Consider the following 107,550-nt stretch of genomic DNA (forward strand, 5'->3'; position numbering starts at 1 on the left):
AGGTAATGGGGTGCTGATATTGTTCTGTATGGTGATTTGGGTACTAATTACATGTGATAAATCATCATACTATGCACTGAAGATTTTTGCACTTCTCTATTCAGGGGCTTCAAAAAATTCCTGGAAAAAAATGGAACTGAAAAGCAATGGGATTTCCCCACATACTGTTTGAAGGCTCTTCATATGGATTAACACTGTCAATGAATTAGGAATAACATATGGGCAAAAACAAAACAAAAAAAGAAAATCAGCATTCCATCATCATAAATCCCACTATGAACATTATTTTAAAAAAAACATGAAACAAAACCTATTCATGGAAAAAAACACAAAACAAAAAACCTATTCATGGAAGCAGTAGTCAAGAAATCAAATGATGCCTTTCATTCGATAAATTTGTTACACAAGATTTCTTTAAATTTGAAGAACAAGGATGTCACTTTGTAACAAAGGTGGGCTGGATTCAAGCCATGGCATTTTCAGTCACCTCACAGACATGAGAGAGTGGAGCAATTAATAAAGAATACAGAAAAAGAATAGATACACTTGAATTATGGTGCTGGCAAAGATTAATGAGATTCCATGAGCTTCAAAAAGAACTAAAAGATCTGCATTGGAAGAAGTATAGTTAGAATGGTCCTTAAATCAAGGATTGTAAGGCTTCATCTCATATACTTTGGATATTTTATTCACGAGAGACCAGTCCCTGGAAGGTCATCATGCTTGGTAAAGTGGCAGGGCAGTGAAACAGAGGAAGACACTGGACAAGATGACTGGCAGAGTGGCTGCAACAATGGGCTCAGGCATAAGAACAATGGTGAGGAGGGTGCAGGGCCGGGCAGCGTTTCCTTCTGCTGTGCACAGGGTCACAGTGAGTCAGAACTGAGCTAACTGCACCTAATAACAACATGTACATGCCGAAACACATGATCATGAGACTTAAAAACACGAGTGCCACGAATTGTGTATTCCCAAAATACATACTGAACTACTGACCCCTGTACCTGTTGAGCCTGTTTAGAAATAAGGGTTTCCTTTTGTTTCATTTATGAGGTCATATCAGTGTGGCTGTGGCTACTAACCGTAGTCACTTCTGAGTTATACAAGAGCAGAAGTGACACCGAGGAATGCACAAGGAGAGATGGGCATCACGACGTGAGGCTTGTCTACAAGCAAAGAATTGCTGGCAGTCACCAGAAAGCAGGAAAAGAGGTCTGTAGAAGGAATCGTCATGCCCGAGACCCTGATTTAGCTTCCAGGTCTATAAGAAAATACATTTCGTATGGATATTTGTATCATTTGTTATGGTACCAGGACATAACAAAGATAACTGGAGATAATAAAATCCTAAGAATATTCAGAGAAGGAGGAAAAATGACCTACAAAGGAACAAGAATCAATAAAACAAAAACATACATTTGAGGGAATATTCTTTGCTTTTAAACAACAAGTTCTATACCCAGTTAAACTGACATTAAATTATAGCCAGTTAAAAATAATCATCAAAAGTTATATGCTAATGTGCTCCAGTAAAAGAAGGGAGTAAGTAAAAAGCGTTAGAGTGGAGATCCAGGGTGTAGAGGACTTAACCCAAGGAGGAAACAGTCAGAGGCAGTCCTAGCAAGATTTCCATGAGCAGGCCTGGTTCAAGTCAGCCACCTCAGATCAGAGGGTATTAATACAGGGTATTAAGGTTCTAGGTCGTATGTTTTAAAGGAAGGAAGAGTTGGATACATTACTAATAGCATTTTTAATACAATAGCATTTTAATCAAATGGGGAATTGTACAATTTAAAATGGTGAAAACGATAAACTTTTTATTATCTATATATATATTTTTAACTATTATCTATATTTTAAAGCCCCACTTCAACGGGTATCCCTGCCCGAAAAACACCCAGATGTAATTTGAGGGGATAGTGCATTTAGAGTTCATCCCACTAGGGCAGACTGTTCATCAGCTTTATATTTAGAGGTTCTGAAAAGATTACCAAACAGTATGCAACAAAAAGGCCTGATTTGTGGGGATTGGTTTTGCCACCATGACAACGCACCTGCTCATGCAGCCATCTGAGTGTGCTAGTTTTTGGCAAAAAATAGCATGCCTCTCTTGCCTCGTGCACCTTACGCACCTGACCTCACTCTGTGTGACTTCTTTTTGCTTCTGCGAATGCTGAGGGACATGAAAGAGCAGTGATTGGAGAATGTAGAAGAAGTGAAGGGAAAAAAATGAGGGAGGTGCTGTTAGCCATCCAAACAAATGAGCTTGGAAATGTTTCCAAGAATGGAATCACAGATTTGACAAAGTTATTAAGTGTCATGGAGAGTACTTTGAAGGTGATAAGGTTGTTATGTAAAAAAAATTAAATACATAGCATTGAAAAAAAATTCCAGTCTTTTGGGGGGACCCCCCCATATATGAAAAGCCATCAAAGAGCAAGGGAAGGACTATAAGAAAAAAAGGAAAAAAGCCCAAACACGGAATTCCTTTGTCCCCAAAGCAAATTTGTGTGAGAAATAGATTTAATTCTAACCTATTACACTTGACTCTTATTTGGGGTCACGAAGACTCAAGGGAAAACTAGAAGGCAGTTAATAATAACAAAATCTCAACATTTATATAATCATGATGGTGTAAGAATTACTTATTCATATAAATATATATGATTTCATAACATTATGGGAATAATGGTTGAAGGCAATAGGATGTGGTAGTTACATAATCTGGTGTCAATTTGAAAGGATTACGAATGAAGGGGTTGAGCCTGGTCTGTCAATCAAGATATAACCAATGAGGCCTCTGTGTGGGCATGGCCTTCTCCTGAGAATTCTGGGAGCTGTGGTATTTCTTCCCTGGAGGCAGGAGACACACTCTCACTCTATTGACTCCCCTGGAGGCTCTCTACTGACAAGGCTGACTCCCTGAGAGACATCCCTGAGGAGAAGCCACATGGACCCCTCTTGATGCAGCCTGGGTGCTAGAGAAGCCACCTGGAGACCCTTGCCAGCGCTGAGATGCTGACACTGTCACTGGATCCAAAGACTCTGCCCACTGGCCTGTGATCACCTTGCATTTGGCCATCGCATGTGTTTCCTGAGTCTGAAGAGGACTTTATTGATCGGTATTGGGCATATGGGCTAATATTGTTCTTATGGGCTTGGACTGAACTGGGTTAGGATGCTTTCTTAATGTACAATTACCCTTTATATAAAACTCTCTTAAAAATTATTTTATTGGGGGCTCATACAACTCATCATAATCCATACATCAAGTGTCAAGCACACTTGTACATATGTTGCCATTATCATTCTCAAAACATTTGCTTTCTACTTGAGCCCTTGATATCAGCTCATTTTCCCCCTCCCTCCCTCATGAACCATTGTTTATAAATTATTTTGTCATGTAAAACTCTGTTATACAAATGAGTAACTATGAATTTATTTCTGTAGTCTACCCTAACACACAGGAGATAGATTTTAAAAAATTATTTTATTGGGGGCTTGTACAACTCTCATCACAATCTAAACATACATCCATTGTGTCAAGCACATTTGCACATTTGTTGCCCTCATCATTCTATAAACATTTGCTTTCTACTTGAGCCCTTGATATCAGCTCCTCATTTTTCTCCCTCCCTTTCCACTCCCCCCTCCCTCATGAACCCTTAATAGTTTATAAATTATTATTTTGTACGGAGATAGATTCTTATCACGTGAGACTAAATAAAGATCTAAATAAATAAATAAACTAAATAAATGAAGACTGTAAGTCCTTTGTATTTCTATAGTATAGTTCAGTTGTGTTTCCTATAGTTCAGATACATAGTTTAAAAGCATTTAATATTTGTTGAACGAACAGATACGTTTGAGCACCATTATGTGTTTCCTTAGGACCATCTCTTTATAGATATTCCAAGTTAGGGGAACACAAAGGTTGGGGTAATAAGGACAGGACATGGGTAAGGGTGAACCCTACCTAGCTTTCCTGAGTGACATTCCAACTTGCATATATCAGAGTTGTTATATTAAGTTTGTTTTCTACTGAGAGGCAGACAATTTTCCTTATTTCTTTTATTTTTGTTTTTTAATCACTTTATTGGGGACTCATACAACTCTTATCACAATCCATCCACACATCAATTGTGTAAACACATCTGTACATTCATTGCCCTCATCATTCTCAAAACATTTGCTCTCCACTTAAGCCCCTGGCATCAGGTCCTCATTTCCTCCCTCCCTCCCCGCTCCCTCATGAACCCTTGATAATTTATAAATTATTATTTTGTCATATCTTACACTGTCCGACTTCTCCTTTCACCCACTTTTCTGTTTTCCATCCCCCAGGGAGGAGGTCACATGTAGATTCCTTGTAATCGGCTCCCCCTTTCCACCCCACCTTCGTTCCACCCTCCCGGTATCGCCACTCTCACCACTGCTATTTCCCTTATTTCAAGAATCGGTTTGTGAATTCTTTCTGTAAAGTGAATGGTTGGCATGTATTGGCTCTTTGGGCGATTGCTTAAAATGGGACACGCCAGTGCGGAGTTCAGCTTTCTAACAATGACTAGTTCGCACATCCTGTATGCCGCCGCGTTAGACGGCTAAGTGGTGCTCGCCGACAGCCACCACTTCTTTCAGGTCCTTCACGCTTAAATCACCTGCTTCAACCCGGAGGCGGTGTCCTGACCCTCCGCGACCTTTCTGTCATGGCGTCCGCGCGCGGGGCGTCCCCAAACCGTGGCCGTGGCAATGGGCCGGGCGTCGACCTTCCCAAGATGGCGACGACAGGCGTCCACCGAGCGTAGGGGGCGGAGCTCCGCCGCGGGGGCGGGCCCGGGAGGCCGAGGGGGTCGGGCTGCTTCGGAAGCCAGCGGGCCGAGCGCGCCTGCGCGGAGCGGCCCTGCGCGCAGTGAGGCAGCGGCGGGGGAAGGCACCGGTGGGGCCGGCGGGCGGGTCGAAGGAGGGAAGCGGGCGAGCGAAGTCCCAGTGCGCGCCGCGGCGGTCCGGGTACCCTCCCCTTCCGGGCGTGAGGCGCTGTGAGGAGAGCTGAGCCCAGCGGACTCGAACCGGCAGCGAGGAGCCTGTGTCGCCGCCCCAGCCTGGTCTCCCTCGGCTTCGGCACTCCCGTCGTGGGGGCCCGGTTTCCTCAGTACACCCAGCGCCAGCCACCCCCAGAGCCTGCTCCCAGCCCTTCGGAAGCCCCGGCGTCAGCCCGGGCCCTGGTCGGGGAGGATGACGGAGCTGCAGTCGGCGCTGCTACTGCGAAGACAGCTGGCAGGTGAGCAGGCGGGTGGCGGGGCGCCGGGCCGGGCCGCGATCGCCGGGAGCTGCCGTCCTGGAGCGTCTCCCGGCCCTCGCGGGACGGGGCTGCGCCGGTCCAGCGGGGAGCGGGTCCAGGCCCCGGAGCGGGGTAAACCGGAGTCGCCGGTCCGACCGGGCCCAGCACTTCTTCCCTGGCTTGGAGGGATTGGGGGCGGGGACGCGTCCGTGTCTGGGCCCTAGAGACTCTGGGGGCCTGAGGGGAGGCTGCCCCCTCCCCCCATCGCTGGGACGTTGCGGGGGAGGGGCTGCGGGTCCCCAGGCGGCGCCGACCCTCTTCCCGGAGGCAAGCCCCGGGCTCAGGTGGTGCGGCTGGGGCCGCCGCGGGACGCTGGGGACGGGAAGGGGCGCCTGGGCTGGGCGCCGCTGCCGATCCCCAACTCCGAGGTGCCGAGTGCCCGGGCCGCGGGGCCCAGAGTGGGCGGGCGGAACTGGCCTCCGGTGGGATAGGTGCGGCGCGCAAAACTTCTCCCCGGGCAGCGCCGGCTCCGCCGAGTTGCGGCGGACAACAAAAGCGCCAGCTTCCGCGGCCTGGTGGCGGGCGCGCGGGTGCGCGGAGAATCTGGCGGGGGTGCGGGAAGCCGCCTCGCCTGCCTCCGCCTGGCACGGGCGCCGGCTGCGCCTCCCGCCGCGGGGAGAGCGGGGAGCGGGCCGAGGGGAGAGCAGCTCGCTCGCCGGCGCGGGGCTTTGTGCGCGGAGCCTTTCCGCCTCCTGCGCAGGCCCGCGGACCCCCCAGGGCCCGGCCCGCAGCAGTGGGTCCGGCGGCGGCTGGGTGGGCCTTCCCCGAAGTGCCTGCGGCCCCCTCCCCCTTTGTCCCGGCCTCGGGCTGTTTGCGGCTTCCAGGTTGACTTTTTAGGGGGTTGGCTCCTACTCTTGCTAGGACGGTGTGCGCCGAGCATGCGCACTGGGGCCGTACGTGTGCGAGTGTAAGGGGGGAGGTGGGTTGGTGGCTTCACAATGCCGCCCCACGTGCTGCGAGATTTAAAGAGAAATGAGCCAGCAGTCATCCCTGCTGTCCAATGCCCAGCGTGTGTCATTCTCAGTCCTGGCTGAACCCCTCTCTCCCCCTTCCCCCGTCTGACTACGAGCTCTTGGTCCTCGGGAGAAGCCAAAGGCTGGAATGAAGAAATCTATTTTTGAAGATAGATTTACTAAGAGTTTGAGGGGTTGGTTCAATCACTTTTCCGGCTTCATAAGGAAAAGGTTGTCAGGGGCTGTTTCAGATTGTATAATTAGGTTTATTATTAGACCATGAGTTAGCAGGTTTGGACGAGTATTAAAGTTCTAGATGCCTGATGGGGGGAGTGACTTGGATGAAAAACTTCTAATGATACATACTATCCATCCGGAAGAATAGGAAAAACAAGGAGGGAAGCACCTTTAATACAGCTGGTGCTTGCAAACTCGTCTTATTTTTGTTGTTTGTTTTAAAGGAAGGAATCTTCGGTTTTGCTTCCCTAAGAGTTATTTTAATCCAAGTGGTTTTTAGTACTAGAGAGTCATTAAGTAGTATTAAAGTACTAAGAAGTATTAAGGCGGTATTGAACGCTTACACAATGGGAGATAAACATTGGAAAAGATGTTACAGAAGTTAGTATTAAGAGAATGATATGAAGTTCTATCAGTAAACGTATTTAGCAGGAGCAGTAAGCCTCTGAAAAGCTCTTTATTTAAATGGCCTTCTGATAGAACACACTGAAATGTCCTTTAAGATTAGAAGAGAGAATGATTTTGTTTGTAATTTAAAAAATCTTATTATAAAGTTAGATTAATGGACCTTCTTAATGAGAAATGGTAGAACTATTCTTAAATTTTTTGGAAAATGTTGAAGCACTTTAGCATGCCCAAAATATATAGCATAGTAAGGCAACTATTAACTTTACTGAAAAAATAAGTACAAAATTGTTTGCGCTTTTTGGTTCTTCAGATATGAATGGTAAATTGTTATCTCTTGAAATCATTTAGGGAACTTTTGGAGTATTTAACAAGTGCTTTAAAGACCTTGAAATGAATTGACAGACAAACCTGTAAGTCATTCTAGCTTCTAGAATTTCAGAAATGTACTACAGTGCTCAACAGTGGTTACATTTATTGAGCCCTAGCCTGCCAGCCCTAGATTTTACTTTTTTTTCTTGCTTATGTGGAGATTTGTAACCTTATAGAAGAAACCTGGATACTTCCAGAGTTGTGAAAATGGCTCTTTGGCTGGCAGTTTCTCAGTCTTGGCATTACTGGCATTTTGGACCAGGTTTCTTTGTGTAGGGGATGGATGCCAGTGGTACACACACTGTGACACCCAAAAATGCCTGCTTTGCCAACCTCTTATGTGGGATAAAAGCAGTCCTGGGGGAAAACCAGGGGTTTTAAGTAAGGTGTCTGAGAATGAGTATGAGTGAGTAATGGCTATCATGAAGAGAAAGAAAAAGAAAGAAAACTGACAGCTTCATGCAATCAGATCACTTTTGTATTTTTCTTTGCTACTTATTGGATTGACTTATTTCTTGGCAAATTGAATAGCAATTCAATTTTTACATTATGTTAAATACTAAGAAATTTTGTGACACAGGAGCAACTCCAAAGTGATTAAAAGTGCAGAGGAAAAAGGTGTAGTGATTATAAAAATCTCTTCATAATTCTGACTCCAAATTGCTTTTGTTTTTACCAGAAATAATTGTCATTTTTAATGCCATTTCAGGGAGGTTTTGGCATGTAGGTGTATATGTGTAGTATTTACTGAGGATAACATTTGCCAAACATTGGACTGAGCACTTTGCCTATGTGTTAATACTGATTTCAAGTTCAGAACCTTTTGTTATGAAAGACTCTGTTGTGAGATTCTTAAGATGATTATACAAAGTCCATTTCAGCCATCACCAGTGTAAGGCCATTATTCTGTGAATCAGGGAAAATACCTTTGAATTTAATACCATAAACTGAAAATAGTGCTTAATAAGGCTTTTGGTGTTGGCAGGTAACCGAGAAGCAAAAATTTTGGATTAATTTAATTACACTTTTCCCCTATCCTAAGCTTAGTGGTATTATCTGAGATTGTTAACCACCAGATAGTTCAAAGCCACCAGCTGATTTCAGGACAAAGACTAAATTTTCTACTCCTGTAGTTAGTCTCAGAAACCTACAGAGCACTTCTGCCCTGTCCTGTAGGGTGACTGAATAGGGATGGATTCAGTGGCAGTGAGGCTTTCTGTTTTTAGTTTTTAACTGTATCAGAAGGAGTCTTGGTTGTCAGTTCAAAATCATCAGCTGTTCTAAGGAAGAAAGAAGTTATTAGTTTGCTCCTATAAAGGTTTACAGTCTTAGAAACCCTGTGTGTGATTGTTTCGATTCGGAATCAGCTCACTCACTGGCAATTGATTTTGGGTTTAACCAAGAAGCATTTATGTGGAATAGGGTTTTTTTATTTTTTAAAAGGACATTTCAGAACACAGTTTTCATTAATTAAGCTTTTGTAGGCATCTGTTATTCTAAAAGTAGTAGATAGAATATATGCAATAAGAATAACAACTTTTTTACTGTAGAAATCTTGATGGTTGTGTATAAGCCAAGTTTATCAGCACTTTTTTTTAAATTTTAACAATTTATTAGGGGCTCATACAATTCTTATCACAGTTCATACATATGCATACATCGTATAAAGCACATCTGTACAGTCTTTGCCCTAATCATTTTTTTCTCCTCTTTTCTTTTTTTATATTTTATTAGGGACTCATACAACTCTTATCACCATCCATACATATACATACATCAATTGTATAAAGCACATCTATACATTCCCTGCCCCAATCATTCTCAAGGCATTTGCTCTCCACTTAAGCCCCTTGCATTATCAGCACATTTTTAATGCAGTTTTTGTGGTAGGTGCCTCGACAGATCTTTGGGTTGGCTTATATTTGAGTATATACGGTAATCTGGAAAGTTTCAAAATCCGTACTCTCTGGCTATTCCTGTAAACAGTTTACTGTAATGGATTGAGTATGTGTGTGAGTGAATCAACTGGAGAGTCTTAAAAGTAATGTGTTGATGGGGCCCACGAAGCCAAAATTTACAGCAGCACTAAAGGCAGTTGTGAAACTGGGGGTTCTAAGGTATACTATATAAAGGGTTCTAAGCTTAATTTCTTTTTTTTTCCTGGTGACCCCACCTGTCAGTTAGTCCTGTTTCTTTTCTTTTTTTTTTTTAGGGGTTGTTTTCCTTAGCAGCTCAAATGTATTAGTCATTGACTCAAAGAATACTCTTCCAGGATGAGTTAGGAAAATTTAATGCTTCCTATTGGCTATCTAGGAGACTTAGTGGCATAGTGTTTACCATTTGGGCTGCTAACCGCAAGGTCAGCAGTTTGAAGCCAACAGGCATTCCTTGACAGACAAAAAGATGGGGCTTTCTATTCCTGTAAAGAGTTACAGCAGGGAGGAAAGGGGATAAAAATGAGGAGCTGATACCAATGGCTCAAGTAAAAAAATGGTTTGGAGAATGATGATGGCAACAAATGTACTTGACACAATCAGGTATTCTGTAATATATCAGTATTCTGACAAACAACCTGATTAACAGTGTTAAACCCATGGAAATAATTTGCTAGCCTGGAGCACCCTAGCATGGGCAGATTCTGAGTGATAAGCATCTTATTCATTGTTGTTAACCCACATATTCAGAAATTGAGACAGTCTAAAAGTACATTTGCTTTGCAAATCTCTAGTGTGGCTTTTTTTTGGTTTTGTTTTTGGTACATAGGCATCCTTATACTGTTGCAGAAACAATTAGCAACTACTATATATTATACTGAATGTCTGACTTAACCATCAACCAAACTCACTGCCATCAAGCCAGTGCCAACCTATAGCAACAATGTATAGGACAGGGTAGAAAGTCCCGACTCTCTTCCTTCTGCAGAGTGGGTTGGTGTCCAACTGCTTATCTTGGTGGACCAAAAAGCCACCAGGGCTCCTTGAATGTCTGACAGAAAAACACAAATCGAACATTTTTGTAAGGTGCATCTTAGGTGTTATGTATAGAATCTAAAATTGTCTTAAATTTTTAGTGATAATGTTAATTAGAAAATATTTAAAGTTGTTTCTATAATTTAAACCTTTAAAAATAATTTTATTGGGGGCTTAAACTTTTTGGTAAAATAATGAAATTCAATTTTTTGTAAACATAGTTTAATTTTCTATAAGTAAAATACCTTAGAGTGAAACATTATACATGTACTTTTGGGGTGGTGGATGACCTTTCTACATATATAATTAAATACATATTGAAATATTGGAGTAAACTCCACTGCTTGTAGTTACTTGTTTATTGATATAGGTATATATCATTTATTTTTAAAAGTAGCACCAAAGTATAGTTTTACTATATAGTTTCTTTATATGCTCTAATATAAGCTGACATGAATATCTGCTGAGGCACCTAGTTTTGCCACAAAAACAGCATTGAAAAATGGGCTGGAAAAACTGCTTATATGCAAATATATACATAGATCATTAGATGCCTTGATTATTAATAGAGTGATTTCTAATGTGGAAAACCTGGTAATATTGTGCGGGGGGAATAAACAAATCTTTTTGCTGTCAAAGTTGATTTCAACTGATAGTGACCCTACGGGACAGAATAGAACTGCTCCTGTGTTTGTGATCTTGACCTAAAGGAACCGTGGTGGGCTCATGGGCTTGCTTGAACTGCTAATCACAAGGCAACTCAAACCCACTCCTTTGGAGACAGATGAGGCTGATCCACCGTCTCAGAAACCCCCTAGTGCAGTTTCCCTCTGCCCTATGAATCCAAATGCATTCTGACGGTGGATTTCATTTTTGTAAGTTTCCTTCCAAGTTTTTCTCTCATAGAGCTGTTGGTGGGTTTGAACTCGACCTTTCCTTTCAGTTAATCCAGTGACTTCCACAGTCCTGCCTTTTGACTACTGTATATACTCGAGTATAAGCTGACCAGAATATCAGCCGAGGCACCTAATTTTACCACAAAAACTGCATAAAAATGTGCTGGAAAAGAACTTCCTTTCCTCCACTGAAGCTGTACTGCTCTGAATTTCAATCCTAGGATTCTTGGTCTGGGACACCTCTGTAGAATTGGAGAAGGGGGTGTGGTGGTGGTATGCTGATTTATGTTAAGTAACAGTATGGCCCTTTCCTGGCAAAAAAGCCTGCAAGCTATTAAACGTTCTTTTGTTTTAATGGCTTGGTTCCATGTATCCACAGCAAAAAACAACGCAAAAACTCAGGAAACCCTTTGCTGGGGAGTCACTTCTGACTGCTGGCAACCCTGAATGTCAAAGTAACTCTGCCTTTGAACTGTCAACTTTTGCCATTTCTTAATCATTGAAATATATTTTTGTTAGAATTTAGAATGTTAAATAGACCTCCACTGGCTTGTCTTGATGTCATGTTTCATTGATGCTTTCTACCCTGTCCTATACGTTGTTGCTATAGGTTGGCACTGGCTTGATGGCAGTGAGTTTGGTTGATGGTTAAGTCAGACATTCAGTATAATATATAGTAGTTGCTAATTGTTTCTGCAACAGTATAAGGATGCCTATGTACCAAAAACAAAACCAAAAAAAGCCACACTAGAGGTTTGCAAAGCAAATGTACTTTTAGACTGTCTCAATTTCTGAATATGTGGGTCAACAACAATGAATAAGATGCTTATCACTCAGAATCTGCCCATGCTAGGGTGCTCCTGGCTAGCAAATTATTTCCATGGGTTTAAGAAAGAAAATTTAGGTTAATTTTCAGAAAAGAAAACAAGTATGTTTATGAAAAGTCTGGCAAGACAGACCAAGTGGTTATATTGATTGATGATGGCGTTTTAGGTGCAGAGAAGTACAACTAAGAAAATTAAACCTTTTCCCAAATTTTGATAATGGACTTAAAATTAATAGTATGAACAGAAAATGAAAAGTAAAGAATTAAGTGCATTTCTAATAAATAAGATATTTAATTTAAAATAGTGTCTTACATTTTGTTTCTCTAGTGAAAGATAAGGTTCTACAAGTAAATCTGAAATATTTATTATTGCTGTTGCATTGATAGAGCCTGGCCCCTTAGAGAAACTGCAGGGAAGTATTTACTACTGTTGCTGAAGAAACACGGACTTCTTTTTATGTAGTTTGTTTTAGAAAATATGCTGTTTATTTGTGTAAGGGGAAGTGTTTTGCCTTTTATGTGTTTTACATTAATTTCAAATTAACTTAGAAAAAAGTGTTTCCTGCTCTTTTTGTCTTTTTGGCCTTTACCCTTGTGTGTTTACTAGTTTAAAAACAAAACTGAAAACTCAGTTGCTGTCAAGTTGATTCTGACTCCTGGTAACCTCTTGTGTCTAACTGGGACAGTGTTTGATACAATTTTCAGTGGTTGATTTTTTTTTTTTTTGGAAGTAGATTGTCAGGCCTTTCTTCCAAGCCACTCTGATTCCATCTCATAACAACCCTGTATATCCAATCTTTGGGTTAACAGCTGGGGTCTCCTAAACTTTGTACCACTGAGACTCCTCCATTAGTAAATCAATTGAAATAGCCAAATCTACAGCCTTTGAGTTAATTGTGGCTCATAGTGAACCTATAGACAAGAAAGAGTTGGACCCTGTGGTCTGCAGTTGGAAACCCCCAAGAGCTCCTTGGGAGAAAGACTGACTCTTGCAAACACAGGGGGCTGCTCTGAGTCAACACTGGTTCCAGAGCAATGATTTTTTCTCTTTTGGTCATGTTCAGCATAATCCTTACTCATAGTCTTTTAACTGTCATCAGTAAGTATTCAAGTTATTGTCATTTTGGACATGCAAAGCTATTTGACTATATATTTTATAGGTTTTAATAAGTCTCACTTTTGATGCCCCATTCTTTTTCATGTAATTCAGCACTGATTATTGTTTAGCATATAAAACCTGTATACAAACATTCCTAATAGCTTTATTAGTAGTACATGCAAGCCAGAGAAACTTTAAATACCCTTCAGCAAGTGTATGGTTAATACATGCCAAATAATGATAACTAGTAGCAAAAGGAACAAACTATGTACAAAACAACTTTAAATATCTTGGGGAATTATGTTAACTTTAAAACAAATCTCAAAAAGTTATATACCCTATTTGTAAAATATTCAAATGACAAAATGATAGAAATGGACACAAGATTAGTGGATTTCAGGGAATTGACTGGAGGACTGCAGCAGTGAAATAGTAGCATGTGAGAGCTTTGTGGTGATGGAAGAGTATTCTCTTGAGTGTGTTTACACAAGTGTGCAAATAGATAACAACAGAGCTATGCATACACACCAGTGAATGGTGAAATCTGAGTAAATGATGAAATACTCAGTCTGCACAGATTGTTAACAATGCCAGTTTATTGCATTGGATATTGTACTATAATTGTGCACATTAGCGCTGGAGGAATGGGGCAAAAAGTATAGAATATCTCAAGGCACTTTTTTTGTATCACCCTATGAATCTTTAGATTAAAAAGTTTTTAAAAGGTTACCTGTAGCCCAAGCATTTCTATCAAAGTGTTGAGTAGAGCACTATTTTAAACATAGTTCAAACCTAGCAACATAGTTAGCATATTAATACTCTCACGGAACAAACTGTGTAGAGAGCTGAATTACAGAGAATTGTGTTTTGAGTTAGAAATGCCATCTTAATTAAAAATTGTAGTGCTCATTTAAGCTTCTTGTGTTGTCATTTGGAAAATGCAAGAAAAGGTTATTCACTGAGCTGGTGGGGGGGCGGGGCGGGTACAACAAGGTCAATTTTTCTAACATGGTCCACAAAGATAATACGGGTCTATGTCCTACTTTTGGGGAGTAGCGACTCAGGTCTAAAGCTTTTGAGTGGGCCATCAGAGGTGCAGTTATTGCTCTCACCCATTCTGGATGGAGGAAGAGTGATGACACTGGAAGAGACCTATATACAATTAGTTTAAGCAATTAGTTCAACATCTAATGCAGGCATCCTCAAACTACGGCCCACGGGCCACATGCGGCCCGCGGAGGACATTTTATCCAGCCCGCCGGGTGTTTTTGCCCCTAAGATATGTGCAGTGTGCATAGGAATTTGTTCATAGTTTGTTTTTTTTAAAACTATAGTCTGGCCCTCCCACGGGTCTGAGGGACAGTGAACTGGCTCCCTGTTTAAAACGTTTGAGGACCCCTGGTAATGGACCACACAACTATTAGTCTCCAGAACGACGTGGTGCCCAGCTTCTACTTCTAATTGCTCTGAAAGGGATCCTATTAGAACACCCTGGATAGAGTGAGGGAAAATGTCTAACAAAATTCATAATCATCAAAGAGACACAGTTTTCTGGTCAGTTAGAGACTGGGGGAACCCTTGACTGTGACTTTTAGTCATCCTTCAGGTGTGGAACTGGACCCACCCCATGGCTCAGTTTTCTGGCAAACAATAAACGGGAACAGTAACTCTCATTTGGCAAATACAGAGTTCAAAAGGTTAGGAAAGGAGAGGAAATGGGAACAGGAAACATGAGAGGAAGTGTGGAATAAGTGATGTTACAATGAGAGGATTTCCATGAATGAGATGAAGCAAAACTTGTATGAATTGTGGAATATAAAGTTGATGGTTTGTAAGCATTCACATAATTTACAATATAATAAAATTAGAAATTCATTTATTGTGGGACCTTATGCAATTGATTGAGAAATGCTGGGTGTGGGTATAAAGGGAAGGTACCATATATACTCATGTGTGACTGAGTTTTTTCCACACATTTTTTAATACAGTTCTTGTGGTAAAATTATGTCCCTCGGCTGATATTTGGACCGGTTTATACTCGAGTATGTTATCTCGGTAACTAGTATCTCTAGCTTTAGATGCTACATTTTGTAGGGGTTAATGGACATTTAAGCAAAGCGCTACTACAGTATAAGTACATGTACAAATATTCAAGGAACACAGTAGTACTGAGGAAGGAATGATTAATTATGGGGGAGTACAAGGAGTTGGAGGAAAGCTTCATAAGAAGACTATATTTAGACACAGCAGAATCAAGATGTCACTTCTTATAAGCATTAGGTTATATGGTTTTAAGCAATTATTTGCGCTTATCAGCTATACAGGAAACTAATTGAAAATACTTTGCATGCCAAATGTAAAGTTGACACATTTAAAGTAAAATGTTTTTGAGAGACAACCCTATTGAAATTATAATTAATAAGAAAAATTTCCCAGAGAATAGCCTTATGGATGGCAGCAATTTATAATTACATGTATAAAAAGAACATAGACACCTCCCCCACACTTCATGGATGTGTACATTTATTTAAAGGAGGCAAGGTGGTAGGAAGGAAAGTATATCATGTGACTGCCTGTTACCTTTGCTTTGTGATCCCAGGACCTTCCCTCTGTGGTTACTTACATTCAGTTCTTAAAGCAATCTTTTGAGTTAAATATTAGTACCTTTGGAGATAAGGGAACTGAGATTTAGAGAAATTATTAATTTCTCCAAGCCCTGATGAATATTGATGGGAGCTGCTGGCAAAGATTGGCTCTGCCTGCTGATGAAAAGGGAACCTTTTACCATAGTGACGTTCTGGGGTTCTAGTAAAAGTTGTAAACTTATTTGCAAAGTAGACAATTTTAGGTATAATGTCAGTGAATTCCAGCACACATTCTGTGTATTTGGTGCCTATTTTGTGTGCTATAGTGATACCAAATGAGGAAGATACTGTTTGTATTCCATGAACTTGAAGTTTGTAGAAAATCTAAGTTCCATACAAAAACTGCTTTACTGGTGTTAGAGAAAGCCCATTTCCACTTGTCTGGTTCATTGAGGGCTTTGAGAAAGGGGATGGTGGTGTGGTGTAAGGCCTGACTTTCAAAAGACTGCAAAATTTGATCATATGGAAATAGAAGAGTCTTTGTGGCTGAGGGAGGACAACGAACAAGACAGAGAAAGCTTGTGCTGGAAATAGTTCAGTGTGGTTGGAATATATGATGAACTAATGAGGAAACAGTATTTGCAAAAGTTGAACACTTAAGGTGGAAGATATTTAAAAAATGCTAGGCTGCAAAATTCTGTTTAAGGAGGGAAATGGGGGTAAATGAATAGGATCAAACGTGTCCTCTGGACCAATGTGTTTCAAATTAACCGGTGAATGATAAGCGTTTAGCAATTTCTAATCCATTACTGGATGGGTATTTTGAAATCCAGTAAAAATTAATAGAAAAATTAAGTTTGAACTCAAGGCTACATTTTATAACCATGTGATAGAAAATTATCAAATTGCTAGCAGTTTCTAAATGCTTACTCTAATTTATGCTTATTGTGTTATAAAACAATAATGGTTTGGTGAATTGGTACCAGTTTACAGATCTCACTTTGAGTAACACTGCATTGGGCAGGGTGGTAGTTAGGTGCCATAGAGTCGGTTCTGATCCTGTGCACAACAGAATGCAAACAGTGCCCGGTCCCTTCGCCATCCTCATAATTGTTCCTATGCCTGAGCCCATTGTTGGCAGCCATGGTGTCAGTCCATTTCATTGAGGGCTTCTTTTTTCCTCCCCTTCTACTTTACTAAGCATGATGTCCTTCTCCAGGACTGGGTAGGAAATGGCATTTAATTAGACTACATTCTCTCTGCGAGGAGCAGGATCTTTTGACTGACATATTGCAGTTGCCTGGAATGATGACCGAAACAAAGTAGGCAATCAATCCACCCACTGTGTTGGAATTGACTGTGGCAGTGAGTTCGGGAATCCATTCCCTGCCTCTGTTAACATTTGGTAATATTTTTCACTTTATTTTACCGTTCTAAATCTGAAAGAAAGCAACTTCTGTGTTAAGAATTTTAGTTTAAAAATAATTTTAGTGAAAATCACACATGTTGAAGTTAGCTCATTAAAATTCCTTTTACATACTCAATTTTCTTTAAGTGACATAAAGCAAAATCAAGAAGTTATTTCTGAAGTGCAGTATTTAGCAAGTAAGTGGTGGAATTAGATTTCAAAGTTTGGCCATTGTACTTCCTAGACTGCTGCTTGTTGTTTTTCCATATCTTAGTGACTTTGGAAAGGAAGCTACATTTTGTTTGTTGCTGCGCTTGATATTTTCAAGTTCTCTGTTTCTCATCTTCTATGCTTTAGGACTTAAAACTAAAGTACAGTATTTGTTGCAAGACTTATTATGTAGAAAAGATATGGACACAACTTTTCCCAGTGTCCTCTGAGGCGTCCTCACATTCACTAGTCCCTCTAGCTAAGTGGGAGATAATGTTCTTTCTTTTTGTGTATAACAGTGCTCTGGCTGCTTTCTATCATCATTGCTAGAAGTCTAGGACTTTAGGCTGGGAGCCTTTATGGTATGGCAGTTTCTCTAGGGAAAACACTATTTTCAGTGCCTTCTCTGCTTGCTTCTATCTCTCTCCCTTAGGATTATACCCTGACTGCTGCTTCTGCCCTTCGCATTTGCCTGGTGGAAATGATTTAATTTAGGTTTAGCACTTACCTACCAGATATTGCAGTGGAATGGGTGAGGAAATCTTGCTGTCTGCTAACCCTTTTCAGGGACTGAGGCATATGGTATGGCTTTTGGGGAAGCAATATCACTGATATATACATAAATACACATTCACACACATCTTTTAAAGTAAACTAATTTTAGAGTGTGGATTTATAAAAAAATCAAGATAGTGTGGAGCGTTCTTATATACCTTGTACTATGAACGTCTTACATTAATGTAAGTATATTTGCTATAATGAATGAACCAATATTGATAACATCATTATTAACACTAAAATCCATTCTCTGGATTCTCATTGTCACACTCTTTCAGTTTTATTTGCAGATTAGGACTTGGTCTTCAGCCATGCCTCTTTTGTTATTAGACTGTCCCAGTTAATTTTATTCATTTGGGAATTGCAATTTTACTTTCCAAGCACTTAGGCTATCCTGTTTTTCCCCCTGGTTTTGTTGATTACTGCTCCCTCAACCCCTCAATCTGATGCTTTGCTGCTCTGATCTTTCTTAGTTCCTATTCTTCTGTAGTTTTTGAAGCTGTCAACTTATGTTATAGATTTGAAATCTTAAAAAAAAAATTTTTTTACAGTAGGCATTTATTACTGTTAATTTCTCCTCTACTGCCTTCACTTCAACTCCCAAATTTTAGCGTGGTCTGCTTTCATTTTCATTTGTTTTAGAAATTTGATTTCTTCCTAGACATACTAACAGTTTAAAAGTGTGCTGCTTAATTTCCATGTTTATATTTTTTTGATTTTTTTTCCTGTTAATATCTAGCTTCCTGTGGAACAGTGAATTATTTGATACACTCTTCTAGCCATTTTAACACCTACCAAATGAATTGTGACCGTGCAAATAGGGTATTTGGAACTCTATTTTTGTTTGTTTGGAACTCTTAACATGGATTGGCCAAATTTTGCCATTCTATTGGCTAGAAAATGAGCCAGGAATGAGGGTTCTCATTGTAACTGAGAAACCAGGAACGGAATGTGCATTTGGATCCAAGATCCCTGTATGCTGAACCATTTGGTTCAGGAGACAGCTGTGACACCAGACAAGTAATGGAGGGGTAATGACATCAGAAGAACCAGGAGCACCTGACAGTGTTGAACTTACTGGCCCACTCAATGCTGTCAAGTCGATGCGGATTCATAGAGACCCTCGAAGATAGGAGTTTCCGAGACTGTCACTCTTTATGGGAGTAGGAAGCTGCTTGTTTCTTGAAGCCACTGGTGGCTTTGAACTGCTGACCTGTGGATTACAGTCCAACTATGCTGAATGCCTTCAGGTAGGAGGCCCATGGTGAAGTGGCTTGCCCTTAGGCACTTAATTAGAGGGAACTGGATTTGCTGACCCCTATAGCTAGAGCTTGAATGCCATTTTGAGCTGAGTATTTTTTTAAATCGTTTTATTAGGGGCTCATTACAACTCAGCACAATCCATACATACAGCAATTGTTTAAAGCACATTTGTACATTCATTGTCCTCATCATTCTCAAAACATTTGCACTCCACCTAAGCCCCTGGCATCAACTCCTCATTTTTTCCCTTCCTTCTGTATAGGTCTCTTTTATTACATCTATCTAGTCTGTTACATTGGTCTACAGTGAAACCCGTGTAAGGAGAAAACCTGTCAGGGAAGAAAACTCTAATATCTCCCATGAAATAGAGAGCTCTTGGAAAGTAGTGACTGCTTACTGTCAAAAGTGGAAAACTGGTTAAACCCAGAAACACACCAGTCTTGTTGTGTTTTGACTTACAGATTTCACTGTGAAGTATTTGACTTTTATGCCAATACCAGTTTCTTAATTTTTGATAATTATAATCTATAAATTGTGCAGTGAATACCCTCTAGCTTTTTTTTTTTTGCTATTGGAGGGCCAGTTATAGAGCTTACATCTGATTTGTTAAATATATCTTGTTCTTTTTTTTTTTTAAGCTATTGTATGGTTCAGTGGATTATACTTGACTGTTGACTTCAAGGCCAGCAGTTCAAACCCACTAGCTGCTCTATGGGAGAAAAATGAAGCTTTCTGCTTCTAAGCATTGGAAACAACACAGACGGCAATTCTCTTTTGCCCAATAGGGTTGCTGCATGTCAGAATTGATTTGACAGCAATGAGGTTTTGGTTATTGTACATTACAAGGAGCCCTGGTAGCACATTGGGCTATTATGTGCAGGATGGCTAACTGTGGGGTTGACTGAAACCTACACCAGCTACACCAGGGAGAAAGATCAGGTTATTTGTGACCGTAAATGTTCATGGTCTTGAAAACCCTATGAAACAGCTCTGTGGTGTCTTAAAGTTATTGTGAGTTGGAATAGACATGATGGCAGTGGATTTGATTTTGATTTATTGTAAATTACATGATTTAAAACAACCTAATTGCTCATTGCTTATATGATTTTTTTCTATATTAACTTTGTATTCTGTAGCCTTACTAAACTTAGTTGTTAGATCGTAGTAGTTTTTTTACACTTTTCCTTAAGATTTCTCTAGGTGCATGATTTTGGTCTTTAAATAAAGCCACTTTTACTTTTCCCATCTATACCTTTCACCTGCTTTTCTTACTGGCTGTGACCTTTTATTTCATCTTTCTACATCTAGATCACAGCTTCCCCACTGTTCATGAACTGTTAACTTCTAGCAAGGCTTTTTTTTCTCTGCGTGTCAAACTGGAAGGTTTTTGTAGAACTCAAGCGGTTTTTTGGTTCTGATAATGGTTTTTAACTGTAAAAATACATATAACAACACATCCACCATTTCAGGATGCAAAGGGGGCTTCAAAATGCATGGAAAAATTAAATAAAAAGATAATCAAGTTTTTCCACATACTTTCTGAAATTTGCCTCATTTACATGGACAATTCAGTGACAATGATTGTTTATCATGTGCATCCATCGCTACTCTCTAGGGGCCTTGCTAATCTGCTCTGGTAGCATTTCAGTTTTACTGTGTGTGTTCCCAAAGCTTGCACTCCTGTTATTTTAGTGATAACAATTATGTTAATAATGCCAGCATCACCAATATCTGTTGCCAAATTTTCTATCTCTTTAAACAAACTTTAAACAGGAGCTTACTAAACAATCCTCCCCCTCCCATCCCTGGTAACTGCTAACAAACTTTGGTCTGTATGTTTGCCTACTCTAGATAATTACATACAAATGATATTATTGCTATATTTGTCCTTGAGTGATTGACTAACTTCATTCTGCATGATGTTTCAAGGTTCACCCAGGTTATAATATGTCAGGGCTTTATATCTCTTTGTGGCTTAGTAATACTGTATTGTATAGATGTATATACTATATTGTGTTATCTGTTCATTTGTTGTTTAGACCTTTTTTGGCAATTGTGAGTAGAGCTGCAGTGAACCACTGGTGGGCAATGGATAAAGGCTCCAATTCACATTCTTGCTAACAAGTTGTTGTTTTCTAAACACCCTCCCTCCCATCCATCATAGCCATTTGTGGGGAGCGGGGAGTGAGGGAGGGCAGTGAAGTGGGAACTTGTTTTTTAATTTGCATTTCCCTAACTGACTAATAAGGAATCCTGGTGGTGTACTGGGCTAAGCATTGGGCTGTTAACTTCAAGGCCAGTGGTTCAAAAGCACTAGCCCCTAACCAAGGGAGAAAGATGAGCCTGTTCCTGTAAAGATGTATAGTCTCAGAAATCCTAGGGGGCTGTTCTTTGCTGTCTTATACGGTTGGTAGGAGTCAGAATCGGCTTGTTTGATTAACTGGCTAATTCAAACATCTTTTCATGTGCTGCTTGCTACAAAATTATGGAAACTCGTATTAAACAAAAATATAAAAATGTGAAACCATTGCTTCCAGACATAAGTTTATATACTTCTGAAGTATGTAAAATTCTATCAAAGAACTTAAAAAATCATTTTATTGGGGGATCTTTATAACTCTTAACAATCCATGCATTAATTGTATCAAGCACATTTGTATATATGTTGTCACATCATTTTCTAAACTTTTTCTGTTGGAGTTTTGATATTAGCTCCTCGTTTTTCCCTCCTTCCCCCACCCTCGTGACTCCTTGAAATTCTAAATTATAGTTATGTTCATGTCTTAACACTGACCGCTGTCTCCCTTCACCCACGTTTCTGTTGTTCTTCCCCTTTTGGGAGTGGGGTGGGGGTGTTATACATCATTGTGATCAGTTCTCTCTCTCCCCCCCCCCCCACCTTACCCCCTACCCTTTTAGTATCACCACTCCTATTTCTGTTCCTGAGGGATTTATCTGCCCTGGATTCCGTGTGTCGAGAGCTCTTGTCTGTCCAGTATACATGCTCTGGTCTAGCTGGATTTATAAGGTAGCTATTAGGAGTGAAGAAGCCTGACGGAACGAGAGAAATATTGTGTGCCGCATCATGGTGCTTACTGCACCCTGACTGACCTGTCCCTTCATTGTGACCGTTCTGTGAGATGATGTTCAATTGTTTATAGATGGGTTTTGGGTTTTCGCTCCGAACTCCCTCATTCTCAACAATATGATTGTTTTAGGCCTTCTGATGCCTGTTTCTATCAAATAATTTTATCAGATAATTCTGTGCTTTTTCATTTATACCATGTCAAAATGCAGTTTTGTCATTCTTGGGTGACAGGTTGTGTGTGTATGTGTGTGTTTCAGTGTTAAGAGTTTGGGAAGCAACTAGGAACCTGAAGGAACAAGATGAAGGCTGTGGGGGCAGGTGGAGTAACATTTCCCAGTGACATTATTATAGGACAGCCCTTGCTGCTCTCCAAGAATGAGCACCTGCATTTTCTTAACTTTTTAAAAAAGATTTTATTGAGGTCTTTTAAAGCTCTTATAACAATGTTATACATCAATTATTTCAAGTATATTTGTACATGTTGCTGTCACCATTTTCTAAACATTTACATACTTTCTATTTGAACCTTTGGTATCAGCTCCTCTTTTCCCTCCTTCCCTCACCCTCCTACCCTCGTGAACGTTTGATAAATGATAAATTACTGTTATTTTCTGCCCTGGATATCGTGTGTGAAGAGCTCTTGTATGTACCAGTGTACATGTTCTAGTCTACCCGGATTTGTAAAGTAGAATTGGGGTCATAATGGGAGAGAAGGGGGAAAAAGCATTAAAGAACTAGAGCAGCGGTTCTCTCAACCTGTGGGTTGTAACCCCTTTGGGGGGGGGGGTTGGACGACCCTTTTAAGGGGGTTGCCCAAATCATCACAGTAGCAAAATTACAGTAGGAAGTAGCAACAAAAATAATTTTGTGGTTGGGGGGGGTCATCACAACATGAGGAACTGTATTAAAAGGTCACGGCATTAGGAAGATTGAGAAACCACTGAACTAGAGGAATGTTGTGTGTTTCATCAGTGCTATACTGAACCCTGGCTGGCTCCTTTCTTCCTTGTGATCCTTCTGTGAGGGATGTCCAATTGTCTACAGATGGGCTTTGGGTCTCCACTCTGGATTGTTTGTTTTGGGTCTTCTGATGCTTGATAACTGATCCAGTTGACACTTTATGATCACAAAGGCTGGTGTGTTTCATACAACCATGTGGGTTTTGTTGCATTCCTGCTAGGTGGCTACTTGCTCATCTTCAAGCCTCTAAGGCCCCAGATATCTTTTAGTAGCCGAGCACCATCAACTTTCTTCACCACATTTGCTTATGCACCCATTTTGTCTTCAATCATGTCAGGAAGGCAAGTATCTGCAGGTGCATTTTCATGATGGGAAAAAATTCCTCAGCATTTTTTGGTCTTTTTATCACTAGTGTTAACATTTTGATGTTTTTCAGCTTCCTTCTAATAAGTGCCCAGACTCATCTTGTGTCCTTGGATACACTGTTGGCAAATATACGTAAACATGCTTTTCTCAGGGTAACATGTGTGAATGATCTAGAACTTAGTAACAACACTTAGTGCCTCAGCTTGGTGTGAGCTGAATGAATGGCAGTGCTTCAGTGGCGACACCGTGGTTAAGCCCTTGACTGCCAACCAGAAGTTTGGTGGCTTCATCCAGTCTACTGAAAGCATAAATGGTTCCATGGAACTGAAATTAACTCAATTGAAGGACCATGAACACTGAGTGCATTTGGTACCGACTTGTGATAATTGTTTTACTTTGTTTGGATGTAATATTAAAATTTAGTGATTTGCCCTAATATATGTTTGTTGAATTAGTATAAGAAATGTCTTCATGTAATTTTTCCCTATGTAATCTTTCAGTAGGTAGAAGGTGTACCTAAAGTGAGAGCTAAAATTGGTCTTAGATTAACAGCAGTGATTAGATTTGTATTTTAAGGTTAGTCATTTTTATAAAGAGGATAAAGTTTTGTTTCATTGAAATATCAACAGTAGATGTTAAAATCCTATTAGTCAAGTTAGAGTTTGAAAAGTGTACCTTGAATCCCATATTTTATTCAATTTATATAAAATATAATTTATTTATGATTTTTAGTAGAACCATAGGTATTTTTCTTAAGTAAAGTTTGTGTGCTTCCTCACCTGCCTGAATTTGAATTCCTAGCATCTGTTCTATTTTCACTTATGAGCCCACGTCTGATTTCATGTTCTGAAGATCACCAAGAGGGCACTTCTCTTGTAAGATGAGAGTTGTACAATAGGTGACTAATCAAAGAATAAACAAGTCTTAGTAAACACAATGACACTAGGTGTCTCCTGTTACTGTGACTAAGTATGATTTAATGACCATTTCAATGACTAGCTTTTTGCCTAATGAAATAACTGCCAGAAGTGAATTTTGTCGTATTGACTAAGCTTTATTTTGTATTTGCATTTTTTCCATAAACCATCTTTTAGGGATCAGGGAGAATAATTTGTTAAGTTACTACAAAAAAGCCAAGGCTGTTGGATTAAAAAAAAAGGTTTACAAATAAATAATTGACTTTCATTGTAAAATGCAAGTGTAATTGTTTGTTTAAACTTCAAATTGAGCAACATATGTATTTCTCCCACTGTTAGAATCTGCTTGGCTGGCTTAGGTTAGAAAAATTGTTAGAAGATTACCTTTTGTCTAAATATTGAGAGAAGACTTAATGATATTTATTTTCTTAAAAGAAGCAGTGACACTATGTTGCTCATTAGGAGTCTGCCTGCTCATCTGGTGTGATCATTCTCCATGTCTCTTCTGGGTTGGGTCCCAGGCTTAATATGACATCATATCAGGCTTTAATTATGAATTAATTTATTTTGCAGAGCGGATTTAAAACGTTCAGATAATTATGCTTGACCTTTTACAACTTCATTGACTACAAGTTGCCGTTTCTTTATTTCTTGTACACAAGAATGTATGTAATAAAGCTAATAAGCTTGTTTGAATTTTGAAATTATAGAACATTTTTGAAGGCAGGTAAATAATTTTGTGTGCCTTAAATCTTATCACTTTACTGCTTTAATTCTGGATTGCCTGCATACTTATAGCTTGGCTTTTGGAATAGGTATGCTTAACATTTAAATTTTTTCTTCCTTTATCAACAGCAAGCCACAAAAACTGGCAAGGTAGATTGATAGTGCTTGAGAGATTAGCCCTGTGAAACTTTGTAAATTTAGTTGTATAGCCAATTGGGTGCTTTTTCCTGGATATTTGGAATAATGAGAAAACACAGGGGAATGGGTCACACCAGTGTGTGATAAGTTATTTTTCCTTTACACTTACAGGAGCCATAACTCTGTAGAGAAATGGCTGATTCTAGGTTGGGGCTGGAAATACTTAGACAACTTGTCATACCAAAAAGCAAGAAAGTTATTAAACATCACTTGACAGTCAACTTCAAAAGGTTCCCACTGGACAAATTGTCCACTGGGACAGCTAGAGAAGAAAAAAAGTAATTATTGTGAATTGAAACACATTTCACCTTAAGTATTTTAAAGTCCATGAGTTCATAGTACTACAACCAACCAACAACAGCAACAAGAAACCACCTAGTGGTCACTTCTGGCAGCTGCCATGGAACCACTTACCCAGGGCATTGGGAAAACGTATTTGCCTTTTAGAAGACTTTCTTGGGTAAAGAAAGTGTTTAATTTTTTCCCCTTTATTTTCTCTATTGTAAGTAAATTAAGAATTAAAGTATCACCAATTCACATCCTCTAATGAAATAATCTAGACTACAGATAATTTTTTAAAAGAAACAGTAGCTTATTTTTCTAATCAATTGACCAGGCTGCGGATCTTTAGGCCTCAGCTAGTGTTGCACCATAGTATTTCCATTGCACCGCCCTTCCTGGTACATAACAGTTGGTTCTCCAGTGGTTTCCATTTGCCAGACAGTGTGGCACGGTGATTTTTGCTCTGAAGGCATTCTGTCAAGTGAATCCTCATTCCAGGGCAATATCACATCTCCAGTCCATCCATCTCTAGCGTGGTTGGCCAAGGAGCCCTGCTTTGGCTGCTAGAGCTTCATTCTGCTGAATATGATATTCCTGAAATCTCATGGATATTCTTTGTGTCGTTTTTAAATATTTCTGTAAGCAATGCTCCAAACATGTAGTCTCTTCAGGTTTCACTTCTCTTGTTGTGAAGTCTTTAACACAGTCCAAAAAGCAGGTTTCTGTAAGTTTATTGCAGGTTCCAACAAATTCCTTAAACTGTTTTATCTGATCAGATTCTGGTATTTGCGCAGCCATATTATTTTGGTATGTTGGAGTCACCTTTTCTGATGCCTGACTTTCGTTTCTGTTCTGGGATAACAGTTGCTCAACCTTCTCTTGAGTGACTCCAGCAAGTCTGAGTTCTTACTTAGGCACAGGTTCCTGCATCCGATGTTACCAACAGAGTCTGGGGCGCTTCCCTGCCAGTCGCTCGTGGGCGGAGGAGTAGCTGACTGCAGATGAGTGTAGTTGACACCACCTGTACCACTGGCAGCTTGCAAACACTTCACAGCTGGATCCAACCAAGACTGCAGATTCATAGGAAATAAAAGGTACAGAGGAACTTGTAAAGTCACCCTGGAAGGATGCAGTGTGTAGTCTAGAGTGAAGGAAACACTTAAAAAAATCATTTTATTGGGGATGCTTACAGTTCTTATCACAGTTCATACATAACATCTATTGTGTTGAGCACATTTGTACATATGTTGCCAACATTTCCAAAACCATTTCTTTCTACTTGCTCAGCATTTGTAAGCGTTAATTTTATTTTCTTTAAAAAAATCATTTTGTTGAGCCTCATACAATTCACAATCCATACATACATCAATTGAGTAAAGCACCCATATACATTCGTTGATGTTAATTTTCTTATCTATAATTGGAACAATAACCTAGCTTATAAGATTATTGCAGTGATTTAAGAGAGTATATTAAATATAAGGTGCTTGCTATAATGCTAATACTTAGGTTCTTTTATTGTTTGTCCTGTATATTGATTAATTTTTTATTTTGAATCTATTTTTTAAATGGTTTTATTGGGGACTCTTACAGCTCTTATCACAATCTATACCTATATCCATTTGAATGCTAACTTAAGTACTAGTTTGAACATTACTCAGTATTCTAATGTTTCTCAAAGAATGTCTCTGCCCACAGGTAGGCCAGAGGTGCTACTTCTTTAAAAAATTTAATTTTACTGGGGTCTTTTACAGCTCTTAGCACAATCCATCCATTGTGTCAAGTACATTTGTACATATTGGTCCTTAGTGGGCTATCTGTCCTGGATTCCCTGTGTTGCGAGCTCTTATCTGTACCAGTGTACATATTCTGGTCTAGCCGGATTTGTAAGGTAGAATTGGGGCAGGGAGAAGGAAGCAGTAAAGAACGAGAGGAAAGTTGTGTGTTTCCTTGGTGCTATACTGCACCCTGACTGGCTGGTCTCTTCCTTGTGACTTCTGAAAGGAGATGTCCAATTGACTACAGATGGGCTGGGTCTCCATTCTGCCTAACCCCTCATTGATGTGATTTTTAAATTTTGGTTTGGGTCTTTGATGCCTGGTACCTGATGCCATCAACACCTCATGATCACATAGCCTGGTGTACTTCTGCCATGTGGGCTTTGTAACTTCTCAGCTAGATGGCTGCTTGTTTATCTTAAAGCCTTTAATACCCCAGATGCTATCTCTTTTGATAGCCGGGCACCATCAGCTTTCTTCACCACATTTGCTTATGCACCCGTTTGCCTTCATTGATCATATGGGGAGGTGAGCACACAATGATACGATTTTAGGACAAGCTATATTGTGAACTTTTTCATACTGTATTTTTCTCCTGTTATAAATTCTTTGAGGTATAAATTGTTACGTTGTTGCACTCTGTTGATATTAATAGCTCAGTTTTTGTATAATACTTACTCCTTATTACCAACTTGCTTAATTAACTATTGAGGATAATCGTAGCAATGCCTTAGTAAAGAAAGGGTATTTGTTTGGCTCATTTTTTCCTTTTGACTAATAATCATGGTTAGTTTTTTTCCAGAGATACCTCTAGAGCTTTAGTCTCCCGAGTTTATGTATCTGTTGCAACCGAAGAGAAATTTACTAGTCTCCTACTCACCGCTTCTGGAAAAGTGATTTGAAGAAGGGTATACTGAAATCTGTGCTCTCTTACATAGGAAAAAAGTGTTTGGCCATGTTATAAAGCTTTATGGCTTCAATCTGTAGAATCATGTGGAAATTAAACAGTTGTTTTAAATTTGAAGTGAAATTCAAACTTTAGCTTTCAAATCTAATTCTACAATCACTTAGCAATTATTAGAGTACTTGCCTTTCTTAGCCTGAAACTATGCTGTGGTGTTGCTATTGAGTAGATTTCTGATTCACAGTGACCTTATGTGAGACAGTGCAATGGCCCCATAGGGTTTCTAGGCTATAATCCTTATGGGAGCAAATGGTCAGATTTTTGTGTTGGGCTTTGGGTTCAAACTGCTAGCCTGTTGGTTAGCAGCTAAGTGCTTGACTCTTGTGCTACTAGCGTTTGTTTTTCTAAGCATTTCTTTCAAGTGAATATTTGAAAGAGCAGAATATAAAAGTTTTGTTAGCAGAGAATTTGCATTTAGTGTGATAATATAAATTAAGGTAAAAAAGTTTGTGGTGTGCTTTATTTATTTGTATTTATTTTTTTGTTGTGTTTTATATTGACTGGAGTGGCCTGGAGAGAAACTATAGCAGGGGGAGAGGGCTGAGCTCTGGAGCTGGGAGGGGAAAATTACAGGCAGTCTCCCAGGGAAGTGAGAGAGGCGCCCTGTATGTCAGAGTTGCAGAGGGACCAGTGTGACCATGATAGGTACAAACTTTGGCTTTTGCTTTGAAACACATGGTTAAAAGAGTTTTCAGCTGAGAAATGACAAGATCTGATTTACATTTTAACAGCATCAGTCTTGCTGTGGGTCAGCTCAACACAGACAGTAACGGGGATAGGAGCAGAAGCAAAAAGAGTGAGACTGTCAGACAAGATAGGATATTGACTTGAAACATAATGGGAACAGTGGAGATAATTGAATTCTTGGGTGTATTTTGCAAGTGGGATTAGATTTTTGCAAGTAGTGTGTTTGAGAGAGCTGTAACGTACCAAGAATCCCTTCAAGATATTTGGCCTGAGAAACTAAGAGGATGGAACTAGCTAGTTTTGACTGAGTTGAATATGGGAGGGGGGTGGGTGGGAGGGAGATCAGCATGTTAAGGTAAAATAAAGACAGACCGACAGTGATACTAGTGATAAATACTGATTTGAAAAGGACATTTTCAGTGGAGTAGTGTGAGGGACTAAAGGCTTGATTGGTATGAGTTTGAGAGCAATTGGATATTGGGAATGCTGATAATGCTTAACAGTTGTGTTGTAAAGGGGAGACGAGAAATGAGGTGGGAACTGTGGGTGTGGGGATATGATTTCACTTTTTAAGAAGTTGGAGAAATGGCATGGTTGATGTTTTTGTTTTTAAAAAATAATTTTATTGGGGATTCTTAGCTCTTATAACAATCCTTACATCAGTTATATCAAGCACATTTGTACATATGCTACCATCATAATTTCCAAAACATTTTCTTTGTACTTGAGCCCTTGGTATCAGCTCCTCTTTTTACCTCCTTCCCACCCTCATGAACCCTTGATAAATTATAATTATTTTAATATCTTACACTGTCCTCTTGGGAGGGTGCTATACATCGTTCATTGCTGTCTGTTCCCTGTTTCCCCCCCACCCACCCTCACCTTTTTCCCTTACCCTAATGGTGTCAATACTCATTACTGTTACTGAAGGATTTAGCTGTGTCCTGGATTCCGTGTGTCAAGAGCTATTATCTGTACCAGTGTATATGCTCTAGTCTAGCCAGATTTGTAAGGTAGAACAGGGGTCATGATAGTGGGGGTGGGAGGAAGCATTAAAGAACTAGAGAAATGTTGTATGTTTCATCAGTGCTATACTGAACCCTGGCTGGCTCCTTCCTTCTTAGTGATCCTTCTGTGAGGGGATGTCCAGTTGTTTACAGATGGGCTTTGGGTCACCATTCCAAGCCCCCTCATTTGCATCCATGTGATTATTTTGGGTCTTCTGATGCTTGATACCTGATCCTGTCAACACCCCAAAACCACACAGGCTAGTATGCTTCTTCCATGTGGGCTTTGTTGCTTCCCTGCTAGATGGCTGCTTGTTTATCTTCAGGCCGTTAAGATGCTCTACCTTGTAGTAGCTGGGCACCATCAGCTTTCTTTACCATATTGGCTGATGAACACATTTTGTCTTCGGCTATCCTTTTGGGAAGGTCAGCATCACAGAATGTCAGGTTATTAGAACAGAGGGTTCTTGGTGTTGAGAGAGGACTTGAGTAGAGGCCCAATGTCCATCTGCTACCTTAATACTTGACCTATAAGTCTATGTAAATAGACTTATATCCCTATTGTTATTTATAGTTATATTTACATATGTACGTGTCTGTATTTATACCTCTATAAATGTCTTTTGCCTCCTGTTTTTCCTCTATTTCCTTTTACTTTGCTCCTCCCCTGCTATCATGTTCGACCTTCATTCAGCTCTCATCAGCTGTCTTGTGCTTGATCAAACCCCACCAGGCATTCTGTGCCCTCCTTGCCATCAATTTTAGATCACTTGTTCCCTTTTTTTGTCCCACCTCCCCCTTTCCCATGTCCCCCCAGAACTGTCTCTTCTGTTGTTTTCTCGTTGGGATTGTTTACCTGCCTAACTTAAATAGATAATAGACATGAAAAGGTAAAAAATAAGTCTATAAATAGTTCCAGGTCTGTCTGCGATCAAGTCTGGTGAGGTGCCAAGCCCTGCCCCCAGTCTGTCTTTGGGTTCTTTGTTGCTTTGCTCCCCTGCTGCTATGTTGCGCTCTCTTTGTGCTTCACTGCGCACGTGTGTGTGTGTGTGTGTGTGTGTCAGACTGGCCACAATACCTGCACTGTGTCTCCAGTGCTGTCCCCCTTAGCACTATGGGTCAATGAGGGGATGTCATGTCTTGTAGTTGGGCCGGCCCTATGGTCCTTTATGTGTATTGGCTCTCGTAGCAGGAATGTCAACCTTGGTGCTTGGTGGTAGGCCAGGATGCAGTCCACTCTCTCTCTCTCTCTCTCTCTCTTTCCCTCTTAGTTTGCTTCCATGTGGTCTGGGCAGACCCGTCCCTCTCCCCGGCTTTATCATCAGTGTTGTCCTCTGTAGTGCATTATTCTTCTGGGGAGGGGATCCACATAGCTGGGATTGGGACTGGCCCTGGCATGCTTGTTGTTGATGAGATTGAATCCAGCAGAGAAGGAAAACTTGGTGACAGAAGAGAAGGTAGGACTTTCTGGAGAAGAGTCTACCAAAAAAAAAAAAGCAAAACTCATTGCCATCAAGTTGATGACAACTAATAGCGACCCTTTAGGACAGGGTATAATTACTGTGATGAGTTTTCCGAGACTGTTTATTGGAGGAAGAAAGCCCTGTTCTTCTGTGGAGCTGGTGGTGGTTCTGAGTTGCGCACTTTGTGGATTACAGCCTTGTGTGTAACCCCTACACCACCAGGGCTCCTGGGGCAATGTCTGAGTGGGCCCAGTTTATAACCCTTGGCTAAGAACATGGATGTTGATTTCAGGTTGAAGATTATTTCAGGTTTGTAGCTTCAAGGCTTTTTCTAGTCTCCATGGCTTCAGAAAGTTTGGAGCCCATGAGAATTTATAATGCTGTCTGTATTTCCCCTCTATTTTGATGGTTTTGAAAGTGTTTAGTTTTGTTTAAAAACTCAAAGTATTTTTACGGTGCTTTAGGTGAAAGTTTACACAGCAAATTAGATTTTCACTTAACAATTTTTTATATTATTCTGTGATACTAGTATCAACATTCTCATTTCCATTCTGTTTGTTCTGCTTCCATTTATCTAGCCTTCCCTCTCAGTCCTTACTTGGCTTTCAGGTAAATGTTGACCATTTACCTGTTACTTGTTTCATCAGCACAGTGTCCCAGATGTTGGTGGCCTCAATCATTATTCCTTATAGTTGTGGGTTAACAGTTTCTAGCAAAATTGTAACATTGGCTAATACAAAACAGAATTCTTACATTTTGGTTATGATGGGAGTAGCAGAAAAAATACTCATGAATGCTATTTGCTGTTTTAGGGCCAGTAATAACGCCAGGCAAGTGATGTGGGAATATGGAAGCAAAGTTGGAATCTGGAAAAATGTGGGAATTCTGATTTTCTCTAACTTTAGGTACATTTGCATATTGAAATAAAGTTGAAGAACACTTAAAACCCATGTATATATCACTGTCAGTTTAGTCCAGTGAGATGGGTTGGAAGTGTGAATGGGAGAAATGAAGATGTCTGATTAGTGAGCCCAGTACTTAGTCAAAGTGGGCTTCTCTTGAACATCTGAGCTCACTGCCAGAATCAATTCCGACTCATAATGACCCTAAAAGACAGGGCAGAACTGCCCCTGTGGGTTTCCTAGACTATAATTCTTTATAGGAGTAGAAAGCCTCTCCCACGGAGCAGCTGGCAATTTCAAACTGCTAAGCCTTGTTATACCTTTGGGCCTAAATTACTTACATAAAATTATGCTTTCCAGCATCTCATTTGATAACAGTGACTCAGCATTTGCAAATAATGTTTTTTTAATTTAATTTTTTTATTTAGAAAATAATGTTTTAAAATATAAAACAATTGAGTTTAGACATGGATCTTGAAGTATCTACAAAAGCATATTAACCTATGGAAATTAATATGCTATATGAAAGACCAAAGTTTCGAAGCTATAGGCAATAATCGGATGAGAACAGTACCTTTAGAGAAAAAGGCTTCATTGAAAATGTGGTATTATGGGAGGGCGGGGTGGAAAGGGGGAACCAGTTATAAGAATCAACATTTAACTTCCTTCATGGGGATGGATAACAGAAAAGTGGGTGAAGGGAGACGTCGGAGAGTGTAAGATATGACAATAATAATTTATAAATTATCAAGTGTTGAGGGAAGGGGAAGGCGGGAGGGAGGGAAAAAATGAGCTGATACCAAGGGTTCAAGTAGAAAGCAAATGTTTTGAGAATGATGGCAACAAATGTACAAATGTGCTTGACACAACAGATGTATGTATGGATTGTGATGAGTTGTGTGAGCCACAATAAAATGATTAAATAAAAAAATAAGAAAATGTATTTTGGGATGACCTTGGAAGACTGAAATGGAAATGTTGGTGAAAATATTTCAGGTAACAGCATGCATTATTAGGTGGGAAGAGCTAATGCCTGTTTATGGGATCAGTGGTTAAAGTTAAAATTCAAATAAGATATTTACTAAAACACCCCTTGCCCCCAATCCTCTCAGCAAATCCCTTTTAGAAATTTGTAGGCCAGATGGGTGAAAAGGAAAAAGAGTAAGAGGGTGAAAGAAACTATGATTATCAACCTTGTAAGATAATATTTTTCAATTATGAAAAAGAATATGTTGAAAAACCTAGGACTATAGAGATGGAAAAAGTTGTAAGCCCAGAAAAAAGAGTAACTATAACTTGGTATGCCCTTTGTTTTTCAAATTCAAATTAATTTTATTAACACTGATTTTAAAAATTAAATGAAATTTCGGTAAAAATAAGTGAGCATGAAATAAAAAATGGGCAAGAACATGAAAAGCTTGTGGAGGATCTTATAAATAGTATTGGAGAATTCTTGGTATTGTTCCTAAGAGCACAAATTAAAGCTATACTGAGATTTTTTTTAACCAAACACTAATCAATATATCTTACAGGATGAAGGTGTCATTTCTCAAGTTGTACATGGTTTTCAGTCCTCTAATGTTTTTAGCCTCCACCATTTAAATACGGACAGTCAAGGGTTATCAGATAAGGAAAGTAAAGCCTTATACGAAATAAAGCAATTCAAATGGATAAAGAACTGGGAGGAAAGATCCTTGGCAGGTGAAAGAAAGCAAGCAAAAAAAGGGGGGGCGGGGGCCAGCCCATGGAAGGCACCTGTTTCAAAAAAATAGGACAAATAGGGAACTGTCAAATATAATTGAATAAAAAAATTCTGAATTAAACATTTTAGGTGAAATTAAGTGATTGTTTCCTCAGTCTCAGTGTGGTTTTTAAAAAAAATTTAGTCACGTTTTTTCAGGGTAACTTTTTAGAAGTGGATTTTAAATGAAAGTGTGAAAATAAATTATAAAACATGGTGCTGTCACCTCCATGATAGGATTGCTGAAGACAAATGGGTGCATAAGCAAATGTGGTGAAGAAAGCTGATGGTGCCCGGCTATCAAAAGAGATAGTGTCTGGGGTCTTAAAGGCTTGAAGGTGAACAAGCGGCCATCAAGCTCAGAAGCAAAAAAGCCCACATGGAAGAAGCACACCGGCCAGTGCGATCACGAGGTGCCAAGGGACCAGGTATAAGGCATCATGAAAAAAAAAAAAGATATAAGTGTGTGTATGTATGTGTATATATATGTATATATATACCATATTAAATGAAGGGGGAAGTGCAGAGTGGAGACCCAAGTGTCGGCCAATGGAGATCCCCTCATAGAGGGGTTTAGGAGAGGAGATGGGTTAATTAGGGTGCGAGGTAGTACCGATGAAGAACACAGCTTTCCCCCAGATCCTGGATGCTTCCTCCCCCAACTACCATGATCCGAATTCTACCTTGCAGGCCTGGATAGGACAGAGGCTGTACACTGGTACATATGAGGGCTGGAGGTACAGGTTATCCAGGGTGGATGATACCTTCAGGACCAAGGGTGTGAGGGACGATGCTGGGAGAGTGGAGGGTGAGTGGGTTGGAAAGGGGGAACTGATTACAAGGATCCACACGTGACCTGTTCCCTGGGAGAGGGACAGCAGAGAAGGGGGGAAGGGAGACTCCGGATAGGGCAAGATATAACAAAATAACTATGTATAAATTACCAAGGGCACATGAGGGAGGGGGGAAAGGGGAGGGAGGGGAAAAAAAAAGAGGACCTGATGCAAGGGGCTTAAGTGGAGAGCAAATGTCTTGAGAATGATTGGGGCAGGGAATGTATGGATGTGCTTTATACAATTGATGTATGTATATGTATGGATGGTGATAAGAGTTGTATGAGTCCCTAATAAAATGTAAAAAAAGAAAAGAGGAGAAAAAAATGATTAGGACAAAGACTGTACAGATGTGCTTTATACAGTTGATGTATGTATATGTATGAACTGTGATAAGAATTGTATGAGCCCCTAATAAATTGTTAAATTAAAAAAAAAAGGCAAAAAACAAAACAAAACATGGTGCTGAGCTATGGCCTTCTATAAAAATTGCCCCCATTGACATTTCCTCCTACAGTTGGTTGAGAGTACATATTTGACTCATCTCTGGCAATTGTGGTTAAAATCAATAATCACTTTTCAGTCTGATGGATAAAATTGAAATTTTACTTGAAGTTCTTTTAATAATATTGAGCATTTTCCCATGTGATTGTTGACCATTTGTGTGTATTTCTTTTGTGAGGAAGGAGGGTTTAATGTAGTTCTTTCTGAGTAGTCAGTGTCCCTTATTTATTTTGGGAGTGATTAACTGTCATGTGCTACATGTTTTCTCCTCAGTTTACAAATCCATTATCAGCTGAGGTAGACTGTGAGGCTTTATGCTCCCATAGAGCCTTGGAAACAATGAGGTTCATGAATCAGAATTGACTCAATGGCAGTGGGTTGGGTTACCCCCCACCCCCCACCCCCCACCCCCGTCAAACCTTTGGGTAGTTTCAAGTTTCTGTATTGTCAAGTTTTGGTCTTTCATTTGTAATTTTTAGCTTTTGTATCTGAGTTCAGACTTTTCCTAAACCAAGTTTATAAAAAATGTTCCCACCCTGTCCTTACATGTTCTGAGTGCTTTCTTGGTTTTGGTTTCTACACTTAAAAAATTTTGACCTAATACTTTTGCATTTGATGTGCTTTCATGTAGGATATTTCAAGTATTTGAGTAGTGTAAGTGAAAAGCCCAATGTTTATACTGCTGATAATTTTGTACATGTTTAAATATTATAAGAGGGCTTCAAAAATACATGAAAGATTAGAATGAAAAGAAAATGAAATCTTTCAAAGTCCCTGTGTACTTAAAAAAAAATTCCCCTCCAGAGGAGGAGATGGGGAAAAGGAAGCAGGGAGCCAACAAACCCAGTGGGGACAAGGGAACAACAAGAGATCTAAAAATCAATGATAAGGAAGGCATAGAATGCCTGGTGGGGTTCGATCAAGTGCATTGTAGCCAAGTACAAAGAGCCAAATGAAGGTGGTACAGGAGGAAAGTAAAAGGAAATAGAGGAAAGAATTAGGAGGCAAAAGACATTTATGGAGGTATGACCCCCCAATTCTACCTGGCTAGAACATGTACACTGGTACAGATAAGAGCTCTGTACACACAGGATACAGGACAGATAAACCCCTCAGGACCAATAATGAGAGTAACAATATTATGAAGGGGGAGAAAGGGCAACTGTTCACAATGATTGATGTACAACACCTCCCCCCCCATGGTGTGGGGGGAGGGGCGGCAACAACAGAAATGTCCGTTAAGGGAGACAGCGGACTGTATCAATATGAAAATAAAATAATTTATAAGTTATCAAGGGTGGGAAGTTGGGGGAGGGAAGAGAAAAGAAGAGGAGCTGATACCAAGTGTTCAAGTAGAAAGGAAATGTTTTGGAAATGATGGCGACATATGTGAAAATGTGCTTGAAGCAATGGATGCATGGATTGTTTGTTATACAAGCTGTAAGATCCCCCAGTAAAATGATTTGTTAAAATTAAAGCAAAACAAAATAGAAGACAGAATGAAAAAAATATTCCCCCCTCCTTTCTGTTTCTTAACATCTCTCTTGAAACTTTTAAAAATTATTTTTTAATCATTTTATTAGGAGCTCTTATAGATGTAATAATTTAATTAGATCATGTATGATTATACTATTGCCGTCACCATCAGCTTCAAAACATTTTCATACTTCTTGAACTCCTTGATATCAGCTCCCCTTTGTCCCCTCTCCTCCACCCTACGTCTACCTTTATTGTTATAAATTATTATCTGTGTCTTACACTGTCCAATATAGCCATTCACCTACAATTCTGTTTTTCGCTCCCCTGAGTGGGATTATGTCGTCACCATTGCTATCAGTTCCCCCCTCTTTTTGGAATTTGTGTTCATGGGGTGTTAAGACTTGATGGTGCTAAAGGTGAGCAATGGGGAGAGTAGTAGGAGATGAAGTCAGACCAGCTGAGTGAGAGATACAAATCAGGTCCTGTACAGACTTCAGATCACTCACTGTAAGGCCTTGGGCTTTTTACTCAAAAGCAGCAGCTCCTGACCCCTTTCACAGGGGTCGTTCGATTTATAACAGTAGCAAAATTATAGTGATGAAGTAGCAACAAAAATAATGTTATGGTTGGGGGTCACCACCACATGAAGAGCTGTATTAAAGGGTTGCAACTTTAGGAAGGTTGAGAACCACTGCTCTAAAGTGAGTAGAGGAGAGAAAAAGACAAACTCTTTAAAATAGGAGCACGCTTTGAAATAAAAAGTATTAACTCTCAGTATTATTGAGTAAAAGGTGGAATTATTTAAAGAGTTGCCCGATTGAATGTTTCATAAATTTACATTTTTCTTGTTACTGGATTCTCTCTCCTTAATAATGCCAGGAATGGAGTGCACCTTGTATTTATGAAAAGTTTTTCGACAATGAAAATGAATACCTTTCCTCCATCATCTTAACTTGATGTCCCATCAAGAGAGATTGCACCTCCCTTGAATCTATGAAAGAATGACACGTTTAAAATTTATCGCTGTGCTTTTTTTAAACTAATGTTTTATTCTTTAAAAAAAAAAAGGCCATATAATGTAGTAGAAATTAATGCCTAATCCCTGGGGGCTTTGTGTAGGTTCAGACTCCAATTTCTCCTCTATAAAGTGGAGAAAATAAATAGTTGTTAGGTCATGGGCAGGCAGTAAGAATCAGCAACAATGTTGTGGTGTAAAAATATCCTAGTAACCACAAAACCAGGTACAAGTTGTTAGAATACTTGCATATTGGTTGCTATTTGGCTGTGGCTTTCTAGCAAACCTTTCCTTGGCTTTTGTCTTTCCTCCTGGGTCACTAGAAAGTGATACTGTGTGGCATGGAGATTACTTTTGACCTCTGTATCAACAGGGTTTCTAATGGCTGGTGTTTTGGAAGTAGATTTCCAGGCTTGCTTCTAAGATGCCTCTGGGTGGACTTGTGGGTTTCTTGGTTGGGAAATAACCTCGGTTCTTGGCTTCTTAGAGAAATAATTCACTCCAAAGCCTGGTTTGTGACCCAAGTGGGTTTTTATAAAGGACAGGTTTTACAGTCACTGAACCTGGGCAACCTTATGGGACTGTGGACCCACACATGGTGGCCTGAGGCTAGAGAGAGAGACCATGGCACAGCAAACAGAAAAAGCAGCCGAAAGGCCATAGTGTGGAGTTTCCCTTATATAGGGCCTTTGCCTGGGAGGCGTGGTCGAAGGTGTTGGTTGGCTCCATTGACTGAATTAAGCCCACCTGGCCTAGTTTGGGCCTACTCAGGTGTACCACCTACCTGGCTGGAGCTTGAATTTGGAGCATGCCCAGTTGGTCTTTATGGCTGGTTAGTGGGGGGTGTGTGCTGATTCTCTGGACAAACCCCCTATCCTGCTACCTAACAGACTTGAACCTCCCACCTATCAGATAGCAATGAAGCACAGTAACCTTTTGAACTGCCCAGGAAGGAACTCCAGGCTTTTCTCTCTGCTGTTCATATTTTGACTCTCACCCCAGTCTATCAAATTATTGTGGGAATAAATGAGTTAATGTATCATGCCTCAACCAGTGCCAGGAATAGAGTGTAAGTATTAGATAGTGTTTGTGATTACAATTTTATTTTTCCCAAGAGTATTTTTTGGTTGGCAATGCATGAGACTTTATGAAATGAATTGGGAAGTTTTTCTTTTTCATTTCATAGAATCATTTAGTTCAAAATTGCCTTTGGGGACAAACAGTATGAAAATAAATGAGACTGATGTTTGGGGTGGTTGAAGAAATAGCTCTTTGAAAACTTAATTCAACTCCTTGGAGATCCTTGATGCATTTGTTTTCTAATTCTATTGGATTCCATGTGACAGCTTATATTGCCTAGAAAACAATTTATCTTGTCTAGATTTAAGGTTTAGTGGTTTAAGATTACTGGAAATGTAATTCGTACTTCTCTTGTTCTGCTGTATCACTGTTCATTTTCATTCCTAATTTGTTTCTGTATACACCTTTAATTTTTAGGTCCAGTTAATGGTTTATGTGTTCTCCTTTTAAAATACAATTCCTGTGTTTTCGAATTAATTATACTGGCTTCTGTTTTCTAATGGTTTATATATTTATTAAATATCTTTATAATCTTGTGTTAGATGCTTTATACATCTAATTCTTGATCAGTTGAAAGTATCATGCTATGAATTTTCCTCTGCAATATAACTTGACTGGTATATCAAAGGCTATATGGTTAGCTTCTTTAATGGTTGTATTCCAAATACTATATGTTGATGTTGTGACTTTCTGCTTTGAATGGAGTATATTGGAGAGAGATACACTTGCAAGTCTTCCCTCAACAAGGGTATTTTTCTCTATGATTATTAATTGGCAATTTGTTTATTGTCAGATTATAGTTTATAGTTTGAAATTTACGAGTGGTTGTAGCCTCAGGTTCTATAGTTAGCCCATGGGATTTGATCTCATCACACAAGTTCAGCCATTGCTTCATTTTTGTCTATTTAATCTTTCAGGATTTCTATTTTATTTCTGCCCAGTATTTCTTGTGTTTTTGCTCCAATGCATAAATTTGGACAGTATATAGGCTTAGAAACATTTTCTTTGTAGATTATAATCTTAATGATCCTTATTTGCTGTATAAAATTTTGTCTTATCTTTTCCTCTCAAAGTCTCTGTTTTTAGGTTTGTCTCATGTAGACCCCATATAGTTGGATCAAGGTTAGTTTATTTGGACGCAATTTCAAAAGCTTTACATTTTTACACTAACCTTGTATACTTGGTTTTGCTTCTATAATAATTTTCTTTTTCTTCCTATCTGTACTGAATGCACTACTTGATAATGATTTTTCATTCTAGCTATAATCTTTGTAACTTTTACCAAATGCCTGGGTGCTATTATGTAAATATGGTCACCAAGGGGATTGGATAGCTTGTTAATAATGTAAATTACTCAAAGCCAAACTTTCTGCCATCCTGTAACTGTAGGACAGAAGCGAACTTCCTTTGTGGGATTCCAGGGCTGTGAATCTTTTTTTTTTTTTCCCGAAGTGTGGCTCGCAGTCTTTATTGATCGGTAATGGCGAGACAAGGAGGTATGACTGCTCCCGCTTCCGAGGCGTCGTCCAGAACCCAAGCGGCAGCCCCGGAAAACGGCTGTGAATCTTTAAAGGAGCAGAAAGCCTAATTTTTCTCACACAGTGCAGCTTACAGGTTTGAGTCCCACTGACTTTGTGTTGTACCCCAGCACATAGCCCATGGTGTCATCAGAGTTCCTTAATTATGTTACTGCTGGTATTCTTGTGTGTTTGTGTGCGTTTGAGGGAGCCAGGAGGAAACCGTGCTGGTGAATCTTGCCATCCTGCTAGATTTCAAATGAGCCATCCCAGAGGCATGAAGAGGGAGGGTCTCACTGCTATCAAAAAAGAAGAGCCAGGAGTGGAGCTGATTGTGAGATTTCTGTGTTGAACCTCCTCAATCCAGTGATGTGACACCAGAGATGGTGAGAAGCAGAGACAGAGAAGTGGTGGCCGCAGAGTGGGCACAAAACAAAGTGGTGGGCTTAATAGCCCATGGTGCAAGACAGTCGAATGCCTTCGAACAGGCGACCTTCTGGTGGAGTAGGGTATCGTCTCCTGAGCACTTACTCCAGGGAGCCAAGTTTGCTGACCCAGCCAACCATGACTTCCTAATGGGACGGGGTGCCTGTTGGTGGCATTTACTGAAGACCTAAAAGAGTTTTGTAACACCTGCTATGGCAACAATGTTGCTGAGAGGATGACGGCCTGAGTATGCCTGAAAGTAGTATGGCTGAGAGGAGCTGTCCTTATGAACTGTTAGCCATACGCTTCTATAGTAAACCCCGTAACTGAGTATTGTCTGTTATTTCTGTGGGAGCACAGAGAAAGTACAGTGAGAGCGTCAGCTAGTAGTGTCAGAATTAGTAAAGAGGTTGAAGGGTGGAGGCATGCCTGACCTCAGCCTCATCTTACTGGCTTTGAGCAACTGATGTTGATGATGGTGGTTCTCTTTCCCCTTGTGCAGTTAAAGGAGAGCAGACACTGCCCCACTCCATTTTTTCCCACCTCCCTCTCTCTTTTCCCCCTTTAAATGACATGGTTGACTTATTTGCTGTCCTCCAGTTTTGGAAGTAGGCACCTTACTACAGTGTAAGGTGTCATTGATTTGAAGATGCCTTATTTTGTATACTAATTTTAAAATCTGTTTTCAAAGAAGTACGCCATAATGTTCCTTAAAGGCAAGGATGGCAAGATTTTTGTCTCAAGTACTTTGGACATGTTATCAAGAGAGACCTTCCCGGAGAAGGACATCACACTTGGTAAACTAGAAGGGCAGCAGAAAGACTCGATGAAATAAATTGACATAGTGGCTGAAACAACAAGCTCAAACGTTGGAGCAATTGTGAGAATGGCACAGGACCAGGTAGTGCTTAGTTCTGTTGTACATGGGGTTGCGGAGTGGGTACTAACCTAACAGTAACAGTACAGTTGAAAAAGGAGCCCTGGTGGCATATGGGGGTCACACAAGGGCAGTTTGAAACCGCCACTGCTCTAGGAGAGAAAGATGCAGCTGTCCACTCTAGTAAAGAGATACACTCTCAGAAACCCACAGGGGCAGTTCTACCCTACAGGGTTGCTATGAATCAATGGATTTAACGACCAGAAAGCCAGTGATTTGAATAGTCACTCTGCAGAAAAAAAGCAAGGCTGCCTGCTCCTGTAAATATTTAAATTTCTGAAAATTACTATGAATCAATTGACTGAATGGTTAAATGACATACCACTGATTGTTGATTTCAGGCATTTTACAATGGGGTGGTGGGGTGGTGGCGGTATGTCTTAGGATAGATGAAATATGGTATTTTGTATGGTTTTGTGGTAGTTCATACAACTTTAATATGTTTAGATCTTTTGAGTAGATTTTTCAGGAGTGGGTTGTCTTGAATATTCTATTCTCAGAGTTCTTATATGCTTGAAAATGCCTGTTAGTGATTTTCATAAAGTGAAATATTTGTGCTGGCTATAGAATTTTGGGGCCAGCCTGACTTTCTTTTTCCCTTTGTAGGTGACCTACTTCCTTCTGCCTGGGTCTTGGTAGAATTCTTTCTTTATCCTTGAAGTTCAGTAACTTCATCAGGATATATCAGGTCTCACTGTGATTCTCTGTCTTTCCTGTTATATGTTAATCCATTGTAATCTTCATTCAAGAATATTTTTTTCTTTTAAAAATCATTTTATTGGGGGCTCATACATCTATCAAAATCAATACATACATCCACTGTGTCAAGCACATTTGTACATCTGTTGCCATCATCCTCACCATTGCCATCATCATTCTCAACCTCCCCATTTGAGCCCCTAGTATCAGCTCCCCCATCCCCATGAACCCTTGATAATTTATAACTTATTATTATTTTGTCATGTCTTACACTGTCCAATCTCTCCCTTCACCTTCTTTTCTGTTGTCTTTCCCCCCAGGGAGGGGGTTATATATAGATCCTTGTGATCGGTTTCCCCTTTCTACTCCACCTTCCTCTTCCCCTCCTGGTATTGCTACTCTCATTATTGGTCCTGAGGGGTTTATCTGTCTTGGAGTTCCTGTGTGTGTTTCCAGTTCTTATCTGTATCAGTGTACATCCTCTGATCTAGCCATACTTTTAAGATAGAATTGGGATCATGATCGTGGGGGGGGGGAGGCTAGAGGGGGACAGGGCAGAGAATAAGCATTAAAAAACCATAGGAAAGTTATATGTTTCATCGTTGCTACACTGCACAGGATCTTTTCTTTTTCATATGTGACAGCGAGTACTATCAAACTCCAGTCACCGAGGCAAGCTCTACTGGTGTTAGCGAAAATCCTGCTTGTTGATGTAGCACACTGCCGACACTCAGAAGTTCACTGGCCAAGACTGGCCTCCACCCTGAGCTTTAGTAGTGTGCAGACAGGATATTTTCTTATATATCTTTCAGAATGCTTTCATTTTTATTTTCTTTCTGTGGAGAACATCTATTTTATTATGGTAACATCTTGACTTCTTGTCTTCTATTTCTAAATACTTCTTTTTGTTCTTTTGTGTGTAATGTTAATCAGGATTATCTTAGATTTGTTTTCATCAGTGTTAACTTTACTACTTCCCATATGGGATGTAGTTGTTATTTTGCCAGTGTTTCAGGATTTCATTTCACTTGGGCTTGTTTATTTCTCTTTAAAAAAAAAGCCCTACTTCGTAGGGTTAAAAAAACCCATTAAAGCCATATTATTGAGGAGATTGGTAAAACCAATCACAAAATCAAGATAAATGGTTCGATGTTGTGTTTTATAAATGGCATGAAATTTGGTTAGTTGCAGTCTTACAGACATTTCTTGCAGTTGGATACTTTTCTTGGTACACAGTCAATTGTTTTTTGTTAATAGGTGCTTTTACTTTTTAAACTATTAAAAATCGAATTGAAATTTATTTTTGTTTAATCAGTGGTAATGCAGGTCATCAACTACTTGTTGGAATCATTACTGATAATCTGTACATGTGCCACAAAACAGAACCCACTGTATGAACTTCACCTGTATGCCAATTTGTTTTTTGTTTTGTTTTATTTGGAAATAATGTAGCTGGTCAAGTTCGAAAGGTTGAACGAAGTGGTGAACATTGAATGTGTCATTACTGTGAGGTTTTCACTGTGCCATGTAAACAGAAGACACTAGACATTTGTACTTTTAAAGTATCTTAGCGAAATAGAGGACAGATTCTCCCATGAATGAATTAATGATTATTTCAAGATGACTGAGATTCTTTACATTACTTTTCATGTATACAGAGGTTATTTTCATTGTTTCAGTCTCATGTTCATTGTAGCCATTAACGAACGTAGTACTGTGGATAACTTGAATTTACTATTTGAAGGTCTAAAGCAAGCATAAGTTCCCAAACTTGTTGGGCCTATAACACTGCACCCTCCTGGCAACAAAAAACTGTTGCTTAATAGACCTCATAATCCAGAATAAAAGGTAGTTATCTGATTATTCTGTGTTCTCCTACCCCCAAGGTGTGGTGCTGCCTACTTTGGGGAAACACTGGTCTAAAGCATAGGTTGTCATCACTAAAATTGTGATTAGAATTGAGATTCCTGAACTGTTGTACTTGATTGTCAATAATGTGATTTGTTCCTATATTATATACTTTTAAGTTATTTATATATGCTTTTTAATTAGTTCATTAATTCAACAGTTATTTTCTGAGAGCCTACTACATGCCAGAGACTTTAATAGGTATTGTGCCAATCAATATACAAACAAAAATCTAAGCCATCTTAGAACATGTTTCTTGTGAGTATGAGGAAGATAGAAAGTTGTGGAGTGCTGTGGGGAAAAACAAGGAAGAAAAGGGGATGCGTATAAGGGTGTGGGTATTACAGTTTAAAATAAGAATTAAGTTAGGCGAGAAAGTATGAATCATGTAGCTCAGGCAAGACCCTGAAATTGTGAGGATCTCTCACTGTCAACGAGTCAATTCTGACTCATGGTAACCCTGTTACATTAGAACAGAGTAAAATTGCCTCTCTAGGTTTCCAACACTATCCATCTTTACTGGAGTGGAAAGCCTCATCTTTCTCACTTTGAGTGGCTGAAGGATCTAAACTTCTGACTTTGAGGTTAGTTACCTAGCATATACTCTACTACACCACCAGGGTGCGTTACTTGGGGGAATAGATTTGAATTTTGGAAAAAGGAGGGGAGAGCAGTTAACTAAAAAGAGTGCCAAACTTCAGTGAGGTGGAGAGGATGCTGGTTAAATTTTGAAGACTTGGCCATCGTTCATAAAGTACCTTATGAATGAATGGAAAACCATAGACTTGGGTCCAAATTTACCTTTTCAAAAGACCACTCTGGCTGCTGGGGAACAGAGAAAACCTACACCATAAGGTACTTTATGTAGTACATACAATACACAAGTAAATATTTACAACTAAAAGCTTCACTTTTTCCTATTCTTAGTAAAAAGAAATACTAGTTATGTCCCATGAGGTCCCCTAGTATAATCTTAGTTGAAAAACTGTTAATGGGTTTACAGTCTGACTTAGTAGTGGGAAGTAATTAAAATTTAAGGTGTAATAAAGAAAAATGACAATGCAAGGGGAAAAAACTTTAAAGTCAATACTATATTTATACTTTTTTAAAATTAGAATAATCAAAGCTCAGTCATACAGAAGGCCTCATGAAGTGCCTCTTATTTTATTGGGGGTTTGTACATCTCTTATCACAATCATACATACAACTATGGTGTTAAGTACATCTGTACATTTGTTGCCATCATCATTCTCAAAACATTTGCTTTCTACTTGAGCCCTTGGTATCAGCTCCTCATTTTTTCCCCTCCCGCCCCTGTAACTACTTTATTTTAAAAACCTTATCTGCTTAAATGTCTTGGAGCTTAATGCCATATTTCAAATAATATACTTAATAGTGTTTGTTTATTTTTTGGTTATCAACTTTAGATATATCTGTCGACTCTTTGCTGTGGCAGATGTTTTCAGTCCCACTTCTCACTATTGACCTTCCTCCTACAACAGCCCCTGGACTGGCGCCTCTCTGGGTTTCTGCCCAGAAGATTAGCCCCCTCCTCGGCCACAGCCCCTCGATGAGCATTCTCTTCTCTCTCTATTCAGTTAACAATCTTCCATCTGTGTTTCAATTGTCAGAAAAAATGGGCAGCTTATCTGCTCAAAATAATCTTTGTTTACTCCAGTTTCTTTAGAAATAATTATTGAATTAAGTTCTTAGGGAGGGAGAAGAGATAAACCCATGTGCTCATACTAGCACCTGGAACTAACCCGAAGACAGCTGAAATGTTTGGGGGAAAGTTAAAAATTTTGTTAGTAGATAAATATGTACAGTATGTTAGATTATTTACAATATTTTGTCTTAAAACAACCACAAAACTATGGTTTGAATATTTTGAATAGATGTATAGCTTTTTTTTCATATGTGGATACTATAATAGTCCCTAGGCTTTTATTTTGAGGTTATTTTAAAATTATAACTAACACATTATTTAAATTGTGGCTTATGCTTCCATGGATTTTCCTTGTGAAAAATATTGTATATAATCTTTGCTTATTTCGTTTAGGATGCGTTTTTAGGAGTGTGCATTACTGAGTCAAAGGAATTGGATATTTTTGGAAGTTTTTAATAAGTACCAATAATCTTTTAAAAAGTGCATGCCAATTTGTATTTCAGCTGTGTTTAAAAATCCTTCATTTTACTATGTTATTAATGCTATTAAAGACTTACAAAATTTTTTGACTCTATCAGGGAAAAGCAAAAGGAGTTCATTTAAAAATGATTCCCCTGAGAATGATAAGGCAACAAATGTGCTTTACACAATTGATGCATGTATGGATTGTGATAAGTTATATGAGCCCCTAATAAAACGATAAAAAATGATTCCCTTAAGTTTGGGCACTTCTTGACAGTTAATTTTTTGAGGGGCAGGGTGTAATGTGCTTTGATTAATTTAGAGCTTTAGCATAACACTTGACTTTTAATTTTTCATACATCAAATTAGTTTGATGTATGAAATGTTTTGTGTGTGTATTTTAAATTATTTTATTGGGGGCTCGTACAACTCATCACAATCCATACATACATCTATGGTGTAAAGCACATTTGTACATCTGTCACCATCATCATTCTCAAAACATTTTCTTTCTACTTGAGCTCATTTTTTCCCCTTCTCGTACCACTCCCTGATGAACCCTTGATAATTTATAAATTATTTCTTTGTCATGTCTTACACTGTCTGATGTCTCCCTTCACCCTCTCTTCTGTTGTCTGTCCCTCAGGGAGGGGATTATATGTAGAATGTAGATCCTTGTGATCAGTTCCCCATTCTATCCTACATTCCCCTCCTGGTATCGCTACTCTCATTATTGGTCCTTGATGTATGGAATTTTAATATTTAAAAAATGTTTTAGCTAATTAGAGATTCTGATTTTTTCCCTTTATAATGCTTAGAATAACTTTCTTATTCCTGAGATTAGATAAGAATGAAAATTTTGGAAATGGAATTGTTGTGTGGGCACAGTGCTTGGAAAAAAAGCATTTTGACTGGGGTTGCTTGAAAACATTTGGCCTTTGGTTTGTGTTGAAAAATTTCATTATGATTATCTATATTTTGGGTGTAGCAGCCTTTAAGTAAGATCACTTACTTTGTGCTATAAAACCAAACCTGCTATTAATTTTGACTCAAGAAGGTGTTATTACATTATTAAATATTTCCATTAGAGTGTTTTATAAAGTATATAATCTTTTAGATATACGAGATATTACTAGTAACTACATTGCTCTGAGTAATCTGGCTAAACTAATCTTTCCACTCGAGAGTATGATGCATAAGCTTTCTCTTAGTGAGTCATGGACTATCCCCAGTGAATTTCTCATTATTAGGCACAATTCCATGAGGAACTAATACTAACGATGGTTTTTTTGGGCAGGGGCATAGCTTACTTTTATACCAAGAGAACATAACTGACATTTTAGAATATTTAGAAGGATATGCATAAGATAATTTTTATAACTTTTAAAAAAAGGCCAAACGAAAAGTTATATTGTGAAGAGAGAACTCGGTTTACAGTATTGGCTACTGAAATAAACAAGTAAATCAGTACATGAAGGTATTTCTCTTAATCATTATAAGAATTGATTGGATTTTCAACATTTTAAGATATAATATGTGAAAAAACTGATATATAATAGCAAGGGCAACTTTTTAACTGAACACACTTATTTCTAGTTTTTGTATTTTGTTTTCACAATTTGTAATTATGTTACTGTACTTAGTTATGTAAACATTTGCTAAATTGTTGTAATTATTATCATTTTTAATACAGCACAGGGGCTCTTCAATTGGCAGCTACATAATTTCCAATTTAGACTCTTAGAAAAGTTTTAAATTTCTGTCTTCTGTGTTAGGTACGTCTGTCCCCTCCCCCCCAAATTTTGATTGTGTGTGTATTACCTACATACATATGTATGTATAATTTCAGGGTGATTTCATAGTTTCTTGGTTAAGATAAATTATTCAATAGCAGGAGGTGGGTAGGCATTGTTGTAGAGGAATCGATGTTTCCCAAAGTAGAGAATCCTATCCCCTTGAGGAGGGGCTGGTGGGGAGATGCAAAAACATGTTTACTTTTTATCCTGGATTATGGGCCATAGCTAAAAATTTTTTTTAATTACCAGGGGGCACAATGAGTATATTTTTTACTGAAAGAGAGGCAATATGTAAGAGGAAGGAAGCAACAAAACAAGCACAGGAGCACCCTGTTAATCTACCTCTCTCTCCCCTTTTATAAATGAGGTGCTATGTTCTACTGAGGGGAATTAAATAGCTTGCTATTAAAGTAAATAGGATGCATGGACCCTTGGGGAGATGGGTCAAGGCCAGTAAGTGTATATGGCACAACAAAGAAATTGCTCAGTTTTGTCATCCCGTTAAGCTTAAAAGAGAGTTAGTCTCAACACAGGGACTACCTCCCAATAATCAAGTAGAATCAGGAGCCCAGTGTGTCCTTTAGATCCTAGTTATCTGCACTGAGTCCTTCCCAGCCCAAGGAGACTGTTAACACTGGATAGAGTGAGCAGCAGAGAAAGCAGAACCAGGAGACCAATGCAAGATGGCACAGTGTGCTTCTTGCCTAAGGCTTGTAAAAGCTGGTTTGCTGATGGAGTGGAGTGGTCTCTGGACACTTACTGCTGGAGCTAAAGAGAATTAAAGACCTTCCCAAATGGGGCAGAGGCCAACCCAGCCCAAGAGGGCTGAGTGCCTAGAGATCATGGGCCAAGGAGAGTCCTCAGACAAGGCTGCCCTGACTGAAGAACTGTATCTTTCCTGATCCTGAAATATGGACAGGCATATCTCAGAGGTTCTGCAAATTAGGTACCAGTACACTACAATAAAGTGAGTGTTAAGAATTTTTTGTTTTCCTAATGCCTATGAAAGTTATGTTTACATTACACCGTTATCTATTGTGTGTTCAATAGCATTATGAAAAAGATGGCAGTACTGTGTGAGAATAACCAAAATGGTGACACAAAGAGAACACATGCTGTTGGAAAAGTGGCGCCAATGGACTTGCTCAACACAGGGTTGCCCCACTTTCAAATGGTAAAACAAAAGCAGAGCAATAACTCAGAGCAAAACTCAATAAAGAGAAGCAAAATAAAACAAGGCATGCTTACAATCTGTTACTTCCCTAATAAATCCCATGATTATGAGCATTACCTGTGAAGTCTGTATTGCCATTGTGTAACCAGTTATTGAACCCAGCCGAGGAGAGGGACAGACGAGATTGTGTCAGAATTGGTGAGAGTTGGAGAATGGAGGCAAGTGTGCCCTCTGCCACATAGGAATCAGACTTGCACTGTTGATCTTGATTCTCCTGCCCCTGTGCGTAGTTAAAGGTCAGATGCATCTGCCTCATTTTCTCACAGGCATGTTTATTTTCAAAGGCCAGGCTTGCAAATGCCTCATCTTATGTATCAGGTTTGTTGGTTGCTGAGATAAATGTTGAGATCCATTTGCTAATGGTGCCTTCTTTGGATGTGGGCCACCACTAGCTATGTACAAGGATGCTTGGCTCCATTCTGAGATCCTTCCCTATTTGTATATCGACTTTTTGTATAAACATACAAAAAGAAAAGATTCAGTGATTAGTTTTCCCTCTTTTTTATGTTAGTCTGTTCCAAGATTTATCTTTTACCCTTAGGCTCCTTTTCCACATACAATGAAATAATATGTCTATGTACTAGACACAGAGTATAACATAAACAGTTTAAAGAGTTTGTTTTTGAAAAAAGGCAAGGGCCGTTTAACCACTACTCAGGTGGAGAAGTAGTTGATGTTTTGAAACCACTGAACCTCCAGCATGAAGAATCAAGTGGTGCTGTCAGTCAAGTTTAGACCTCAGAGCTATGCTAATCAGAGGCTCTGAGAAGAAGACTCTTCTGTGGGACGCATATGTTATCAACTGAGAATGATGACAGTCTGTGGGACATGGGAGGACAGGATTGCCTACAGCCTTCTGGCTGCAGTGGTGTGGTTAGAGTATGAGTACCCAAGCCGGAAAACTCCAGGCTTTCCGCCGGAGCCCAGTGAAAGAGCCCACATTTGCAGGCTACTTTATCCAGGATTGGAAGGGGAGGGGATGAAGAATAAACTAGCTAGAAAACAGTGCCTGATAATTACCTGAAGCTATTTTGAAATCCAGAGTAACTTGATAAAGTTGTTCCTAATCATTAGTTAAACTGCACACCTTTTACATAATTACAGCCATGTGTGACTGTCCTCTTGACTAGCCTAGGTTTAAATGTGATTTTGGCAAATAACAGTGGTACGTGGCACATGCTTAGTGCTTAATAAATACTTTTCTGTAACCCAGTAAATGCTGTGGAGAAATATTTTGAATGTTTTTTAACTTAAATATACAGGTTTATTTATGCTTAGGGTTTCTATTTGTAGCAGACAAGTGAGTGTTTGCATCCCCTGCTCAGGTAAACTACTCCCTTTGAGTATGTAGTTGTGTTAAAAAAAGAAAAAAACATTAGATCATAGTCAGAATGTGCTAAAGTATAAATTGTTACATTTTCAAAATATAAAATACCTAAGAGCAAAGATATAAGGAAATTAATTCTAGGCCTGCTAAGGAATTTTTTAGGGATACCTGGCATTTGATCTTGCATTATATTTTTAAAAGGTTTATTTTTTTAACAATTTTAATGCCACATAATTCACATATACAAGACTGTACCTACAAGAATAGAAAGTCTCAAAAGCAAAAAGAATAGAAAGTCTCACTCATCTTTCTCCTGTGGCAGCTGGTGGTTTCAAACTGCTGACCTTGTGGTTAGTAGCCCAACGTATAACCACTCTATCAACCACCATGATTCTGTTATTGGCATTACCTTTTAATTCCATGTTCCTTAAACTTCTTTAAGCTGCCTCATGTTTACTGCAGATGAAAAATATGTTCAGAAAATTCCTCTGCCAACTCTGTTGGCGCGCCTATGTACATATCCACACACCATACCACATCTGTTCAGCTTTCATACTTACCTATGCAATTCTTTGTAAATTATCGCTTGTTTATTGGTCTTTCAGGATATTTACCTGTTTTCCTTTTACAAGCCTCCTACTGTCTTTTTTGTCTTGGTCTTTGTTACATTGACTTCTCACTTATTGAATAGTGTCTTTTAATTTACCCAAGTGAATGCATCTGTACTATCTAGTGTCTCCCCTTCTATCCCTAGTAACTGTCAAAGGGTATTTCAGTCAGCATAATGTTCGACAGGTTCATACTTGATACTGGACATTCTGCATATTTGTTGCATAGTATCCCACTTAGGTGTGTACCATAGTTTATCCATGAATAATGTTGCATTGAACATGTGTGTGCATATATCTTTGTGTCATACCAGTGTATGAAACTTCCCCTTTCCCCATACCTTTGTCACCATTTATTGTTTGGTTTTTGATCATTTGTACTATTGCCTGGGTAAGTACACAGCTGATTGTTTTGGTTTACCATCTGTAATGGCAAATGAACATGAGTATCCTTGATCTATTTGTTCACTGCCCATATTTTCTTTAGTAAACTGCTCGTTTTTAAATTGGGTTGTTTGTCTTTCTGTTGAGTGTTGAAGTTTTCTATGAAAATTGAAGATTAGTAGCTGGTAAGGTATGCCATAACCAAAGTGTTTTCTTCAGTCTGTAGGTTCTCTTTTGACTCTTGGAGAAGTCTCGTGATACATCCAAGTGTTTAATTTTTTTGAAAATCCTAGTTAACTAGTGTATTTTTTACTGATAGTGATTTGTTGTTGTTGTTATGCTTGGTAGGTTTTATATGCCATAAATGTACGGCCCTTAAGAAGTGAGAAATGAGACTTTAGACATGTTACCAGGAAGGACTAGTCCTTGGAGAAGGACATTAATACTTGATAAAATAAGAGGGTCAGAAAAAGACAACCTCCAGTTAGATGGATCAGCACTGTGGCTACTTCATTGACTTGATACATAGCAATGATTGTGGGGATGGTGCAGGACCAGGCAGGATTTAATTTTGGTCTATATAGGTTTTGTACAAATTGAAATAGGTTTGATGACACCTAATCACAACGTTTGCCCCTACATTTTGTTCCATGACCTTTAGAGTTTTATGTTTCACATTTAGGTTTGTCATCCTTCTGGAATTAATTTTGTGTATGGATCCTGTTTTATTTTTTGCAAATGGATATCCTGTTTTGCTAGAACCTTGTATTAAAGAAACTATCTCGCCCTTTTAATGGACTTTGGTCTTTTATCAGAGACAATCTGCCTTCCTCCTCACTGCTACTGAATCTATTCTGCTTTCACAGCAGCCCTTATAGCAGAGTAGAACGGTCCCTGGGTGTTTAAGGACTGTGAATCCTTCCGGGAGGGGGTAAAGTCTTATTTTCCTTGTGGAGCAGCTGGTAGTTGTAAGCTGCTGGTCTTTAGGCCAGCAGCCCAGTGTGTGATTAATCCATGGCTCCACCAGGGCTCAATAGGTAGATAGGTTTATTTCTGGATTCTCAATTTTGTTCCACTGGTCCGTGTGTCTGTTTAATCAGTCGCTGTATAGTAGTTTCTGATATTGGGAAGTATGAGGTCCCCTACATTATCTTTCAGTAGTGCTTTGCTTATCTGGGGTCTCATTCCTTTCCATGTAAAGTGGATGATTAGTTTTTCTATTAAAGTATGTTGATGGGATATGAATCATGGTTGTATTATATCTACAGATTGCTTGGGGTTTGTTGATGTTTTCATAAATTTAAATCTTCCTGTTCATAACCAGTCTTTTCCTATGTTTGTATATCTCTAATTCTTGTAAGGTTAGTCTGGGGTTTACAAATTCTCTTACTTACCTGGGAATGCCCTGATTTTAAAAAAAAATATTTTATTAGGGGGTCATACAGTTCTTACCACAATTCATCCATCTATCCATTGTCAAGCACATATGTTGCCATCATCTTTTCGAAAACATTTTCTTGCCACTTGATATCAGCTATTCATTTCCTCTCTCCCGAACCCTTGATAATTTATAATTTCTCTTTTCATGTCTTTGATGTCTCCCTTCACCCACTTTTCTGTTGTCCGTCCCCCTGGGAAGTTATATGTCAATCATTGTGATTGGTTTCCCCTTTCTCCCCTAACCTTCTATTTACCCTCCCGGTCGGTATTGCTACTCTCATTATTGGTGCTGGGGGTTTAGTATCCCAGATTCCCTGTGTTTCCAGCTCTTTTCTGTACCTGTGTACATGCTCTAATCTAGCTGGATTTGTAAGGTAGAATTAGGGTCATGATGGTGGGGATGGGGGAACCATTAAAGAACTAGAGGAAAATTGCATGTTTCTTTTTTTTTAAATCATTTTATTGGGGACTCATACAGCTCTTACCACAATCCATCTATCCATGTGTCAAGCACATTTGTACATGGGTTGTCATAATTTTCAAAATATTTGCCTTCTATTTGAGTCCTTGATACCAGCTCATTCCCCCACCCTCCCTCATGAGCCCCTGATAATTTATAAGTTATATTTTTTACGTCTTACATTGACCACTGTCACCCTTTATCCACTTTTCTTTTGTTCATCCCCCTGGGAGGAGGGGGTTATATGTAGATCCTTGTGATCCGTTCCCTCTTGTTCTTCCACCTTCCCCTTACTCTCCTGGTATCGCTACTTTCATTATTGGTCCTGAGGGCTTTATCTGTCCTTGATTCCCTGTTTTTCAAGCTCTCTCTCTCTCCCTCTTAATCGTTTTATTAGGGGCACATACAACTCTTCTCGCATACATCAATTGTGTAAAGCATATTTGTACATTCATTGCCCTCATCCTCAAAAGATTTGCTTTCCACCTAAGGCCCTGGCATCAGCTTCTCATTTTCTCCTCCCTCCCTGCTCCCCCCTCCCATGAACCCTCGATAATTTATAAGTTATTGTTTTGTCATATTTGCCCTCTCCAACGTGTCCCTCCTCCTAAGGGAGGAGGTCATATGTAGATCCTTGTAATCGGTTCCCCCTTTCCAACCAACCCTCCCTCTCCCAGTATCGCCACTCACACCACTGGTCCTGAAGGGATCGTCCATCCTGGATTCCCTGTGTTTCCTGTTCCCCTCTGTACCAGTGTACATCTTCTGGTCTAGCCAGATTTGTAAGGTAGACTTGGAATCATGATAGTGGGGGAGGAGGAAGCATTTAGGAACTAGAGGAATGTTGTATGTTTCATCATTGCTAACTGGCTTGTCTCCTCCCCGAGACCCTTCTTTAAGGAGATGTCCAGTGGCCTACAAATGGGCTTTGAGTCTCCACTCCGCACTCCCCCCTCTCATTCACTATGATAAGATTTTTTGTTCTGATGATGCCTGATTCTTTCGACATCTCGTGATTGCACAGGCTGGTGTGCTTCTTCCATCTGGGCTTTGTTGCTTCTGAGTTAGATGGCCGCTTATTTACCTTCAAGCCTTTAAGACCCCAAACGCTATATCTTTTGATAGCCAGGCACCATCCGCTTTCTTTCCCACAGTTGCTTATGCACCCATTTGTCTCCAGTCATCGTATCAGGGAGGTGAGCACACAATGATATGATTTTTTACTCTTTGATGCCTGATACCTGATCCCTTGGACACCTGGTGATCACACAACCTGGTGTTCTTCTTCCATGTGGGCTTTTTTGCTTCTCAGTTAGTTGACCGTTTGTCTTCAAGCCTTTAAGATCCCAGATGCTATATCTTTTCGTAGTCGGACCATCAGCTTTCTTCATCACATTTGTTTATTCACCCGTTTTGTCTTCAGCCGTTGTGTCGGGAAGGTGAGCATCATGGAATGCCCAGGTTATTAGAACAAAGCGTTCTTGCATTGAGGGAGTACTTGAGTAGAGACCAAATGTCCGCCTGTTACCTTAATGCTTAACATACAGGAATATATTTACATAGATTTATTCCCCTTTTGTTATAAGTATATTTACATAGGTACATGCCTGTATTTAGGCCTCTATAAATGTCCGTTGCCTGCTAGTTCTGTCCTCTATTTCCTTTTACTTTCTTGTCCCACTGTCATGTTTGGCCTTCATTCAGCTTTCAGTAATTCCTCTCGGCTACATTGACCTTGATCAGGCCCTACCAGGCATCCTACACCCTCATCATCATTGATTTTATATCACTGTTCCCTTGTCTCTGGGTTTGTTAACACTGACTTCTTCCCCCCAACTCAGTTTCCTCTCTTCATGCCCCCCCCCAACCATCAGTCCCATTGTTTTCTTCTCTAGATTGTTTATCCTGCTTAGCTTATCTAGATAGACATGCAGAGATAATAATAAGCACCAGAGCAAAACAAAACAACAAAAGAGAAAAAAAATCAAGATAACCACAATAAAAAGAAAAGTCTATAAATAGTTCAAGGTCTGTTTGACCTTTGGGAGTGCTTTTTGGTCAAGTCTGATGGGGTGCCATGCTCTGGCCCCAAAGTCTATTTGTTGTATTCCCAGGACTTCATTGTTTTGCTCCCCTTGCTACTGCTCTGTTGAATGTCCTTAACATTTCGCCATGGTGTGTTTGGGTCAGATCGGGCACAATTCCCTCATCATGTCTCCTGGTGCAGCCTGCCCTATGGGTTCTCCGTGCAGTGGCTGCTGTGGGCAAGAATTATCATCCCTGGGGCTTGGTGGGTCAGGAAGTGTTCTACTCTCTCCTCTCTGTTTGCTCCTGTGTGCTATGATCAGTCTCCCCTCTCCCTGAGCTGTAGTTCCGCAGACCTCTTTTGGCTCCCTGCTTCATGCCAATATGTTGCATTCACGTCTTGGGTGCCCCAGGTTGAAGTCTGATCCCTCTCTCCCTCTCTTGTGAAGATATAAGCAACACTCTCCCTTTGGGAGGGTTAGTGCCAGTTCCCCTGCTACCCATGTCTTTTTTTCTCCCCCTTTTTGCTTAACTGCCATTTGTATCCTTGGATTGTGTCTGGCCCTGGCCATAGTACCTGGACCTTGCTTTAGGAATGTATGCATACAGTAGCTTTTCCCTTGTGCCCCTCTTGAATTTTTAAGCTTACTTCAGCGGACTCATGAGAAAGCCACAAAAGAACACAACGATGACAACAAAAAAGCAAACCAATGACCCATAAACAAATAAATTAATTAAAACAAAGAAGAAGAAAAAAAATTTTGAAAAACCTGTAAATAGATCAAGGTCTGATTTTTGGCATGTAGGCGCGTCTTCCCGTTAAATCCGATGGGGTGCCATGCTATGGCCCCAGAGTCTACTTTTTGCACTCCCTCAGGAGCTCCCTGCTCTGTTCCACCTGTTGCTCTGCTGCTCGCCTTTAGTGTTTTGCCTCGGTGTCGCAGGCTCTCTCCGGGCAAATCACGAGTCTACAGTGTTGTACCCCGTAGGGCCATAGGTCAGCGAGGGACATTGTGTCTCTTGGTGGGATCTACCATATATTCCACTCTCTTCCTTGGCTGTTTGGAGCGTGGGTTATCGTCCTCCAGGCCTGGCACGCTAGGATGTGCTCAATTCTCTCTTCCTCCCCCTTGATTTGCTCCCATGTACTCTGATCAGAAATGTCCCTCTCCTCTAGCTGCAGCTTCAGTGCCGTCCTCTAAATTAAATTATTCTGGGGGAAGGGTCAGTGTCCATATAGCTGGCATGGGGGCTAAGCCTTCAGCCCCTCCACTGGCTCCACTCTCCATGTTGGCTCACGGCATTCACATCCCAGAACACTGGATTGAAATCTGGTCCCTCATTCCCTGTGGAGACACAAACACTACCTTCCTCTTGGGTGGGTCAGTGCCTTATTCACCCCCACACAGCTCTCTCTCTCTCTCTTTAAAAAAATAAACTTAAGCCAGCAGACTCATGTTTTACTTGTCCTTTTATGCTTGGCTTACTTCACTTAGCATAACTTCCTCTATTTCTTCCCCATGCGGCGATATGTGCTTCTTGTGTTCATCACTGCTTTTTAGCAATGCATAGTACTCCATTGTATGTAAGTACCACGTTTTTTTAATCCATTCTTCTGTGGATGGATATTTGGGTTGTTTCCAACTTCTTGTGATTGTGAACTGTGCCACAATGAACATCGGACCATAGATGCCTGGCCGTGGTTGTTTCTTGTCTCTTCTGGGTATATGCCCAGTAGGGGGAATGCTGGGTCATATGGTAGCTCAATTTTCATCTGTTTTAGAGATCGCCAAATCGATTTTCATAGTGACTATACATACCTACAGGTCCACCAGCAATGGATGAGAGTTCCTTTATCATCACAGTCCCTCCAACACTTGTTGCTTCCTGACTTTTTGAATTGGGCTATCTTTAAGGGTGTTAGGTGATATTTCGTAGTTTTTTTCATTAGCATTTCTCTTACGGCCAAAGATTGGGAACATTTCCTCATGTGTTTATTGGCCATTCAGATTTCCGTCCCAGTGAAACTTCTGTTCAGGTCCTTTGCCACCTCCTTAGTGGGCACTTTGTTTTTTTTATTTTTGGAAGCAAGCAGAGTATTGTAGATTTTAGTAATAAGGCCTTTGTCTGTTGAGTGATTGCTAAAAGTGCTTTCCTAGTCCGTAGAGTCTCTTACTACTTTCGGTATATTCTTGGTACATTCTTTTGATGTACACAGGTGTTTTATCTTCAGTATATCCGAGGTGTCAATTTGTGCCTCCTCTGTGTTGTATCCTTTCCTATTTCTGATATAGTCTATCTCAGGCGTCCTCAAACTACCGTCCGCGGGCCACATGTGGCCTGCCAAAGACATTTATCTGGCCCGCTGGGTGTTTTTCCCCATTTGTTTTTTTACTTCAAAATAAGATGTGCAGTGTGCATAGGAATTTATTCATCTTTAAAAAAAGACAAAAAAACGATAGCCCGGCTCTCCCAACGAGTCTGAGGTACAGTGAACTGGCCCCCTTTTAAAAAAATTTGAGGATCCCTGGTCTATGTATTCCCAGTGTCCAAGTTTTCAGTTTGGTCCCAATTCCCTCATTGATGGCTCTGATAGTTCGGGGTTTAACTTCAAGGTATGTGAACCACCTTGAGTTTATTCTTTTACATGGAGTGAGATAATGGTCTTGCTTCAGTTTTCTGCTGCTGCTTCCCCTTGGATCTTTTTTGGGCCCTTGGATCTTTTTTCTGCCCTTATCAAAGATCAGTTGTCTGTATGCTGATTATTTTATTACTGGGTTTTCAGTTTTTTCCGTTGGTCTGAGTACCTGTCTTTGTACCATACCATGTGGTTTTGACAACTGTGGATGTATAATATGTGCTAAAGCCCTCCCACTGGGTTTGCGTTTTCCTTCAATTTTTGGAATGAGTTACTGCACTCTTTCCTCTTCATAGTTTCTGCTGATAGGTTTAAGCATATTCTTTTTGGGAACCTTTGTATGTGACTGCTTGTTTTTCTCTAGCTGCTCATGATTTTCTCCTTTTCCTCAAAGTTAGATAGTTTAACACATTGCGGATGGATCCCGAGTTTACTCGTGTTTTACACGCCATCTGAAACGGACAGATCATAAGATAACTCATGAAGCAGCATGAACCTGTGTTCATTTCAAGCAATGGAAAAAAGAAATTTCCTACCAGAGCCTGTAGATCTTGCGCTGCCCGTGGAAAAAGAAGTAAAATCAGGTGTATTTGCAAGTTTTTTAAGGTACCGCTTCACAGAAAAAAACTGTTACACAAAGTACCATACATTAAAAAAGTACTAGGAACGTTTGTTTGTATATATGTCCTATGCTAACTATAATATATGAAATAATTGTAACTGTTTAGGATAAGATCTCCACAACTAATCAAACCAGAGGGCTAGGAGATAATTTTGCAGTGTTTCAGGAATAATATTTGCACACTTTGTTTCTCAATGTAGTTGTATAGTGCAGTTGTAGAGTATAGTAATAATAGTACATTGTTTAACAAAGGTACATATCAACACTGGGGAGCAAAGAGTGTATTTTTTGTTTGATAAAATGTACTTATTTGTACTGTTTTTCAAAGTAATATAGATAATGTTGATTATTTTTAAAAGAAGTTTATAATTTCATGAAGATTATAGTTCATAAAAAGTAATGTTCCACATACATTTCAGAATATTGCTTTATAATGTGGGATGTTTGTATTCAAAAACTGAAAGTTATAAATATAATAAAAAGTTGATGAGATGTAAACCCAGTTATGGTTTAATGCAAAAAAAAACAACAACAACAACAACTAACAGCCGGAAAAAATACCTGGCTATTTGGCTAAGTTGGTAAAGAAAAAAAAAATCTGGTCTTTACTGTGTTGACTATTATGTGCCTTGGTGACTTCTTGGGATTCAATCTAGCTGGTGTTATTTCAGCCTCCTAAATGGTTGCTTGGTTTTCCTTCATTAAGCTAGGGAAGTTTTCCTCCAAGAATTTTCTCACAATTGTTGCAGATGACTTCTTTGTTGTGTCTTTCTCCAGTAATCTAATTATTCTGATGTTGTACCTCTTCATAGCTTCAGACATAGCTCTTAGGTTTTCTTCAGCTTCTCTGATGATCTTATTAGATTTTTATTCACATTTGTTGCAGTCTGCTTGGCTGCCCTCCAAGTCACTGGTGTGGTTTTCTGCCTCCTCCAGTCGATTCTCGAGGTCCTTGAGTCTGCTGCTGGTTTTTGTTATCTCCACTGTAAGCTCTTGTATTTCCCTTGGTGTGTGGACTTTATCTCCTCTACAAATTTCATGCTTTTTCTGTATTTTCCTCATCCTGTATGACTCCAAGTAGCATTGTGAAAATTTTTTTCTGTGGCAGATCAGTGTCTTCTTCTATGAACATCCTTAGGTTCAGGACATCTGCTATTGCCTTTTGTTTCTCCTGTTTTTTTTCATTGAGGTCATTGGGGCTGATTGCTGTTTGCCTTGTGTGTATTTAGAGGAGCCAGGTGACATTTTCCAGGTCCTCAAAGAGGACTCTCTCCAGGAGACTTGTAGGAATGTTTCTTTGAACTGCCCACAGCTAATTTCACTATGGAATTAGCCTACCACTTTATCCTCTTTTGGCTTCCCTCTCAGGGGAGTGCTCCAGAAGGCTGGTGGGTTGCGTGCTTTGGTGTATAACACTGGTATATGGTGGGTGGAATGGCCCTGGCCAGGTAGATCTCTGCAGAAGTTGGACAGAGATTCCTACAGCAGCCTGAACATTGGTGAGTGTTGGCAGAATAGGCGGGAGGAAGTTTCCTCAGACATGTGGGACAACAGGAGAAATAGTAGCTTCCCTCAGGCACACAGGCAGGAATTCCCCAGTAAGAAGTTGGGCAGAGTATCCCCTGGAGGAGGTTGACTGCCCAGGCTTTTCCTAACCTAGGGCTAGCTGTACAGGATGGAGCTCACCAAACTGGGTGGAGGGCAAGAGTAAATGCCCTAGGCTGAGGGGAGTGGTCTGGAGGTCAGTAGTGGAGTGTGAGAGAACAGTTAAGAGGCAAAGAGGGGGAAAAGAAACCAAACAAACTAAGGCCCACTGAGACTTGGGGGTAGTGAGAATAGAGGGAAATAAAAGTAGCAATATAGCTGAGCCCCAATCCCTGCCTGGAGGCAGTGACAAGCTGTGGCTGTGTTGAGATTAAGCCCCTGCTCCTAATGGTCTCAGTTCTGGCTGAGACAGTGCTAGGGCTAAGGGGCAGGGCTAAGGTCATACCTTAGCCATCCTCCACTGTGGTAAGCCAAAAGTGCCCCCGTCCCCCACCCCATAAGACCTTGTGGATCTGTGCCTACTTATTTTTATGATGCTCCTTCTGGGAATCGGTAGTGTTCAATTTCCCTCTCAGTAATTCTCCTGGGCTGATTTCTGTGGAATCTCTCTGGTATGTGTTACCTAGTTGCCTTCTTCCTGTAAGTCCTCTTTTTGTCTTTTTAACAACCCTTTCCTTTCTTGATGGATACTGCCCTTGATGTCTTTCAACAACTTGTCAGGTCTTTGGTGATACAGTTCAGTGCATTAATTTTATTCTTGATGGCCTCTAAATTCAGATGATGTCTACTCAAGGTTGTACTTTGGATCTGGATTTGTTATATTTTTCAGTTTCATCTTGACCTTGCATATGAAGATTTTGCCCCTTGCCTCGTTCTAACCCGTGATTTTAACTTACAGTGCAACTGACACATCAGTAGTGGTGTAGACTTACAGCCTTGAAAAACCTAATGTAGTAGTTTAACACTGTCATATAGGGTCAATATGAGTAAGAATCAAGTAATGGTGATAGGCTACTAGTAGATGGAAAACCTACTGTATTTACTAATACTGGAAGTATGCTTGAACCATTACTTTTGTTAAATGAACTTGTTTTCTCCTGGTTGTATGTATATTCTTAGGTGACATGTGTAACTTCTCATTTAATAATGGTATGAATAATTCTTTACCCCGCCAATTCTATTCGAACCCCACATAATAGGCAATGTATTAACATTATCTTAAGTATAATAAAATTTTTATTCTAAACCAAGAAAGACTTTATTTTTAACATCTCTTTCAGTCTTTCCATATATAAGCAGTGTTGGCCTTTTTCTTTTGTGAAGGTAAAGATGCTTTTATTTCCAGAAAAGTTGATTATCGTCAAGGGTATAAGTTTGCTTTTCTTTGTTAAAAGTTTTCTGGAACTTACTAGGAAATTTTTGTTGTGGTTTCACTATCAGCACCAACTATGTTATCAATGACGTCGAATGTATACTTTCTTGTACTGTTGTTCTTAAACCCTCAAACACTAGCAATTTTGTTAAAAGCTTGATAGGAACCTTGCCCTCAATTTTTTTCCCATGACACAAAATATATCCCTTTGGAGGGAAGGCTTATGGATATAAGAAAAAATATATTCTTGAGAAAAGTTGTCTGTAGCCATCCACAGATTATAGAGACATGTCAACACCTGTGTTTAAAATAAAAGGTGTGCTTGTATGAATTCAAAACTTAGCAGTACTATGGTTACCAAAGTACTTACCTCCTCTTGTATATATCATTGTATTTACCATTTTTGACCAGGTGACAAGATTCTCTCCTTCACTAACGTGACAGCTATGAGAAAAAACTCATACAAATAAAGTGCATTATGATTAAATTTAGGGAAGCAACATTTAAGTGCGTGCCACTTTAAGGAAAGGCTTGAGGAGTTTTACAAATGCAGTGGATGCATATTTGAAAATAAATTACTAGCAGCATTTTACACACACTTCCATATAACCATATCTCTTATTTCCTTATTTTTGAGAAATCTTGGATTAGAATAGAAAAGATTTGCTGCTTAGATTATTCTTTCTGCCATTCAAGTTGTTAGATTTCTATATAGACAAAACTATCTGACTTAATATGTCTTTGAGGTTCATGCTTAGTCTAGCCAAAGAATAGAAAAAGTTATTTTGGTATTTACCCAAAAGTAATTTTGAAAATGTGATAAAAGTTTTGGACTTCTTCCTTTCTTCCTCATGTGCCCAGCCTCCCCATAATTCTGTAAATTCCCAAAGATCCTATTCTTGTCTAGCATCTTCTGTTCATTCACGTCTTTATTCTGGTATGTATTCTACATTGTAAAAATTACAAAGCTTCCAGTTTTGTTCTAAGTCTCATTTCACCTTCCTATCAAATTCTTACAGAGAGTACAGCAATCTGGTTCCATCTCAGTATATATTATAAAATATTCACTTGTGGAACCAGCAGAATAGTAAATGACTAATGGAATTCTATTCAAGAATGCTAAGTAAATTTATTACGGCAATTTCATACTAATTAAATTGAAGACAAAACAAGCCCACGATTGTATATCAATGACAAATCTATATGTGTCAAAAAGGCATTTCATAAATTCAGCTTCTATTCCTGAGTTTAGGAAACATTATTGAGACAGATTTCTTCGTTTTACATCACTGCTGCTGTTTGCATTTTTTGTGTGCATGTGTGACGTACTAGCCAGTGAAGGAAAAAGAGAAAAACAGAAGTAGGTAAATAGTAGAAATGAAGAAAACAAATAACTTGGTGTTACTGTGATCACTTATTTTAACAAACCAGTATAATCAACTGAAAGTTATACTTTTAGTTAAGAGCTATGTTAAGCCCCTCAATTTATTGACTATAATTTTATTTAATAAATAAAATGGCAGTGAAAAAATACAAACAAGAACAGCATGTGTTTTAATTTTCAATTAGCATATTAGATAAAGTTCAACTTCTAATTAAAATAGAAGTAGTTTCTATTTTTGCCTACCAGACTTGAATATAAAATAACTTGTTGCATATTAAACAACTGTAAATAATGAATTCACTAGATAAAATTTAGCAGATGTACACAATATTTTAAACGTTGGGTTTATTTTAAATGGATATAAACAATTTTAAAGTATTCATTAATAAGGAAGACTATGAAAGGACTTCTACTCAGGGAATATAGAGTTTTAGGAATGTCATAGCTTCAGGTTAAAAAACATACTTTTATTGGAGGCTGTTATATCTCATCACAATCCATACATTCCTCCAGTGTGTCAAGCACTTGTGCACATATGCCACCATCATCATTTTCAAAGCATTCTCTTCCCACGTGAGCCCCTGATATCAGCTCCCCTTTTCTTCCTCCTCCTCTTGCCCCATCCGCCATATATCCTGTTTTCCTCTCACCCACTTTTCTGTTATTTGTCCCCCTTAATATATTTTGTGTGAGTTTTATTTATGATTGGTGTTTTTAGAATTTGATTTACTATACTAGTATTTAAAATATCAAAGGTGTTATGTAACGTACTGGTTGACTACTTATTGACTTATGTAAATGACTCCAGGTGCATTTTGCTTCAAGTCCTAAACCCCACTTACTGCCATCAATTTGATTCCAATTAATAGTGGCTTTCCATAGAGTTTCCTTAGACTGTAAATCTTTACAGGAGCAGGCAGTCTCATGGTCCATCCCCTGGTGGGTTTGAACTGGCTCCCCTAGTTAGGGGCACAGCACTTACCCCACAGCACAGTAGGGATCATATCAAGGACATTTGTGACATGAATTTAATTATCCTTCTCTGATAGGAAGAGAGTGTGACATCAATAGTTAATGAGAGTGTTATCCTAAACTTCATTTTATGACATAAGCTACTGTATTTGATTTCTTCATGATGTTTTCTTTCATCCTTTTAAAGTCACTAATGTGTAGTTGAACCAAACCATCAGTTAACATAGAAAATGGGTCTTTCTTGTTTATTGCCCAGCTTTCTCATGCATATGAGTTTATGACCCATGGCTTGGGTCAGGTGCACCTTAGTCTTCAAAGTAGCATCTTTACCCTTTAACACTTTAAATAGGTCTTAGCAGCAGATTTGACTATTGATAGTAGACACAGCAAGATGAAATCCTTGATAGTTTGTCTTTTTTCTGTTTATCATATTTATGTGCTTATGTTAGGGTTGAAAATGTCATACCACTTAGTAATAACCAATACCTACAAGATTAATTTCATTTTACTTAGGTTCATAGTCAATGCTCAAGGAGACAGTAGTTAAGAAATCAAGAAACGTTTTGTATTGCTCAAATCTGTTGCAAAGACCTATTTAAAATATTAAAGAGCAAAATATATCATTCTGAGGATTAAGGTGCAGCTGGCCCAAGCCATGATGTCTTCAATCACCTTATTTACATGTGAAAGCTGGACAGGAGAAGAATTGATGCATTTGACTCACAGCACTGGAAAATGATACTGAAATTACTGCTGACTGCCAGAACGCAGGCAAACCTGTCTTTGAAGAATAACCCTCTAGAATGTTCCTTAGGAGTAAGGATATGGGACTTCATCTCACATTCTTTGGACATGTTACCAGGACAGACTAGTTTCTGGAGAGGGCGTTGTGCTTGGTAAAGTCGAGAGTCAGAAAAAGAGAGGAGGAAGACTCTTGGGCCAAGACAGATGGACAAAACTAGCTGCAACAATGGGGCCAATGTTACTGTCTTTGATCAGTTTTATAACTCTCTTCTTTCCTTTTTATATGTATATAACTCTTTTAAGAGCTAGCTTCCTTCTACTTGAAAAATCTCTGTGAAGTTGACTGCCTCAATACTAATTCCTCTTCAATTCTAAGGCATGGCACTCTCAGCGGTTCCACAAACTGACCCATTTTTTCTGTGTAGGCCACAGAGAGTTCATTAACAATCCTGGCAGTGTACTGGGCAGGTACTGACTGTAGACATAAAGTAGCAATAACAAGTTTACAATTTACCCAGGAAATGTCTTATGAAGTTGGACAAAAGTAACAAACCCTCTGGGTTGGAAAATAAGGGCACAGGGACTCCTTAGGGTTTACAGGAAAAGTTCTGGATCTGTTTGTTCCAGAGAACCAAGGCAAAGATGACATGAAGTAACTCCCCCACATTGTGCTAGCAGAGTTTGCGTATCAGGCTATTCATGCAAGTGCTGATAAAACAAGAGATGGCAAAGAGAGGGCACTTTACTTTGAGGGTCTTCAACCCATGAGAGCAGGTAAATGAGTATAGAAGAAGAAAGCACTTTCTGTGTATTGGTTTGTGAAGGAGAGTGACTTAGTTTCATTTCTATAATTAAGTAGACAAGGAACACCTATATAGCAGGTAAAAGGAAACCTATGGTAGAAAGGTTTATATGAAACGAACTTAAATTGACCAGCATTTAAGAAAATCAGGATAAAATAAAGCAATAAATGAAGTTTGCCCACAGTAGGCATAATATCCTTTCCCCCACTCGCTCTCTATCTCCCTTCCACTCCTCCCCTCTCCCCTGATAGTCATAACCTCACATCTCTGAGTGATAACCGTGCTTATCTCTATTATGATGAGAACCATAGCTATACAGTATTAGGAGAGAAATTATAGACCAATTGAAATGTAAGTTTCAAGATGGAAACTTTGATTGGAGATGGTTGCACTGTTATATTAGGAATGGATTAAAATTGAGCTAGACTCAGCACCAATAATGAGAGTAGCCGTACCAGGAGGGAAAGTGGAAGGTGGGGGAGAAAGAGGGAACCAATCACTAGGATCTACATATAACCCTCTCCCTGGGTGACACAACAGAAAAGTAGGTGAAGGGAGACGTTGGACAGTGTAAGACATGGAAAAAAATTATATCAAGATTCATGAAGGAAGGAGGGGAAATATGAGCTGATACCAAGGACTCAAGTAAAAAGCAAATGTTTTGAGACTGATGATGGCAACAAATGTGATTGATGCTATGGATGTTTGTATGGATTTTGATGAGTTATACAAATCCCCAATAAAATGATTTTTTTTAAGTTGAACATTAAAACTGAACTAGAATCCAGATTGGGTTTTTGAAACAAAGGAAATTTGACTCCTGCTAAAGGTATGGTAGGGAAGGACAGGAGTGGCACCGGGTATAAAAATAAATAAGCAGCAACAACAAAACCCTAGGAATTTCATTAAGATGCTTTTCACGTTGCCTGCTTTGCTTGTTTCTCATGCTGGCGTCCTCATTTCTGTACTCTCCTTTAGATCTCCACTGTGGCTGTTGGCAGCCCGAGAGCTTTTATAGCACACCTTCTCCACACGCTAGAACGCCCTCCTTTGGCTCAGGGTTGGGAACCTTGTTCAGCAAGTCCTGCTAGAATCAAATATCGTTGGAGGAAGGTGTGAATATACCAAATATTTCCCATAAGAAGTATTAAGAACATTGGCTTTTCCTATCTTGTAGTTGAGTGAGTCCTGGAGCTGCAGTGGGGTAAGCATTGAGCTGCTAACTGTAAAGCTGGCTGCTCAAACCTACCAGCTCCTGCACAGGAGAAAGACGAAGCATTTATGCTGATAAACAATTGTATCTGGAAGATACATACCATGTGTGGGTGCTATCAGTTGGAATTGACTTGATGCTTTATGCCTGATTTTTTTTTAATGGGAAACTCCAAAAGAAGAAAATGGACAAGTAACATTTAATTTATTCTAAGAAAGTGCTTCACTCCCCTCTTCCACACCAGCTTCCCTGCGGGAGAATGCTGGGACTACCTCCTTCCTAATTCTGTATGTTAAGATTTACAGTCTGGGGAATGCTAAGGAGCAGTTCTTCTCTGTCTTTATATGGTCACTTTGATGGGTTGAAAGACTTGATGGCAGTGAGTTTGTTTTACTTAGTATCTCCTGTATATCTAAAAAACCTTTAGATGGATTTTATAATACCTCTACCTTACTGATTAGGAAAATAAGACTTAAGGAAAAAAATGACTTAAGATGATGAGGTAGTGAGAGAATCAAGATTCACATCCAGATTTGATTGAAAACACACCATGCTCTGTGTCCAAAGCTGTGGCCTACATTCTTTTTTGTAATAGAAATGTATGTAGTCAGTAGGTAATTGATGTCCCGCATAGTTTGCTTTTGTCACATTTATTCCTAAAGAATACACGGGCTTCAAATAGGTTGTGGTTTACAAGAGGGTGCCCCAGACTGGAATTGCACTGGGCGGAGGGAGCAGAGCTTTCGTAGTATGCATTTTCACCACGAGGCAAGCATGAGTTAGTGCACCCAGTTGTGTTGCCTGGGAAGGTTCTTTTTGGTCACAGTGAATTTTTTTGTAAAAGTAGTTTCACTCGATTCTTGTGTTTTGTAATAGCTGATTTAAGAGAACAGCATGTGCTTGTGAAATTTTGTTTCCTTCTTGGGAAAAATGCTGCAGAAACTTGTGATGTCCCCAACGACAACGCTTCTGGGGGAAAACTCAAGTGTACGAGTAGTTGTCTCTTTTGAAATGACAAGCCTCGTCCGTTATTTTTCCAAAAGGATGAAAATGGCATTTAGTGGTGCATTTGGAGTTCATTTTACCAGGTCAGACTATTAATCAAGCTTTCTGTTTAGAAGCTCTGCAAAAATTGTGTAGCTGTGGAACCAAAAAAGGCCTGATCTTTGGCTAATGAGGGACTGGTTTTGCCACCACGACAATGCACCTGCGCATGCAGCCATCTTAGTGTGCCAGTTTTTGGCAAAACCAAAAAACAACAGCACACCTATTTTGCCTCCTACCCCTTACTCACCTGACCTGGATTCCTGCAACTTCTTTTTTGTTTCCGAGAATGAAGAGGGACATGAAAGGAAGAGGTGAAGAAAAAACAAGGGAGGTGCTGCACGCCACCCAAACAGATGAACTTGGCAACTTAAGTGCAGTGGAGAGTACTTAGAAGGTGAAAAGGTTGTTTTATTTATTTTTAAAAATCAAATACATAGCTTTTGGGGGGGGGAAATCCTGAGGTGGGGTTTTTTTTTGTTTGTTTGTTTTTAGTACCCTGGTATGTAAAGCTGTAGACGACTGTCAGGACATGAGAATGCCTGTACTATGTGCAGTTCCTGCAGCTGTAAATCTTAGCAGAGATGTATGAGGATCAGTGTGCACTGCTCCTAGATTTGACGTGAACACAGCATAGCCAGATTGCATGGTGAAGACTCCTCAGACAGGTGCTCAAAGAGGGTACAAAGCCAAACTCATCCAGTTGATTCCGACTTCTAGTAAGCCTATAGGACAGGGTAGATATGCTCTATGGGTTTTCCAAACCAACTCTGTGGGAACAGTAAGCCTCCTCTTTGTCTTGTGGAGTGCCTAGTGGTTTCAAACTGTCAACGTTGTGGTTAGGTGCCCAAAATGTAGCCACTACAGAAATCTTGCAAATACCAAAACTTCCCTGCATATCATATTAGCATTGTGGTTCAGAATCCCACCAAGCAAATCTTTCATATATTGGGAAACATCTTCACAAGATAAAAATCTCTTATTTGTTTGGCTTGTCTGCTTTTTACTCCTTATGCATTTGAAGTGGGGTAAAAGAAATCCATCTGGGTTGAAAATGGAAATGAAAATTTCCTAAAATTTGTAAAACTAATCAAGTTTGGGTGCATCTGAAGCATACACACTATTATCTACTCTATTCTGACTCATAGCCAGCAGATAGCCTTATCATTATCCCTGGGGGATTGGACTGCCAGCCTAGCAGGTAACAGTACAATATGTGTCTGACTGCATCATCAGGGCCATCCTATGGAGGAAATTAAATAATTATTTATAATTTTGATACATAGCCTTTAAAAAAATAATCACTTTAATGGGGGTTCTTAACAACACTTGTTACAATTCATACATTAATTGAATCTGATACATTACTTTCCAAAAAATATGGCTTAATTAATGAAAATTTAGAGGAATTGGGTCCTCAGGTAATTTTGATGGCTAGCTTTAGTGCTGGTTTATGTTCTTTATAATCAATATTGGGGCTCATACAACTCTTATCACAATTTATACATACATCCATTGTGTCAAGCACATTTGTACATCTGTTGCCACCATCATTTTCAAAACATTTTCTATTTGAGCCCATGGTATCAGCTCCTCAACCCCCCCCATCCTTCTTTACCTTCCCTCCCTCACAAACCCTTAATAATTTATAAATTATTATTTTTTCATGTCTTATACTGACCATTGTCTCCCTTCACACACTTTTCTGTTGTCTATCCCCCTGCAGGAGGTTCTATGTAGATCATTGTGATCGGTTCCCCCTTTCTCCCTCCACGTTCTCCTTCCCCTCCGGGTATCACCATACTCATTATTGGTCGTGAGGGGTTTACCTGCCCTGGATTCCCTGTTTTTCCAGCTCTTATCTGTACTGGTGTACATGCTCTGGTTCAAATCTATTTGTGGTATTCCCTGGGACCATTATTGCTTTGCTCTCCTTGCTGCTCTGGCTGGTTTATGTTTTAAAGCACTATGACAATTTATTCCTTTGATAACAAGGTTAAAATTATTTTAACAAACCATCTCAATACTCTGGAGGAGTAATTAGATAGTGTCTGGCAAAAGTGATTGTAGAAGTTCAAAATAAAGCCAGTGTAAAAATAGTCAACTTACAGAAATGCACCTTACAGCCATCTGTGTGTTACATAAGTAAGCTGGACAGGAATGTACATTCCCTGGGCAAGAGACCATACAGCCAGTGACACAAAGAAAAATTAATATTACATCTTTAATATCAATTTGTATCTGACTGGATTTAGTCAATGATTTGTCATGGCAAAGTGTATTTACAATTAAAGAGCTTGTTTCCCTAAGTTTCAAGTATAAAATGACATGTAATATAGTACTTTGTTGCTATTTTGAGACCTCCTATTTTTTGCTGACACCAGGGAAGGTTTATGTTCATGTAATGAACTACAGAATAATGTAAAAATATTATTTTAAACTACACAAAATTGATCTTGGCATTCCTGAGTGGTACAAATGGGTTAAGTGCTCCACTTGAAAAGTTTGTTAAACAGAAAGGTAAGGGGAAGGTGAGGGGGCGATGGGGGAACTGATCACAAGGATTTACATATAACCCACTCACAGGGGGACGGATGACAGAAATGTGGTTTTAGGGACAAATCAGTCATTGTAAGACATGAAATAGAATAAAGGTTTGGTGTTTTTTTTTTCAAACTGGGAAACATTTCAAGCATATGATATTACTTGAGCGTACAGATGCTCAACTATCCTCAACAGTCATTAATTACCGTATATACTCGTGTATAAAACGAGTTTTTCAGCACAAAAGTGTGCCGGAAAAACTGGGGTTCGGCTTATACACGGGTCAGTGGCATGAATGGATCTCATCTGGTCAAGCCCGACTAACAAAAGGAGGAAATCTCATGAAGCCTGATATAGAGTTAATAGCAAAGTGGGTTCGAGATGCATGGGAAGACATTCCAGAAGACATGATGTAACGTGCCTTCCAGAAATGTAGTATGCTTTGTATGAAAATGACAGCAGTGATGGTGATGATGGCGATCTCAGTGAGACAGCATCTATGATGACCTCACACCAGCTGAAGCTCTGCATTGGGGTACGGATGATGATGAGGAAGCCACTTTTGAAGGATTTTAACTCTACATTTTAGCCTGGTTGCTGATTAAGCTCAGGGAATAGTACTCTTAAGATATCATTGTTGATACGTTACTGTTTTGTTGAACCTATTTTCCACTTACTGTGCTGGTTTATTAATGTTAAATGACTTGTCATTTTATTTTTTTTTATTAAAATAAATATTTAAATAATTACCCCACTGATGTCTCATTTTTTAGTAATTTTATTTTCATTTGTTTTGATTATTGAAACTCACCAATAGCTTCTGCATTTTCCACCCTAGGCTTATACTAAGTCAATCAGTTTTTCTGGTTTCCCTTCATTTTTTTAGCCAGAGTATTGTTAAAGAAAAAAATTATTGTAAACCATCATTCATTTACTTGATAATACAATTTATAAAGTAAAGGTAGGAAAAATGTAGATTATTTTTTGTTGTTGTTATTGCTGTTATCATCTTGGTGAACTGGTATACTAATTTCCTGTAAGGATGACCAGTTAGCCTGTTGGATTTGATATCAGTTATCAGTGGATTTAAATTGTGGATGGGCTTGGGGATTTAAATTTACAGTCATTTGGGGTTGCACAGGTATGATTTACTTTAGTATCCTTGTTACAAGGAACCCTTGTTACAAGGAACCGGCCCTTAGAGCCTTCAGCTGTCTGATGCTCTAGGGAGGTGGTGAGGTGTCCTTGCCTTGTTTATCATTGTTCCACTCATTGGCCAATCACAGCCACTTCTCCTCTCCCTCCCCCACCACTTCTCCAGTCCAATCCCCTCAAGTACTCAAGTGCAGGCTACCCTCACCCTCACCCCAATGACTGTCCTACCAGCCAACCAATGTCCTGCACCTTCTACCTTTTCTCTCTCCACTCTTCCTCCTGCACTTCCCTTCCTTCCCACCCTTTGTCTCTCCCTGGGGTATCTGCTACCAGCCTACACCTTGTCCTGCCATGCTAAGGACTGAGAAAGGGCCCTGACTTCATGGATTCAGCCTCTGGCTCCCCAAATAGTTGGCTGCTCCGTGGGCATTAAAAACATTGCCCTTCAAAGGTTCGTCACTATAGCAGCGACACACACTGAATCTTTATTATTACTGTATTATGTTAAAGATGTACAGTGTATCGGAAAGTGCTTCTTTTATGGTTTTTAAACAAGGTTGACAAATACTATATATTAACACGTAATATCCAGCTCTGGATATTCTTTTTAGCTTAAGCTACCCTTCCTTTGTTTTGTTCCAACAATATAACCCATATTTCAGATTTTTATACATGCTTCTCTGTTTAAACCCTGCCACTATCACCTCATCCAAATCATGTGCCGTTCTTTTGTGCTCCCCCCCAAATGTTGTAGTACATTGTGTTTAATCTGCTTACCACAAATAACAATGGACCCCATAACTCCACTGGATATAAAATGCAGCTTGATGATTTCTAGACAAGATCTGGAACAGTACACAAGACTCTAGTTAGAGTGCCCGAAGGAAATGGCATATGTAATATAATAATGTTCATATAAAAATTGTTTGAAAATGAGGTAACAGGATAGAAATTAACCCTCCAAAAAAAGGGAAAGAAAATAAGCATCCATATTGTGATACCTGTTCATCTCATCCTTCAAGTGATTGTGAAAATCGGGCTTGATTTTGATTCAGCTCTTTTCATTGTGTCCACTGTGTCTGAACATTTGCAAGTATACGAGGGTGTACCCCTAAACAATGGATGTGATTGGGGGGCAGGGACTAGTGCATTTGCAGTTTGTTCCAGGTCAGACTGTTAATAAAGCTTTCTATTAGTAGTTTTGAAAAGATTGCATAACAGTGCGTAGCAAAAAAAGGCCTGATTGTGGCAGGTGGGGAACTGGTTTTGCCACCACCACGATGCACTGGGTCACACAGCCATCTCAGTGGGCCAGTTTTTGTCAAAAAAACAGCATGCCGATTGCCCCACACATGCACCTTACTCACCTGACCTTGATCCCTGCTACTTCTTTTCTGTGAATGAAGAGGGACGTGAAGGGACAGCAATTTGACAACTTAGGAAGGGGTGAAGAAAAAAATGAGGGAGGCGCTGTCAGCCATCCAAACACACGAGTTTGAAAAATGTTTCCAAGAATGGAATTGCAGATTTGACCAATATATTAAGTGTCGTTTAGGGTACTTTGAAGGTGATAAGGTTGTTTTGTAAAAAAATTTAAATACATGGGGGGTACACTCTTGTAAATGAAATATGATTATAATGTAGTTCCTATCTTAATATCAGTTTTCAATATTTTTATTGTTAGAATGGCTACTTAAAAGTAAAAAATGCATTCCTAGTATTTCATTGTATTTGCACTTAGTAAATTTAAGACAAGTTGATGATTGAAAACAGGTTATTTATAGGAGCTTGCTTTGCTTACTAGGCAAAAATACTAGATTTTTGAAAAATATTTAAGTCTTGTGAAGCCATTCACATGTTAATTTTTCACTTTTGACATCTTTATGTCTCACAGGCGTGTTGAAGTATTAAGTCTCAGTTGTTGAAATAACATCACCTCAATGTCTTAAAAAACTGCTATCTTCTCAGTTACCAGTCTTTTGCAGCTCTTGGAGTTGTATTACACTTAGCTTTCATCATTGGCTTAAACTCCTCGTGCAGTTATACTACAATGGAAACCCAGCTAGTCCTTTGTGAACCGCCCTCTCTACTTGTAAGAAAATGATTCTAAAAGTTCGTGGAAAAATAAAATAGAAAGATGATGGAACTTTCCCACAAACATTTTGAAAGCCCTTTCATATATATTTTGTTTTTGTTTACCACTTGGAGTCAGTTAGCTTGTAGTCTCCCTGGTAGGCATATCAGATGATAATTTTTTTGATGATAGATACTGGTTTCATTATGGCTGCAATGATGGTTTCACACATATATTTGTATCAATACATACCAATGGTAAGTTTAAATATATACAATTCATGGAATGTCGGTTACACTTTAATGAAGCAGTTTAACAATTCTCACATGACCTGTCTCCCATCAGTAAATCATTACTATATCAGTCACAGTGTCTCATTCTGGGAACTGTCAAGCTCTGCACACCTGTTCCTCTAAAGATTGGTTTGGCTTCTATCACTCTACTTCACTATCATTGGTAACTCTTGCCTGTGGTCTTATCCCCCACCCCAGTCACCTTCCATCTGCACCAGATGCCACTACCATTCCTGTCGGCACCAACTGTTGTTATGAAGCCACTCCTCTTGGTGGGCTGGAATCTGGTCTGTAGAGCAGTTGAGCGGTCAGCACATACACAGGATGGGAGTGGCCCGTCACTGCCCAGAGCTGAATGGGACATACATGAGCACCAACTGCAGACATGTATCCTTAAGATTATAGTGGGTGTGTCAACAAGATGTGGTATACAAGCAGATATTATTATGAAAGAAAGTTGGGCCAGCTCAGCAGATTCCAATGAGAAGGTATTATTAGACACTCTTGGTGTTCTTTAAAGTATCCTCTATAGCCTAAGAATTACCAGAATTACCGGTTTGATTTCTGCTTCCCTCTTACCATTTCTGAATCAGAATCTTTGGGGGATGGACCTAGAAATAGGCTGCATTTTATCAAACTGAGCAACTAAGATGGAACTACCTAGATTGGCAGAACCTGGCTGGAAACCAGGACAGAAGCAAGTGGGCAGTGGAGATGGAGCATTTGCATAGTTTATTTTATCTGTGACTTCCTGGTGTTATAGAATGTTTTGACCCTCAGGTAGCATTTTGCCTCCCAGGTATATATAGCTATTTAGTGATTTCAATTTTACAGCATGTATTGTCATGTTCTGTAGTTAATCTGTTGTGTGAAAGTTACGTGCTTAAAATTTTTTTTTATTTTTTTCCCCACAGAACTCAACAAAAATCCAGTGGAAGGCTTTTCAGCAGGTTTAATAGATGACAATGATCTTTATCGATGGGAAGTCCTTATTATTGGTCCTCCAGATACACTTTAGTAAGTATGATGAAGTTGGCATTTTCAAAGTAGAACTCTGTTAAATTCGTTGTACATTATAAACTTATTTTGACAGTGAAATACACACATACAATAATTTAGAGAACAGGTGATTTGAAAGGCTGTACTCAGCCCATTTATAGTGTTTGATCATTTCTAGGGTTTCTGTATTCTGCTTTAAGCACTAATGTCTGAAGCTCGGTACCTTCTTAAGTATATACTAGTTTCTGAAATTCAGATAGCTTCGATGCCTGGAATACATACAGAAAAGCTAGTGAACAGTGAGGTTGTCTATAACTTTTTAACTTGTTTGCCCCAGAAATCAGATTAGTTTGATTAATAGGCCAATTTCCACTGCCATCAAGTTGCTTCTGACTCAGCGACCTTACAGGACAGGGTAGAACTTCCCTGGGAGTTTTGAGACTGTAAAGCTTTATGGATTAAAAAGCCTCATCTTTCTCCTGCAGAAGAGCTAGTAGTTTCAAATTGACAACCTTGAAGTTAACAGCTCAACGTATAACCCACTGTGCCACCAGGCATATACAAAGAAAATACTCTATTGAAACCTTTCTCTCTCTTCCCTTTCCTTCTGCCTGCTATACCTTTACCCCCAAAGAGAACAGTTGTCAGTTTAGTGTTCAGCTTAACAATTCTTAGCCCTTCGTGAGCTTAAACCACGCTTGCCACCATTAAGTGGAGAACTGCCTCATAGGGTTGCAAGGACCATAAATCGTTATGGGAGCCCTGATGCCACATTTTCTTAGCCCAGAGAGGTGATGGGTTCAAACTGCCAGCTCTTTAATCCCTGTGTTACCAGAGCTCCTTCATTAAATCACAGCATTATGTATTCCAGATGTTCATGCAGAACATACTGTATATACATGTGTCTTAAAATTGGAAGAACTTTTGAGATCTCTACTTGGGGGCTTCAAAAGTTAGTGGAAATATTGGGGGAATGGAGAAAGATACTAGGGCTGTTCCATGAATTTTTCTAAGTCTCTTGTATTTTACTAATCTTTAAGTCCACAGAATACTGGTCTGAACCAAAGTTTTCTGACCCGATAGTGAACTTCCCCACTTGTGCACAAAAGAGCCCTCGCAACGCTGAAGTACTTGCTTTCTGTGTGCTATGCACATTATATATGCTTCTGCATATGCCAGAATAATAGGGAGTTCAGCCTTTTCCAGTTTAACAGGGATGAAGGTATAAAATAATCGTTTAGCTGATTAAAAAAAATAGAAAAAAGGAAAAACCTCTTACTTCCAAAAAGCCCTTTGAACTCGTAGCAGTCCTCTTAGGACAGAGTAGAACTGCTCGGTATGTTTCTGAGGATAGAAGTCTTTGGGAGCGGCAGACGGCTTCCTCTTTCCCTCAGAGTAGCTGGTGGGTTTGAACTGTTGAACTTCTTAGCAGCCTCAATCTTTAGCCCACAGTGCCACCTGGGCTCCTTTTAACCTGGCAACCAGTTGTTAATTTAATGGTTTAAAGTTATAGATCAGAATGTAGTAACATCAAAGAATAATAGAAAATGAGAAGAAAAATTTCAAAATATTTCAAGTACTACATTTTAAAATTCAAAGACTACAATCATATGGTCTGCCCAGGCTGTTTGTAGACCACTTAAATTTATTAGCATTTAATGGTTTATAAGAAGCATCATGATCTCCTATTAGTGACTAATGTAAATTCCAGACTAGCAATATGTCCTATACTTTTGATGGGAATTGATCAAGTATATTGGGTTAAAAAAAAAAATGAAGTGGCCTTTCCAAAGGCATACAACTGAGCCATAGCAGGTAAAGATCTCGATCTGAGTTGCCACCTCATTCAACCATTGCCTTTGATGATACTTGGCAGGCGTGGATTTGGACGCATCAGACTTTTTCTTTTTTTTAAAAATGCTTTTAGATCCAGATACCCTAAGGGAGACGTCCCCTGTGGAGTAGTGGGCTACGCCCACAGCAGATACACCCACATACGGGTCACCATAACATGAGGAACTGTATGAAAGGATCACGACTTTAGGAAGGTTGAGAACCACTGCACTATGGGCTGCAATCTGCATGGTCAGTAGTTCAAAACCGCCAGCAGTTCTGTGGAAGAAAGACTGGGTTTTCTATATCTGTAAACAGTTACAGTCTTGGAACGCACAGGGTGTCACTATGAGTCAGCATTGACCCGATGGCAGTGAGTTTGGTTTTGGTGTGAGCCATTTTGTGAGAGAAAAGTGAGGCTGCCTGCTCCCATAAAGATGTACAGCCTTGGAAACCCTGTGGAATGGGTTTCTACTCTGTCTTGTACGGCTGCTCTGAGTTGAACGGACTAAATGGCAGTGAGTGTTAGGTTTTGAAAAGATGTTATTTCTCAGCCCAACCCACCCGCAGTCTAGCAGCTGATAGGGAAGAAAATACAGAGTACACCTGCACTAGAAGGGACCCTAGTGAGGCCATGCTGTGGCGCTGTTTTGTATTGGGGTTGGGGTTGGAGGTGGTTCTGTAAAAGCTAGTGTGTTGTTTCATGGTGCCATCACTAGAGGGCACTCCGTACTCTTTATACCCCGTGTTACCAAAAAGTGCTGTGTGCTAGCTTTGCTTTGAGACTGATAGGTACCACGAGTATTCATTTAAATAATTTATTTCTCTTTAGGCAGCATTCAATTTTTATTACTGTTCTGCCCATTAGTGAGTCTTCTTAGTGCTATTTATGAATAGATTTTTGAGTCTGTCTTTCTAGACAGCATGTATATTGAAAGTGGTATGATAAACCTGTTTTCAAACTATGGATAGTCACTGATAGCTATAGAAATTAAAAAAAATCAGTTTAAAGCTCTTATCACAATCCATACATTAATCCATTGTGTCAAGTACTTGCACATATGTTGCCACCATCATTTTCACAACCTTTTTCTTTCTACTTGAGCCCTTGCTATCAGCTCCTCATTTTTTCTCTCCCCCTCCCCCCATCAACCTGTGATAATTTATAAATTATTATTCTTTTTTCATGTCTTACACCGACTGCTGTCTCCCTTCACTCAGTTTTCTGTTGTTCGTTCCCTTGTGAGTGTCGATCCTTGTGATTGGCTCCCCTTTTCTCCTCCTACCTTCCCCCTATCCTCCTGGTATTGCTATTCTCATTATTGGTTAGTGGGTTATCTGTCCTCGATTCCCTGTGTTATCCATACCAGAAATTAAAATTTAACGTAAGGTAGTAATGTAGGCTTTTAAGAAAGTTTTAGGAAACCTGAATATCACTGTATACTTGTGCATTTTATTAATGAATAGTGAGTGTACACATTTAAGAAGTAAATCTTAACTTATTACTGATTGTTGCTCTCCTTTAAATAGTATGTTTTGTTTCTTACCACTGACAGTATCATAAAAAATTTGCAGACTCTTAAGATTATATATGTGTATCTACTTGTATTTATAGGAGCCCTGGTGGTGTAGTGGATTACCAGTTGGGCTGCTAACCACAAGGTTAGCAGTTCGAAACCACCAGCCACTCCGAGGGAGAAAGATGAGGCTTTCTACTCCTGTTAAAAGATACTGTCTCCGAAAACACACAGGGGCAGTTCTACTCTGCCTTAAAAGGTCGGAATCAACTCAATAGCAGTGAGTTTGGTTTTGAACTTGTTATTTATCTCCTTACTTTGAATAGGTACAAGACATGAAGAGTTGGCTAATGGGTTTTGGGGGTAACCTTTGTTTAACTCGCCAATTCTTAAAATTATTACATGTGTCCCAAACAAATATTTACTCTTGATCTTACTAGTTTAATTTCTAGTGTGAAATCTCTGTGCCTAGGAAGTGCTCTTTATCCTGTTCTCTTGCTTGTAGGAGCCAAAATTGGAAGTAATAAAAAATATTTTATCAGAGTAATGGATCAGTTGTAGAATATGGCAGGTAAAATGAATAAACAGGAGACATACCAACAAGACACATATTAAACCACAAAGTTGCGCAGAATTTCAGAAGACAAAATAAATACTGTATATCGTTTCAGTAAAAGAATGGCAGAATAATAAGGTCTGATAAAGCGGGATAATTGGACTGACTGTGATACAGTTTAAACAGAAAATTGGGGAGGTCTCATGGAAGAGGCTTACACGAAACACATCCAAAACTCGCTGCCATCAAGTTGATTCCTACTCAGTGCCTACAGGACAGTAGAGCTGCTCCTTTGGTTTTCTGATTCTGGAACTCCTTTATTTCCATCTTCTAATTATTTTTAATAGTTTTTGGGAGGAACTTCCTCCACATACCAGACAATTCAATAAATTTCTACATGTACAATTCAGTGCCGTTGATTGTACCCTTCATGCTGTACAATCATTATTGATAGCTCAGTCCAAATTGTTCCACCATCATTAAAACGAACACACTACCCCTGAGCAAAAACTCTTCCTTCTCCACCCACAATAAGTCTGGTTTCTACATCTTCTTAGTACTTTTGTTGATATATGTCATGTACTTCCATATTTAAGAGTTGTATACACGTCATCCAATCAGTTCTAATGCTCCCCTCCCCCGGCACTATAATTCTTTACAGTTGATGGACTGATTGACTCAAAACATTGACTTTCTGGGTAGCACCCCAATATAGATCCCTCTGAACCACCAGGACTCTTTTGAGCTAGACTAGCTTTCCCAATCTCTTCAAATGTGACTGACACTCTTGGTAACAAATCTTTTTAATTTTTTTATAACATTTAAAATATATTTGATGAAAAGCTGATACCAAGGGCTCAAGTAGAAAGCAAATGTTTTGAGAATAATGATGGCAACAAATGTACACATGTGCTTAACCCAATGGATGGATTATGATAAGAGTTGTATGAACCCCCAATAAAATGATTTTTAAAAATTTTGGTAATTCTTAAATCTATTGATTAAGAAAATATTATAAAGGAAACTTCATGGAAAATGGAAATTTTTCACAAACTTTTTCTCTCACAAACTTTTTGAGGCCCTTCATATGAAAGATACTATTTTGAATTCATGGATGTTTATAAATATTTCATTTTGCTTATTACAATAGCATTTTTTAATATTTGGAGGAGGAAAGTCAATATGTGGTACATTAATGTGGGATCTGCCCACAACAGAATGGGTTCTAAGAAGTAGTGGTTGTGCAGGTGAACGGAAAATACGAGTCAACAGACCAGGCACGCAAAGGCCTTACCTCTTCCATTACGTCAGGAATGAGAGAGAGCACATGCGAGCAAGCACAAATATATCTGCTGATATATTTTTGGAGCTGACCAGCCTAGTCAGTCACAGGTAGCAAGATGGACAGTGTCTTAGCCCTTGAGGTCCTTCCCTGAGCTCATCTGGGGAGAACCTAATACCAGGATTTCAAGCAGAGGGGAGCTGACTGCCCCTTAAACAGGGAGAACAAAAGGAACTTACCTGCTTGTGTAGATAAAGCCTCCAGTCATACAGTAAGCGTAAAGATAGCACTATTATGGGAGAACATTTAGGAGAAGGTGATCGGAACACATCTCCAACTTAAAAGTGTAAAGACCTCCCTTCATCAGAATCCTGGCCTCCCAGGTTTCTTAATTATGAGCATGGAGAATTTGGCTGCATATATTTATTTTCTTCCTGGCCCTCAGTTTCCCACATGTTAATATTTAATCCTACGGTGTTTTGTGCCCTCTGAGTTTTTGGGTACTGAGCTGACATAAACAAACAAACAAACATGATTTCCACAGGTAAAGTAGGAGGTGAGGGGCCCACAGGCGGGAGAAAAACTCTAAGGGGGCTACAGCAGGGTTCACTTAGATTAGGTGAGGGCATCTCATGCAGAGTGAAATTGTGTACCTCTAGACCTTTGGTCAGACCTATTCACTAAAGTTCAACATTTTTAAAGATAGAAAACCTCTGAGACTGACACTTTTCTTTCTTTTTCTAATTAAATACTTTTATTGGGGGCTCTTCTTACATGTCTTATCACAATCCATACATTCATCCATCAGAGACTAAGGCATCTTTCATGATGGAGATTCCAGGCAGCCAATATGAGACCTTTGAATGACTAATTAGCTCAAATGAATAGGGTAGCTAACTTAATATTCGCAAGGAATAACCCTGCCAGAAAATAATGTGCAGAAATTTTATGGCAACTCTTTTGATGTCCCTTTTCATAGATACTTGGCTGTAATCTGTACTTGTCACTCTAACTGTTTTACACCATGGCCACAATAAAAAAAACCCAAAATACTTTATGCAGTGACACTGTGCCTAATATAAGTGTTATAGATTAATGAATAGAAAGATGTATGAATTATATATAATTGGAATGAACTACTTGTGATAAGTTCCCATATTTCCTGTTCTATTTTTGTTTGTGTCTTTTAATAGTAAATTTGCTTAGTGACTTGCTACATTGATTTCACAAGCTTAGTTTTAAAAAAATTTAAGAACAGTTTTGGCACTTACACAATTAAGATTGAGGTACCAGCCCCCACCAATCGAATGGGTCAAGGTGTGGTTGTGTAATTGAGGGGTAAAAATAAAAAGAGACATCAGACAAAAAAAGCATACAAGTGCTCACCTTCAGGATGATTGTGATCTCAGCAGCCAGGTCCACGCAGAGAGCATGAAAATATTTCTAATCAAGACTTCCAGACACTCGGGCAGGCAATCCCCCCTAATTACATGGGAACAGGAAGAGATTGTACAATAGGCCTAAGTGCAACAGGAGGAGGTTGAGCTAGGGGTGTATATGCAATAAGAAGGGGAGGCCCTAGGGGCCATACAAGTGACAAGATAAATGGACTCTAGAGTCAAGATGGCAGCCTAACCTTGATCCTCCCTGGTTGTCCTTACCTTAGTCTTTGGGCTCTCTTTCAGGAGAACAATCCCTTATCCTTATCGCAAGGGAGTGGGCCTGACTATAGCGTCTGATTGCTCTAGATGGCTGCTAACCCTCAGGGAGATAACCTTTAAGCAGTAAACCATGTGTTAGCAAGCAGCACCTTAGGTTTGCCATATATTATAGGGGGATAACTTGTGGAATTACCTTTGTTTCCCACAGGGATAATAACCTGGAAAAATACTTTATCCTAACAGTTGAGTCAACAATAGCTTTTCTTTCTTTTTTTTCCCCACAGTTAAAGGCTTTTATTGGGAAAGGGAAGTCGATTTGAGAAGTGGCCCCCCAATGTCCTCATGGCCTGAGGCAGCTGGGGCCTCCTCCACAGAGTCCAGGAAAGAAGGGGCTGTTCAACTGGGTCTTCAGCAGGTTCAGGTGTAGAGGTCAAAGTCGATGTGTTTGGAGTTGTAGAACTGACCGTTGCGGGGGGTGGTGTGAAGTCCAGCTTTCGCCAGTGAACACCATCCTCGAAGTAGCCTTCGTTCACCCAGGTCTGCATCTGGGCACTGGTAACGGGCCCATAGAGCTCAGCATCCCCCGTATTCTCCCATTTATACTCCCACATCACATCCACTAGGCCATCCCCTGCCGACTGCTTCTCCGAGGGCCAGGATGGGCTTCTCTAGTTCTCCCTCCGGCAATTCCTCAGCAAACATGTCCAGAGAGGGTGGGTTGGAGGGGGCTGGATCATGGGATCCCTGGTTCTGGCACCCCAACACCGAGGCTGCCCAAGGTCACCATCGGTCAGCCAGGCTCGAGAGCTGGTCTAGGTGCTGAGGGGAGCTGGGCTGCTCTGGCCCCTTGTTGTCCCCTTGGCTTCCTCCTTGGGCCCCCAAACCGCTATGCAAGAGCAGCTCCAGGAGGCCCTCCAAGAGGGCCTGGGCACTCATGGGGGTCTGGCCTAGGCCCTCCGAGTCCGAGGCCTGGTGCTGATCAGGTGGTTGCTCTCTGAGCTTCACCCAGTCAATGTTGTCCAGCCGTCTGTCTGGAATCTCAGGTTCCCTGTTTAAGAAGGCGTTGTCCTTAGCATCAAAGCTCCTTCCTCCATCTCTTCCTGCAGGTTGAAGGGTGTGATCCACACGCCCCCATCGCTGGGGTATGTAGCTTCTTCCTGACCTTCCACATCCTCTGAAGCCAGGATGTTGTATTTGCTGGACCCCTCATCATCATCATCATCATCTTCCTCGTCACTGTCCTAAGAATGTTTCCCTTTGAAGCGGCTGCCAGGACCTCCTGCTCTGGCTACATGGTCCACCAGCGTCTTCTTGGGGACATTGAGCTTGCTCTCTTCATCCTCAACCCCCACGCCCTGGAAGCTCACTTTCCTTTTGGGCATGACAGGGTGGCGGAGGCTTCCCCAAGCTGGGGCTTCAAGGGAGGCAGGAGAAAAACTACGGAGCTCACAATAGCTTTTCTAAATGACATTTCCCATAAGTCTTTGTGAATTTACCCATTCTCCTTTAGATTTCTTTATAAATTATTAAAATCAAAGCCATTGGCAAGCATATACTCTGAATTATTTTTTCTACCTTTGGTGTCTGTGTCCTTCCTGTGTGAAAGGCAAAGATGTTGGGCACCATCCGGTAGATTCCAACTGCCCCTAGAGGATTTCCTAGGTTGTACTCTATGGAAAGAGATGACTAGGTCTTCCTCCCTCAGGGGTGCACATGCTGTGCCAGTGTGCCACCAAGGCCCCTCCTCTCACCCGAGTCCTCCTTCCTTTTCTAGGGTCTCTGCTCTGTCAGCGCCCTATCACCTCTTTATTAACAGATTAGTTTTTTTAAGTATGTAGCTTTCCTTTACCCGCTAAATGTTCTCAAATTGCCCCGTTCTTTATTATTTACTTTGTTACTCTATTATATATTCTTTAACTTTTTACCATCTTTTTTCCTATTGCTTCTACCAAAATTTTGTTATCAAGATCACCAACTTTACCTTATAAGACCAGAGGTTTTTAAGTTTAGAAGAGTTTGGTATTGTTAATTCCCTCCTTGAAGAAAAAAACAAAATAAAAACCCTATAAAAATTCCACTATAATTTTGCGATTCCAATTAGAAAAGGAAATAAAAGGTTATGCTTACTTTTTGTCAATTAAGAGGAGGGAAAATTAGTTTGATACCAAGGTCTCAAGTAGAATGAAAATGTTTTGAGAATGATGATGGCAACAGGTGTACAAATGTACTTGACACAACGGATGGATGTACGGATGGTGAAGAGTTGTGGGAACCCCAATAAAATGATTTAAAAAAAACTATATTGAAATACACTAAGTGGGAAGTCTAACAATTCCTATAATCCTATCCTCTGAATCTGATAGCCATTATTATGCATTGTTATGCTTCTAGATACTTTACTTCTTGTGTGCCGGTATACCCTCACTTTTTCTTCTTAAAGACAGACTTGTTTATAGATTAAGGTGACTAGATTTTAACATTGCTAAAGCGGGACACCAGCGGGACACCATTGATAAAACTCATATCCTGGCAAAATAGCCACATGGCAGCCGAAAACCGTATACCCTAGCTTGTCGTGCATTCTTTAAAAACATCTGGACTTTTTTTAAATGCTGCGGGACGTGGGAAAAATTTTTTGAAATTGGGACATCTGGTCATATTATAGATACTTTTTAATTTTAATTAATAGTAGATTGCTTATATAGCATCCCATGATCTTTCTTAATGATTAATAGATAATTTTATATCTTAATAGATAACTTTCCAACTTTACTTTTGCTTCTAAAATCTAAGCACCAAGAAACCATTTATCTCTTAAGTTCTTGTTATTGCTGTCACATGGAACAGAGCTTAGCATATACTAGGTACTCAGTGTATTTGTTCAATTCAAATTTTTTTCTTTCCCCAAAGGTAATCTACCATTTAAATCCCATTTCCCACTGATCTGAAATAAATCATGAAATCACACTGTGCGCTAATGGACCCTACATTGAACAATAAAAGAATCAGGTGTGGGAATTGACATTGCAATAAAAAACTTATATTAAAAAAAAAAGGACGTGTGATAGGGGAATTTGTGGTTAGTGTAGGTTTCAGTTTTAGGTAGAATCTGTCCCAAGAGGTAATATTTAAGCTGAGTTCTGAAAAATGATCAGAAGACATGGGGTGGTGGTGGTGGTGGTGGTGTGTGTTAAACAGGAAACAGCTAACACTTCGCTGTACAAGGCAACTGTAGTCATTTTTGCCCCTGTTGGTTGACTTGATTTCTTTGGCTTCAGTTATTAATGTACACAACATACTGTATTATTCTTTTGGTATAGTTCCTACTAGATGGCAATGCTCTAGAATTGCCCTATCCAATATAGTAGTTGCCACATGTGGCTGTTCAAAGTAAAACGAGAAGCTCGTCGTCTCCGTTGCAAAGCTATATGTCAGGTGGCCACTCTTTTGTAAATAGTAACTGTTAGTGTAGAGGGTTTGCAACACTGCAGAAAGTGCTCTCAGACCACACTACTTTAAAGTCACTGGAATAGAAAGAAATATCTTACCAGAGGGCTTTGGAAAAGTTGTGGAAAGAAAGTGGACTTTTTCCACAGAATTTTTAAAACTGCCTGTATCACTTCAGGAGTCCTGGTGGTGTAGTGGTTATACATTGGGCTGCAGCTCACAAGGTCAGGTGTTCAAAACTCTGATGTGGCTTCTTCTTGCATAGTTACAGTCTCAGAAACCCACAGCAGCAATTCTATTTTGTCTGATAGGGTGGCCATGAGGCTTAATGGTGGTGAATTTGGGTTTTGTTAGTTCAAGAACTTTGTTATTTTGTTGACTGCTATACTCTAGTCCCTGACATAAATAAATGCTAAATTAATATTTTTAAGTGAATATAAATAATAGATGGACAGTCAGTATATTTAATCCCAGACAGAAGACAGTTAGAGAGCATAGAGAGGAATGATGGTTTGAGAATAACTTGGAGAAACGGATCTTTTGCATCTCCTTGTAGGCAATGTTAAGACTTGTGAATTTTGTTGTTGGTATGATGGGAAGTGATGGAAAGCTTTGTAGCATGACAGTAACGTGATCTGATCTTGGACTATCCTTTTAACAAACTTAACAAGTTTTTCATGTTCCTAACTCTTGAGTATAGTAAGGAGAGCTTAATAAGTGTTATGCTAGCTTATTATTTAATTTTTAGTGTTAGCACTACCACCATTGTTTTATGTTTGTTTTAATAATTGTTTACTTATAAGCAGGAACTTATAGGCGAGAACTTGTTTTTGTTTTTTCCAGTGAAGGTGGTGTTTTTAAGGCTCATCTCACTTTCCCAAAAGATTATCCCCTTCGGCCTCCTAAAATGAAATTCATTACAGAAATCTGGCACCCAAATGGTAAGTTTATCTAGTTTTCCTTTTATACTTACAAACATGGTGGTCTGTTACTAAAGTTGTAAAGGCCAATAAGAAAAATGTAGCTCTCAGTGAAGTAATTTTAGAATTTTTGTACCCAGGTCATGTAACTAACACTTTATTATCTTATTATAGGTTCTTTTACAAAGGTGGTGTAACAGGGATCATATGGGGTGATGGTGGTGAAGTTTTGTTTATTTACTTAGTTTTTTAGCTCTTTGTGAGACGTAAGGGTGTTCACAAATGGAGAAGAGTTGCTAAATGATTCTCTTTTTTTTTAATTTTGGGGGGGAGGGAGAGAGGGGGAGAGAGAGGGAGGGGGAAAGAGGGAGGAAGGGAGGGAGAGGGAGAGAGAGGGGGAAAGAGGGAGGGAGAGGGGGAGAATGGGAGCTGCTAAATGATTCTCAGCATCAGTGCAGCTTCTATAATTGAGATCATTTCTAAGGTATTAGCTGACTCTGGATACTCCAAAAAGCATAGAAGTCAGTCAACTAGGATATTTGCCATGTATAAAGGGCTTTCAAACGTTTGTGGAAAAATTCAATGATTTCTCAATTTCATTTTCCCATAATTTTTGGGGAAGCTTCCTCATATTTCCTCATTTTAGTTTTTGTACCATGAGTAACTGTTAACTTTTCATCTGTAGTCTTAGGTGTGGGGAAAAAAGTCTCACTTACCTTTGAAGGTGATTGCTTGGGCAATACTATTGTGTTGAAATGGTGACACTGTCTTTTCCTTCTTTTAACCCGCACACCCATTTCTCCCCTACCACAGTGAGCTACCATTTAAAAGCCACCTCTCGAGGGGAAATACTAACCAAGACGAACCAGCTTTAACATCTATTAATGTAATGAGTCCCTACTGCTTAAAGATCAAAACTCAAGCCAGGAATGCTCATCACTCATAATTCTGGTCTGCAATCATTTTCTAAGAATCATTCCCTGACTCCCTTTTTTGTACTAGTCAAACGTCAGACGAGATAAGCCATGTTCATACGTAGTCTTTCTGAACTTTTGGCCTTGTTTTGTATGATACATCTTGAAAGAATTTCTAGCTATTTTGACTGTAATCAGAGTTGTCTTTTTGGCTACTGTACTAGTCTACATTCTGCTATTTGTTTTCAGGGTTTTTTATTGTGGAAGAGAAACCCACTTATCTTAAGCAGAAGTCAGTGAGAGAATAGTAGTAAATGAATGAATGGATGAATGAATATATTTTCAAAGGTTATCAGAAGGTTAGACCCCACAAGCTTAAAAAATAAAGTCCCTCATGAGACACTGACAAATGGAAACCACTTGAGAACCAAGAAAGCCACCATATTTCATAGTATGTAAGACAACAATGATCATAAAAGATGATTTTCTTTGTACTTGTAAGATGGGGAAAGCTCTTTTTTTAAAATTTTATTTTATTATTATTTTTTAACAATTTATTGGGGCTCATACAATTCTTATCACAGTTCATACTTATACATACATCAATTGTATAAAGCACATCTGTACAGTCTTTGCCCTAATCATTTTTTTCTCCTCTTTTCTTTTTTTACATTTTATTAGGGACTCATACAACTCTTATCACCATCTATACATATACATACATCAATTGTATAAAGCACATGCATACATTCCCTGCCCCAATCATTCTCAAGGCATTTGCTCTCCACTTAAGCCCCTTGCATCAGGTCCTCTTTTTTTTTCCCCCTCCCTCCCCTTTCCCCCCTCCCTCATGTGCCCTTGGTAATTTATACCTCGTTATTTTGTCATATCTTGCCCTATCCGGAGTCTCCCTTCCCCCCTTCTCTGCTGTCCTTCTCCCAGGGAAGAGGTCACATGTGGATCCTTGTAATCAGTTCCCCCTTTCCAACCCACTCACCCTCCACTCTCCCAGCATTGTCCCTCACACCCTTGGTCCTGAAGGTATCATCCACCCTGGATTCCCTGTGTCTCCAGCCCTCATATGTACCAGTGTACAGCCTCTGCCCTATCCAGGCCTGCAAGGTAGAATTCGGATCATGGTAGTTGGGTAGTGTTCTTCATCGGTACTACCTCACATCCTAATTAACCCATCTCCTCTCCTAAACCCCTCTATGAGGGGATCTCCATTGGCCGACACTTGGGCCTTGGGTCTCCACTCTGCACTTCCCCCTTCATTTAATATGGTATATATATATATACATATACACATATATACACATACATACACATATCTTTTTTTTTTTTCATGATGCCTTATACCTGGTCCCTTGGCACCTCGTGATCGCACTGGCCGGTGTGCTTCTTCCATGTGGGCTTTTTTGCTTCTGAGCTAGATGGCTGCTTATTCACCTTCAAGCCTTTGGGACCCCAGACACTATCTCTTTTGATAGCCGGGCACCATCAGCTTTCTTCACCACATTTGCTTATGCACCCATTTGTCTTCAGCGACCCTATTATGGAGGTGTGCAGTCAATGATATGATTTTTTGTTCTTTGATGCCTGGTAACTGATCCCTTCGGGACCACTCGATCACACAGGCTGGTGTTCTTCCATGTAGACTTTGTTGCTTCTGAGCTAGATGGCCGCTTGTTTATCTTCAAGCCTTTAAGACCCCAGTCACTATCTCTTTTGATAGCTGGGCCCCATCAGCTTTCTTCACCACATTTACTTGTTCACCCACTTTGGCTCCAGCCATTGTGTCGGGAGAGTGAGCATCATAGAGTTCCAATTTAATAGAAGAAAGTATTCATGCATTGAGGGAGTGTTTGAGTAGAGGCCCAAGGTCCTTCCGCCACCTTAATGCTTAACCTATAAATATAGACACATAGATCTATTTCCCCATCCTCCTATATATATTTGCATGTACATGTCTTTGTCTAGACCTCCATGAATGCCCTTTGACTCCTAGCTCTTGGGGAAAGCTCTTTTTAACGGTTTAACTATAGTAGAACTCATTAACAGTAGCTCTACCTGATCAGTGGATGCTTGAAATTGGTAACCGTAGCCCGTGTTACTTTGCTGTTTTACATCTTTTTCTAGGCAAAGCTCCTTTGAGGTTTAATAGCTTTGTTTATGAAGCATAAATGAGAGAATGGGCATGTATACGAGACTTTCTGTTGAGACACAGGGCAGCACTGGCCTAGATTACATAAGGCGACAACAGATTCAAATGAGTTTTTCCAAAAGTTTGGAGAGACTTCTCTTTCATTTGTTGACAACAAAGAAGAATCAGCAGTTTATTTGAAAGAGGGGGTAATTTGTGAATAAGAGATGCTGAAGGAGGTGATGGGCAAGGGTGGTGAGAATCCGGATGAGGAAGGAGTGAGCCATTTTAAAGCAGGAATGGAGACGCTCGGTGGATAGGCACGCTTTGGAACATCTGCTAGGCACTGCAGGGGGCACTAAGATGATTGAGTGATGACCTCTTCCAATAAGGATGTCACGGGTTATATACAGGAGAATTTGATATTAAAACCCAACATTGAAACTATGATACATAAAAGTCATTTGGGTAGAAAGTGCTTTGGCAGCATAAAAGATAATGTCAAAGTGTGCCTAATATAATTGAATGATGGATTGTTACATGATTTGTAAGAGCCCCCCCAATAATTTTTTAAAAAGGAAAGAGTGTAAAATAGTCATTCTTTAAAAAGGAGCATGATTCTTGAAAGGAAAATTTTGTTATTCTCACCTTTTGACTACCAGATATAACTTTTATTGGAAAGCAAACAGTTTATGATTGTTCACTTGATCGTATGTGTGGTCAGTTGATTTTAGCCATGATTACCAATCCTATTCAATTGGGAAAACTAAACTCACTGCCATCCATTGAATTGATTCCGATACCTTGCCCTACAGGAGAGAGTAGAACTACTTAGGGTTTCCAAGACTGTTAAGCTTTATGGGACTCTCACAAAGGTAACTTACTGAGTTTAAACTTTTGACTGTCTGTAACTGCTCCAGGCTTAATCCCCTGCATCATCATGCTCCATTCAGTGGGGGAAAGGACAGCTTTTAAAATAAGTGACGCTGGGAAAACTGGATAGCCACATACAAAAGAATGAAATTGAACCTTTATCATATTCCATATATAAAACTCAACTCAAAATTATTCCAAGAGCTAAAATTATAATACTCCTAGAAGAAAATATGACTTTCGGTATGACTATTGTTTCTTTAGACGTGACACAAAAAGCATAGGTAGCAGTCGGAAAACAATAGAGGTGAATGTTGTTAAAATGTAAAACGTGTTATCAAAAGTCACTATCTGATACAATTATCAAGAGATAAAAATAGCAAATCATATATTTAATAAAAGGTTAATATTCAGACTAGATAAGAACTGTTATGTCAACATTTACATAAAAATTTACATCATCAACTAAAACACAAAACAACCCATTTAAAAAACAGACAAAAGGCTTGGACATGTATCCTCAAAAGATATACAAAAGTGGCAATAAACACATGATAAAGTGTTGACATTATTAATTAGTAGGAACATGCAAATGAAAAATTTTAAAACCACAAAGTGATTTCACTTCATGCTTTCTAGGGTGGCTGTTATCAAAATAACAAGCGTTAATGAGGAGGTGGAGAAATTGAACCCCTCATCTATGACTTTTGGAAATGTTAAATGATGTGGCCACTATAGATAGAATGCAATCTGGTGGTTCCTGAAGCATAGAAATACCATATGGCCCAGAAATTGTACTCTTTAGTACATACCTGTGTTAGACTGGGTTTTTTTGAGAAGCAAAAGTAGTGGTTTTAGGTATAATTTATTCCTCCTGATGATGTCTTCAAAGCAAAGGAGTAGGACAGTTCTCTGATCCGTAAGTAGATCATAGGAGAATCTACCTGAAAATCTATCACATTTACCCAACAGACTTAAAAGCAGGAACTCAACAGATACCTGTACATTAATGTTTATTGCATCATTATTCATAATAGCTAAGAGTTGGGAACAACCCAAGTGCCCATTAGATGATAAATGGATTTTTTTAAGTACTATATACATTCATAAAACAGAATAATGTTCTGATACATGTTTTAATGCCGAGACTGGAGTCATTTTATTAAGTGAATTAGACTAGGCATGAAAGGAACACAACATTGTATAATTCCACTTCGGTGTCATATCTATAAAAGGCAAATTCATAGAGAAAGCAAGTAGTGTCGAGATTACCAGGGTCTGCAAGTTGGGTATATTAGGCAGTTATTGTTTAGTGCTACAACCTGTTTGTCAGAGTATGGTGGCTTGCATGTTGCTATAGGACTGGAAGCCATGCTAGACAGGTCTTACTGGAACCTCCAGAATAAGACAAATTAGAGAACAAAGCCTGGCTAGCTACGTATGGATTGAGCATTGCCTTACTCGCTTGCTTCTGACACGTCATCAGGAGGGATGGATCATCAGAGGAGGTTATTGAGTTTGATGAAGTACAGGGCTAACAAAAGTGAAGAAAGCCCTCAGCAATATGGGTTGACTCAATAGTCCCAACCATGGATATGCACAAACCTATGATCGCAAGTATGTTGGAAGACTGGGCAACATCTTGTTTTGATGCTTAGCTTCTTTATTATTCATCTATTGATTAATGAGTACAGAATTTGTATGTGTAAGGGGAGGCCATGTCAAAAGGTTTGAAAATATGTAATAGTGATGGCCATAGATCACTGAATGTATTCGCCACCCCTGAGCTATGTACTCAAAATGGTACAAATGGTTAAATTTTATCTTGTATATAATTCATCACAATGAAATACAATTGTAGAATCATAATTACATTGACACACTACTCCACCTTCACTCAAACCAAACACCCTGTGATAGTTGATTCCAACTCATAGTGACCACGTAGAACAACTTAGAACAGTGGGTTTCTGCGACTGTAACTATGGGAGTAGACATGTTTCTCCTGAGGAACAGCTTATGGTTGCAAACTGCTGACTTTGTGGTTAGCAGCCTGCTGCATAACCACTGTGCCAGCCGGGATGACTAGAAGCAAAAGGAAATACTCAGGTATTGTGAGGCTAGGGAAAAATCAGAACCGATATACATAGATGGTAAGAACGTAAGATGGTACACCTGCTTTGGCAAACAACCTGGAAATTCCTGGCGGGGGAGGAAACAAAACAAAAACACAGTGATTCCTGAAGTAGACAATTGCTGGACTGATCCAGGGGAACTGAACAAGCAGATGCCTATCTTTACCCCGAATTATGAGATATAATACAAGAATCTTTAATTGCCAGGAGGTGCTGAGTAAATTTTATATGCTGTATATACTCGTGTATAAACCGAGTTTTCCTGTACATTTTAATGTAGTTTTTGTGGTAATATTAGGTGCCTCAGCTAGTATTCGGATCGGCTTATACTCGAGTGTGTATGGAGTACACACACACACACACACACTAAGAGCATAGTAGGCCAAATAAGTCTGGGAATCTCTGCTGTAGAGACGAGATTGACAAAATGTGGCACTAGCCATTTGTAACTTTTGGTAAATATAAGGAAGGTATCCCAAAACTGATTTTTTTCCCCCAAAGCTATGTATTTACATTTTTGTGTGTGTGTGTAAAATTTTTTTTTGTACAAAACAATCATATCACCTTCAGAGTACTCTCCATTACACTTTACATTTGTCAAATCTGTGATTCCATTCTTGGAAACATTTTTCAAATTCATCTATTTGGAAGGCTGACAGCACCTCTCCCGTTTTTTTTCTTTCTTCACCTCTTCTACATGGTCAAATGGCTGTCCTTTCATGTCCCTCTTCATTCTCAGAAACAAAAAGAAGTCGCATGGAGTGAGGTCAGGTGAGTAAGGTGCGTGGGGCAAGAGAGGCATGTTGTTTTTGCCCCAAAACTGGAGCACTGACTGCCACAATCAGGCCTTTGTCGCACATTGTTACGCTATCTTCTGAACCTCTAAATAGAAAGCTTGATTAACAGTCTGACCTGGTAGAACAAGCTCCAAATGTGTACTATGAGTTGACATTTTTGTCTGTTTCGGAAGTTGATGGATGTCTAGAATAAGGTGTGTCATCAGTTGACATTTCACATGTTTTGAAAGGAGAAAACCACTCTGACACTTGAGATTTTCCCATAGCACTGTCCTTGTAAGCCGTGTTCAACATCAAAACAGTTTCTGTGGTGTTTTTCCCGAGCAGGAAAGAAAATTTCACAGCCACATGCCATTCTTTTGAAACGACCAGCGCACACATGCACAAACACACACACACACACACAATATTTGAGCGAAACTGCTTTTATGTAAAAATTCACTCTGATCAGAGAAAACTGCCATTGGGTGCACTAACTCAGAGTGAGTTGTTTCATGCTCAACTAGTGGGAAAATGCATACTGTGAAAACTCTGCTCTGTCCAGTGCAATTCTAGTTTGTTTGTTTGGGGGGGGGGGGTTAGACCCCTTGTACATGTAGCTCTGTGAAGTAAAATTTAAAGAATAATACTCAGATTGTGGCGATTTCAGTTGTTTGGAAAAATATATTTATGGCTCTTGAATCATTTTTAAATTGTGAGGGACAGGATAGGCCCTTCTGTCTCCAAAGTGTGCTCAACCCCCACTCTAGAGTAATTCTTGTAACAGCTGTACTGTAGAGAGATAAAATTCACATCCCATATAATTCACTCATCTGAAGGATACAATTCGGTGGTATGCTCAGAGAGCAGCTCAGGGTTACGGTGGTTACGGACTGGGCTGCTAACTGCAATACCAGTGATTTGAAACCACCGGCTGGGCCCCAGGAGGAAGCGGAGGCTTTTTACTCTTGGAAATCCACAGGGGTATTCAACCCTGTGAGTTGGAATCGACATGATGGCAGTGAGTTTGATTTTTTTAAAATAAATATGTTCAGAGGGTTGTATAGTTATTATCACAATAAATCCTAGTGTAGGTAATTGCTTTTGAATCATTCTAGTGCCTCTGGCAGGCTCTGTCACCCACATTGGGAAACATTGTTATGAAGATTACCTTGATGTAACTGAGATGATTCAGCCTTGGGTTTGTATTATGAGGATCCTGTGAGTTGGAATGAAATCCACGATAATGGATATGGTTTTAAGGATATACGGCTTCAAAGTTAAGTATCAGTGTAGTTACTGTAATGTGTATCTTCCCTAAAAATTAGGATATTGTCTTAATACTCATGTAAGTACTACATGTATCTTGAATTCTAAATACTGTTTATAGAATGGAGCCTTGTGAGTGTTGTATATGATGGTAAATTTTCAATGGCAATAAGGCATTTTTTGTGTATTTGAGTATATCACTTTGCTTCAAAATAATAATTTTGTCTTTATGGGATTTAAAATTTTAATGAGAAAACTAAAAAACCATTAAATTCAAACTCGATATTTATTAATTTTGTACCATATACTTTCTGTTCTTGAAGTACAAATCCAATAAGGGACATCTATTCACATTTGAGGACTACAAAAATTTCATTATTTCCCAATTCCACTTTTCTATGAACTTAAAAAAAACCCACCCCTGTATATGTACTGAACACTATTTATAAGCTAGGTATAAGTTTTATGCAAATTTTTAAAAGATGCTTATTTTCCCATTGGACTTAATCATGTAAATCCTGTGTATTTGGTAAAAGAGGTTAGCAGATTCCATTTTAGAAAATAACGTTTGTGTATATTTAATGTTTTTTACACAGGTACTGTGGAAACCAGCATTGCCTTTGTAATAGACATTTATGTCTAATACACATTTATGTATAACTAAACTACTGACATTGTAAACAACAGTACTTTTTTTTTTATAATTTTGCAGTTGATAAAAATGGTGATGTGTGCATTTCTATTCTTCATGAACCCGGGGAAGATAAATACGGTTATGAAAAGCCAGAGGAGCGCTGGCTCCCCATCCACACCGTGGAAACCATCATGATTAGCGTCATTTCGATGCTGGCAGACCCCAATGGGGACTCACCTGCTAATGTCGATGCTGCGGTAAGGTGGTCTCGGGCACACATTTTCACACTCAGTCTCTTTAATAAAGCTCAACAGGGACCATAGTATATAGTCTAGGAACGTATATTAAACTTTGTGTGCATGTTCCATTACTCTCTAGACTCGTTCTCAGTTCCTATTCTTTCCTGGTTTGAAAAACACTCAAAGCCTTTGTTAGACTATTATCAAAGCTAGCTGACTAAATTCATCCTTTTTTTTTTCCTCCTTGGGTTGATTCAAACCTACTAGTTCAAAACTTGAATGAGATCTTGTATGTAGAAGAAAGACTATGGCTGTGGGCTTTTTACGTAATAGAACTGAAAACTGAGCCAAGGGAGCAAGAGTGATAACTACTTAGAAGAAAACCCCATGGAAAATTTTGAGAGAGTACGAATGACTATTTGTAACATGATAGCCTAAAGCAGATTCCAGTGGCCTGGAGCTCAGATGTACCTCTACCAATCAACCTTTTACCTCATTCTGACAGGGGTGTCTCTTCGAGGCACTCTACCTTGTTGGGCTACACAGAACTCCCGGCATTGTTTTCCTAGGAAAGTCACAGGGTACAACCAGCTCTGGAAGAGGTGCATGTGGCAAAGTCAGGAACACGCCTTTGAGGAGGAGACACTTCCTCCTTGACTGCAGGTTCTTTCTATCTGCTGTGGTCTGTCCCCACCAAGGCTGCTTACTGCAAAGCCCCTTCCTTCCAGGGCTGTCACTGTCTTCACTGTGCTACACACACCTTCCTTGACTCCCCTCTCTGTTTCACTCTTCTTCCTTTTGCTTTCTGTCTGGCTTTCATGGAAAACCTCTGTGGAGTTGACTGCCTAATACATAAACTTCTCATTTTCAAGCCATGGACTAACCAGTCCGCTATCTAACTGACTGACCTATCCCTTTTTGGTAGGAAGGGACACTACATTTACATGATCCAGTAAAAGGGAGTTAGTTTCTTTTCCTGTAGCCCATAATGATGAACAAGCTAATGCAAGAAAGATCCACGATATCTGATGGTCTTGGTCAGGTGTCCTCAACCCACGGCCCGCGAACCACATGGAGCCCGCAGAGGACATTTATTGGGCCTGCCAGGTGTTTTTGCCCCTCCTTATTTACTTCAAAATAAGATGTGTGCAGTGTACATCGAAATTTATTCATAGTTTTTTTTTTTAACTATAGTCTGGCTATCCAACGGGTCTGAGGGACAGTGAACTGGCCCCCTGTTTAAAAAGATTGAGGACCCTTGGTCTTGGTGTTAAATTACAATATAGGATCTTTCTTTCAAAAGTAACCTACACACATTATTAGCAATTCACCCCTTAAACATCTTTAGCAGATCAGGGTCAGTAATGAGTTTTTGTATGTGTCACAAGGTGCCCACTTATTATGAACCATTGTAGTATCTGGAGTTTTTAGTATAATGTACTTTATAGTGGTTGCTTTGTATCTCTGGGTTGTCTGTAAGCAGACTTTTATAACTCAGGACAGCCTAGATTCAGTGCTGAATGTCACTTGGTGCTTTACTGCTCTTTTAGGTTGTTTAAGGTTATTTACTTTTATATGTTTACAGGGTCTATAAATTACTAATGTCTTATTGTCACTACTAAAATTAGTATTGGGGATTACAAAGAAAATTTGCATAAAATCACTTGATTACTTATGTACACGCAGAAAGAATGGAGGGAAGACCGAAATGGAGAATTCAAAAGGAAAGTTGCCCGCTGTGTAAGGAAAAGCCAAGAGACTGCTTTTGAGTGACATTTATTCAGCAGCTAGTAACTTCACTTATTTCAGGGTGAGTATATTTTAAAACTCAGGTATTATATGTTGCTCTTTGTAAATGTGATATGCTTTGGGAAATGATGTGAAGTGATCATTGGAACTTCTTATCAGTAGCTTGCGGAACCTCAAGGATTTGGTGTTACCTGCTTGCTTGTCTCTTACAGTAGACCTGACTTAGGCATTCCGTGTTAGGATGGTCGCCATGTTGGCCATGTTTTTCTTTTCCCTAGTGGTTCAATTTCAAGCACAAAAGCGCTTCTTGTACTTGTTTCTTCTGGTTTTTAACCTTTGGACCTTCCCTGGTGACCACTGCTGGACACTGATGTGTCTTACACTCTCTCATAGTGTGAATTTTGTGTGATAAGGAATAACTTTGATTCGTTTCCTATTTTTGAGAGAAAGATCCTATATTGTAATTTATCACCAAGACCATCAGATATTGTGGATCTTTCTTGCATTAGCTTGTTCATCATTATGAGCTGTAGGAAAAGAAACTTACTCCCTATTAATATATAATATAACATCAGTTCCCAAGTTTATCTTAGGTCTAGTCTAGCACAGTGCCAAACGTGGAAGGCACTTATTTGACTTGGAGGAGGACATAGAATTGACCACATGTACAACTAGATTATTTGACTTCATTTTGAAAAAAACACCAAAAATCTTAAGTGATTAAAAACAATTAAGAAATGCAACCTGATATATATGAGGATGGGGAAATAGATCTATGTGTCTATATTTATAGGTTTAGTATTAAGGTGGCAGAAGGACCTTGGACCTCTACTCAAGCACTCCCTCACTGCATGAATACTTTCTTCTATTAAATTGGCATTCTATGATGCTCACCCTCCCGACACAACTGCTGAAGCCAAAGCAGGTGAACAAGTAAATGTGGTGATCACGTGGTTCCGAAGAGATCTGTTATCAGGCATCAAAGAACAAAAAAATCATCATTGGCTGCCCACCTCCATGATACGACGCCGAGGACAAACGGGTGCATAGGCAAATGTGGCAAAGAAAGCTGATGGTGCCCGGCTATCAAAAGAGATAGTGTCTGGGGTCTTAAAGGCTTGAAGTTGAACAAGCAGCCATCTAGCTCAGAAGCAACAAAGCCCACATGGAAGAAGCACACCAGCCTGTGCGATCACGAGGTGTCAAAGGGATCACGTATAAGGCATCATCATCCAAAAAAAAAAAAATCTTACCATAGTGAATGAAGGGGGAAGTACAGAGTGGAGACCCAAGGCCCAAGTGTCGGCCACTGGAGATCCCCTCACATGGGGCCTAGGGGAGGAGATGAGTCAGGGTGCGATGTAGCACCGATAAAGAATACAGCTTTCCCCAGATCCTAAATGCTTCCTCCCCCCAACTACCATCATCCGAATTCTACCTTGCAAGTCTGGATAGAGCAGAGGTGGTGCCCTGGTGCATATAGGAGATGGAGGCACAGGGAATCCAGGGTGGATGATACCTTCAGGACCAGGGGTGTGAGGGGCGATACTGAGAGAGTAGAGGGTGAGTGGGTTGGAAAGGGGGAACTGATTACAAGGATCTACATGTGACTTCCTCCCTGGGGGATGGACAACAGAAAAGTGGGTGAAGGGAGATGCCAGATAGGGCAAGATATGACAAAATAATAATATATAAATTATCAAGGGCTCATGAGGGAGGGGGGAGCGGAGAGGGAGGGGGAAAAAAGAGGACCTAATGCAAAGGGCTTAAGTGGAGAGCAAATGCTTTGAAAATGATTAGGGCAAAGAATGTACAGATGTGCTTTATACAATTGATGTATGTATATGTATGGATTGTGATAAGAGTTGTATGAGCCCCTAATAAAATGTTTTAAAAAAAAGAAATGCAACCTGTTTTGTCAAGCTGCTGTACCTACTACCTACTACCTCATTGAAGAGAGAGACCATTATTACACCTTTGATAGCCTCTGTATTCAAATACCCTCCTCTTTGATCTGCTTCTCATCTTCCCTAGTCTGTTTTATCATTCTTTTTCATCATACTTTTACCAATCGCTCATTCCTAAACAATAAATTACTAATTTCTAAACTGTATATATGGGGAATTTTAATGAATGCATTCTTTTGTGACTTTATTGCTGTTTTTTTCTTGAAATTGGTCCTTATTGTTATATGTGCATATATATCTTTCCACGTTTATATTTCATTTTAAATAAATTATCTGTCTACTTTTGCTTCTCATTGCAGTTGTTTTTCAAGTTGCAGCAAACATTGCCTTTTCTTTTGTTTTATTTAGATGTGCATACACCCTCTAGTCTTCTTAACCAGTTCTAACCCCAGCAATTTTCCCCACTGCACGTGTTTTTCTCTGCTGAGTTCAGTAATTTATTGCAGTGGCCACATAGACTCACAGACCATACTCACAATTACAGGATTTCTTACCGAAGTTACAATTTAGGATCGGAGATGCTCAGGAGAGACTACAATTGTTCCAGGCAGGAGGGCCTCTTCTCATCTGTGCCCACAGGCACAGGCCGCTCAGCCATGCAGTCCCTTGACCAGCAAATGCCCAAAGGGAAACCCATCTGCCCTAAGCCTCAGCACACTTTGCTTCCCCAGTCAGGACCTGGAAGTACTGCACTGCGCAAGTGGGCCTCCTCCCTGCAGGTGCTCAGCTTTTCTCCAACTGTGGGCCAGGAATCCCAGCCCACCAGCTTGTGCTCTGGCTTTTATTTCTGCTTGCAATTCCTCTGGTCACAGTTCCTCATGGCTCACTGCTGGGTGGAGTAGGTTCCAGTTCTTTAGAGTACAAAGAATGCAAATGTGGGTGTAGTAATATTTACCTTTGTAGCCTTTACTCCCGCTGTCTTCCTGCACCTTGGCATGTTGTGCTGACCTCCCTTACTGTGTACTGCCTTCCTTTCACCATGTTACTACTTTTTTGCTCTCTAGTCTATGATTTTCTTTTCCTTCTCATTATCTTTTGTAAATCTCCTTTCATCGAATTTTATTTATCTGGATTAATTTCTTTTATGTTTAGAACTAATTCCCTTTTAGGAACAACAAAAAAGTGAAAAGTAAAAACTTTTTGAAGCTAATTTTATGCATAACTAGCTGTGACTTATGTATAAACTATACTTTATAAATTTAGACAATACCCGGTTTTTATTGTTTACCTTGATATAGTATATTAGAAAGGAATTAAATAATACCAGCAAAGTCTCTGGGTTCTAGTGGCACAGTGGTGAAGTGCTTGACTGCTAACCACTAGATGCTCCCGGAGAGAGGGGAGGGAAGTCTGCAGCCTTGAGGACCGCGCGGTTTGGCACTACTCTACCCCACAGTGGAAATCGGCAATCATAGGCAGTAGAGCGGTGGTTCTCAACCTTCCTCACGCCGCGGCCTTTCATACAGTCCCTCATGTGGTGGTGAGCCCCCCAACCTGAAAATTATTTTCATTGCTACTTCATCACTGTCGTTTTGCTACTGTTATGGATCAGGCGACCCCTGTGAAAGTGTCCTTCGACCACCACCACCACCCCAAAGGGGTCGCGTCACGATCCACAGGTTGAGAACTGCTGTAGTAGAGGGTCACAAATTTTGGGGGGAATTGTATATTATCAGCTTTACTAGGGTCTAGAGAGTTAATTGACATATACATATATTGAAAATCTACTTATGAAGATTAAAATCTTGCCTGTGTCAAGTCAGTATACAAAAACCAAGATAAAACCTCTTGTCCTCGAGTCAGCTCCCATAGTTTTTCAGAATCTATAAAATCTACTGCGAAGACACCCTCCCCTCTAGCTTGTGGAGCAGTTGGTGGTTTTGCATTGTGGATCAGCCCCACACCTGATCCACAGTGCCATCAGGGCTCCTTGCAGGGAGCTTTTGCCCTCCTCTCCGAAATGTTGGCTCATGGTACCTCACTGGGTAAAATAGATAATGGCAAAACAATCTACCATATTACTACGATGACATCAAATGAATAACTTATACTTAAGGAAGCAGTAATTAGAAATTTTGACTAATTGAGATTAGCGCTATTCTCACCTTAAGGGCTCAAGTAGACAGCAAATGTTTTGAGCGTAATGAGCCCCCAATAAAATTATCTATTTTTTAAAAGGTTAAAAGTACTACAGATAATTCCTTCATGAGTTGTAAGAACAGCTTTGCACTATCGTGAAAATGGGTGACAGCTGATGTTCGTGATAGAAAACAGTCTTCAATGAAATTAAGCATACACTCATTTTATTGAGTGATTAATTTTTGTTACCCCATCTAGCTTATTTATTAGGTTACTATTGAGCTCAGACTTAGATATATAAAAAGTATAGTACTTTAAACTGTGTGCTTCATTAATAAAAACTGAAGAAAGGAATTTCTATTTTATCAGATTGAAAGCAATAACTCTGGCCTAGCCATTCAGGTTGCAGTATAGCACCAACAAACATACAACTTTCCCTAGTTTTTTAATGCTTCCCCCTGCCCGGTCATAACCCCAATTCTATCTTACTTACAAATCTGGTAGATCAGAGCCTGTAAACTGTTACAGACAGAGCTTGCAACACAAGGAATCCAGGCACAGATAAACTCCCCCAGGACCAATAATGATAGTAGTGATACCAGGAGGGGAAGGGGAAGGTGGGGACAAAGGAGGAACCAATCACAATGATTGACATATAACACCCCTCCCTAGGGGGACAGACAACAGAAAAGTGGGTGAAGGGAGACAGTGGTCGGTGTAAAACATGAAAAAAAACAATAATTTATAAATCATCCAGGGATCATCAGAGAGTGGGGGGAAATGAGCTGATACCAAGGACTCAAGTAGAAAAATGTTTTGAAAATGATGATGGCCACATATGTACAAATGTAACGTGACACAATGGATGAATGTATGGATTGTGATAAGAGCTGTACGAGCCTCCAATAAAATGATTTTAAAAAATAACTAAAATGGGTTCATGCTTTCATTCATCTGCATGATGCATAGAACATGGTATTCTATGGTCAGTTTATTAACTATTTGAATGAAATAGTTAATCTTTTTTAAAAGTTGCCTGCATTCATAATATTTTTATATTTATGTACTTAAGTGTTAAATTATACTATGGACTAACTATTCTGTTGCTGTGTATCAATTTTATCCATTCTAGCCTTATTAGCCTTGCTCTAGAGCAGTGTTTCTCAACCTGTAGGTTGTGACCCCTTGGGGGGTGTCAAACGACCCTTCACGGGGGTCGCCCAATTCATTAGAGTTGCAAAATTACAGTTATGAAGCAGCAACGAAAATAATGTTCTGGTCGGGGGTCATCACAGCATGAATAACTGTATGAAAGGGTCACGGCACGGGAAGGCTGAGAACCAGTGCTCTAGAGAAAAGGCGTCTTGGTGGCATCGTGGTTATGCGTTGGACTGCTTCCTGCAAGCTCAGCAGCTTGAACACTAAACCACCAGCCTCTCTGAGGCCGAAAGACTGTAAAGAGTTACATACAGTCATGGAAACTCACCAGGACAGTTTTACCCTGTCCTATAGGGTCACTATAAATTGACATCGGCTTCATGGCAGTGAGTTTGATGAGAGAAAAGACAAATGTGTTTTCCTATACAGTATTGAGACTTGTTCTCTCTATTTAGAATACATTTTATTCAACATGAGGGAAAATAGATTTTTCTGTGTCTGCTGCAAGAGCTGATGCTATTCACAGCCGGGCCCTCACTGTGAAAGGCTAGGTTGCCTGGTCTGGTTTTAGGCGTTTAATAACCTTCAGCCGTCAGTCATCTCTTGGGGGTTTTTCTGCAACATCACTCTTTGGTAAACCTGAATTTTCTCACAGTTAGTATAATAAGGGAATGCTTACTGAATGCCCAAACTCTATACCCAGTTGTCCTTAAGCCCTGGGGATTAATTGGCCAGGGATTAATTTAGGTGTGATGTTGTCTGTGGAAAAACATTCAAGTAACATTACCTAAATGCTGGCAATACTCTTTCATAACAATGTGTCTGCAGAATTTTCTAAGAGACCATGCACAAGTCTGCCTCGGTGTGTGTAAGTGGTGGGTCCCAGTTTGGGTATGGTGGCATAGGCAGGTGCAGTGCTTTGCTTGTGCGTTTACATTCACCGAGGACCCGGAGAGGTCTAGCCCTTTTGTAATGAGGTTTTGTAGTAATAGTCCTATTTCTGTGTCCTACCCTGGCAAGATTCTATTTGGGTGATTAAGATTGGTAAATTGACTGAGCTTTAAAAAACACAAACGTTAACGTCTCAGGTGTGGGTTGTATGTTTGTTATAACTCTTAAGTGTGCTGGGCAGCTTTGTCGGGAAGTAAGAATTATCCCTCTTGAATACCCCGGCACATTTTGTGTTCTCTGTGCTTGGCAGTGGGTGTAGTTCTGAGTGTCTTGAAACACTTGACATACAGCTATCACGGGTGCTCTCCTCTCCCACCCCCAAATCAAACACAAAGCACACACCAGTATAACAGAGGCTTTGGAAATCCTACTTGTGAAGTGAGACTTTACTGATCACACAAACAAGAATATTTGTCTGTTTTTTCTAACCTTTGAAACTGTAACGGCTGCTCCTTACTGGTTGTACAACCTTATTTCCCTTATCTCTGTGAAGCAGGAGAACAAGGGGAACGCCTTCACGTGGCTGTTGTCAGCATCAGATACGTTTGTAGCACAGGCAGTGTATTGCTTGCACTCAGTATGATGGTGCTAGTTTTTATTGAGGTAGGATTTTTTACTTTCAACCTCATTAAAGACATGGGGACAGAGATTCATTTGTGGAAGGCTCCATGGATAAAATGGTTTTAACTTGAATCTAGAGTATTGTATAGACTAAAGAAGTTTGGCCATCTTATTTCTAAGTTTCAAATTGAGTAAAGAATTCGTAATTCACTATTTGTTTGTCTGAACTGATTGTGTAATGTGTCTTTTTTGTTGTAGGTCTCCAATTGAGAAACACGGCACTGTTTCCCCTGCACTCTACCCACCTATTGCTGGACTTCTGTTGTAACATGTTGGCAAACACTGGCTGGAACTGGGCTGCAATAAAACATTGCCAGTTATCAATGCTGCCAAGAGCCTAACCAGTGCCAACTTACAGATGATGACGCATTTTGAATTCGAATGGACTGTTTTACCCTTCAGGAAGAACTGTAAAGATGTGTACATAGCACAACTTGATCCGGATAATATATATACTGTCCATGGACATCCATAAATACACCTTGTACCAAATAATGCTTTCTTGTAGTAGAATAAGAATCGTGTATATTCTTAAAAGATTTTAGCAGGGTTTCTTTCCCTATTCATCGTTTCTTATCAGTTTTAAGACTCCTTAAAGCATGGCAGATGAAAAGCAATTAGGATTTGAAAGTTTCCATTTAATTTCCTTTTAAACCACCGAGGCTTCATTAACCCTTTCACTCCTTCACTCCACTGTTGCATCTTCTTTGTTTGGGCGCAGTCCTCTCTGCTGCCATCCCTCTGTCTTCTCATACCATTTCCTTCAGACGCGGAAACACGTGATGAGCCCCTCCTTGATTTTTTAATGACGACTTCAGAGAAGTGGTCATCACTAGGTGCTTTGTCCTTTTTGTACTCTAGTCGCACCCATCTCTCCGACTGGATGTAGCAATAACCTTTTTGGCTGTTGAGAGCTCTTGAACCCAGTCATGATCCTCGAGAACTAAAGAGTTGGTTCTGAATTCAAGTTAACTGAAATTTACCCTAAACAATTCAGAATTCTGAATTCCACCCCGTCTTCTCCGACCCCCCCCTCCCCCGTTGCCTAATGTGAAGGTTGGATAAATAAAGCATGCACAGCTATTGGCTTTCCACTTGACGTCTGGGTCTGCTATCACAAATGCTGTTTACCCTCCAGCCCAACTACTTCCCTGGCCCTTTATCCTTCTTTGCCTCTATTCTCCACTGCAGATTTCCCCCTCACCTATTGTACAAAGAAATTGCGATGTATATTTTCATGTAATTTGATTTTGGAATTCTGTCACCTTATGTAGTGAGTTCTTCCAAAATACAATTTTTTTTCCAATAATTGTCAAGTTGTTGGCTTTTCTTGTATTGAATGAAGGTTATAATACTGAATGCCAGAGAAGCGCAGTTTAGAAAAATCTCAGGTTGATTCCTTATGCAAACAAACATAATACTTGAAAATCACCTGGTCATGGCAGTCTTTGTATTGGGTCCTAGATGAATTCTTAGGCGAATCTGAAAGCTTTACAGAATGGAATGCTTTGATATTCTGTCACCAATATAGCGCACTTGGAGTTGGTGAATGTTTGAGCATAAGTATATTCCATAGCCTATAGTTTTCTAAAATGACTTAGATATTGGTAAAGTGAACATGTGCAGTATTCAAGGAAGGTTTGCAGGTTTTTCTGTGTTTGTTGTGAGGTTGGGTATGGGGAGTAGTCTTTGGCATAGAGCGTGAGGGAATACCAGACAGGCATAGTGTGTCATTATGAGAAACAGTGCATCTCAGTGGGGTCAGAGAACTGCTGAGGTACATGAGAGAAAAGAGATTGCTACTAGCAGCCCAGGCCTCCACAAACTTCGCATGCTCTTGCTTCAGCAGAAGTAAAACGGTTGAAAATGTAGTCACACTAGTGAGTGATTTTTCTAAATCCCTCTCTGTTCTCACCTCAGAAGCATTGATGAAAACCCAGAAATGTGTAGTGACTAAAGGTAAAAATGGGTAGGGTTGAGTCACTGGAGCCCTGTTTTCTTCAAGAACTGAGTTAAAAAAAAATATCCCCCCCCCCCAAGACGAAAAAATGATTGCCCAAAGTGCCAGCACTGCATACCCACCTGGGACTTGGGACACCATCCCTCTTGCTCTTAAGTCAGAAGTCGGTCACATGGTGGTTGCTGGTGGCAAAGTGGGAGTCTGAATTTTGCTCCTCTCGCCATAATTGGATTTGGCCCTTCAGGGAGTAGCAAATAGCCTAGTAACTCAGGGACAACTGTTATTGAACTTCAAGTGCCACTTTAATGCAATTACTTTGGTTTAACCATGTGTTTTCTTCTTTAAAGGCTAGATCTAGGGAGTGGGAAGAGAGCCACAAGTTGGGTGCACCTCTCTTTCCACCTGTTGCCCCAACTGTCCTCCCTGCTGACACACAAGCCTAGAGTGATGTCAGGGTTTCTTTTCCTCTGTGAGAGATGTCATCTGTGCCTTTCTCAGTGTTCAGTCGGCTGTGTGAATTTGAATGCCTCTATATTTGATGTTAAACCGCACTCGGGTGACACTGACCCAGGTGGCTTTTACCCCACCCGTACCTCATGATCAGTGTGAGGTGATTACTCTCTGCTTAGGAAAAGTGTCCCCCACCCTCCCACCCTTAGCCCCCTACCTGGTGTCATTGATCAACAACATCTCTATATTTTTGTGGATAGTAGGACTGCAGACAGAGTCTCTTAAATTTACTCCCATGTTCTTAAAAAATTCAAAGGTTTCAGCCTGTGCTCATATTGGGTGGATGATCTCAATGACTTTCTGGTCTCTCGTGAGTTTAAAATCCAGGAGGATTTTCCATGCCATTATAAGATAATATCTTTGTTAGGTTATTCCACTAAGTCTGTGATCCCTTGGGGGGTCATATTAATGGCCCTTATTCTCAGTTGCGAACTTTGGTCTTACATATGCTCACCCCTACAAATCTGCCCGCGCAGGGTTGAGGTGCCTGTGTATCTTCGCCTGCCTGGTCCCCAGTTGGTGGGATTACCTTTTTTTTTGTACTGCCACTTCTCAGCATCTTTGAAATTTGACATAATATTGCTTCGTTCTAGGTTTTTTTTTTTTAGTTCTGTAATTCGTTGATTGTATTTAACTGTGAGTTCTGTTGTGATGTTTACTGTATTGTAAAGCACCTCAATCATGTGATGGGTGCTCTATAAATCAATAAATGATGACTTAGAGGCTGTATCATGAGCTATTTTGGTTTTAGGATGCAGGTCTCAAAAGCAAGTTGGGGGATTTTTTGTCTATATGTGAACAGAACAGCACATGATGCCCCAGGACCCACAGGGCAACCTTGATAAAGAACTTTTAAACATTGAAAGGAGTGGGAAGGTCACCGACTTCCATTGGAGTCACAGCAGCATTTTAAAATGTCCAGTGTGGGACCAAGCGCCACTCTATACAGTTTGTTC

At 39.7% G+C, this 107,550-nt stretch overlaps 2 protein-coding genes, 1 non-coding gene and 1 pseudogene across 5 annotated transcripts; 1 reads left to right on the plus strand and 3 right to left on the minus strand.

Annotated features, from left to right (window-relative positions):
• Positions 1-4,907: 4,907 nt before the first annotated feature.
• On the plus strand, positions 4,908-107,321 carry UBE2G1 (ubiquitin conjugating enzyme E2 G1). Of its 2 annotated transcripts, XM_075561162.1 has the most exons (6): positions 4,908-5,278; positions 75,316-75,418; positions 86,540-86,637; positions 95,439-95,617; positions 97,286-97,409; positions 104,323-107,321. In XM_075561162.1, exons 1-5 carry the CDS (start codon positions 5,233-5,235, stop codon positions 97,370-97,372), a joined length of 513 nt encoding a protein of 170 aa, XP_075417277.1. In that variant the 5' UTR covers positions 4,908-5,232; the 3' UTR covers positions 97,373-97,409; positions 104,323-107,321. The 2 variants fall into 2 exon arrangements, with proteins under 2 accessions (XP_075417277.1, XP_075417279.1); XM_075561164.1 differs by lacking the exon at positions 4,908-5,278 and having other exon boundaries at positions 75,320-75,418; positions 86,545-86,637.
• On the minus strand, positions 26,185-26,454 carry LOC142458151 (mitochondrial import inner membrane translocase subunit Tim9-like). Of its 2 annotated transcripts, none has more exons than XM_075559201.1 (2): positions 26,322-26,454; positions 26,185-26,237 (listed from the first exon to the last, which is right to left on the minus strand). In XM_075559201.1, exons 1-2 carry the CDS (start codon positions 26,452-26,454, stop codon positions 26,185-26,187), a joined length of 186 nt encoding a protein of 61 aa, XP_075415316.1. The 2 variants fall into 2 exon arrangements, with proteins under 2 accessions (XP_075415316.1, XP_075415317.1); XM_075559202.1 differs by having other exon boundaries at positions 26,185-26,225; positions 26,313-26,454.
• Positions 43,322-43,473, minus strand: LOC142460481 (small nucleolar RNA SNORA62/SNORA6 family). Its single transcript, XR_012786676.1, has one exon. It is a non-coding gene; the product is annotated as a small nucleolar RNA SNORA62/SNORA6 family (small nucleolar RNA).
• LOC142459520 (CD2 antigen cytoplasmic tail-binding protein 2 pseudogene) lies at positions 82,667-83,631 on the minus strand (annotated as a pseudogene).
• Positions 107,322-107,550: the final 229 nt, after the last annotated feature.

The sequence above is a fragment of the Tenrec ecaudatus genome, chromosome 10 (genome assembly GCF_050624435.1).
Source record: "Tenrec ecaudatus isolate mTenEca1 chromosome 10, mTenEca1.hap1, whole genome shotgun sequence".
NCBI lineage: Eukaryota > Metazoa > Chordata > Mammalia > Afrosoricida > Tenrecidae > Tenrec > Tenrec ecaudatus.

What these genes read in the sequence shown, in the direction of transcription:
- LOC142458151 (XM_075559201.1), bottom strand. Translation starts at nt 26,454, where the DNA reads ATGGCTGCGCAAATACCAGAATCTGATCAGATAAAACAGTTTAAGGAA. An exon ending in AAGAGAAGTGAAACCTGAAG is followed by an intron (nt 26,238 to 26,321) that starts AGACTACATGTT and finishes AATATCATATTC; the next exon opens with AGCAGAATGAAGCTCTAGCA.
- UBE2G1 (XM_075561162.1), top strand. Translation starts at nt 5,233, where the DNA reads ATGACGGAGCTGCAGTCGGCGCTGCTACTGCGAAGACAGCTGGCAG. An exon ending in ACTGCGAAGACAGCTGGCAG is followed by an intron (nt 5,279 to 75,315) that starts GTGAGCAGGCGG and finishes TTTTCCCCACAG; the next exon opens with AACTCAACAAAAATCCAGTG. An exon ending in GGTCCTCCAGATACACTTTA is followed by an intron (nt 75,419 to 86,539) that starts GTAAGTATGATG and finishes TGTTTTTTCCAG; the next exon opens with TGAAGGTGGTGTTTTTAAGG.